The following is a 142928-nucleotide window of genomic DNA, read 5'->3' as shown; positions in this document are numbered from 1 at the left end:
TTTTGAGCAACCTCTGCTGGTTGGTAGTAATACTGCTGAGCAGAACCATCTCCTGGACTAGTGTAACCATAATGCATACTCGGAGTCTGTACTTGAACCGAACTGTAGGCACCTTCTGGGATGGCTATTTTGACAGTTTTAGTCGCAGTGGATGGGGTAATTCCAAGTTTGTTTTTGTCGGTACGGAAAATCACCCTTGTGTGTGTTTCTTTGGGGTAGTTCTCATGAGTTAAAAGACCGTCGTTGCTCGGAGTTTGATAACTGTGATACTCAGGTTGCTGCTGAACATACTGATATTGATATTCTTGCGCTGGTTGATACACTTGTGCTGGCTGCTGATATTCTTGAACTTGTTGCTGATATTGATACTGAGGTTGGTAGTGATCTTGTTGATCAACTAGCAGATTTTGGACGTACTTGGTCAACAGCGCTTGAACGTCTATTGAATTAACCACTGAAGCCAGCGGGTGACTTTGGGGGAGATTTGGATGCAGAACAGCCGAAGGATCGTTCAACTGACTTGGTAACACTCTAAGAATAATAACAGGTACTTGGGGTTCGTTTGTGTGTGTTTGAGGTAGATCAGAACTCAAACTACCAACTTGGCCTTGTTGGTTAACCGTCGAATAGAAAGTAGTTCCTGGTTGGTAGTACTGATTCAAGTTTTGGGTTTTGTGGGTTTGAGTTGGCAGGTTGTACGAAACCGATTTGTGAAAATCGTACTGATGGCTTTTAATACCACCGCTCAACACGTTTGAGGATCCTTTGTAAGGTGGTATATCGTGCTGGGAGTACTTATACACTTGGTATTTCGGTGAAGAACGGTAGCCGTAGCCCAGAGAGGAGTCGATCGTTCGTTTGGAATTTTTTGAAGTCTTGTTCTCGTTTGGATCAACTATTTCAATCGCTATAATAGCCGGTGGTGAAGGTTTCGTTTTGCCAATTAGTTTTTTGTTGAGGACGGCTGATTCATCTTTAAATTTCTTGGTTTTTCCGGCGAGGACCGACGAGAAGCAAAGAAAAAGTACCTGGAAAAAAATAAAATTAGATTCGTGTGATCAAAAAATACGGATATGAACAGCTCAAGATTTTACATTAGTACAGGTTTTTGTGACAAGCGGCACAATTAGTGTACACGTCTGCTTTAGAGTAAGCGGCAAATTCTGACTTTAATTTAAATCATGACTATGGCGACATCCGCAGTAAGACGTCATGGGTGTAAAATATGAAATACTGTTTTCTTTTTTTTTTAATTCTCAATAATAAATAGATATATTAATCATAATAAAATTCAACATCGATATCTAATGTGTTGTAATCATGAGAGATCAACAAGTTTTCGCCACATGTTGGCCCAGAACCAAGAGGAGCTTTACCATGGGAAAATGACATAATAATATTTCATTGTACTGGAAATGTAGACATGGTGTATCAGCCTTGCTCGTACTCTTATCTTCAGGTATGTGGGTATGGTAAACACGAAGAAAGTGAAAATAATTCCGGATTCCCTATTTATCTAGTGATCACGTTAGTAGTTGATGTAATCTAGTGCCATCTGCCGGACTTTCACTAGAATGGTACTTTCTACAATTCTCGGATATGAATACCTGACGATGACTTAGTTCTGACAAATTATCAGAACTTCGTCAATGTCAATCAAGGATGTCTGGTTACGATGTAACCGAAAGTAAAGAAGTACACGAAGTACTTTCACATAAACATCTAAAAATTGTGTCAGTAAAATGACGAGCGTTAAATTACATAATTGTTTGTTTTGATTATTCTAACCGCTATTTTTCCCTGTGGGAAAACCGCGGTCAATTTTTGAGTTATTATTCTTCTTTAATTATGTCTGATTTTAATGGGCTATAAATATGCTGAACTTTTTATTTAGGAGAAAGTATTATGTGTTATATATCGTAAAATATGTAACAAACTGAAAGTGGAGATTATTCAAAACACAATAAGGAAAACAGTGAATGATAAGAGCATTTCAACCAGTCAAACCTCCAAGGTGATCTTAATTTATTAGAACTATTTATTACAAAATGTTGATATATTTCCTAATGTGTGAAAGTACTTGAGACCGTTACTTTTTTTTCAAAACTACGTCTTGATGCTGTAATTTCGCGAAGGTTCAAACCAAATAACATTCAAACTGTAGGCAATAGATCACCCCAAGCTGTAAATAGTTTAAAAGTAACAGGTACGTATTTGATAACATAAAAAAAACACGAACACTTTCATTAACTTCTCCGAAAAAACTATATAAATGGCGTCATTATGCCGTTGTAATCTTAAAGTAGATCGTGCATCTACACATGCATCAAATGTTTTGGCTTTTTATTACTTATAAGATTAAAATTACGTAAGACAGTGGTTTGAAATTTGATATATTTTGATATAGAGTAAAATTTATGACTAACAGATGTAACGCAGTCGGTTACGACAAATTTTAAAACTATAACTGAATTGCGTTAGTCGAAGATTTTACTTGTCCAAATTTTGAAAAATCGTTTTAATTTTGACACATCATTGAAAAATTAATTACAGTACCTATTTCTAGGCCAGGTTACACGTTTTATAAAAAAATTGCTTAACTGCTTACTCAAGGACTGTATTAGTACATTAAAACGTAGTCACGGTTATGTTTGAAATCTATAACACGCAGTAATTAATAAAAAAAAATAATTATATCTATGAGAAGCTGACAAGTAACTTAGTTTTCACTTAATTTTGATGGAAATGGGATACCTATTTTTGCCTACTCTAGGGATATGACTTTTCAGTAACAACAAAATCTTATAAAAACAATAATTAAAATCTTGCTTTCACATACTCTTAAAAACATATCTTTACAGCGAAGATCATAAGTAAGCTTCCTTGAAGAAAGTAATAAGAAAAAATTGCCTGAACATGTAAAAAAAATCTGTAAAATATCAAAACATAACTAATTAATTTAATTATGGTTATAAGTAGTGATGCACAATACTAAACGTGTCTCCCATTCCCAAAAGTGATTAGCACTGTTGGACAAATGACTCCGCATTACCCAATCAGTTCTCACAAATTATTTAAAATTTATAAACAAATGTAGATGATTATTTGATGTTGAAACCAAGACCCTGAATTTTTTATGGTTAATTTTATAGCGAATAGAAAGCAAATTATGATTAAAATCATAAGAACAAGAAAATACGTGCACAATAAAAACCAATATTCACTCTTAACTACTTCTAATTAATCATCCACTAGCAATTAATGTCGTCATTTCTTATAATAAGAGAAATTGTGAGAAATACTAGATAAACAAGTCTAACCCTCCTAAAAATGAGCTTCTCATAAGATATTTCCACAGTTAATAAGATCAATAGAAATGATACTATAATACGCCTTGTAATTATTGAAGATCGACTTTATACTTTCACTAGTAAAAATTGCGTTTCAGGGCACTTAATAATAGTTGTCGATGTGCCGCTCTTTGAGAGTAAATAAAATAACGCATTGTTGTTTTACGTAATACAGCGTCATAACAATTAAGTAATTTCCTTCGCGCCTAAGTGCTGCTATTTCTTCTGACGCAAATCCTGAAGATGATTCGTCTCCGTGAAGAGAAATTAAAGTACAAAATTAATCACAATAATTAAAGTAATCGTTTTAAGACGAAAAATTTATTGCAATTTCATGTTTACTGTGTCAATGTTAAGTTACTTAATACGGTTTCCATCAGAATATGGAGGTGTTCATGAAATCACTCATTGGCACATGTTTATTCTAAGATTTACATAATATGTAGTTACTTTCAGGAAAATGTAAAACGCGTGACGTACCGGTGGGATTAAAGAAGTGTAGGAAGATTTTCGTGATAAGTGACGAAAAGTAGGACGTTTTATACATTTCAGTAACTGTCGTGATGTCATTTGTTTCATAATTTTAAAATATGTACTTTCAAAATTCGGGTAATATTGAACTGCACACCGTGATTGATTTTATATTATTTATTTATACTAATACGAATGGTCTTCCGGCTGCTAAAACTGGAACAGCGACTTTTCTTCGTCTGCTATTCACAACAGCGTTGCATATTTTCTCTTTTCAATTATTGCTTTTACGAAAATTTGTAAATTGCATCCATTTCAATGCGCGTCATATTGCTTTGCCTTCTCCTTTATATGCAGATTTTGTTCTCACTGCTTTCTAAAGCGGTCTGTTTGGATCTGGCGAACAATTTCTGTGATGTTTCTATCAAGTTGCATAAAAGTTGTCTGACAAGACAGACTTTTGTGTAATTATTATAAATTCGCTTCGCAATTAGCAAACCGTGCTCTAGAAATTATGCTAAAATATACAAAACGTTTGTTATTGCTTTACTAATTTAAATAAGTTTTGTATCCATTAGTACAAATACGAAAGTTATGAGGTATGCAGTTTTGTAACGAAATTTGCAAGTTAAATAAATCTGATTCGAGATTTCGTGTACGTTCTACATATGGTCTGAAATTTCCGGATGGTGTCGAAAGTTTGGGTTAAATTAAATCCGTTTCTTCTAACGAGGAATTGTTAAGTTATTAAACACTTTTGTAGACTATATTTGGTACAAATGTTTTTGACACAAGATGTGACAGACTTTCAAAATGTCTTCATTCTGTTGCCAAAGAGATTATAGGTAGGTGGTGCAAAATCTTTGATATCTTCTTGTGCAACTCACATATTAAAAATGTCACCGCTAAAATTATTTAGATCACAGATTGATATTCTAATGTCATGCATATGTATACGTAATATTTCTTTGCAATCTATTTTTTGAAAGAATCAGTAAAATATATCGGCTTTATTAAAAAAATCACCCAAATTTCATGTATTTTTTTCAGTATCTACAGAATAATTGCTTTCGTCAGTTTAAGATAATCTATTTTGTAAAATCGCCAGACGACCGACAGACGGAAATGGGAAATATGAAATATGAAAACGAATTCAGTCCAGGGTCGGCACGCTTTCGGGCGTTCAAAAATGATTTACAACAAGGTCGTTTGCATTTCCAACAGGACTCATAATCAATACTGCAGTGCTCAAAAAGGAGTAATCATAAAGTGCCACTTATACAGTTGTATGTTTGCCAAGCAAACTTGGGAAATCATAAATCTGCATATAACAATGAATCGTTAATCAGCAGCGTCCCAAAAGGATACGTTTCCGAATAAGAAATGAGCCAAAAATAGCTAAATCCCCATTTACAAAAAGCGATATATATCCTCTTTTATTTTCTAACTCATTTTTATGTCAAATTTTCTGAAAAATATGTAAATTATAAAGCAATTATTGCAGATTTAGGTGTTATGAACTATTCTATGAGTAATTATTATTGACCATTTTTTTGAAGAATTTTTAAATTAGAAAATATTACACACAAATATAATTGAAATGTACCTATTACTTTTTGGCTGAAAATGCACGTGACATCATCACTGAAAAACTACACTCGTAAACAAGTGGCCAATCAAAAAATAAAAATTTATTTTCCGGAATATCTATATATAGGTGCTCCTCGATATTTCATTTGTTATTACAAACAAATTGGTCATAAAATCTGGATATCTCGGGTAAAAACTCAACACGGATTCATAAACTACAGGTATAGAACTATATTATTTAATGTTACTATGTTCAATTTTTAGGGTGCATAACCTAAAATTATCTTCAACTGTACAATATAAGTTTTCTTTTTAGTAAAATTTTACATGTCCTGGTTATACTTTTGTTATTCCAGTTCCCTTGAAATTTTTTAAAAGTTCAACGATATGTTTTTTTTAATAATCTACGTTGTAGTACTTATTTTATGAATAAATAACTAAAAATATGTGCTTTGTTGTAGTACAAAATTGAGTCTTCATATACAGGGTGAGTCACTAAGCGCGCGGTCCTCGCTGTCTCATTAATTATTAGAGATAGAAAAAAAGTTACACACCTGGTTGAGTAACATACACTAAAAGTATTTTAAGCTACACAGGGTATTTCATTTTTGATTAACGACGCGCAGCTCTTTTTTTTTAAGAGAATAAATACCCTATATATTTTTAGATATTCTCGTTAGTCGTAGAATTTATTTACATCCGCAATTTATTTTTGAAATTCTAATGCGATGTTGTCACGTTATTCCAATTTTCTTCAATTTTTTTCAAATACAATACCACTGTATTTTATTACTGTACTTACTCTGTTTTTTGTTCTCATAAAAAATACCAGTAACTATCAACCTTAAGTATAGAAATTACTTAACAAAAGATAACATAATAAGATGTGGTTATAAAATACCTGTTGTATTTGAAAAAACGAAAATATCGATATCTGAAAATTTTAATATTTAAACGTTTCTTTATAAACACTGTGTATATCAAGATTTAATTTTATTTATACCACAAAATACTGTAATACAGATTTTAAATATAACCCTACTGCCATTTTTTTTGTGAACTCTTCCACTGTTAAAAATTTTCAAAAAAAACTGAATATAATGTGGCAACATCGCATCGGAATTTCAAAAATAAACTGTGGTTGTAAAGCCTAAAAAGAGGTCGGTCAAAATATGTAAGACTATATAGTGTTTCATTTAAAGCTGAGTTGTGTGTTACACCTTAAAAACAGAACACTTTGTATAAAACTAATTTTAGAATATAGTCCTCAAAGAACTGTACAACGTTTGTCTGTGACTTTTTTATATTTCTAATAACTAATGAGCTATCGAGGAAGGCGCGCCTAGTGAGTCACCCTGTACAGTAATTTAAAAAAAATTCTAAATCATTATAATTTTCAAATGGTCCTATCTCTTTTTTTACAAATAGAACATACTGTATACTTTTTTTTTTATTGTTTCTACGATTTTTCAATTGTTTTATCAGACACACCAAAATATCGAGAGAAAAATCATATAAAAAAAGCGATTTTGCGAAATATTTCAGGACAAACATTACACTATATCCTGTACACTTGACAGAAGAATATAATTAGCCCCGCCCACCCACCCTGCCTCCTTTTCTGGGATTTTATTCGATCTGAATGAATTGAATCTTCTACTAAACAGAAATAAAATGAGTCGTTAGAATGAGAAGAGGAGGGGTGCACAGGGCTAATACTTGCTAAGATAAGACTGATTTTGGCAGGTCACATACCCGCGAAGAAAATATAGGGTGGGTGGGCGGGGCTAGTACTTGCTAAGATAAGACTGATTTTGGCAAATGACATACCCTCTAAGAAAATAGAGGGTGGGTGGGCGGGGCTACTATTTGATAAGATAAGACTGATTTTGGCACTTTTGACAGTTTCGATCATTCTTCAACTATTTCGGAAAATTAGTTGAAGACGTCCAGAAGTAATTTTTCGCTTCGTTTTTTCGGAAATTCCTAATGTTTTTCCAAAATCGCTAACTGAAATATACCAATTTTTAAAGTTTCGTCAAAATAGCTCGCTATAAAAATTTTGTTGATAAAAATTGTTTCACAAAAATACAATTGTTTCAAGAATGTACTTTGTGATTTTTATATATTTACACAAATGTTTAAAATTTGTTTACTTGGAACAATAGAGAAGTCAGGATAGGTGCATTTTTTTTACTTTACATACATCCTTTTACATCCTAGATTATATTATTAGTTTCCACTCCCACTCGACAGAACAGCTTATAAGTATTATACTAAAAATGACAGTTAACAAACTTTTTATTTCCAAAAACAAAAATGAAACAATAAAGATATAGGTATTTAAAATTTTTAAACTGCAAACATTTAGCATTTTGAAGATATTTGCAAAACTGTTAAAAACGTATTTAAAATATACTTTTTCCCTAATTTAGTTGACCTCCGTATTTTAATGATTACGAGATCATTAAACAAGATTCATTAAACAATAGCATCAATGACTTTATTTGTAGAAAATTTCGTATTAATTCTTGGAGTTAAATGTTAATAATCGTAATGGATTCTAAAACCGCGATTCCAAAAAAAAGACAAAATGAACTGTGTATAGATCGCTAGTAACATGAAAATAAAATTACTCTTAAAATCGTTTGAATTTTTTGTACCATTAAAATTAATTACTAAGTATGCATGACATTTCATATTAAAAAAGTAATACGTACATTAAGTACATTTTTAACATTTTTCGTACTTGCTTAATTCAAGGTAAAATTTTGTGACTTATATTATTATATTATTATTTTTATTATCTAACTATCCAATCATTGAAACAAAGAGTTTCGGTCAGTAAAAAATAATAATGTAGATTTAGAGTTCCGCATTCCTGTGGAACTGCATTGTTAAGAATCTCAGTCATTTTATAGCGGTCATAACTCCAGTGTTAACCTCCACGCAACGTCAAATAGATCACCGACCACTTACCACTGCAATGAACTTCATTCTCACTCCACTAAACCAACAACCCACCAACCTTCGATTTCTTCAACAGACTAGCGTGCAACCTCCGGATTCCTCCGGTTATATACTCACACCAAAACAGACAAGAAGAATACCAGACAACATCCCTTCCTTCCGGATTGAAGAGTTGTGCATCCGCGAGTGCAACACTGTAGCCTCAACATTATTGTCACAACTTACCAACCCATAATTTTGCGTTTATGTCGAATAGTAAAAACACGACTGGACTTTCATATTATTTACATAACAATTAATGCACTTTGTTGTATAACCGATATATGCATTTATCAGTTTTTATAACGTCCAGCTTGTGCGGACATTCAGGAGACCCGAATACGGAAAAATGAATAGTTTTTAAGTTAAGAAAGAGAGTATAGCACGTGTGGTGTTAAGTGAATTTAACCGATATTTGTGAAAGCCAAAGTGGTAATTGAAGCAATTACTGAGCCTATTGCAACTAATAAGGATCCGAGAGGTGGTCAGTGACATATTAGAAATCTTGGAAATTTCCAAAATTTCTCGTTTTCGCAGTAAACACACAAAGATTAAAAACCGAACGTTAAGCACATTCTGTCACATTAAAATTAAAAAATCGTATTAATTCAAATTTTCATCGCGGATTATAATATCCGACTAATTAAATGCATATTCTTGTGAGCGTGTGCCAGATGCTTGAGGTTTCTGAAATCATGAAGGCTAAGGTTAAAGTGGAAAAAAATAGTAAACTTTCTCCATCCGGTCGTGATTACCGGTTTTTGCATTAAAACTGTTAATTTGCAGCGTTTCAACAGTGTATTGTTCTAATTTGCTCGCAATTTTTTCATTAGCTTTAACTGCTTAGTCAACATCCATTCCATTTCGCAGCATGGGTTGTGATGAGTGCGTTACATCAACAACTATTAGCTTAAGGCGTGGAATGGACAAGAAATGCCATAAAGTTGCAAGCAATTAAAGAGGCGTAAATCTTTGATGATTTTTGCGTTGCTAAATGTGTGATAGCCGGCGATCAAGTATGCTATAAAGCACGGTCAGTGAAAGCTGATTTTTTCTCTTCGTGTCCATTTTGTTGTCTTTGAATCTCGGATGTTCATTAATTTACGTGAGGTGAATTCTATGGCACGATTTTTCAATTGCCTGGTAGGAACATCAGACGATAACAAGTTCCTGACATTTTTAACATCGACACGAACGTTACAGTTTGATTTGTTGTTGCAACATGGCGTGAATGATAAGTAGTTCTTGTAAAAATATGATGATTGGAAGTCGTTCGTGAAAAAATTGTTACATAAACAAGAACAAAGATTTGACAGACACGCAGACTGTACATCGGTCACTGTAGGTGTCTAATGACACTTCCGCAAAACTTATCAAAAAAAGCTCATACTTAGAATACTTACTTTCATTTTGATTATATGCTATAAATCACTTCTGTGTCTTAATCACTGAATTTAATTTTATTACGTTTCACGTATCTATTTCCCATTAGAAGAATGATAATTGTATCAGCGGTTAATTTGTGTGGATTTTTGCCGTCAAATTATTGTCATAAAGTGTAAATTTTTAACAGCTTTCTTGGCAATTTATTTTCGTTAATTAAATTGCTCTATCGGATAGTAATGAAAAAATAAATTGTTGCGGTACTTCAAACAAACAGTATATTACTGAAGCGCAAACAAGCATTAGAAATTTTTACAGCAGAGATTTTTTTATTTAATTGACAGCCTGAAATTTCTTATTAATATTCTACCAAAATTTAGAAGAATATTGATATGTATGTAATCTCTACCACAAATTAGAAACTGCTTTAGTTCAACCACATTTTTGAGGTCAAAACTTATGACTAAATTTTAAAACAAGCTCACAAGTAGAAGATCAAGTGATCTGTACATTGCAGTCGGTATTTACTTAGCAATATTTTGAGAGGATGTCATCACTTTTTCGATGAAGTGAATAGACAAAGTGTAATCCATATTTCACCATCTCCTCACTTTGGTCTCACTTTTTTCTGGAAATTTTGAATAAACTTTAATTTGAACAACATTTTAGTAACTTTGCACACACACGAAAATTTGGATGCTTTGGAGAAACCTCAAGACGGATTCATAAACCGCAAGTACAGGAATATGTTATTTTATAAAATTTAAATGGTGGTGACGATTAGAGACGTTTTGATTAGCGTTTTACCGTCTACATGATATTCCTAACACATATAAAATTCAACAACAATCGCTTCGGTAATTCTGAAGATTATCTATATAATAAAAATGGACACAGACGGGCAAAAAGGGTAGACATAATTTTTCGTCATGAAACGTCGAAAAAATACGAAAGTAGCCATTTACCGGATGCACTCTATTACAATACTTACTTGAGTTGGAAAATAAAATGAGTGAATTTGACTCAACAACAAATTTTAAAAAATTATCAGTTTATTTATACACTTACCTACAATTGTGATTTTTATGGTGTAAAATTCTGGAATGAAATATAAAATTAAATTGTTAGTACTGAAGAAGTTATATTTAAAAACATTAAAATACCATCTGATTTAAAATTTAATTAAACATTCCTAAAATTCAGTTCATTTTGCACTGACTTACGTTTTTCAAAAATACAGAAAAAAATTCACTACAAACTTTTAACTCTCACTTCATTAGCTCGTATAAAAAACTAGTACCAATTTTGAATAATTTTTTAGTTCACTGTTATTATTATTTTAATAGATAGCCTACTTACAGAAAATGTCACTTGAATAGACTTCAAATTGTTTATATTTTTGCACTGTGCTGCAAGGTCACCTAAATATTTTAGAATTAATTATCTTAAATTTCTTAAGAGGAGATTAAAGTTTTGAACTCTGCTTTACATACGTTTTTTTCCAGTCAAAAAGCAAAAAAATGTGGCTTGTCATCATGTCAGCTCAAAATTTTGCCGAATAAATCCTCTCTAAATATGATGAGTCTGTACTTGAGTTGGATTTGCTTCTACCGAGTGACTCAAAAAAATTAATGAATGCATGAATTTATTTTATTGATTTAATCAGGAATCAGTATTCTTTGAACAACACGATACTCAAAAACATGTTTTTTATTTTTTGTAGAGAAATAAGGATTTTGCAATTAACCTCCGTCCCCTTGGCTCACAACAAGAAACTTAAAACATGTTTAAAATGGTAAATTTGCATAGGGAAATATCGATTTTGGAATTACGCTCCTCCCCTCGGTCTGACAACGAATGAAAAATTCACGATTGAGACCAAGACAGATGGGTGGGGCTTCCCTTTTGGTTTTCTTTTTTAATTAATACATTCAGTTTTCTTTGTATAACACGATACTTAAGAACATATTTCACATGGTAATTTCTCGTAGAAAAATAAGGATTTTACAATTAAGCTCCGCCCCTCGGCTTACGACGAATAAAAAAATCATCAGATTTGAGATAGGGCGGGTGGGCGGGGCTTATATTTTGCCTTTTTTTTTAGTATACATACTTATCTTTTCACATCAAGAGACTTAAAACATGGTTAAAATGGTACATCTTTGCAAAATCGATATTTCTTTTTACAAAATTTCCATTTTAAACATGTTTTAAGTTTCTTGTTGTGAAAAGAAGTCTACACATATTAAAACAAAAAGGCAAAATGTAAGCCCGCCCACCCGCCCCATCTCAATCCTGACGATTTTATTTATTCGCCGTGAACCAAGGGGGCGGCGCTTAACTGCAAAATACTTAATTCTTTTCAAGAAATTAAAACATGTTTTTGAGTATCGTGTTGTTCAAAGAATATATGTACATAAAGAAAGAAAGGCAAAATATAAACCCCGCCCACCCACCCCATCTCCCTTGTGATGAATTTTTTTATTCTTAGAAACCAAACACGTTTAAAATCGTAAATTTTTGCAAACATTTGTACACGATACTAAAACACATGTTTTTAATTTCTCGTGTAGAAGTAAGGATTTTGCAATTTAATTTTGAATCTGCAAAACCGAATACTTTGAAATCTTGCAGATGTTTTTAAGCATGATAAATTTTTAATCAAAATATATTTACTTATCTCCTCCAAAAAATTGATGACGTTGGCTCAAAATTTTGCCACATAAATCCTATCTAAAATGTAGAAAATATGATGAGTCTGTACTTGTGATTTAGCATTGCATTCATATTTTTTAGATTTGCTTATACAGGGTGATTCAAAAAAATTAATAAATCAGTCAGTTTATTTTATTGAATAAATCAAGAATTGTAAAACTGAATGCTTTGAAATCTTGCAGACGTTTTAAAGTCACTGTAAGCATGGTAAATTGTTAATCAAAATAAATCTGTTTATTCCCCCAAAAAATTGATGACGTTATGGCAAAATTTTGCCGAATAAATTCTACCGAAAATGTGCAAAATATTATCAGTTTCTACTTGTGATTTATCAATACATTCATATTTTTTATTGATTAAATTAAAAAAGAGTCAGTCCATTTTCCCGAAAACATGAAAATACAAACGTCTTTATTTAACTTATTAATATATAATTATTCTTAAATAATACTAGTGATATTCAGAACATTTTCTCGATTGTAGCTTACTACTTAATATGTTTTGAAGGGACGAACTCATTCAAATCGAACTAATTCCTACGTGGCATTCTTCCGATAAACATTTTCAAGTTGTTTTTCTTATCGAGGATAAGCTAAGGACGTACAATAATGGAGTTCATCAGACAATTTGGTAGTTTCATATTTTCTTGATATTTCACAAAATGTTGTAATAAACAATAAAACTCGCAAAATCTTTTAATTTTTCGAAAAAGCTGGATTTGACAAGCTGTACTTTATGGGCGAGAGAAGTTCTGTCGAAGTAATCTTCGACCAGTTTTTTGATTATATTTCCAACTGAGTAGCCTATGGAACGTGAAGAATATCAAGCGCAGTTCGAACAATTAACGTGGCTTCTCGAGCGATCTGTATATGTCAATCGTTAGTATAATTAGACGTAAGGTTGAAGGAAGTCCGGAGAAAGTAGACAATGGAGTCTGAGTCGGAAATAGATAGTTCAGTGATGAAACTTGTTAAATGAGCGCGATTCGAAACACACAACAGGATCAAGAGCTCAGAGTGTAGTCAAAAATAAAAAAAAAACTTTTAACGACTTATTAGGCCCAATTCTGAATCAAACCCGTTAAAATTTAAAGGTTGTTAAAAAAGAAACAGCCAATCAGATTTACGAATTTAACTCGTTACTATGGAAATTTGCAATTTAACACCCTTTAAATTTAACAACTTCGATTCAGAATTGCCCCTATTATTGCGCAAATCGATATCTTAACTAAACATGTAATATTTATTATAATTACTTCATATTTAATGTTTATGGGTAATTGAGTAGTCGAATCAAATTGAAATTCGTAATTTTTTAAATTCCAAAATGCTGAAGGACAGTAGATAATTTGGGTCTGAAAAGTGTGAGGTACTAACATTTTTTTTTAATAAAAAATGTATTAACATTAATGGCAATTTATTTATTACCACTTATGCTGATTACCTTCCATAACTACCGACTTTGTTGTGATGTTTACGCAACTAAAATGAATTAAATTTTTTACTTTACCATTGACAGCACCCTTGGGTGCTATTTCCTCACTATCTGTCATTATGTAAAATTAAAATTTACATTTACAAAGAAGAGTCACTTAATTGTTAAAGTACCTTAAATTTCTATTTGACAAAATTATTAGGTATACTTCATTTAAAACAAAAAATTGCATAAAAAAAAGGGTGACTCACGAAACCAGATAGTTACGCGTTTGCAGTTGGCAGCGTCAAGGAAACCGGACCTTAAGTAAATAAGTCAAAAAATGTTTATCGGTGAATTAAAAAATCTAAATCTGTTGTTTCCTTTTTAATTTTCTAGGGAAAACGCAATTTTAGTGAACACTAGTGACGTCCGCAAGGAATAATAATCGATAAAGGAAAATACAGTCTATTCACTTTGACTAGACTGTTATTTGGTCGTAAACTTACTCTTTTCAATGACATAAAATGTGACATCGTATGTTACTTAAAACCTCACTATAGCCTTGTACTTCCAAAGGAAAGATGTTGGTGAAGTAACACATGACAAGAATTGTTACATTTTACTTAAGTTCAAAACACTACTCTATAGCTTTATATTACAATTCCATTAAAATTACCTACGTTTTTCCTTGAACTTTCTGAATGAGTGAAACATCGAGTAACCATGCAGCTATTAAAAGAAATTATAACAGTGTTGTCCCACCCAACTAAATTTGTTACAACCTTTAGACTAAAAATACTTATATCCTTTTGCAAAATCATATACCACTACCAGTCGTTTCTAATTTTTATAAATGTCTGTTGTAAAATGTTCTTTGAGCGATGAATCATACATTTATATGGATGTCGTTCAAAACTAACTAAATAGTGATTTAATTAAACTTTTGTCATATTAAAAAAAACTGACTTAGTGAGATAGCTCGAAACTGGCGGCATTACTAAATTTAAACAGAAACATAACTATTTTTATTATAATTGTATACAACTGTGAAGAGAAAATTTTTCGCTGCATTTTCTCTATACCTGTTCACCAAGTTCAAGATATTTTATGTCCGTTTACATTCACCGCAAGTAAATGTTTGTACTGTATTGCTCTGGGAATATTCTGTGTGGAATCTCCCATTCACCATGACAAAAGTGAAATACTATCGCATGGGTTTGGCAAAAAAATTAAACTATCGATTTAAAGATGAGCACTCCTCACGATTTCTATTTTCAGTTTTTTTCTCGAAATGATTGTAAATATTCCTGGTTTTCGTCCCACTGTCTTTCATTTAAAGTAAAGGTTTGGTGTGTCGATTTTAAATAAATATTAGTTCCTAATTTAACAATTTATTTCTATTAGTGCTTCCAGTAGTCGTTACGAGTTGTGAAATATTACGTCAGTGGTTCTATGAGACAATTACTTAATTAAGGCATTTAAAAAATAGTTCAACTTGAGCGTCAAGCATCGGATACTTGAAGCGCTGAACCATGGTAAACATAATAGTCGTAGTATTACACAATCGTCATAGTAAATAAATAGAGATTCAGTGATTTCACAAATTAGGTCGATAAAGCTGATCTTCATTAAAGAAAAAAACAAAAACTTACAAAATCGTTTATTAATAAATTAAAACATAAAAAAATACAACAAATATGTACAAAACACTTTAAAAAATGTATGAAAACAGATAAGGTTAATTTTCTTCCCCTAAAAAAGTTAACTCACAAAAAGCATCTTTTTAACAAAATATTAACAGTTTTTTAAATTAGCACAAAAATCTTTCTTTTACCCCTAAAATTAATTTCAATTAAGCGCCTATTTTAATATTACATAAAAATACGCATCTTCAATTAACTACTGAAAGACAGTTTGTCATTAACTGAGCATGCGCATCAAAAACAATATCAAATTTAATGCAATGTTAAAGACACATGAATTATAAATCAAATTTAAAAAATCTTAAAAAAAAAGAATGTTGAAAAAACTGTGGACGGCAGAACAAGGAACAGAATTATTTTGTAAAAAATTAAATATTAAGAAAAGGAATGTAATCTAACGTTATTTGTATGGCCTTACTGAAACAATAATCCAGAGTACTTACAGGTCGATTTATAAACTTGCTGTTCTCCATTCTTAATATACACAATATTCTTTGAACAACACGATACTCAAAACATGTTTTTATTTGTTGTATAGAAATAAGGATTTTGCAATTAAGCTCCGCCCCCTTGGGTCACGACAAATAAAAAAATCATCACAATTGCGATAGGGCGGGTGGGTGGGGCCTATATTTTGTCTTTTTTTTTTTCTTAATATACTTCTTTTCACAGCAAGAGACTTACATTGGTCAAAATGTTACATTTTTGCAAGGAGCCTAATTACAAAATCCTTATATAAATTTTCCATTTTAAATATTTTTTAAGTTTCATGTTGTGAAAAGAAGTCTACACATATTAAAACAAAAAGGCAAAATGTAAAGCCACCCATCCGCCCTATCTCAATTGTGACGATTTTTTTTATTCGCCGTGAACCAAGGGAACAAAGCTTAACTACAAAATACTTATTTCTTCACAAGAAATTAAAAACATGTTTTTGAGTATCGTGTTATTCAAAGAATACTATGTACATTAAGAAAAAAAAAAGGCGAAATATAAACACCGCCCATCCACCCCATCTCAATTGTGATGATTTTTTTGTTCTTAGAAACTTAAAACACGTTTAAAATCGTACATTTTTGTAAGAGAATATGGATTTTGCAATTAGGCTCCGCCCCTAGGTCTGCCAGCGAATGAAAACTTCATTACTATTTAGATCGGGGCAGGTATGGGTGGGGCTTAAATCTTTGCTTTTAATTTTTTCTTTATATACATAGTATTCTTTGAATAACACGATACTCAAAAACATGTCTTACATGGTAATATCTTGTAGAGAAATAATAGGGATTTTGCAATTAAATTCCGCTAGGGCGGGTGGGCGGGGCTTATGTTTACCTCTTTTCTTAATATACGTAGTAGTCTTTTCAGAACAAGAAACTTAAAACATGTTTAAGATGGTAAATTTTTATAAACAAATATGGTTTTTGCAATTAAGCCCCTCCCCTCGATTGACAACGAATGAAAAATTCATCACAATCGAGAATTGAGATCGGAGCGGGTATGGGTGGCGCCTAATCTTTGCCTTTATTTTTTTCTTAATGTATGTACATAGTATTCTTTGAACAACACGATACTAAAAAACATGATTTTAATTTTTCGTAGAGAAATAAAGGATTTTGCAGTTACGCTCCGCCTTCTTGGCTCACAACGAATAAAAAAATCATCACAATTGAGATAGGGCGGGTGGGTGGGGCCCACATTTTGCCTTTTTTTTATTAATATGTGTAGACTTATTTCGACAACAAGAAACTTAAAACTTGTCTAAAATGGTAAATTTTTGTAGTGATCACCTTAAATCCTGCACGTTTCTTCTACAACCCCTTTAAATACGGCAACTTGACAACGGAGTTTATAAATGATAATTTTCACCTCTAAAAGCAACGTCAGCGGGAAGAGCAACTGCAACGAGAACTTCAACGTCAACAGCAAGTTTATAAATCCCACTTATGTCTTATATTAAATGTAAACAAGATCGTCTTTGTAACAAATTACGTTTAAATTTACATTCGATGTGAATGAGCCCTAAATGATAACACATGATTTACTGCAGCCAATATCGTTCACCTGGTATAATATATATCTCGTTCATTACATAACATAACGTTTGAAAATTTTATACTATACTACTATATTAAAATTTTAAAATTTGTGTACAATTATCACATTTTGAGTTCCTTATGAAAGTAAAAAATGTGTAGAATCATACGTTTGTTTCCTGGCCGTCTACGACCCAACAATTATTGATACGAATATATCGAGAGAGCAATAAAAAACACGCTGAAAGACAGCCATGGATTTTTGAAAGTTTGTCTTTGATGAACTCAAACTTTGAAATTAGCTGTCCTTGATCGTATTTTTTATTGCTTTCTAAAATTTAGTGGAGCTTGTAACTTTCAATGATTCCACTCCCTCCCCTAAGATTAATTTTTTTCTCAGCAACACAAGTCTCATTCATTGGTCTCAGACGCTTATTGCAAGTCTCAAACTCACAAATTTTCATAGCTTCATTAAATTCATAAAACAGATTGTTGTCGCCCCCATTTGGCCCCACCAAAATATCACACTCTAACCTCTTCTTCACGCCAGAGATACAACATCGCAAAAACTCTGCATACAAAGTAAAATATTTGCGTAATTCGTACAACTTTATTTTCAAATTTTTTGTTAAAACCCCAGTGACATAAACATCATCAATCCAAAAATACTTAAAATAATGAGACAATAATACCAGCTTTGATGCAATTTTGGGAGTTGTGACATAAAACCACCCAGAAACAAACGAAGGGTATTTGGAAAATTGATATTCCTCTTGAGTTACATACCACTTATTTGCGGGCTCGCGAATGGGTTTCAGGTCTCGTAAAATATACCCTGAGATCGAATTTTTTGGAAGGGGTACATCATTTAACAAATCTATTATTCTCTGAATGTTGAACACAATATCATCATCCATTTTTATCACATATTTTGCAGACTGACAATTTTCACTCACCCATTTCAGCCCCATTACGTGCTTATAGGTCAGATTTCTGTACGCTTCTTGAAAATTGCCCTGGATAATGTCCCCAAATCTCTTACTTTCGTGTAAAATGGAAGCTTGTGTCATGTACACACTGTCTGCGGTTTGCCCAAGAAGAAACACTCTCTTCATTTTGGCAGCTGCTAATTCTTCGCCCGAAAACGCCCTTCGCATTGAACTTCGTGTTTCCACATTGTTGTAATGTGAAGTTACAATAATCACAGCCAGCAGATCATTCGAACAAGAATCTGCACTGAGTATATATCGAAAATTTAAATTAAACAGTTTTGTACTTGAAGTTTTCTTGGAAGACTTAAGTGGCAATGGGTTTTCCTCCACCCATTTTTGCCCATTGTCGAAATCGTGTGGGTTCCAAATGTGACGCCACGAAAAAAATAAAAAAACTGCTATGCCAAAAGCGAAAATGGCAAAGTAGTGAAGGCGCTTACGAACATTATATAAAATAAAGGCCATAATGTTGTCATAATTTGCAAATTTTGTTTTTCCATATGTTGTTTTTGAAATTTCAAACTGACACCCACTTGTGAGGTTAGGCGACTGTTTTGACGTTAATGACGTTTCTAGTTGCCAACTTAATTTGGAGCATGTTTATTGGTTGACGTTTATAATCAAATTGAATCAATTTTCGCGCCTAGCAACATGTCAACATAACCTAAATGCGATCATAAAGTGAAACAACGAATTTCTTATTAAACTAAACGATTTACACCTAATTACAACGTAATGAGGTGACACACATTTTAATAGTTATTAAATTATATTAATTATAAAAACTGAGACCATGGAAGAGCAGAAGAAAATCGTGTACATTTACAGCGATAATTTGCGAAAACAATGTGATCGTATACCAACAATGCTGAACAGAGTAAGTAGTAAATAAACAAGTAGTTGTTAAATTATTTGCACCATATTCAGGCATCAGTGGTGCAAGATTTAATCAGTTCATATGAAATTATGTCCAGTAAGAAACTCCTAATTGTGCAAAGCTTAGATGCAACTGAAGAAGAATTAAAACTCTTCCATTCTTCCGATTTTATAGATTTTATGAAACGTATAAATGACTCTGATGAATTTGAAAAGTATGAAGATGAACAGGAAGAATTTGGTTTGGGATATGACTGTCCCATTCTTGATAAACATTATGATTTTGTGAAGACCCTTGCTGGGGGTTCTTTAACAGCTGCTAAGATTTTAGCCAGAGGGAAATGCCACGTTGCTATAAACTGGTTTGGTGGCTGGCACCATGCCCAAAGAGATTCAGCAGCTGGTTTTTGTTATGTAAATGATATTGTTTTAGCTATTCAAAAATTAACTGAAACTTTTAATAAAATTTTATATGTAGATCTGGATATACATCATGGTAAGGATTAGTTAATTAATTAAATAGTTTGTTTATATTTAATTTTAGGTGATGGCGTTCAAAACGCTTTTGAATTTAGTAAAAAAATTCTGACTTTGTCATTTCATAAATTGATGCCAGGTTTTTTCCCTGGGACTGGTAGGCTTGAAGATTGTGGAAGTTGCAAAGGAAAATATTATAGCATTAATGTGCCTGTGTTGGAAGGTGTCAGTGACACTACTTTCCTCAAATTTTTTATTACTGTTTTACCAAGAGTTATGGAAGCATTTCAACCTGAAGCTTTAGTAGTACAGTGTGGAGCAGACTCTTTAAATGGTGATGAAATAGGACAAAGTAACTTAACACTGAAGTCAGTTGGTGAATGTATTAAAAAAATCTTGGAATACAGAAAACCTACTCTTTTTTGTGGAGGAGGTGGATACAATTTTGCTAATACTGCAAGACTGTGGACTTATTTGACTTCAATCATTGTTGAACAGGATATTGATAATGACATACCAGACTCTAGTGAGGTAGTTCTTCCATTTGTGTGACAACGGTTAAATTAAAGGTGAAATTTTTGCAGTTTTTTACTAACTATGGGCCAACATATGAACTTCACATTGATACAGGTAATCAGAAAGATTTAAATACGGATAAGTACATTTCTGAAGTGGTGGGAACAGTGTCTTCATATTGTGTTTTTATCCAGAATGATCATGTGTAAAAAGTTAAGGCAGGAAATTTTTATCAGACTGCAACTACATCAGCCAATAAATTTGTAGTGGTTTTAATTGTATTAAGTACTATTTTAAGATGAATGTGTTCAATAAAACTTTAAGAATGTGTGGCTTTTTATAACCATCAAGGGAATGCGAAAAATGCAGTCAACAATACACTTAGATGCGTCAAAGAAGATGTTAAACACAGATGTTGAATTTACATTTCTGGTGTTATATATTTATACTGTTAGAAGTGCTTCAATTAAGAGCACTGTTTTTTAAAACTAGAGATAACTGGAATAATTTTAATTCTGTTTGACATAGCATAAATAAATATTCAAACTTGAAAGAGAAACTTGTCTAATTTCATAGCTGGGGGCAATTACCAACATAATATAAACATAACGAAAGCAAACAAAACGCAGCCTTAATAAATTTCTGATTTGGTCAACAGACAACCACTTTGAAAGCTCTGTGCCAAGGGCGTAAGTTGAGTTTGTAGGTTTTTCTTTTGAATTTAAATCATATCATCAAAGTTTGGTGTTGTAGATATATGTACATTTTTTATAGCTAAATACTTTTGAGTATTAATTACTTTCTGTCTTACCATTTTATTATTTGTCTATAATGGATTTGAGGTACGTTATTGACCAGATAATACCCTTGGGCATTAAGAATAGTTGCCATAGTAACTTCAACATAAAACACAATTGGCTGGAAACCAACTATCGTTTAGGTATTTTTATTATTGAAACCTAGAGATGTACCGACTAGTCGGCTTTGTCAAAACCGGTTTATAAATGCAACGGACAGTGTGTTTTTTTTTTCAATTTCTCTGACTAGTGACTACCTTAAAAACTTGTTTTATTTTAATAAAAGAAATAACTAAAGTTTCTTTGTTTTCCCAAAAATGTGTTAAATTTGTTTGGATAATTTTAACATTTAATTTTTTGTAGTAACTCAGTACAAAAATAAAGAATAACACAGTTTAGGGCAGTTTATACATTACTTAACCAATTTTAACCACTTTTTTGGAAAATTTTTGGAAATTTTGAATTCGCTTTGCGTGTTTATTGGACCAGATATCGTGACAGCGATTTCAGAATCGTAACTAGCCGAAGATTATCTACACTTTGACACCAATCTTCGGTCGATTAAACCAATTTTAACCGGTTTTGACAAAGCCGACTAGTCGGCCGACACTAGTCGGTACATCTCTATTGAAACCACAATATCTGGTAAAAGGCAAAATAAAAAATCCAAATATTCAAAAAAAGTCCGAAAAATCCAGAAACTTCAAAAAGTACAGGAAACCCAAGTTCTCCTCAACTCAAGAAAAAAAATTAAAAACAAAGAATTTAAGAAAACCAAAAATTTTAAAAACCCAAGAAACTCATATTCAGTAAATCCGAAAAATAAAAAAAAAAACAAGAAACAAATCCTATTTCAGTGTATCAAATTCTGTGGACCTACATTCTTGGCTTATCAATACATTCATTTCTTTATTATCATTATTATTATTATTAGAAATTGGACAACAGGTAGGTATATGACCCATTTACAGTCCAATTATTAATCAAACTAATATATATACACCAGCAGCTAATTCAGCACAGCTAGGTAAATTACTGTCGTACCCTAAAGGTAAATTAGTCAGCTAGCAAGTGAACATTAAAACAGCTCGAAGGTATCACAAAACTAGTGGTAGTTGTTGCATATCTTGCTAATGGGAGAGTATTTCAGTACTTTACGACGAGGAGTGAATACGTAATATAAATTTTTAGATCATCAGCAAGCAATAACACTTCAGAACGGATTCTTTTTACTACATCATTAATAAATTTGGCAAAAAGAGTGGTCCTAAGACAGAACCTTGTGGGACGCCAGATAAGACAGGAATTTTGTCGGAAATGTAGCCGACGTACTTAACACATTGCATTCTCTCTGTTAAATACAATAAGATAGAATGATCAATTCTGTCAAACGCCTTCGAAAAGTCAGTGTACACCACATCAACTTGTTGTTTAAATTCTAATGTCATAGGATAACCAAGGTGGATACGAGCTAAAACGAAAGAGACGAGACTTGGGAACATGTACATCTAAAATGCTGTTTAATTTATTATAAAAACAGGAACATGCCAAGTTAACATCAGTGATGCCCTCAAGAAAAGACCAATCAATACGTATTAAATGCTCATACAACCCAGTAACATCCGCTCTACGAAAGTTCCAACGCTACATGGAGGGATGACCGTTAATGGTTTTAACTTTAGATTCACGATGTTTGAAAGAAGCTAACAACGTTGGGTGATTAAAATCCTCTTCCAGAAGAGGATCTTAGCAAGAGCTAACGAAACAATGAAAGTTAGACAGAACCAGGTCAAGATATCTCTTATTATTATGCGCAATATTATTATATTGATTGAGTTCAGAAAAGTTCAGAAAAGACATCACCAACGAGAATAACTTACTATTACCAGATTTATCACATCTTAGGTGATAGTAATGTTTACACTGATTACATGATTTTACTGCATTTGATAGTCATAATTAATGCGCACTATAAATAAGAAACTAAATTCACAACCTCCAACGGAGGCCGTGCAAAAGAAAATATCAGGAAGGTTAGTACAAACCCAGTGATAGTGATCAAATACAATTAATAGTAAAAAAAGATACAAAACAAACAAAACTAAATAACTAGAGATTATGCAAACCAAGATGACAGCTTCAACACTACCATCCCCACAGGGGTAGAAATCGGAAATCAAACACTATTCACAGACTGCACACCAGCACACGTGTTGCACTACCGACGTACGGAGAAAAAAAAAAGCAAATGAAATCGTCTAAGAAAATAAAGGGCGGGCTAGCACTTGCTAAGATACACTGACTTTGGCAAATGACATATCCTTTAAAAAAATAAAGGGCGAGTGGGTGGTGGTAGTACCTATCAAGATGAGACTGATTTTAGCAAATGAACACTTCAAGAAAAAATATAGGGAACTCCGCCAATTTACATGTGCTTACTGAACTTGTACTCCTCAAGTTGATTTTTTTAGAATAATTTAGCGTCTATGGAATTATTATAACAAAGTAGGGAGCACACGTCTAAATGTTATTAAAAATTACTCTTTAATGTCCCCGAGAACTGAATTATTAGTGAGAGAATTTTTTATTGTCTAAAAAAAGCGAATGCGAAAATATTTATGATTATCTGCCGAAATTGTGAAAACTCTAGCAATTTAAACATGCTTTTTTAAAGTCAGGAATGTGGTGACCGAATCTGAATCAAAATTTAACGCTGAAATCACATTTGAGAAATTTGAATTTGAGAAAAAAATCAATCAAGAAAAATCGTTAAACACAGGCAACTATGTGCACGTTGGCGTTTTGTGGGTAGCTGGCCGTTCTGCTAGGAAATTTTAGTTAAAGGGTTGGTGGGTAGAAAAGACGGCCGCTTGGTAGAGGAAGGTGAAAGGCGTCACTTTTGTTTTGCTTGTTGTGAGTGCAACATGCGTTAAGTTTAGTTGGTTTGGTAGTTAATAAAAAGGGAGGAAGCCTTTATTTAACGATAATGAATGTGAATTTTTGACCGACGCGAACACGTGTAAATTTGATCTATTGTCTGTAAAATTCACAGATTAGGTTAGGATTTTAATCGTTAACTGGTGCTAACACAATTTAACAAACATTAGATTCGTTTAGATAAATACTTGCTAGGAGATTTCATGAAATTCGCTGAGTCAGGACTTCTTAATTCATCACACAAGATTGCTAACAGTTCATTTACGGCAGTTAAATTAACCTAACGTTGCGCCACTGTGGAAAAAGATCGTAGAAAAGTGAAGCAAAATTCATAATATCGTGGACGGGGGATTAAATATTTCTCGTATCATCATCATATGACCGAGACATTTATCTCGCAACGTGCACAGCTGTATCATCGAGACATAGTTTCTCGCAACGCTCATCAAACCGAGGCGCTTTCCTCGTAACGCCTGATGCATTTTTTATTTATTTATCATGCGTTTTGTTTGGGATAAATTGTCCACGATATAAACCATCAAAACAAATTGGCATAATTTAACATCAGGTAAACTCTTTGTTTGAATCGTTGATAAAGTGTCGCAAATATTAATCTAATGTAAAATTGTTAGCTTTGCAATTTTCCACCTCATGTAATTTTTCTTTATATCATAATTTCAACGTCAGTAATTTTCTTTGTTGTATAATTTAAATTGGACGTAAACTTTCATGCTCTGCAGTTTCTAACCACACGTAATATTTTATCCGCACAAGTTTAGTTCACACCAGATCTTTTGTTTTTATAAACTTGCTAGTTTTGTTTATCTAAACATTTTGTTGTTGAATATTTCCATCATATAAATTATTATCTGATGTCCAATCTTAATCTCAAATAAGAATTATTTGTTGTTTAAAATTTCACAATGGCGAATTTTTGAAACTTTGACACTTGTGCAGTTGTAGTTTAATATCAGAGTTATAAGAATTGAACATACATTTATAAATGGAATTGAGGTTAAATAACACAGAAACACGTGGTGGAAGGTGAGTGCGCGGTTCCTAGTCGAGCTGGCGGAATTTATCGCGCCATCTGCACAAAAGATGCAGGTTAGAATAGAATTTAGGAGCGGTCGAGATGACGTAACGCTGTCGACTTGGCATGGGTAGGAGAACAGCCACGACCAGAAGCCCCAAACTCCGCTCGCGCTACAACGCCCCCTATGGGTATTTTTGCTGTGCTCTAGAATGAAATTGAAATAGTTCGATCGCCACACTCTTATAGCGCTCTGGTGCCGCTCCGCTGGATAGTTTTTTTTTAATTAAAATTTTGTTCTCTTGTTGACTGCCATAATTTTAAAATTGCCGCCACACGTTTATAATAACTTGTGTATTTGCATCCAGTTACTTTAATTCAGAATTTGCTTTTTTTTTATTAAACTTGTGATTTTCAAATATTTGCATTGATTCAGAACGTTTAATGTGATTTCATTCCAAGTTATTCAAAGTTTTTTTTGGAGCTGAGCATTAAGGGGTGTCCTCACTCGGCACAACTCAGTCGCAGTTTTTCTTTTTTTTTTGTCAATGGAGGAATAAATAATTTTGTGTCCTTTATAAATTTGATGTTTTATTTAGCGATACTTTTTCAGTTTTGGAGTGCATCACTTGCATCTGAACGCATCCCGCCGTTTTTCAAAAACACAATGTAGGGTTCCACTTTGTCAGACGATCACAGCCAAGGCCAAATTTTGAATTTTTCGCGGGCTTTCAATTTTTTTTCGCATGTCAATTTAAGGCGCGATGTTTGAGTTATCACAATAGAATAATAATAAAACAAACTAAGCAGCGAGCGTAGCAAACATGTTTAGGTGTTATTAAAACTTATAGTCGTTAATGTCCCCGAGAACCTGAATTATTAATGAGAGAATTTTTTACTGTCTAGAAAAAGTGAATGCTGAAAATATTTGTGACTATCTGGTGAAATTGTGGAAACTCTAGCAATTTAAACGTGCCTTTTTAAAGTCTAGAAATTTATTCCAAACAACTTCGCTGAGACCCTTTCCTGCAGACTTCTATGATGAGAATAAAGCTGAAAAAAGAAGTTCAAAATGCGAGCGCAGCGAGCACATTCAGGTGTAAATTAAAAATTGGTATCCCTGAGAAGCTAAATTATTAAAAACGATTTTGTTGTTATTCAAAAAAGGGAGATTAAAGATTGTTTATGATCACTAATGTCTGTGAAACATCCTAAAGTGCTCGCTACGCTCGCATTTTAGAAGTCGATTTTTTCGGAGTAATTTACCTTCATAGGGAGATGTGGAGAAATTTTGATAAATAAAAATAGAATTTTCACGCGAATAGATGTTGAATAAAAGAAACTTTCTGGAAATTTTGCAGATACACATACAGACTTCTTCCAAAAATGGGTACGTTTTTGACAACATCGCCGAGAATTCTATCAATAGCAATAAACTAATATACTTTCGTTTATTCTTTAGCGTTAGAGCTACATTCTACGTTTCTCACATAGATATGTCATAGACATCAAGTATTAAAAAAATTCTGCTAAAACTACTGTTTACAAAAATTTTAAATTACAATAATAAGTACATAAAATAATAATATAAAATATTTAACAAATAAAACATATAAAAAATGGAATGCATTGTTTAAGGGTTTTACAAGTTGCCAACTCAAAGTGTAACGACAGTATAGAGATAATACTATGTAGAATTTTTCAAGTCCAATATATTTTTAAATCTGACTTGATGGTAAAGAAAAAATATATTTTCGTTTATTTCAGGCCAATTAAATTTTATGTTGGCAGCCATTGGTAACCAAGATCTAAAAACACGTGTCTTGATTTTGAACAACCAAGTTGTGGGGCTTCTTCTTTATACGTTTCTGCAGATGCAGTTCGATGTACACTTTTTAAAAATGCACTTTTGCGTTGTCTCCTTGGAAGTTACTCCGACCTTTTGGGCTCCGAAAATTCTCGAAAGTCGGCACTTGCGTTAAATTTGTATGCAACCAACATTACGCGCCAAAAACGGCGCGAAACCGACCTACGCTAACGTCGTACGTTGTCAGACTGTACTTGACAACAAAGAACTTTTGCCCCCCGTTGCCACATCTAATTGGTCCAAAATTTGAACGATGCGCAGCTGCAGGAAATTCGTTTGTGTTAGCGACGTAGCCGTGTGAATTTTTCTCTTTCTTGTTGTTGCCACTGCCGGAATCTCTCGTCTTCGGGTTGCCACCATCTTAAAGTCGGCGCAAGGTGAGTGTAGGCGCAAAAAACGTGTTTGCATGTTTTCCGAAAATTTGCATAAGTCGCACTAATCAGACGGCCGAAGTCGTGGCGCCGGTCCGAGTAGGCTGCGACGCAATTTTCGGCTTCTTTTCTGTTATTTCGTTTGTAAAAAAAAATTTGACATCTGTATTTCCGTTGAATCTGCACGTGCTGCGAGAGCAAGATTCCGTTGAGGTTCCGGTCCGGATGCCGCAATTGAGGGTTTGATTAACCGAGTGCCTCATTTCGAACGTTTGAGTCGTTTTTGCGGTCCGAAAAAAGTTGAACAAAAACTTGTCTTTCAGAAAAATGGCAACCACCAAACCAGAGCAGCCTGACGAATCGCTGGAAGACTCGTCGGTGGAGGAAGAGGAGACCGAACAGAAGATTCCCAACAAGTTCATGGATTTCTCAAATGTGCTAGCGTCGCTCGAAAGTCAACGGAATGCCGACAAGCTCGGCCAGGTACCGCCGGCAGTTAAACGAAGAATCAAAGCACTGAAGAAACTCCAACTAGAGGCAACCAACATCGAGGCTAAATTCTTCGCTGAAGTACACGCTTTGGAATGTAAATACCACAAATTGTACGTGCCAATGTACGACAAGCGGCACACCATCGTCACGGGCGGCTACGAGCCCACGGAGGAGGAGTCTCAATGGCCTTCGGACGACGAGGACGAAAACCTGGGCAACCAACTAAAAAATAAAGCGAAAATCGACGAAGAGACCACCAAAACGCCTGAAATCATCCCAAAGAACCCAGAAAACAACACCGATAAACCCGATCCATTGGGCATCCCCAACTTCTGGTTGACGATTTTCCAGAACGTCAACCTCCTGTCAGAGATGATTCAGCCCCCAGACGAGCCCATCCTCAGCCATTTGCAGGACATTAAGGTCGATTGCTCAGAAAATCCCATGGTAAGTTAACAATCCACAATCCGCTCTAACCTCAAAAACCACAACTTGACAATTTTTTACAGAGTTTCACTCTCGCATTCCACTTTTCCCCCAACCAATACTTCACCAACACGGTATTGACGAAGGAATACTTCATGAAATGTGAACCTGAGGAGGATGACCCCTTCAACTTTGAGGGCCCCGAGATCTTCAAGTGCAAAGGTTGCACCATCAACTGGAACAAAGGAATGAATGTGACGCTGAAAACCGTTAAGAAAAAGCAGAAGCATAAGAGTCGCGGTGTCGTCCGCACGGTGACGAAAACTGTCCAGAATGATTCCTTCTTCAACTTTTTCGCCCCACCTGAGCTTCCCGAAAACGCGAAAGGGGAAGATATCGATGACGAGTTGCGTCAGTTGTTAACTACCGATTTTGAGATTGGGCACTACATTAGGGAAAGGATTGTTCCTCGCGCTGTTTTGTTTTATACTGGAGAAGCAATAGAAGATGAGGATGATGATTATGAAGACGATGATGATCTGGAAGACACCACTGAGGAAAGCGACTCTGGTGATGAGAAGGATAACGACAAAGCGGCCAAGGAGGCAAATTGTAAACAACAATAATTTTGGGTTGCTTTTATACTGTCCCATTATTCTTCCTTGTATTCCTATTCAGCTTTTAATTGTATTTATTTTTTGTGTCTAAATTGTTAAATTTGTTTGGAAAACCGATTACATTGTTGGCGATAAAACGTTATGAACCGTTAACAGCTCTATTTCTTTTTGGAAATTCAGCTTGGATAATTCGTTTTCCAAATTTATTGGTAATATTTTGCGGAATAAATTTTTTTAAACACCCGTTGTGTTATTTTGTCCTATCGTCCAAACGTAACACTTGAGAAGAAATAAAACGCAAACTGTGTCAACATTCAATTATTTTTTTTTTTTCTTTTTTTAAGAAACTCAAGATTTACTTAGAAGACCTGTCAGGAACAGTCAATAAATAAATTATTACAGTATTGAACATTCACAAAAGTCGAAAATTTCTGCAAAAACTTGTACTAGGGTTCCTACAACAAATGAGTATTATTAAATTACGCACAGTCTTACAACACAATGGAAATAACCACGTTATTAATACGTGATTTAAGTGCAAATGGCCCAAAACGTAAACGACGAAATCAACGAACCCTAGAAGTGTGAAACATTGAATCACTGTCCTTGATAATTCCATGGATTTGGCTGTTGCTGTGTCCAAATATTACTTGTGCTGAAAGGATTGTAAACTTCTCTTTGCTGCGGAGGCACCTGAAAGAAAAATATACACTTCATTTTTTAATAAAAAAATTTAATAAAATATACAGGGTGATCAGTCCAGCTTTGCACTGTTATGATATGATTGTTTTCTAATTACCAAAATTATACATGCAAAGCCATTTTGACCTAGGTCAATGTTATAAATGTTATAGCTGTATGTCATCGACCATGGCCAGCTTCATTTGCATATGCTTCACTCCAATATTATGTTTATAATTAACTACGAAAAAATAAATACTGTTTGACAAACTCTAATATTAGTATTAAGCAGACGTTGATAAGACACATTAAATAGTTAAAAAACTAACACTTTTGACAAAGTCAACAGAACACCACGAAAATAAAAATTTAATATACGTTACGTTGAAAATCACAAAATTTTAAAATTAGAAATGAAAGTTTAAAAAAACAATAACATCCAAAATTATATAACCTTGATAGCATTTAAAGAAACGGTCTCAAGGTTATCGGGTTAAAAAATCGAGCACTTTTTTTACTATGCGAATTTCAAAAATTTTTAAAATACGGTAAAGACAAAAAGGTTGTAATTGGGTAAGATCTACCTTATCATATTTTGAAACAAATAATTTTATTACAAATTGTTGTTGGTTTACAAGCGTTCCAATTTCTTTTATCATTATCAATTGTATGTTTGATTTTATAAATGGTTACGTAAGAATTGTTTATGCAATAAGAACGAGAATTATTTCTTTTTATCACCAAGCGTCCAAAGAGACAGAAGCGAGATAAATAAAACATTTGTAATATCAAGAAGAAAACAGAAAAATTATATACGCAACACGTTATAAAAGTTACTTTTTACAATGCTTTTCACCTTTTGTAAATAGTTAGGAAACAAATGTCAATATGTGGCTTATTAGTGACGACATGATTAATGATATAAAAACCAAGTTTAATGACACATTCAGTAGTATGTAACAATGGGAGAGAAGTACATATTTTTACTTTCCGAGCGTAAGCTAATCGAGTGCTACTTTTCTCGACGTTTCATAACCCCTCGAATACGAAAATATAGGTCTTCCGTTACCGTGTGTCTGTCTGTCGTCTGTCCGTGTCTGTGTTATTTTTACTAGACCAATAAATCTTCTAAACTACCGGGCCGATTGTTATCAAATTTGTCTGATCATCCCCACCATCAAAGCGATGACGCCATCTCCAAAATTTACTAAAGTAAATGTTATTTAAATTTTATAAAATAACGTATAGTTTGGTGCAAAAGGAAAGGGGGCATCACGTGATCTGCGCATAGTGCCAATTTATTTCGGTCGAGTCCATTCTTCGTTCGAAGGGGCGTGCACCCAAAATATATTATTTGTGCCACATTTAATAAACAATAGCAATAGTTTTAACAATGTGATTATGCAATTAAAAAAAAACTAATCTTGCAGATTTTAAAATTATCGTAAACATGGTAAATTTGTAATCAAAATGTATCTGTTTATTCCCTCTAAAAAACTGACGACGTCTTCTCAAAATTTTGACGGATAAATCCTACAGAAAATGTGCAAAATATTCTATAGTTACTTGGGATTTATCATTATACTGGGTGTCTGGAAAATGTCGGATTAACTCTTCAGTTCGTTATGTACGGAGCTTAAAACTGATTTTGGCAAATGACATACCTTATAAGAAAATAGAGGGTGGGTGGGCGGGGCTAGTAGTTGCTACAATTAGTGCTTTTTTTAACAGCCTACATTTTATTAGTTCCCATTCTCACTTAAAAAAGGACATAATATTAACCCCACCCACCCACCCGGCCTTCATTTCAGTGATTCATTTTATCTAGTCCGAATGAAACGCTAGATCTCATCCTGAACAGAAATAAAATCGTTAGAAACAGCGCGGGTGGACGGGACTAGTACCTGCTAAAATAAAACTGACTTTGGTAAATTACTTAGCCTCTAATAAAAGAGAGGGCGGGTGGGCGGGGCTAGTACCCACTAAGATAAAACTGATTTTAGCAAATGAGATACAGTATGTGCGTTTAGAGATAAGCGTACCCATGAACTTGCGCAGCAGACGAAAATGAGTCGGGTCAAGTCTATTTTTAAATTTAAGCGGTGGTTACATCCTCCATTGGCGTGCGTCCGCAGAAATCGAGGGCGTAGAACTATTGGATATATCAATTTAATACCACATCTTAATTGCTGTTATAAATATTGTTACATATAATATAATAAATTTTGTAGTAATTCGTATTGTTTTTGTTTTCATGTACTTTAAATAGTACACTCACGGGTCAAATTCATATTTTATAAATTAAAAAATAAAGAAAAACTATTAATAACAGTATTTAATTTACCCGACAAATCTAAACAAAATATTTAAAAATCGTGTGGCGGAATTTTTCTTGTCAGATGATGATGACTCATCATTGATGAGTCACTGTGCTTATCTCTAAACGCACGGTCTCTACTCTCCAAGAAAAGATAGAGCGGGTGGGTGGGGCTAGTAGCTACTAAGATAAAACTGATTTTGGCAGATGACATACCTTCTAAGAAAAGAGAGGGCGGGTGGGCGGGGTAGTAGTTACTAAGATAAGACTGATTTTGGTAAATGACATACCCTCTAAGAAGAGAGGGTGGGTGGGCGGGGCTAGTCGCTGCTAAGATACGACTATTTTTGGCAGATGACATACCCTCTAAGAAAAGAGAGGGTGGGTGGGCGGGGCTAGTGGCTGCTAAGATAAGACTGATTTTGCCCAATGAGATACCCTCCAAGAAAAGAGAGGGAGGGCGGGTGGGGCTAGTGGACTGATTTTAACAAATGTCGTATCTTCTAAGAAATTTAATTAAATTATTATAAGAAAAGACACTGGAGGCGCCAAAGCAGTTTCAAATTCTTTCTAAACAGGAATATCTAGAACCTCAAGATTTAAAAAAAAAAACGGGGTGTCCCAAAATTAACTGAAAAACAGGTCACGTCAGAATTTTCCAAAAATAGAACAGAAATAAAATTCTCAAAATTGATTTAAATAATTTACAAAAAAAATCTCGAGCTCCCAAAATAATACACCATGGGTATCCAAGAGTCTCCCGAATTAAAAAAAAAAAACAAAAAAAAACTGCGGCACTCAAGACTTTTTCAAATTCGTAAAAAATAAAACACTGAAAGCTCAAAGGATTTTTTCAACTTCATCCAACAACAAAACACCAGATTCCTTTAAATTTATCCGAAAATAAAACACCCGGGGACCTAAAATTACCTGCGAACATTAAATGTAGGGTTTTGAAAACTTTGACGATTTTTGATATGTCAAACATTTTTAACTGCTTACTCGATTTTTGCTGATTTGTACCTTGTAATTTTATCAAATTATTACAAAAACAAAATAACCATATGTTTGTACATTCTCACTGAAATGGTAATTAAACATGGTCTTGGGCGAGAGAAATATTAACTAAAAATTTTATTACTATATAGTTATTGTGCAATAAATCCATATGTCACGGGTGTGACAGAATGAGGACATTTTTTATTTTTTGTTGTAAATCAGAGATATTTTAGAACAAATACCATTGGTAGCATGTAGATTACAGTGTCAAGAATTATTTATAAAAAAATTGACAAGATACAATACTGGGTAAGAGACAGAGAAAACAATATATGGCGTCACGGGTGTGATCGTAGAAAATTGAGTGTAATATTTTAAAGAAAAACTTTACTATTTCTGCGAATTTCAAAACTATTTTTGCTGTTCCTCAAAGTTTTTGGTCATAAATTACTTGGAATAACCCATGTAATTTTACACTGCATCATTTTAAATAGTGTCACGGGTGTGACGTAAATTTGCAACGGGTGTGACTTACATACCTTGAATATTAAAAATTACATATAGTAAAATTGGCATAATAAAATAAAATTATATCACAAGAAGAACGGTTTTATTAACGTTTTAATATTTTAATATTTTTGACCTAAGAACGGGTACCTTTTGGGTATTATTCACACAGTTGTAAAAACAAACAATATGTATTTCAAATTTTGAGTACTATGAACTGGAACTCCTGAAGTACAAGACGCGTGTAGAAGCGATGTAGACATTATTCAGTTATTTTATTTACTCCTTTTTGTTATTTTGTGGTACCTGCTAAGAATGGAAATTCTGTATATGTAAAGATCCTTACATATACGAAATTGAATGCAACCAAATTACTAGATTTACATGGCCTACCTTTGTCTAAAAACATCCTGAACGGTTTATACTATTTATTTGCCAACGGGGTACAAGAGGCAAAGATAGAGGTCAATTTTCCTTTGTATAATTTTGATTAGAAAACCAAGGTTTAATTCTTAAGAGTTCACAGAACATTCCTAATTTTTTTATACGTGCATTTCAGTAACACCCTGCATATATATTTTTTTGATTTCATATACATACAATGCACTCACCAGCAAGAGCACTTTGGATTCAATGTTAGCCTGGACTCAAACATTTAAGGCGTTTATGGCTTTGACGTTTAAAGTACTTTACAGCCGACCTTTCATAAAACTTAGTAAATGTAAACCATGCCACGTGCCAGGGACGGCCGAGACGCGAAGGACCGGACTAAGAGTAATTTTGTTTTTAACGTGTCTTCCGTATCTTAATTATTTAATCATTATTCTGCACATTTGAAAGTATTATTAAGATACTGAAAGCAAAAAACATAAAATCTTTAATAAGTACGATCGCAATCATAGAAAACTGGTCCACTAAGTTTTTTAAATCAAATAATTTTGACGATGTCACCGTCCTTTTTTTCAAATCCGGAGGGTACATTCATATTGCTGTTATATTAAAAATAATACATGACTAGAGAGTAAAACGTATGCAGCAAAATTTTCAGAAATATGATCATGTAATATGCATGAAATGTATGCAAATATGCAGTAACTTTATTAATATATGCAGAGATATGCAGTTGCATATGCTTCAAAAATTGAAAAGAAGTGTAATAACACAACTAAATTTATTTACAAATTATAAAAACAGGTTTATCGAGCTTAATTTTTTTCATAAAAAATACAAAGATAAATAAAATTTTTTAAAATTATTGTCTTACACTAAATAGTGACAAATAAATAAAAAATAATAATAATAGGCCATTTAATTAGTATTTTTGTAACAATTTATTTTTAAATACTTTTCGAAATATTGTAGCAAAAAATTTTGCCGGTGATCCGAAAACATATATTTGTAAATAGAAATGCGGTTTGTAGCAGAAGCTACAAAACACAGTGCCTTCTTGAAGAATAAATTCAGGAAAAGATTTAATCTATAAATTAATTTGAGTTATCTTCGACATATTGACACACGTGTACAATTTTAAATGCTTTCAATGCAAAATCAAGTTGAAAAGTAACAGGATAACGCCTCAAACATACTTTTAATACACTTAAATAACAGACAAAAGTTACTTTGTTTTTACCTAAAATAAAAAAATCGAAACGCGCAGTTGTCGGTAAATGCAAAACTCAGTCCTGCCCTGTGCTTTTACCAGAAAAGGTCTTTTCAGGTAGGTATCGGTGAGCGGGTTGAAGACATCCGGCTGTCACGGCCTATTGAATTATATTGGGAGTCAAATTGGTGTGAAGCCATAAACGCCTTAAATGTTTGAATCCAGTCTAATTTCATTTAATTTTACCTTTTGTACGTTCGAATTTGTCACACCCGTTGCACTTTTTAGGGCTTCTGCTTTTTCATTCGAGAAATAATTTGATGAGCACAATAGCTAGATAATCTGATTTTTAATTTGTATACCAATATTTAACTTGCGGGTGAATTGGTTTAAACCATCCCTATAAATTTTTATTAAAATACAGTCACGGGCGTGACATAAAATCTGATTTATATCCAACGCTTAAAAATACTAATAGTAAGTGGATTTTAGGTGTTTTATATATGGCATATAATTATTTAAGATTTTCATGTACTTTGTTCTAGAGAAAATACAATTGAATCAAACCAAGCACAAAGAGATAATAAAAGTGTTACCATGAGCATGGTTTAAAAAAGACTAAATATTTTACATTAACAAGTCTTTTTCTTTAGAAGCAAATATTATCTCGGATGATTAAAGACTTTAAACTTTTGATTTTCAGCATTCTCATATTTGTGCAACTTATTTCATTTTTTATTCACTCCGGCTCATTTCGTGTGGAGTTATTGTGTGATAATGAATGTGTTGTTTAGTTGTTAAACGTAGCGAACCAATTTTAAAATCATTATATTTCCACCAAAATGTGAGAAGGATTTTTTTTTACTATTTTTCCAGACTCACCAGTTGATTGTTCAGAGCGTAGCGGAGAATTAATCCGCTATGTGATACAAATGTCCTTGCTTGAATAGAAATCAAGAATCACTTTTAATTTCTGACAAGCAACAAGACAACGTTGGGTTAAGCGAAAGCAAGGCAGTTATACATTATGCAACATCTCATTAAACTTGAATTTTACCGCATTTACAAAGTACACGAAAGACAGCTTGTTAAACAAAATTTAAAATACCCTGCTGTATTTTTCCAGAAGAAACCTATGTTCATTCACGTGGGAAAGGATCTAATTTTATTATACGACGATAGATAAGTACTATTAACGTACTTTGGCGGAAATAAACTGTTGAGGAGAAAATGTGAATGACTTTCTAACATGTTTTGCACTCGTTTTGCATACAAAAATTTTCCTACTATAATTTCAGAATTACAATTCTTTTCAACTAGATAAAATATAGGTTACTGTTCTGAAATACAATGTATTTTTATTTTTACAAACTAAATAAACCTACCTCCTCGTTTTTCCTTTGAGCAAAAGTATCGAACCCTGGCGGCGTTCGAGTCGGCGTCTTGGGCGATTCAGCGGGCGCCCACGGCTCCCACACAGGAGAGGACCCCCATAAGTACCCTGCTTGCTGCCCCATCGGCGACTGTTGTACAGAATAACTGTCGTTTATTGAATAAAACGTATCCCAAAAATTCTGAAGGCCAGAGTTGCCTCCCCCCAGATTCTGATTCCATGGATCTAAAAAAAAAAAAAAAAGAATTCATACTTCGTCCCAAATCACCAACCAACCAACCTTGCGTCAAGTTATTCTCCGAACCATCCAACGGATTCATCAGAGCGTGATTTTGCCCCCACGTTTCGCCAGTGTTCACAACCAAATCATCCAGGAAATTCGAATTGCTATCCGCCGACAACTCGTACGAGTTCGAGAAGTAGCTGTTGGAGTGGTCCTCGACCGGCAAGCTGTCGCTTTCCTGCCAGAAATCGATCCTCCGCGACCCGATGGGTCCGAGTTCCGTGGATGTTTGTTTATAAGGTTCCACGTACATGGTGGGTTTGGTCGTTTGGGTTTGCGAAAGTGGACGAGTGTTGGTAATACTGACCGCACTTTCGTTCCTGGCTACCACGTCGCTGAAAGTAGCCCTGTTTTCCCCCCAGACTGACGGCGACGACGTAATCGGGGGACTCACCCGAACCGGAGGACTCTCCCGCTTCTCGCTATTCTTGAACGGAGTTTTCTCCGACGACAGTTTTTTTGTCAAGTGCTGTTTCTCTTTTTTCTCTTTGTTGGATTTGTGTGGTTTCTTTTCAAAAGTTTTCGTTTCTGTTTTATTTTCGCCGTCTTTGTTTTTCTGCGCCGGCTTCGGGCCTGATCGCTTACGTTCGACTTTCTGGTGAATCACTGGTTTTACTTCGACCGTAGGAAGCTCCTCCTGGTGGTTTGTCTCGTTTTTGCTATTGCCAGGCTTCTTTGAGCAAACTTTCGAGTTTCTTTGGTCAATTTCTTTGTCGTTTTCGTCGTTATTGCTGCTGCAATCAGTCGTAGTGGACGAAGTTTCTTCTTCGTAAACAGGTACAACAGTATTTTTGGTAACTTTCTTAACTGGAACTGTCTTTTTATGGTCTTTGCTAATACTATTCGCTTTCTTATCGTCGCTCTTCACTTCGACGAACTTCTTTTTATTTTGTACTTCGGTTGGTTTCTTTTGTGCGTCGCTCTCACTCTGCATTTCGTTACTATTCTTCTTACTGAGCTTCTTTTTGCTCTTTCCCGTCGCCGGAATTATCGCCGTGTACTTTTCACCCTCCGGCTTCGTTTTGCTCGGTTCGCTCTGAACCTTCTCCGTTTTGACTTCCTCGGCCTTCTTTTCCTCGATTTTACTAGACCGCAACTCGGCCCTGGTCTGCTGACCTACCAACCTCAAATCCAGAACCGGCTGCGGCGCCAAGCTGTTGGGCGCCATCAAAGCAGCAAGAGTCTGCTTCTTGATCCTTTCAGCGTCCATCACAGCGAAAAACACGACGAAAACCACCACAGCGAGCATAAACCACGACGCAATCGAGCTTAAGTACACCTCCCATGTCGGCCTGACGATCAAACTCGAGCACAGACTGAGATAGTACGGCGGTATTGTGGTAAAAAGCGTATAGTTCACTGGATAGCTCAAACTCGTGTCTAAAATCAGCAGCCGGACCACCCTCGACAACGTTAAATCCGGCGTAAACGCTATATCGATTTTTTTCGTCTCGTTCGGATGCAAAACAAAGGGGGCACAGTTGAGTATTTTAAACCCGTAGCCTTCGCACGGCAAGTCGTTGATGAAAAAACTGTTGATGTAGATCGTGACGTCACCGATATTGCGGGCGGTGAAAGAGCGCTTCACGCTCAAATTCGGCGACGGGTTTTTATACTGTTTTTCCCTTTCGCAGTCTTTCAGGTGCTTCTCGGTCAATTCGAAAGTGAGCGGCTGCAACGAACCGGGCTTGCGATTACCGAACTTAAAAAGCGGATGGGCCCCTTGGGCGTTCAATCGCACTACTTCCAAAATCGTGAGATTGTTCCTGATGAAAATCAGAGCTGAATTGGGTATCGTGTCCTCGCTCCTGAAACCCACGACGAAAGTGAAATTCTCGCCGGGAGCGAGCAGCACCGGCACCGACTCCTCGTGAATTTTTAAATTCAAACTGTCCGAGAGTTCGGCGTAGTGTCTTTTCAAGCTTTCGTGAAAAAAGAATCTGTGTTCTATGTCTTTCAGCTCTTGGGTCGCACTGGGGATAAAATTCGAAGGTAGTCCTTCATGCATCAACTGCAAGTCTGGATAGTTCCTATCCATGACTATCTGCACAACAAGATTGTAGCTCGACGGATTACGTATGGTGATGTTTCTATACGAAATGTTCCCGATCTGTGTTAACGGAAACGTGAAAACGGACTTGTTTTCGAGATTCTGTTCGACTATGAGACTAGGCCAGCTCATCTTGACTCTCGTCTTGAAAGTGTGACCCCTCACTTCAGACGTGTCGAGTCTTAGGGTTAAGTTTTGCCAACGTTTCAAGCCGTTGGCGGTAAAATTAAGATATCTGTTGTAGAAGACGTTGACTAGATTTAAATCGAAGTCGGAGACGGACTTCGATAGACTTAGAGTTTTCAGCCATTGCGCTATAACACAAGTTTTGAAGGTTTTAGCGATTGAGAGGAGGGATAGTACAGATGGTGCCATTAATAATGACCGCTTCCCGCGGCCATGGTCCTAGCTATACACTACCGAAAGTACCCGAACCGTTCGAGAGAGGCAAACACAGACGAAATTCAGCAATCTCCAAGGGCTCGGGTACTTTCGGCAGTTCATAACTAGGACCATGACCGCGGGAGATGGTCATTATTAATGGCCCCATCTGTACCTGTTGTGTCGTGTTGCAGTCCTGTGTAACATTCGTTTCCACAGCCTAAAGTAGGGTCGAGGTACAAATGGCCGATGACTTTGGTTGCTCGGGCTAAAATATGGCCCGAATGTTTACTGCTTAAGCGGATATCAGGTGGTAAACTTATTATTTCTTCGATGATCATTGGATCATTGAACGTTGAATGGACGCGTAACGGGTGTGAACAAATTTTACCCTGGAAATAACAAAATAGTATAAGTAAATCTACTTACATTAAAGATAAATCATACTACAGTAAGTTTATTAAATGTTTTAAATTAAATTAATCAGTTAAACGCAATTAAAATAGAGTGCAAATTAATTAAAAATGTGTTAAGGGCGGAAATCTTCACAATAATAAGATTTATGACCAATAATCGAAATCATTGTATCGAATACAAAGTTAATAATTTATCAAACGAAAATTCTCTTTTTTTTTCATATTACGATGTTGAGTCATATTACTGTCTAGAGGTCGTTGATATTTTTATCGTTTTTTTTTTTTGCAATTCATGTAATTAAAATTTTAAATTATTTATTTTATAGCACGACACAATTTCATTAAATTAATTTAATTATTACAAAGGATAGACTACAATAATGTATTTATTCATCACATCTGAAAGTTAATGCCGAAAAATTATTAAATACGTGTTTATTAAAAAATATGCATCATGATGAAATGTCTATAAATATTTACAATTTAAAAATTAGACTAAGTTTATTTCCATAGAACTTCCCTCGCCCCTGAAGTACAGTAAAATAAATGCAGAGTTTTCAAAAAATTATAAGATTTGGCTTTGGGAATTTTATTGTTATTTCCCTAGCGTAAGCTAAGGAAATAGGTATAGTAATCGAGTTCATCGGACAAATGGCCACTTTTATATTTTCTCGAAGTTTAATGACCCCTACAATACGAAAAAGTACTCGCCCGTTTCCGTCCGTCTGTCTGTCTGTATCCATTTTTATTAGACACATAAGTCTGAAACTGCTGGACCGATTGTTGTCAAATTTTGTAGATATAGTACCATGTAGACGATTAAATGCTAACCAAAATTTTGCTAATCATCCCCACCAACAATTTGATGACGTAATTTCAAAATGTTCTGTTTATTTGCTTTAACTGTTATACAACAATATACTCCTATAAGTGTGGTTTACGAATCCGCTTTTTGCAAAAACATAATGCATGGTATAATATTAGTTTACCATTAGCGTAAAGCAAACCGGTCGTGGCCCATTGGCTTTTCGTTTTTTTTTTCTTTTTTTCTCTCACAGTGTGCATTTATGACGGCACAGCAATTTTTATTTGGATGAAATTACCCCACTTTTTTGAAAACGTGGCAATACGCCCGTCTTTATTTAATATAAATAATAATAATACATACATTCTAGAGGCCCTGTATAAAAAACAAACATTTTTTACATTTTTTCAAAGAAGCGGAATTCGTTGGACTGTACTTCAAGAGCAAGAAAGGTCTGTCGCAGACCAATTTTTTTTTATGATAACTCTTATACCTGGTTAAAATAAAGATATGTATGTAATGTTAAAGTCAATGTAAGGAAACGTGCTACGCGTTTTTTTCAAGTGAGTTTTTCCATGAGAAAATTTTGTAATGGGTCATCAACATTTTTGCAAGGACAAGTAGATCAATAATAACAATAACTGTATTCCCAAATTATTGGGAAAATGGAGTCAGTGGGTCTTGATTTACTCAGTCCAATAAATTGTTTCATTTATTAATTTTTTTGTCACCCTGTATAGCTAATTCTGAAAACTGTGACTTCATTGATAAACCACAGGTATAGAGTCATATTTTGCATATTTCAGAGAGGATTTATTCAGCAAAATTTCTAACATACATCAAAAATTTAATAATAATCAACCCAGTAATTTCGGGAGGTTATCTGTTTAATAAAAATCGACACAGACAGACAAACGGAAACTTGTACTCTAGGGGTCATGACACATTGAACGGTTCAGTGTTGTTATGATTACCGTAAGATTGTACATATCAAAATTGATGTATATATTTATATGTAAAAAAGTTATGCCATCTCGATTATTTTTGTTTTATAGAAAAATACACGTGGCATTACTTAAGAGGACAGGGAAGTTCGGTGTAAATAATTTGATTGCACCGCTGGAGAAGTATTGTTGTAAGCGAATGGTTAATTTCATTCTTTCATGATGTTTCATATCTCCTAGAATATCAAAAATAAGGTCTCCCGTTTCTATCTCTTTGTAGCGATTTTATAAAATATTCTCCGAAACTATTGAACCGATTGTCGTGAAATTTTACATGTATTTTACGAATAGAGTGTATATGGCGATGACCAAAATGTATCTGATCGTTGTTACCAAAATTTTGACATCGTTTCAAAATATTACTAATAAAATCTCGCTTATCCAATATGTCCCAGATTCTATTAGCGAGCGAAGCGAGCTGCACCACCTTATTTTTAAAAAGAAAATACAAATTGGACCCCGAAATTCTTTCAAAATTTCATTTTTTTTTAAAAGGCAAAACACGAAAGGTCCCTCAATATCCTTTCAATTCATTCAAAAATATATCGTAAAACAATTTTGATTTTTTTTTTTCGAAAAATATGGATGTCTAAGGAAAACACCATGGATTCATAAACCATAAGTGTAGGAGTATATTATTTTATAAAATTTAAATAACATTTACTATTGTAAATATTGGAGATGATCCCATTAGTTGTGGGGATGATTAGGTTAACGGTTTACCACCTACATATTCCACCTGCTATTCATTATATACATAAAAAATTTTACAACGCTCGGTCCAGTAGTTTCGAAAATTACATGTCTAATAAAGACCGATGGAAACGGGAGACCAGTTTTTTCATACTCTAGGTTCAGGAAAGTGACAATTCCTCTGATGGACCTTAGTACAATACTGCCTTAGCTTACGCTCGGGAAGTAACAAAACACCAAGGATCCCCGAGATTCTTTAAAACTATTTATAAAACAAAACACCAGGAGTTCCCAAAAATTTTTCAAATTCCTTCAAAAGAAAAATACAAGAGTCGGCAATTTAAGACGTATTTTGGGAATATCGTGTAAACGTAAAAGCAAAATTTGTTAATGTACTCCTCCATTTGTGGTGCATGAATCCGAGTCGAATATTGTATAACATTTTACAATTTAACTTTAAAATTGCAAAATCGAATGCTTTGAAATGTTACAAACGTTTTAAGGTTACCGGAAGCATAATTGTTAATCAAAATTTATCCGTTCATGACCTACCAGGAACGCCATCTTACAATTTTATCGAATAAATATTATTTAAATGTTAAAACGTAACGTAGTCCTGAACTTGTAGTTTATGAATCAGTGTTGAATTTTCATCCTAGACTCTAGATTTCTTCAAACAAAAAATCAAAATTTTAGACAATTTTTCCAATTTTAGATTTTTCGACTTTTCGATTCTTCAATTTTTCAATTTCATGGTTTTTAGTTTTTCTAAATATATTTGTTTTAGTGTTCGGATTTTTCAATGTTTCGATTTTTCAATTTTTCTTCTTCAATTTTTCGATATTTTAGTTTTGGGATTTTTTAGTTAAAAAGAATCAATTTTTTGATGTTTCGATTTCATTTCTTGACATCTCGGTCTTTCGATTTTTAACATTTTTTCACTTTTCGATTTTTAGATTTCTCCATTTTTCAAGTTTTCGATTTCTCAATTTTCCAACATTTCAATATTTTTAACTTTTCAATTTTTCTATATTTTAGTGTCCAGATTTTTCATTGTTTCGACTGTTTTTTCATTTTTTGATTTCGAAGTTTTCCAATGTTTCAGTTGTACGATTGTTCAAGTTTTCAATTTTTAACATTTCTAAATTTCCAATTTTTCAATTCCTCAATTTCTCTATTAATCTTTTTTTTTTTTATTTTTCTATTTCTCGATTTCCCGACTTTTCAATCTTTCGATTTTTCAGTTTTTCAAGTGTCAATTATTTTTAACAATTCTAAATTTTTCGATTTCTCAAGTTCTTAAGTTTTCGATTTTTCAGTTCTTCTCAAAACTTTGCTTAATAAATCCTATTTAAAATGTGCAAAATAATATGCATCTCTACCTGTGATTTATTAAACTGCCTCTATTTTTCATCTTATGTGTGCGGGTTATTGGAAAAAAAAAACAAAATTATACAAATGATAAAATTTCATTTTGCGATTTTTTTTTTGTGACATGGGATGTATTGGGCAAAATTTGGCGATGAGGTCATTTTGGGGAGAGAGGAAAAATAAAGTTTATCGAATTACCATGCTTACGATAACTTTAAAAAGTTTGCGAGATTTCGAACCAGTCGATTTTCCGCTTTTTCGATTTTCCAATTTTGATTTTTATACAAACATCTGGATGTGTATGGTAAAAACTTAACACGGATTCATAAACCACAAATGCAAGAATATACCACGTGTTTGTTTTATATGATACAACCCCTGTATTTTTTTATTTTTAAAGATAAAGATAGAGTTCTTCGAGCAAATTTGTATCATTTTAAAAGATCACTTATGTGAATAAATGACATGAGTGTCAATTTTTCAAGCTACTAGATTATCATCAACAAATATGAACTTTTCGTCTATTCTATTGATTAACTTTTTAAGTATTAAAATATACCTTGTGTTCCATAAAACAAAAATAAAGTTGACGTCATTTCCGCTTCTACCCGAAGTGATAATAAAAATGTGAGGTTGTCATCACATTGATCTTTTAAAACGATACAAATTCGCTCAAAGAACTACAGGTTTATCTTCAATAATAAAAAAGTTACAGGGGTCGTATCAAATAAAATCATATCAAGATGACGTAATCACGAAACTTTAGTAAGAAAATCTCAGTTAAAACGTCAAACCATACTACTTTACCTGTAGTTTAATAATCTACTCCTACTTTTATTTTAACATATACAGATTATAGTAAACAAACTCAATTTACTTGATAGATTCTTCTTCAGGGACGAGGGAAATTCTGTGTAAATAATTTTATACCAATTTTATAAATAAAACTCAAACGTCATTCGATTTATCAACAAATTGGAACAGTTTTGTTAACACCGACAAAATCATCCATATTTCACCAAAACAATAAATTAAGTGTATGAAAAATTATAAAAACATAACACACGTCATTGGAAAAAAATATGCAGAGTCACTGTCTTTTTTAAGACCATGTAACTAGCACAAAAATTTTAAAACATTGTGCAGTAGCCCACCAAACATTAAAAATAAAATAAGAAAACTTGGAACCACAAATGCATTGCTATTTCCTTGTTATCAATTTATAATTTTTGTGAAAACTTATTGCCAAAAAAGATTTTTTTATCGCAAATCGTTTGTTTATTTTTAACCAGTTTGACCTCAATGTTCATTTTGTTATCACTTGGTATTTATATAATAACAAAGATATTAAAATTATCTCAAATATTCCAGATCTTGGATAAGTACCTTAATATTTAATTAAATCGGCAAATTTTAAGATTTCGCGTTTCAAAAAAGTCTAAAATGTATGCTGTGAGCAAACTGTTAATTTGAATCTAAATGCATCATGTTGACTATTCCACTCGCATTTAGCACGAAGTTGGCACCGTACTGACAAACAAAATACCAAAGAGATAAATTCTTTGTGCGTAAAGATAGTGACAAAATAGTTCAAGTAGATAAATTAGAAGCTTCATTTTCCACTACTAAGTCCACAGTTCAAAATCATCGCTACACTAACTTACTTAAGCATTTTAATTACAATTTTATCTACTTTTTGTACATGTTATCGCTACCTTAATTTACAGCTGTAAATCGTGCAAAAATGACTGAACCTACCTATGCTTTGGGCACCTACCGGAAAACACTGATCGAAGACAAGTCGATCCGGTCCAATTTCTAGCTTCCCAGGAGCCACCTTAAAGTGGACAGGGACTGATAAGTTCTCATACTGGGTCTCTATCTGGACGTCGCCCCAAATCTGACCTTCAGCATTGAAAGTTTGTACTGTAAGTCGAATAACTGCATATTCAGTCGTTTTTAACAAACTCTACGAAATCGCAGCGTTAATTTGCACCCACGAAAACGTGCTCAATACTTACGCATTGCGTAAGATTCTGAAACGTCACTTGCAACAATGCCGCATTATGGTCGCCTTTTCCACAACCCAACATCACTGCGTTGGTCATGGGAATCGACGTTTTCACATTTCTAATTGTGATGCTAACTGGGTTGTTGTTGACGACGAGAAAAAAGATTTCTTTCGTCGAGTCGAAACTGATTAGACCCAAGTCGAGGGAATAATCTTTGCTTTTGAACGGCAAATACTGAAAATGAGGGTTTATCAAAGACGAAACAATTTTTATTTGTTGTAGTACCACTTGCAGCTTCCCGTTGTAGCTCAACAGGGGCACTGTAATATCAGAAATGTTTGTCTTTACAGTAATGTACGAATTGACTTTCAAGTCCGATATATGCACCGCATTTTTGAGTTTTATGATAAAAATAGTGGTTTCCTGTTGCGGTTTGAGGATGAGAGGTTTAAAACTTTCGATCTAAAACCAAATAAAAAAATTCTTCCGTCGAACGAAATCGTTCAACTCACTTTAAAATATCTTTGTGCTTCTTCAGGTAGCGTTAAATTAATCAGCCTCAACGACGAGAGGAAATTGTTTTTTATTTTAAAATTCCTTGAAAATAGACCGTCGGATTTGTCGTTGATGAAGTATCGCGTGATTGAGGGATCATACGATATTCCTCCTTCGAGCACCGTCAAATAATACGGTATTTCTGTTTTGCTTTTACCGTTTTTATATTTGACGGTTATCTTTCCGGAATAATCTTGCGTTTTGAAAGCAGTTTTCCCTGAAAGAAACCTAGTCAATAACATGTTTGTTTATTTTGATCAAGTTTTCAAATTAAAATTAAACGACCGAGTCGCTTCTAAAAATAATGCTGCTTTAGACATAAATTAATAACTTGAAATCATGTAGAAATTAATATTGAAAACTTTAATTTTAGAATTTAATAAAAACGAAACATGGAGTAACTTAATTCACCAAATAAGATGAAATATACTGAGTAATATTAATACTTTGGCACTATTTACTGAATACTGACGCATTTATTACGCCACAACAAGTAAACAAGAAATTCGTTATCAAAGCATACTAATCAATAATTATTATGTTTACGACTATCAAACTTTTAATTATGAAAAGTTATTGACTTTTAGTTACATATAAAACGTCACAATAAAATTAATATCGCCTTTGTAAATTCTAAACGTTGCGGAAACAATTTTTTTAATTGCTCTTTTCAAATTAGTAGTGAAGTTATCAAGAAAAACAAAGCTAACTGGACCTACACACAAAAAGAACCTTGAAATAACACTTGTTTACTCGACAAATATATTTTAAAATTTGGAATAGGTATAAAAAATTGGAATATTTTAAACTCGTTTATCATAACATATCGACTGTGTAATAATTAGAGCTGTGCGGACGAAATTTAAACGTTTCGAATCGACCCCTACTACGGCAGACCAGTGTCTCGCAGCCGATGTTACGTATCGCGAAGAAATTTACGCGAAAAATAATGTTCACTGAAAATCAGTTGCTGATTTTAAAATCCATACCCACGAAATAATAAGAATAATAATTTTAATAATGTTCAAGTGTCGGTCTCGTTGACAATAAAACGATTGATGTGAATTATGAAAAATAATACACAATGAGAAGCGAGAAGCGAGGAAGGCAAGACTGCAGCGGCCTGCACTGCTGGCCTGATGGGACGGATAGTGGGGATAAATAAATTTGAACCGCACAGCTCTAGTAATAATCATTTTCCTTAGTAACTAAACATCGTTAAAATAAATTCCTAAAACAAATTCTTAATTTAAAAATTAATTAATAACGAACTATAGATATACCAATTTATTGATAATATTTTAATATGCCATTTCAGAATTTGTCAGTCAATATATCTGTGAGGGTCATGGCAAAAATTAATGCTTTTGATTTACTTTATTTTTTATGAACACAACCATAATTTTAGTAAATCGACGAAATGATATATTAATAGGATAAGTTCAACTTAATATCGTAATATTGTGATATATTAATATCACAACATCGTGACACATCAATTTACCGATATATGAATACAACCATATGTTAATATTTTCCCACGATATTTACACCTTGAAATATCAACATTCGGAAATCAATATTTGATATCGAAATTTCCATATCACCCAGCTCCCAAATACACACTATACTTATCTAATAGGTGATCAAAAAGTTTTCAGATTTGAGTTGACCATGGAAATATTTGCCATGTCTTTGATTAAACTGCAAATGTCATGCCTAACCTCATTTATATTTCAATAATTTGAATGTTTGACTTTTGTATTTTAATCAAAGACATGACAAATATTTCCATGGCCAACTCTAATCCAAAAATTTTATGAACCCTCGTTTATACCTTATTTACTATTAAACTTAAAATGAATAAAATTTCTTGAATTACTGCAGAATAAAAACTTCAACCTGAGAAATTAGTTTTTTCCGCAAAAAAATCAAACAAAAAATTTTACTTACAATCTAGGGTGAGGGTCCCAATTCTGACACAACCATGCTTTCCCTCCTTCGCCCCCGGCATTATTTTAACGTTTTCAAAAGCCACTTTAACGGCTTCAGATGAAGACACAACACTATGAATCCTCACAGCTTTCTTTAGAGGATTATAAACACACAACTCCACTTGTTTGGAAGAGTCCAAACTACCCCCAATCCCAAAATCAACAGATCCCTGAGGGTCAAACAACCCGCCATCTGCGGAAACTTCCACTTCTAATGGCACAACAAGAATTTCCTCACTACTATTCACTTTAATTCTCACATATGCAGTGTGGTTTTGTTCAGATTTTGCTTGAAACCTGACGCGAATGACTGCTTTCGTTTGAAGGGGAGGAATTTCCCACATGTCCTTTGGACCTTCTAATTCTCCAGTGGGGAGCTCTAGGTGGAAATCTCCACCACTACTGTACACTTCGACAATCTAAAATGGTGCAATGGTATAGCAACAAAGTCGTTGGGTAAGCTGTGACAAGGTGAATTTTTACATTACAAGCATGCAAACTGCTAGCACCAGAAGACGGCTTCGACATACTCACTTGTATAGGTTCTGTGTGAGGATTGTGCATGTATATTAGAGGAGAAAAAGATGCATTTATTGGCAATTTAATACCTACAATGGGTCTTAATCTGTAAGGACTAAAAATGCTGGAACCCTTCACCTACAACACAAAAATGACACTCTGGAGGTGCTTGCTGTTACTATTTAACTTACATTGTACTTAAAGTGGCCCTCTGTAGTGTGAATAAAGAGATTACTTTCCACAAATCCCTCTTCTCGGCCCAGGAACACAACATTAAAAGAAGTGTTACCTAAAGGAGGAATTTTCTGAAAAAATTCCATCAATGTAATAGTATTTTTGATAAAAAATTCTCACTTTGTCTTCAAAAAAAGAACTGTGGAAGTGAACAGTGCTACCAGAAATTGAAGTCATGTCAATGCTCTTGTTACTGTCCACATTGAACAATGTTACTTTTTCTAAATGGGGGATACCTAAAGGCCTGCAAGAAAACGCGTTACTGACACCATCAGACACAATTCAACCCTTACCTATACTTAAAATCAAGAAATGCTGGTTCAAACTTGAGTTGTAACTTCAAGTCATCGTTAATTCTTGATGACCTACAATCAAACTCTTAGAATGTCTCAATCTTGAAACGTTGACCGCAACCTACCTCAATCCGGATGCGATTTCCTGTGATAACACAAAAAAAAAATCATTTTAGACGTGTTAAACAAATATTGCATCGAACATACCTCATGAATAACGCTGAGATCGTTGTCGAAATATCTCTGGTTGTTTGTCATGAAACCTAAAGCGGGGTTTATTATGATATAAATTAAACGCAAGTAATGTCATTTAAGGACAAGATAACTTCTTGTTACATATACACAAATGTAGGAAAAACTTACCATGACTGCCGTCATGTACAGTTAGGTGCGTTTTAATTATTGATTCCAATAATGTGAGTGCAAAAATATACCACGATAACGAATACCCAAACATTTTGACATTTGTAATATCGTTTATTTATAATAATGTGCACCGTAAGTTCGAGAAGTTATAATGTAATGTCTTGTCTGTCATTAATCGACTTTAAAAAATAACTAAATTGTTGCCAATCTTTATTGCCGTTACCAACATTACGATGTTTTAGTTCCACTGTGCCCATGACCCAGTTTTACGCAATCGACCAATCAAAAAACGCTACACGGAAATTCGAAATTGACGTATTTTTATTTTAACACCGCAGTTTTAGTGTTTTACTTCATGACGTCTTCAGATAAACACATTTTATGCATTAATAATCAATTTTGGCATAAGTGCTTTTTTACCTACTAAACCACTGGTAAAAAAAGTGGACCAGAGGCGTCGACTACACAGGTACACAAACTCTCCATAAAAATTTGATTTTGTAAACTTTCAAGTACCTAATTCCCCTTATAGTGATGGAAATAATGAGTTTTTCAATGTTTGAAATCATTTATAGCAAATTTGTTTGTGGACTAACCCAAGGCTAACTACGACATTAAGTTGTGCATATTAGTTTGAAAATAATTTCAGTGGAAATGTAATTTATTCATTGCAAAGCATTTCCACAAAACAAGAAACCACTGCAATAAAATGTTTGCATAATACCGACATTACGCATTTAAAACAAAACAACAAGTGCATAAGTAAACAGCAGTCTGCTGTTTTATGACTAAAATTTGTCAGCAGTGGTTTTAAACTGAAGCAGTTAAATTTAATAGATTTCTGTATTGTATTTAACTATTACCTAATTTGTCAATAAAATTATGACTAAATTCTGTTTCTGCCTAAGAAATTCATTGTAATAATAATAATAACAGTTGTCCATTTTTGTATATGCAACCAACAATACAATAGCGAGAGATGAACAAAAATTCACATTGCCCTCCCATTCTACGTATTTTCAGTTTTTTTTTTTTCATTCTATGAAAGATACGGTCTACACGAGGAGGGTAGAATATTCCACCCTCCTCGGGTCTACACATGAGTCTACTTTTTTGTGGAATTTCCGTTGGTAGTAAATTACCATCGCCTTTTACACAGGGATTCTTACAAGTTAAATGCGATATACTCACCATATTACAAAAAAAGCAGTTACGTCATATTAAAATGATATTTGCCCCTGCCCCCATTAGAACATTAAAAAGTCGCCGCCCATGTGGACGATAAATTCGTCACGATTCAAGAACAACTTTTTTGGTCGCCGGAATTAACGTTATTGATTAATGAAATATACAATAATGTTTCTTATTATTAATTCAGTTATTCAAGTTGAGTCCATTATGTATTAATTAATTATTTAATTTAAAAAAGAACAACCTGTAAACTAGCAGATCCGTTTAATAATAATAACTTCTTAACAACAGGGGGCGCGTCTACATCTGTCAAAAATTGAAATGTGAAAAATAATATTATTTTGTATTTTATTAAATTATTACTTTATTAGAACATATTGACCTAATCACCACAATGGTAAAAACACTGTATCCTAAAATAATCTTTCTAAACCACTTTTTGTAGAATATTTTCAAAGCATTACAGAATGGTGTAGCCATAACCTCAAAACCTCTTTTTCGACTAATGTCCAATTTACCAAAAGCCGCAGAAGAAGGTGAACTCGATAAGTTGTATAAGATTGTTGAACTAGAATTAAAGGGGCATGATCCAGCGGTTTTAAAAAGTTTTGTAAAGTTTGCTACAACGGCTGGAAACCATTTAGATATCAAATCAACTACGTAGTGTATTTTATTCATGCTTTAACCTGTGTATATGTCGTTTTTGTAGGTGGGATTTACGTAAACCGATACATGATCGACGTAGTGTATTAAAGTCTGTACATATTTATAAAAAGCACCAGGTGCAATATGAAACCAGAACATACTTTAGTTTTATACAATACAAACATGTTACGGGAAGTACAGCTGACACACTTTTGGAATATGTTGAACGTAATCTACCAGAGGGTGTAGCATTAAAGGCGACAAAGGCACGTATTTATTATAATATTGTAGTAAATTTTAATTTTTTTGTTGTAGGTTGAGTTACAGGCACTCCCAGAACATTTAAAATCTCCTTAATAGTGTCTAGCGATTTAGAATAAGCCTTGCCAATTTAGTAGTAAATTTTTTATTAAATAAATATTCAAGTTTTTTTTACCCAACATTAGCATATAAATTACAAACCTAGAACTGAGTGCTGGAGGCTGAACTAAAACTTATAATAACGCTTGTGACACAATTATTATACATATAAAACTCCTTCAAACAGTGTTTTTTATTACAGTTGAAAAGAAAAACAAATATTGCTAAACAGTGAACATATTTTATTGTGAAGTTTATTTTTTCTAAGCAACTGATGACAGACTTTTTTCGTTACGAAGTGAACGATAAAAAAGTAGTATTTTGAACCCGAGATTCTAAATAGCTGCGTGAAACAGAATAATTTACACTCAGGAATTTATCGAATCCAATCCATCACATTTAGTAGTGTTTAAATATTTAAACGATTTGAGCGTCATTGCCCAAAAAAAAATGTTGCTATCCTCTTTGCATATAAATTATGTAATTAAGTAAAACGGTTGGCGACAGCGGTGTCTGTCGATGAATTAAGCAGAAATATCGATTGCAGTAAAAGCTACATGTCCTCGATTTTTATTTGATCTAACGTCCCGAAGAGGGCGCCACTCGAACTAACTTCACTTAGTCGTTAAGCTATCATAAAAACAATATATCCTATCGATTTCAACGGACTGTAAATGTGCTGTAAAAATAAATTCGTTATTCTCCTGAAGCTTGTACTTTGTTAGCAACTTCTCTATAAATAGTCAAGATCAACCGATTTAGGACGGGTCTCCGCATTATTTATGAGGATGTTTGCCAACTCAGCCCCCACTCCCACCTTTTCGACTTTAAAATAAACTTTACTGTTAAAAATATGCAAAATCCGCAAAACATTGTGCACACAAAACATTACGCAATGAAAACATTTGAGTAGGTTTTTACTAGTCAAAACCCCTATTATCGACCCTTTTGGCGTCTAGCCATCGGGGTAGGTCAAGCTTAATCCCGACCTATCCGGAATTGCAGGTAAAGTGCACATTACCGCAAATTAATTTTTAACGGTGGTTTAAAATAAGCATCTAGTTTGGCTTGAAAGCCGTATTGCTTGAGCCAACAATCCTGCGGCTACGTGATTAAAAAGGGCCTTGGAAATCTTCAAACGATTGCCCAGTGACATTAAACAGTTACAGCCAGTTACGAAGAAAGAAATTAGGAATGAGTATTGATTTCGGGGTGACCTTTTTCCGCACTGACCTTCTCAATAACTGCGCATATTTAGGTTTTTCAATAAACTATATATTTTAATAAATATCAGCGACTATAAATCATAAGGGAGGAAAATTTTACTTACTAGGGGAGATTTACGACGTTCGGTCGAAAAGGTTCTGGCTTAATCAGCGCTTATCTCGACGACGTGGTTATTTTCTGACTTTATGGTTCACGTATAATTCCAGTTCTGGAATAATGAATGCTGAACCATATACTAGATTAAAATGGAAGGTCAGGTTGATTGTTGTAAAAATCAGTACTTAGTCACATACAAATCGACATTATTAGAAAGCGCACACAAAGATTACATACACATATTTTAAAAACTTGTTGCTGTTGTGTAAATTTTGGGACAAGCAAGCTGGCTACAACCGGACCTTACTCAACCCAAATTCTGGCGTAGTGATCGTCATAATGGCACTTATTTTATTTCTTTTATGATTTGTTTATATAATATCAACCTTATTAGCACTGCTTTGGTAAAATTGTATCCGTCTGAGTGCCAATTTCATCGTAAAATGTGATAACTAGATTACTACATTTTAAAATGGAATTAGCGGATAGACCATCAATCACTTATATTCAAGGAAACGGGAAAGTTTGTTGTGAGTTTTTAAAATAGCGAGTAACGTGACAAATTAACACCTGAGTCACTAATTTACAAATTACAATGAGTCTAAACTTCTCGAACACGGTATAATCAATCATCGAGAAATAAATAGACAATTTTAAATAGAGGTTCAGAATGAATTCGCTTTTGCATTAGTTAATGGTGCCGTATACGTCAGTAGAGAAAGTTAGAGCTAGAAAGAGAAATTAATACACACTGTAAACGCCACTTGATAAGGTCCTTGGTGCATCGACTTTTCAGTTGCGTCATCGCTTACGGAATAACGGTAGGTCAAGGCCTTCGTGTCAAAATAAAGACGGACAGTCTTCCGGATTTTTGAAAACGAAATTTCTCTTAAAAAAAATCAATAAATATACCATATTTATGAAACGAACAGAAATTGATATTTGCAAATAACAAAAGGGTAATTGAATACATCTACATTTTGTTTGACGTTTTTACGAGTATCGGTTGTCATTACACAAGGTAAATCAATAAAATACAAAAGTATTTTTCTTCGTAAGTGTATCGTTTCAACAGTCGCTTTCTGTATTAAGTTTTGTTTCGTTTCACAGAACGCCTTATGATTTAATCATAGCGGAAAACTACGAATTAAAAAATTTCATAGCTGAATTTATTACAAACTGGATGGACCAGCATCCTTTCCTGTGTTTGTAAGACCTCCGCTATATTTAAGGCTGCCATTAATCAGAGTGGTATGTAACGAACAAATTTACAGCCGATGCCCCCGAATGTTACTAAATATACATCAGTAGAATTATATGACCTACAAAAAAAAATGTAACTCTATTAACATTACGAAACTGTAAGAACTGATTTCAATAAGAACGACATACATAGAACAGTGGAAAATTTTTACTGGGTTGATTTTATTAAATGTTACATGTACAATGAACTCGCACTGTCACATTTAGTACATTTATATTTACACGTTAGTTGCGTAAAGAAGCATTTACATACAGTAGGTCGACCCGTTGAATTATAAATATTAAGGGCCACTTAGTATGCCTTGTTAAATAATAATGACGCGTATGGAGTGATCTTGAAATTTTGATTCGTTGAATTGATTAACCGCAGGTTTAATTTAACTACGGTTTTCTGCCATAAACGGAACGGAATAGTGTAATGGTGCCTTTACAAATGTCTGCTCAACATAATGGGCACAGCATAAAAGTGGTAGGTATTTGCGATTGCCAGTTCATGTAAATGCTCCTTAACTGGCCTTATTATTCATTCATCGAGGTGGGTACAAGTTCACATTCTTACCAAGCTTTTTGCAAATTAATTTAATAATGATGTCTAAAAGAATGAAAGTGGAAAGGCAGAGGGAATAAAAGCTCAGAAATTTGGTTTAATTAATAAATACATTTCGGTACGAAATTTACAGAATTCAGTTAATTCGATTTAATAGTTCTTTTGAAATGAAATTGTGAACCTAATTTTATTTGTTTTTTTTTCTGCTGAGTTTGTAAAGGTAAATTTGAGCTTATCTGAATACTTGTTATCGTTTTATACAGGTGGTTTTGTAAATCACACAGATTATCAATCCCGCATATTGGCTGTTGTTTCGACCGAACTTAGAGGGATCGTCGTTAAACAAATCAAAGTCAGTTTTTGCAGTCATAAATAAATAATTTAATACCCACATATTCTTTTCACCTTAGGTAACACTTATTGATTATTTAACTTTAAACTCCAGACATATCTATTAAAAATTGAGTTCACATTGCACAAGTTCGTTTCGGCTATAAAAAACCTCGATCTTAAATAAAAAAAAATCAGGGTCCGGGCACTAGGCCAGGGTTTCCGCACTTTGTAGGTTTTAATACGACAGAAGATCATTAATTTATTTGTTCAACGTTACGAGCTGTAAAAGTTAAGATATTCTGCGTTTTTTTATTAACTACACTATTATGTTCAGAACCTTTTGTTCCACACTGTATTCTTGTCATAGTAAATCACGATCTCCCAATGCGTCGATGCATAATTTCGATTTATTAATAGTCTCATGAATGAAATCATGCGAACTATTTTCCAACTATCTAATATACAAATAGCACGTGCCTTTTTGCTTTCCTCGTTCCGCGAACCGTCATCTCACCACGCAGTAAAATAAAATTTTATATCAAACGCGAATTTATACGAGTGACGTCGGCGATAAAACAAACAGAAATTAGACACCAACGCAGCAGAATGCCTTTCTTTTTGGAATCTTATTAAATGGACGATGACGATGACGTCAAACGCAATACATGGCGCTAACTCTTTGACGCTCACCCAATTGTGATTTAAATGCGTACCACGCATATTGTGTCACATTGTTAAATGCCAGCGCGTACGGCTATTAATAATCAAATTCGCCAGAGTTACTCTCCAATGGGCATAAAAACAACCAAGGCTGGGTTGTTATTTACCGGGCATTAACAAGACGGAGTCAATGTCTCGATTAAAAATCAAAACAAACAACATAAAAATTGGTCGTTAATTTTTTTGCTATTTATCGACATTTCAAATGTCAATTGTTGGGGAAGAAATTAGCGTTGTGTTGTTATTAGGACGGTTTGTTTGTCCTTGGAATGTTTCCAAGGTTGTGACCGAAGATGGTAGATAGCGACGCTCAGTGGTTTGCATATTGTTACGATTGACGGACGAATAATAAATCGGGTGTTGGTAAAACTCAAAAATTTATTTCTTCAGGTCGAATTACAACACTATCTATTGCGACGAATATGTACAGAAATTATTCCGGCGCTCTCGACTGTCTTCACTGGATGAATGAATCCATTACCTACGGTCGCCTCTATTTAAACCCATAGTCTCTGATCGAGATCCTTCACGAACATCCATCGCGACTCCGCTTCGAGACTCCCCTGGACGCCGCTTCGAGACGCTCCAGACCTGTCTTTATGCGCCCGCCTCTCGGCCGTCAACAGCGATGATTCACCCATCAGCGCCGTGCGTACGTCCAGAAGGCTCTCGACCGCCATAGGCGTCGTACTGGGGCGGCGTAAGGGTGTATTTCGTAACACTGCCCCCCTCTTCAAATCCGATCGTCCCGATCGGAAGCATCTTCGTTGTTTCCTTCGTACCGTTTTAGTCGATCGAGATGAACGATCTTCATCTTCGTCTTTGGTCCACGTTGGATCCGATAAACTACGTCATTTATTCTAGTGACGATAGTGTATGGACCTTCCCAATCAGGAGCCAGTTTTGGGCAACGTCCCTTCTTCCGTCGGGGGTTATACAGCCACACTAAGTCATCTTCCTGGAATCCGCCACAGTTGGCCTTCACATCATAACGGGTCTTCATTCGGTCACTGGCAATCTTGATCCGGCCCCTCACTAGTTCATGCACGTTGACCAACTTCTCTTTCAGTTCGTCCACGTAGTCACGTACTTCCATTGGTTCTTCGGATGGCAATCCAAAGACTAGGTCACAGGGCAGCCGCAGTTCCTTCCCAAATACAACGTGAGCAGGTGTTTGGCCCGTGGTGTCGTGGATAGCTGCGCGGTAGGCCAGCAGGAATAGTGGAAGGTGCTGGTCCCAATCCCTTTGGTGCTCTTCTACCACTTTCGAAAGGTGTTGCTCCATAGTCCGATTGAACCTTTCCACCATGCCGTCGGACTGTGGGTGTAGTGGCGTTGTCCTTGTCTTACGTATTCCCAGTAGCTGCATCACTCTTTGGAAGACGTTGGATTCGAAATTGCGTCCCTGGTCTGAGTGAAGTTCCAAGGGGACGCCAAACCTACTGATCCAATTGTCAACCAGTACTTTCGCGACCGTGACGGCTTCCTGATTTGGAATGGCATAGGCATCTGGCCACTTGCTGAAGTAGTCGCTAGCCACCAGGATAAACTTGTTGCCGTCGTTTGTTACAGGGAACGGACCGGCCACATCGATGGCGATTCTTTCGAAAGGTGCCCCAACATTATATTTCTTCATCTTTCCCCTCGCCCTGGTATGAGGACCTTGGCTGGCCGCACACGTCGTACACTTGCGACACCAACTTTCGACATCGTCACGATGACCTACCCAATAAAACCTCTCCCGGATTTTCGACAAAGTTTTGTTCACTCCGAAGTGGGCTCCAGATGTTCCGGCATGAACTTCCTCTAAGACCTTGGAAACCTTTACCTTGGGGAGGACCAGCATCGTCTTAGAGGTACGCCCATCAGGACTCTCCCACTTTCGCTTCAAGAGCCCATTTTCCATGACCAAGGAATCCCATTGGGCCCATAATGCCTTCAAACTGGGGGATTGGTCGGACAATTCTGCCCAGCCGGGTCGTTTGACTCCTTCCTCCTTCCACTTTAGTATTGGTCCGATTATGTCGTCTGCTTCTTGCTCACGCTTTAACCGCGCCGTTGTCCATTCTTCATCTTGCTCAAAAATCGTCCGACGAACGGGCAGGTTCCCTTCTTCCGCGTCGATCCTGTCGCAGTGCTTGCACTCTCCACACGGACGTCTTGACAAAGCGTCAGCGTTGTTGTGAAGTCGACCCGCTCGGTGTTTGATCCTAAAGTGGTACTGCTGTAGTCTTTCCAGCCAACGCGCTACTTGGCCCTCGGGATTCTTTATCCGTAGTAGCCACGAGAGGGCAGCGTGGTCGGTCCTGATCAGAAACTCCTGTCCGTATAGATACTTGTGGAAGTGGTTGACGGCTTTGACAATGGCTAGCAGTTCCTTCCTTGTGGCACAGTAATTTCTCTCTGGTTTGGAATGTAATTTACTAAAATATTCGATAACCCTTTCCTCCCCATCTTGTATCTGCGACAATACGGCCCCAACTCCCGAGTTACTCGCATCGGTATCGAGGACGAACCTTCCTTTGTCCCTGGGGTAAGCCAAAATGGGGCTGGTGCACAAAGCCGTCTTCAGTCTCTTAAAGGCCATCTCACATGTACTGCTCCACTTGAAAGTCGCCTTCTGCTCCGTCAGTTGGTGTAACGGTGCTGCGATGTCGGCATACCCTTCTACAAATCGTCGGTAATATGTGCAGAGTCCCAAGAAGCTTCGTAGTTCATGCTTGTCTCTTGGTATGGGCCAATCCCGGATAGCAAGAACTTTCGTCGGGTTGGTTTCTATTCCTTTCTCCGACACGATATGGCCCAGGAATTCGACTCTTTTCTGGAAGAGCGAGCATTTCTTGGGATTTAGTTTCAAACGAGCCTTTTCCATTCGTTCTAGCACCTCCTCGAGATTCTTCAGATGGTCGTCAAACGTTTTGCCCATAATCATGACGTCGTCGAGGTATACCAGACAGGTCTTCCATGTCAGTCCTTTTAGCACCATCTCCATCAGCCGCTCGAATGTTGCTGGCGCATTACATAACCCGAAGGGCATAACGGTGAAGTGATAGAGGCCACTTCCGGTGGAGAACGCAGTCTTTTCTTTGTCGTCCGGGTGCAAGCCTACTTGCCAGTAGCCACTCTTCAAGTCCAAGGTCGAAAACCACGCCGAGCCGGATAAGGTCGTCAAGGTATCGTCTATTCGAGGAAGGGGGTAACTGTCTTTCTTCGTGACGTCGTTCAGTTTCCTGTAATCGACGCAAAATCGGGTAGTCCCGTCCTTCTTGGTAACCAAGACTACTGGAGATGACCACGCGCTGTTGGATTCTTCAATTACCCCATCTCTCAACATGTTGTCCACGAGTCTTGTAGCTTCTTCTTGTTTGGCTAGGGGTAGTCTTCGAGGAGCCTGACGGATCGGTTGCGTGTCACCAGTGTTTATTCGGTGTTCTACGATGTTGGTCTTCCCGAATGGTTCCTCCTCTGAGGCGAAGACATTACGGTGCCTACGAATGAGTCCTTTGGCCAGTTTTCTCTCACGAGCAGACAGCTGGTCCCAGTTGACCTCCAAGCCTTTGGTATCCCCTTCCTTAGACTCATTCTCAACGTCTTCTTCCTCGCAGTTCAATACTCGGGCGACTGGCTCACACATTCCGATAATCTCCCCTTTTCTAATATTGACTGCATTGGGAAACACGTTTGCCACACGTAAGGGTATGTCACGATCGGTTTTGACTAGGGTGCTCGCGATCAGGAGCTTGTGGGTCGAGTCATGTGCCGGCTGCACCATCCCCAAACTGTATCCGGGGTTCGTCTCTACTCTGGCGGGGACGATGACTTCTGCATTACCATCTACCTTCGTTGTCTGACAGACCACTAGTCTGACTGTTGCAGCTTCCACATTCGGACGTCCCAACACAAATTCTTCGGCTCCGAAACGCAGAATTTTCTGTTCTGGGTCGATCATTAAACCATACCGGCTGATTAGGTCCATACCCAGAATGAAATCGTCAGCGATTTCCGCCACCAGAATTTCATGCTTTATTCGGAGTCGACCGAGCTCTACATTCACCACCGCTGTACCCAGAACCGGTGTTGTTTCTCCCGTGACCGTCTTCACATTCGTGGCGGTACGTACTGATTTAATTTGGCAATTTTGTAACCTGGATCTGCGTGCAAGGGACACTTCGGCTCCTGTGTCGATGATGATCTTCGATTCCCGTCCATTGATTTTTCCGCTGATTGTCGGACTGTCGACGCTCCCCGCGATACTTCTAACCATTACAGTTGTTGGGGCTTCTCTTTTAGCAGCCAGTACGCGCCCCGAGATACCGACTGCCTTTAGTTTTCCTGCTCCTGATATAGACGAGGTCGCGGCTGCGATCTCCTCATCGGCCCTGGCGATCTAACACGGCAATCCCTCCTAACATGCCCTTGACGCCCACACCTGTAACATTCTAGGCGCCCTCCATGTTGTCTAGAACTGCCCGTCTTGATTTCGGCAATTATTTCGCGGGCGAGTTTCTCAAAGTTCTCGCTCATTTTGTCGAGACTCTCTTGAATAGGGTTTACTTCGCCCTCAACCCCAATGCCTCGTATCTTAACGTTGGAACGAGGTGAGCTGTTGTATGCGGCGTCCACTTCTAACGCTCGAATCAGCGCCTCGGATGGTTTCTTGAACCCGGAGATTTGCAGGACTCTTCTTACCTCACTATCTCTTACGCCGTTTACGAAGGTTTCTGCTGCCAGTCTGTCTTGGAAGTCTTGCGGAGCTTCAGGATAGGCGAGGTGTACCAAACGTTTAACATCAGCCGCAAACTCCTGAAGAGATTCACTACTCTTCTGAATCCTAGATTTAAGCTGCGCTACGAAAACTTGCCGGAGGTGTTCATCTCCAAATCTGAGTTCGAGGGCGGTCGTCAAAGCGGTATAGTCCTTCTGGTTCTCTTCTGATAATGTCTGTAGAATCTCCAGGGCCGCACCTCGTAGTGCTACTACCAAAACGGTCGCTTTCTGTTGGTCATTCCAGCTATTCGACAAGGCCGCAGCTTCAAATTGCTTCTTATAAGTAGTCCACGACGTCTGCCCATCGAAAATAGGGGGTTGAACTCTCACCGGACTGAATTCTGCAGGGGTCGCAATTGTAGGTCGTGGTGTTTGCAACCTTTCTTCGAGCTCCTTGATCTTGTTTTCCATTTCATTTCTCACCTCGTCCACTTCATTTCGCACGACTTGGAGGATTTCGCTTCGGCTGTTCAAAAGTGTAGTTTGCATAGCTTTTAAATTTTCTTCCATTATTCTTTGATTTTCTTCCATTATTCTGCGATCTTCTTTTCTATTTTCTTCCATTATTCTTCGATCTTCTTTTCTACTTTCTTCCATTATTCTTTGATTTTCGCTCAACATTTTCATCATTTTTGTCAGTTGTTCCTCCATGTTGGCTGTTTGCGCTCTTGTGGTAGTCGGCATAAAATTTTCTTCTAGAAACTTCTAGAGCCTTGACAGATGTCAATTCTCGAAGCCAATGTCAGGTGATGAAAGTCTAATTCCGTTATTCCACTCTTACCGCGGGAGAGAATTTTCTCGAAAGTTCACTTTGTTCCGGTCTCCCCTAGTAGCACCAACCAAATTCGAATCCCGATTTATTTCACAATTAATCCCACTCCTGACACCAGTGTTACGATTGACGGACGAATAATAAATCGGGTGTTGGTAAAACTCAAAAATTTATTTCTTCAGGTCGAATTACAACACTATCTATTGCGACGAATATGTACAGAAATTATTCCGGCGCTCTCGACTGTCTTCACTGGATGAATGAATCCATTACCTACGGTCGCCTCTATTTAAACCCATAGTCTCTGATCGAGATCCTTCACGAACATCCATCGCGACTCCGCTTCGAGACTCCCCTGGACGCCGCTTCGAGACGCTCCAGACCTGTCTTTATGCGCCCGCCTCTCGGCCGTCAACAGCGATGATTCACCCATCAGCGCCGTGCGTACGTCCAGAAGGCTCTCGACCGCCATAGGCGTCGTACTGGGGCGGCGTAAGGGTGTATTTCGTAACAATATTATCATAACCGGAGCTGTATATGTAATTTGCAAAAAGCGCGAAAATAAATATATCAGAATAAAAATAAATTGCCTATTATCGTTAGCGCGAAGTGACGATAGTCATAACAATTAATATTGACGCCGCTATTAGTAACAATTAATTGATACACACGCGTAAAATTTTATTATTAAGCAGAAACGGAATGAAATATGAGATGGCAAACTAACAGCCCCACTTCAATTTAACCAAAGCGCATTAAGCTCGACGACTGGATAAATCCGGATCTACTAACTGGTGGACATTAATTTGCCAATCTTTATTGACACAGCATAAACAAACATGACAATAATTACCCGACAACGACGCCACTGAAGCGTTCAATCGCGTCGGTTTTTATTTTTCAGGTTTAATTTGAAGCGTAATGCGAATAATGGCGCAGTCTATGTGGTTATTAGTACTGTTTTGACTCTTTTGTAGTACAAATGACAAATAATTAGCGAAGTTTTTCAGTGTTGACTTCTAATGAAATGGATAATGGTACTTTACCATAGTTTACCTTTTTAATGTAGGTGAAGTGTGTTGAGCAATGTTGTTTTAAACTTATTTGCGCAATTTGGTGAGGTAGGTTTAAATGACGCACCGAAATAATTATAATTAGTAAATTAATGACTAGTTATACAACGTATAATTTTTTTTATGAGAAATTTATTTATTAAATATTTTTCTAGAAATTGCAAATAATCTATCCGTGTGTGAACGTATAATTAGCAAGTAACATCACGTCGTGGCATCCTGACAAACAATGCATAAATTACACTGGAGGCTCAGACACGATTTTGAAGAGCTTAAAGATTATGTGAAGAAAATAATAACCACAAAACTCTTAAGCTTAGCGAAAATTCGGGAAATGAAATTTAATGTAAGTACGTATATACATAATACAAAACCAACAAAACAAATGCGAGCGAAAACGATGCGGAAAACCCTAACTCGGATTTCTCAACTTTATTACTGCAACAAGTGATACCACACGCAAATATAGTTTCCCCCAAAAATACCAGCAGGTAATAACCTCCGGTGAAACAGAGCAGAAAAAAACATCCACGACAAGGCTATCTATACACTCTGGAATTTATGGCTAAACGCTGGAAACCGTTACTGGATAAAACCGCTGAAAAGGTCGACAATTATTTATTCACAAAATCGCCAGGTTGTCAACTGATTTAAAACAACATTCTTGGCACACGCAGATTTTGATCAGAAAGAAGGGATTTCACCGAATTTTGGTTAAAATGAAAAATATTGAAGCGGCTTTTTCGAAGAAATTTAGCGAACCTTGACATAAATTAAAGCTTTTATTTTAGTGCATCCAATATTGTATTAAAATTAGATAATTACTATTGTTAAAAAAACAACTAAAATACGTCATAATATTAATGTCTAGCTAAATAAAGGTGACATAAAGTCCGACAAAATGAGATGGTTTTGATTCTAATTTTATAACAAGCATTAAAATTACGAATAAGTGAAAGAAACACATTATTTAAAATTTATGACTTGGCAAGGAAACGTGACCTTTGTGACGGCCCATTTAGCAATATAACATAAAGATAAATTGTCATCAATTTGTGAAAATTGTTGCCTCTGAGTGACAGATATTTGACAGATAACGCGAAGTTGTGTGAAAATTCACCTTAACATCTAGGTATTACCTGTGTTTTCTTATATTAGCACTCGGATAAAAGTTATTTGGTTCGTTCTTTGCTAGTAAAAATAGTTATAAAAAATTTAATTTTTATTTTTTCACTTAAAGTGAACGTATAACACGGTTTTCTAATTGGGTTTTCATGAATCAACTTTATATTTTTGGGTTACTTTACTTTACTATTTAGCAACTATTTCCATCTGGTACAACGTGTAGACGTACAATGTAAATTCTAAAAATTAATTTTCTTGTCAAAATAAAACGAAAATTAACTAACTAACTGTTAACTAACTTTAAACACAAGTTAGTATGATTGTGCTTTTCCTAAAATTAGTCACACAGAAGACAATAACGCACAAAGCTATTTCTACAATTCCGTCTTGTTCCAAATTCAATCTAAAAATAAAAGTTATATACGATCTAAATAAAAATAACCGAGAGTCACTCTCTTGATTCATGTAACCAATTTTACTCTATTTAAGGCGAGGTAAAGTGTTATTTTATTTATATTTATATAAAATTTTGCCTGATCTGAGAAGGATAATTTTTGTACATTTTGTAAATACCTGACCATACTAAAAACCTCTCTTTCGACACTGCAAAAATTTCTAAATTCCTCCCAGAAGATTCACCACCTGTTTCCACCGAACTTTCCTTTCGCCTCAAATTTATGAATCTCTCGCTCCTCGTTCTCGACAAGCTCTCAAACCGAAACATCAAGTCAACAAAAAGTCTTTCCATTACTAAAATAAAACCAACGAAATTTAGTGTTTACAAAAAACTTTGATTGATTTAGCACCCAAAAAACCCAAAATTTAATAGTTCTATTAAAAAAACTGGCAATCCAGCAAAAATTGTTTATAAAGCTATTTACAATTGTTAGGTTATCCAGGGAATCGTTAACCAGAACTGCGCTCTATTTCATACTTTCATATTTATGAGAACCGATAAAACGCATTGCCAAAATCTACTCCTATTTAATAGCCAGCAGACATAATCAGAAATCCGGACACATTTATAATTGTTGCTATAAAGCTCGTTTTATTTATAGCCACAGCGGTATTAAACTTTAAAGTCTTAACAAAAGCTCCATAGAAGATTTCGGAACTTTCCTTCTAAAATATTCCAAACGCAAAGTTATCCCAGTACTTTCCATTGATTTCTTTAGCGACTACACCTCTCTTATCTCCCCCGTTGCGTGACTAATACTGTTGTTAAATTATTGATAACGGTATTCATAAATTTTAACTCTAGCGCACTTCCAAATTGAATTATTATGGTTCATTACAGAAGCCTCAGTATTCCGTCTGTAAACAAAAACAAAAATATCATTAGTGATGATTACGCTGTACACATTAAAATTTAATATTGTTGCAAATGTTCCCCTTATCTGTTTTCACAAATCTATAAATAACTTTCCCTCGTTACATAATTGATAAGAGATAAACGGACGCACAAACCCGAGCCCCAATTTTTCTTATTTTGATCCCGTTATTTGCGAAACCGGTCAAGTGTTCTACACATATATATTAATTTAAAACGTTGGCGTTGTTTAGAACATGGCGCATCTGGCGCCAGAAGCCTATCTGTTAACAATTTTAGATTACAAAAACAGACGAGAAAAGTCTGTTTTTTTGAAATTTGTCAATTCCTGTTTTCGGATTTTTCGAGTATATAGTAGTGAAGGTAGCCAACATCCGTCACTCGTTGGCTCTATTTAGTTTTCCGTTCCGCCTTCGCTTTCTACGACAGGAAACGCGAAAAACGCTAACCACGCCACTTATCCGTCAGTATTAACTTAAGTTCCTTTAATAAATTCGTTGTCTTTACATACCCGCCTTCAGGTATAAATGTAATACGTGTTATGGTCGATCAAACAGGATGCTATTTTTAAGCCCCCACACCTCTCCCACAGGTGTTCTAGCAACACACAGGAAATACAATTAAATATTTGTCTTTTGTTACATGTCTGTTTTTGACGTGACCTGTGCTTATTTGAATTGGTTCGTAGGTGGGTGTTTGGTTAACTGGCCAATTTTGCAATAGATTAACGGTGTCGTGTTTGTGACGAATTAGAACCGCATACTAATCAATGTCAATTGATAATTGTATTGTTAACCCAAAAAGTACGTGGTCGTAATAGGGAAGACCACGGTATGGTTATACTGACGTAGAAAAAAGACGTAATGGTTGTTATAAAACCACAAATCATTTAGATAAGACGTTCATCAAAAATTAATTTGTTTGTTTATTGTTTGCGCTATCGTTGGTTCACTGATAGCAAATTTATCAAACCTGTGCATAACGAAATCAAGGTAGATTGGGTACTTACGGTTACACAATATTACAACATAGAGATTTGTTTATCTAGAGAGCAATATTTTGATAATTCAAAATTGCTGACGTTAAACCTAAACCTGTAAACAGAGAGTACTTGAAAACGAAACTAATACAGGGAGTGGTGAACTTTTTACAATTTTTTGAAAATTTTTTACACGAAAAAATTAGAACGCCGCTTCCAGAAAACGGAAAATTATAAAAAAAAAACACTAAGAGGTTATTTGGTAGTTTAGTTAAGGTTGTGTAAGCATTTCACTCCATCATAAAATTTCATGGAACCTTTTTTCAAATAAAGCCAAATCGGGACGTTAAAAAAGGAAGTTTATTATTTATTAAACCACGAACAAAACAGCAGGTAACACCGCCTCATTAATTTATGGTACGTGATGGATAGAGTTTTATCAGCTTAAGGATAATCCGAATTCCCAAGGTACAATTAAATTTCAAAATAATCGATTCGTAGTTAAGGGGATCATCTGTCTAATAAATTGACACGAAAACGAGGCATTTCTTGAGCTACATGAACATCAGGAAAACATTACATTAAATATCCATTAGAATGGCTTTCTAATAATATGTGTGGGGCGAAAATGTAATTTGTTCCAGATCTTAGTTTTTGCCTTTTTGGGTTTGTTTTCAATATTAGGTTTAGAAAATTATCAACAAATTAGCAACAATAGAAATACAACGGATTCAGGTCCAAGGATGACAAATTATGTTGTTCGCCTGATATTTACTTTTCTGAGCTACAACAAGAGAAGCAAAAACATATAGCAAATGAAAGAAACATTGTGAACAAATAACAACAATAAAAGTATTTAACGGTTATTTTATTTTCTCTTGAGCAATTTTTTACATTACGATTAAGCACATTATTTTACAATTATACGTAATTTTTAAATCGTATACTTTTTTATTTTAATTGTGGTTACCTTTTCCTTTTTTTGCATCACCATTTATTCTTTCATTATTACAACTTCCTCAAAACCTTGACATTTTCTAACAATTTGTTTGTAACGATATAAAAAATACGTGGGCTAGTCAGCGAATTTTTTTTTGCCACGTGTCTAATACAGTGCCGTCAAAAATAATTTTTATAGGATAATGTTTCATTAATTCGAGGATATTGATTAAGTAGTTGTATGTTACGTACAGCAGTCTGATCATTTAAAATAATCTAAAAAAAGTATTTTGAAATATTCTCTGAAACTTGACCTAATAACAACCAGGAAATCGTGTTTTTTTTTGCTGTAAATTTAAATGTTCAAAGTAATATAAATAACTCGTCACGTCAAAAAGTATTAGATACATTTTTAGCAAAAAATATATTCTGAGACTTTCTATCATTGTAAGTCGTAAAGTGCCGATTTATTTTACGAATTATCGCATATACTCTAAATCTAATTCATCTGAAATTGTGGGAATACCCAATATCACAAAAACAACTGCAACATTTAATCTTATTTTTCTACCGCCCACGTTTTTTGGTTTTCTAATAGAGCTATTAACGCACGCAAATGACGTCACAGCAGTTCGTTAATAGCGGAAAGGCGTTCTTTAATAGATCTGGTGTAATTTAGATCGGTAAGATTGGCAGCAATGACGAGAAATGTCAGGTGAATGTCAGTGGCAAATCTAAACTTAAAATTTCCCATGTTTCCGGACGCGCAACTTCTTCGCAAGACATTTTAACCAATTTTAAATTACAAAAACTCGAATTGGTTCGAATTACAATTGTTGTTGTGAAAATTCGAACCTCAAATATTTCGTGGTTAGTGTCAGACCGACCCATCACCAACCACGACAAAAGTCCCCAGATTAAAAAAAATGCAAATTTCAATTAAATTTTGGGAAAAAACGTGTGCGGTAGAAAAAATAGTATAAATAACTCGTTCATAAGGCCATTGAGGCACTCATCCTTTATATAACTCGCGGCTTCGCCGCTCGTTCTATAAACTTGGATTCGTGCCTCAATATTTGCCTTATGAAACTCGTTCTTTAATATACTATTGTCTGTTCATTACAGCAATCTAAAAACAAAAATAATATATACTTATCTATTTACATCGATTGAGGGAAGTTCTGTTCACAAATACTCCACATTTGAGTATGACAATTTTAATTTTCTCTTTGATATAGTAAACAGCAATAGCATGCACAAAAACCGGGGTCCATGGAAATTTTACTTCATTTAATAGTATATAAAATTTGTATCCGGGTACTACGCTACTGGTATCTCTGGTAAATTCCAGATTTCCAGATGGTCCCATCCGCTCCTGTTCGGGATGTCTTAACTTTGAAATAATTTGAAAGAATCTCGGAGATTTTTCCGTGTATTTAAGTGTTTTGAAGAAATTTGAAAAAAAATTCGGGAAAAACTTGTCTTATTTTTGAATTAGTTTGAAGAAATCTTGGAAACCCGTTGTTCTGGTTTTTGAAGTAGTTTGAAAGAGTCTTGAGTACCCTTTGTGTTTTGTTTTTGAAATAGTTTGAAAAAATCTAAGAAACCACTTTTGTTTTGTTTTTGAAGCAGTTTGAAAGAATTTTGGGGATTCCTTGTTTTATTTGTGAAGTTTTGAAAAAAATTCGGAAACCCCTTGTGTTTTTCATTTTTGAAGCAAGTAATTTAAAAGAATCTCAGGTAGCCCTTATGTCTGATTTTTGAAATATGTTTGAAAAAATCTTGTGTCTGGTTTTTAAAGTAGTTTGAAAGAATTAAAAGAATCTTTGAAACGCCTTTTATTTTGTTTTTGAAGTAATTTGAAAGAATCTTGGGGACCCTTTTTGTTTTGTTTTTGAAGTAGTTTGAAACAATCTTGGGGATTAGTTGTCGTATTTTTAAAGTAATTTGAAAGAATTTTGGGGACCCCTTGTGTTTTTAGTTTTGAAGTAGTTTGAAAGAATCTCGGGGACGCATTATATCTGGTTTTTAAAGTAGCTTCAAGAATCTCGGGGAGTTCTTGGGTTTTATTTTTAAAGTGGTTTGAAACAATCTTGGGACTCCCTGTGTCTGATTTTTGAAGTACACATACACAGTTTGAAAGAATTTCGGAGACCACTTGTGCTCGTGATGCCTTGTCTTTGAAGTAATTTGAAAGAATCTTGGGGACTGTGTTTTGTTTTTCAAGTAGTTTGAAAGAATTTTAGGGACCTCTTGTAACCTGTTTTTGAGGTACTTTGAAAGAATCGCTATCTCTGGTTTTTAAAGTAGTTGGAATTAATCTTGGGGACCCATTGGGTTTTATTTTTGAAGTAGTTTGAAAAAATCTCAGGGATCTGTTGCGTCCGGTTCTTGATACACAGTGAACATTCGACAGGAAACGAAATTTTAAAAAAGTTGCTTTCAAAAAATGTTGATTAATATATCAAAATGGGTAGTCAATATTTTAAAAATAATGTTATATTTAGAGTAAGTAATTAAAAAAAAAAGAATTTAAATATTTACTGAACGATAACAAGTCTTACTTATCAATATCAAATGAACAAACATATTTAGTGATAACAAAATTTATCCTGAACGGGAAGAGAAACACATTCTGACGATTCGATAACCAAATTAAAGGAGCTGATAACTGCATCACTCTTAAATTTGACTGTTCATAGGCACATTTATAACTGAATCCAAATCATGAGCTTGTATTTCACACATTGTTCTTTTGCTTTTGTCCTCTTCTTAATTTCTTGTAAAATATTTAACATTTTATAAATAGATAAAGTCTGTCTCTTCTTTTTTTTCACCCTTTAATAACGACTGAGAGTTGATGTGATTATATCGAATGACAGAAACAAAATTCGTTGAGAATATCAAAGGTGAGAATGTTGGGGACCCCTTTTGTTTTGTTTTTGAAGTAGTTTGAAAAAATCTCAGGGACCCCCTGGGTTTTATTTTTTAAGTAATTTAAAAGAATCTCGGGGACCACTTTTGCTTTGTTTATGAAGTAGTTTGAAAGAATCTCGGGGACCCTTTTTGTTTTTAAAGTAATTTGGAAAAATCTCCTGGACTCCATGTGTTTTGTTTTTGAAGTAATTTGAAAGAATGTGGGAGTCCCGTGATAAGGGGTGTGTTCAGTGTGAGACCAATTATTATTTTTCAATAGTAGCCAAAATGAATCTGTCAAATAATGGTCATGACGTTAATCTCCCCAGTCTTAAGTTGTCAACCTTTAGTGGAGCATATAAGGAAATGGTTGACTTTTTATGATACCTTTGAATCATCAGCAGTGTCAAACGCGAATTACAATGCGCATGCACAATTTTGGAAAGTGGTTTCAAGAACGAGCGGTTAATAGTACAGGACCACGTGTATTCTATTTTGAATTTTCCTTTAATAAGTATGGCATCGGATGCCAGTTTAAGACAATTGTTAGACAACCTTACTATTAGCTTAAGGGTGTTAAGGTCGCTTAATATTCCAGTAGATATATGGGTCGATATACTAGTTCCCATAAGTAATTCGAAACTCGATTATACTACAAAAAATGAGTAGGAAATAACCCAAAATAAAAATCTTCCAACTCTAGAAGAACTAAAATTGTTTCACGAAAAATGTTGTCAGTCTTTAGAATCAATCAGTCAGTGCCTCTCACAAAATTAATCAAAATTATGTTAACAAATTCAATAGTGTTCAAAAGGGTCGTACAACACTTAAATAAAGCGGGATGTGTTTTTTTGTAAGAAAGAACATAATCTTTTTTGTTGTTCGGAATTTTTAGCTCTAGCGACCGACAAAATTTTGTAAAAAATACTAAACTTTGTTTCAATTGCCTGCGTTCTGGTCATCAATCTAGTGCTTGTAAGTCGATGAATATAAATAGTAGTACCAGTTGCTCAACTCAAAAATAGAAGCGGATTTACCTACTCAACCATCATCTATAGCAGTACCGTTAATAAATCTCCAACTGACTGATCCCACATTTCCAAGAAACTCAGCTAGGGTGGATTGGAGGCGGAGTGGTAAACATTTACATCCTCGTTAGAGTACCAGGTAGCAACCTTCCGGGAAGTTGAAGGATTAACTAACAAAGCAGTTTTTCTGAGGAGGATTTAGCGGCCGAACAGTACTTTCTATAAAGCTGCAGCAAACAAAGAGACGGTCGTCTCAGACTGTGCCTTCGCTTTAAAAATAATAAAGGATTTATTGGAAATTCTCGGAAAATTGCTGACAAAAGGTCTTAAGCCTAACGCAAAAATTAAATCCGAGTACCTAAATTTTTTAAAAGAATACGAAAAGCACATGCAACTAGTAGGTACTGGAAGTCAGAAGAGGAATTAAATAAAGCGGATTGTGGTTATTTACATCACCCAGTCAAACACTGTTTTTTATGGACAGATTCAACTATTGTTTTGAATTGGTTGTCCGCCGCGTCGAGTACCTGGCAGGTCTTTGTGGCAAATAGAATTTCGGAGTTTCAAACTATTTCTGCAATTTGTACTTGGAATCATGTCGGTTCCAAAGATAATCCTGCCGATATTATCACAAAAGATATGTAAGCCGAAATCACCGAACTTTGGTGGAACGGTCCGAAGTCGTTAAGGTACGAACCGTCTATGTGGCCTACCCTTAAGGGAACAAAGTAAATGCACAGTTTTATTTTTAAACAATTCTGTATTTTTGTTCGGTAAAAATTGTAAATGCTAAGTTATATAATAAATGTTCAGTTAAAAAATAAATTCTCGGTAAAAATAATATATGCTTGGTGAAATAATAGCGGCTCAGTTAAATTTATAAGTTTTATAATTGTTCGGTTAAAGAGTTAAACAAGCAATGTTTAGTAAGAACCCTACTTGGTAAGTATAAAAATTGTAAATGTTAATTAAATAAATACATGCTCAGTATATTTTACAAATACTACTTAATTTACTTTGACGTAAAGAAATTACACTATCTTAAATTTGGACATTAGTTACTGCTTAATAATTTTCTTTCATTATGCTAATTATTAAACACAAATAGGTATAGTTTTGGAAATTTCATTGTACCCTATAAAATTTTGTTAGCAATTACGAGACGGGCAGTAGTACAATATCAAGAGATATTTACAGCTTAAAGTTGTCGCGTACCGGTAATCTCCAGATGGTAGAAAGAAAAATAATCCATTTTATGAATACAACTACCTGCTAAATGTTTTCCGACAAATTTGGGTGAACTGGTGTGAGCCATAAATGTTTATTATCATTGTACTACTGTCCGTCTCGTTATTGTCAATAAAATTTTACAGGGTAGAATGAAATTTCCAAAACTATATCTACTTGATATCTAATTTGTAGGTACTGCAAAAAGCAGAGGCTGAGCTAGGCTTACCCTAGTTTTTTGGTTATACCAACTTATTTTCAAATGTCATCCTTCGTTGTGATTCAGATGTTAACTACAAGTTGGAAAAAATGTGGGTAAGGGACTTAATTAAATTCCAAACATTTTATACAAGAAACTTAAAACATGCGTAAAATGGTAAATTTGTATAGGTAAATATCGATTTTGCAATTACGCTCCGCCCCCCGGTCTGACAATGAATGAAAAATTCATCACGTTAAAATCGGGGCGAATAGGTGGAGCTTCTCTTTTGATTTTCTTTTTTAATTAATACACACAGTATTCTTTGAACGACACGATACTTAAAAACATGTTTTTAATTTTTCGTATAGAAATAAGGGTTTTGCAGTTAAGCTTTGCCCCTTTGGCTGACGACGAATAAAAAAATTCATCACAATTGAGATAGGGCGGGTGGGTGGGGCATATATTTTAACTTTTTTTTCTTAATATACATAGCCATCTTTTCACAACAAGAAACTTAAAACATAGTCAAAATGGTACAAGTTTGCAAGGAGACATGGTTTTTGTAATTATGAGGCGGAGGATGTTTTAAGTTGCATGTTGTGCAAAGAAGTTTTCACATATTAAAACCAAAAAGCAAAATGTAAGCCCGCCCGCCCGCCCTCTCTCAATTGTGATAATTTTTTTTATTCACCGTGAACGAATGCAGTGGAACTTAACTACAAAATACTTATTTCTTTACAAGAAATTAAAACATGTTTTTGAGTGTCATGTTGTTCAAGGAATACGTATGTATATTAAGAAAAAAGACAAAATATAAACCCCGCCCACCCACCCCATCTCAGTTGTGATGATTTTTTTATTCTTAGAAACGTAAAACACGTTTAAAATGGTAAATTTTTGTACAGAAATATGGATTTTGACTTGAGGTTCAGCCTCTAGATCTGGCAACGAAAGAAAACTTGATTACTACATACATATTTAGATCAGGGCAGGTTCTCGTGGAGAAATAAGGATTTTGCAGTTAAGTTCCGCCTTCTTGGCTCACTATGAATAAAAAAAATCATCACAATTGAGATAGGGTGGGTGGGCGGGGCTACGTTTTGCCTTTTCTTCTTAATATGTGTAGACTTATTTCGAGAAACTTACAACATGTCTAAAGTGGTAAATTTTTGTAGTAATCAACTTAAATCCTCCACTTTTCATCTACAAAAGTTGAATATCAAAGTTACTATCAACAGCAACTTGGCAACGGAGTTGATAAATGACAATTTTCAGTTCTAAAAGCATCGTCAACGGGAACACCAACTGCAACGAGGACTTTGTTTTATTATTAATAAGTCTTCGTTCTTCCATAAATAAAAGACAGTCATCGGTTGGTCTTTTAGATCAAATAGGGTGAATGGGAGCTGCTGAACCGGTGCGGAAAAATTAGAGCGGCATCTGAAAAATCCAAATTTTACATACTTTATGTGAAAACTTCTGGTATCGACACTCTGGTATACTATATAAAGTTCACTCACTAAAATATTCAGCATTTTTTTTAAACGAAAGGAATGAATAATTAATTGTTGCAATTTCCTTTCCCGCACATTTTTCAAGATTTTAGGAACTCCTAAAATTCCAATGAGGAATTTATTTAATTGTAATCAGTTCTGACACGTCTTATCAAGAGAATAATAGTTCTCAGCAGTTGATTCATTGTGATCCATTTTATTGTCATTAAAGAGGAAAATAATTGATTAGTTTTTCGATAGATTTAATTATATATACACACAGCGCTTTTACCAAGTTTTTAGATCAACAAAGAAGTAGCTTTGACCGAAATTAAAAACCTGTCGTCTACTTTTTCCAACAAAACAATAATATTGAGAAGTTTGGAACAACATCGTGAAAACAAACACGCCGCAACGTGAACTCTAACCCCCTACAGGCTTTCGTTTTGGCCTTTTTCCCATGATAAATAAACAATTTCCGAAACGATAACAACAACAACTAATTAAATTAATTCCATTCAGACTTTCTCACGGCTGGTCTTCCTCCGTGCTAAAAGCACTATAAATTTAATGAGACCTCGCTAATTGCACAAATAAAATTACTCATTCCGGTAAATATTTTAATCCCGGTATGGAATAATACGTAGTCATTGCACCACAATACACGATACCCATTATAATTACTCATTCATAATCTACAACAAAAGCTGTAATCGAAATCACGTGAAAAACCGAAAGTTCGCACACAAACCCGTCATTTCCAGTTACCTGAGCAGATATCAAATCCATCCGCATCATTTTATTGACGATAAAAATTCCTGCAGCGTCTACAATTCCTGTCGTTTACTCGAATCAATTTATCGATCCTGCGAGCTCCTGCAACGTAGGACTTCAGCGGGCCCGAACACGCATCCATGCCGAATCGCACGTAGGCACGCCCGCCTAGCGTAAAGGGATAAGGGACTCAAAGGACTCCGTCCTGCTCGCCCAGGATACGCATCTTGCACCCTGTGACGTCATTCGTCTCCGTCCTTGTCGGTTGTTTTGATGGCAGAACGAGGCTTTGTTGCCCCAATTCGGCTATAATTGACCTATTTCGGGACATTATTTGGATAAGCGTACGGCGTATTTTATCAAGGAGTGCGGCGTATCGTTCAACAATGCTACTTTTATAATAAAAATATTTAAATAACAAATGAATGTTCAATGTTTGTGTAAATAGCGATAGTGAAAAAGTCTTCACGGTGTTTCGTTTTAAAAAGTTATTTTTACCGTGGATAGAAGGTCATGCGATTGAATATATTTTGCAAGTGACAGTTGTTATAAGTTATATGACGCTGAGTTGAATAAAAAATTGATTATTAGCATTCCTGGGTAATAATAGTGATGAATATGAGACGTTCGTTTTGTTTTAGATGGATGTTTAACAGTTTGAATGTAAATAAACACGGCTTTAAACTTAGTTTTTATGGTGAGAATTGTGTACATTTTGTTGCAGTTTGATGGAATTAAAAGATGTTTTTAAATCGTGCACTCTTCCGGTGAGTGTCAAGTGTTTATGTAATATATACTAAACTCACTTGAATACACCTTGTAAAACTTTTATGACTTAAGCGGCGTAAGCTAAAGCACCCTTATAAGTCAAATTGGCTATTGTAATAACTTACTTCAGTTAACATATACCTGGCAACAATGGACAGTAATAATCCTTGCGGTTCGGGTCCATAAGGTCAGTTTGACTTATAAGGGTGGTTTGGCTTAAGCCGCTTAAGTCATAAAAGTTTTACAAGGTGTATGTCAAGTGAGTTTAATTTACAATCACAATGCTTACCGTAAGTGTACAGAAATAACGACCTCAATAAAATTCAAATTAATGCGAATTGTAAAATAAAAAGTGTATATAGATACACCCACTTAGGAGAATCAGGTAAAGTTAACAGCTTAAGCATAAATAAGCAACGGGAAAAATAAAAATTGAATAATTGAATCGAAAACTGAAATCTAAAAATTTTAAAAATCGAAAAGTCGAAACCCGAACAATCTGTCAAAAAATCGACAGATCGAGCAATCGGAAAATGAAAATACCGAAAAATAGAAAAATCCAGGAATTGAAAAGTTCCAAAAATTGAAATGTTGAAAAATTGATAAATCGGAAAGTTGAAAAATCGATAAATCTAAAAATAGAAAAGTCGAAAAATTAAAAAAATCGAAAAATCGAGATGTCGAGAAATTGAAACATCAAAAAATTGTAAATTGAAGAATCTAAAAACTTAAAAGTTGAGAAATTGAAAAATTCCGAGATTGAAATGACGAAAAATTCGGAAATCGAAAAATTGAAAAATTGGGAAATTCAAAAATCGAAAATCAAGAAAGCAAAAAATCGAAAAGTCGAGAAGTCGAAAAACTGAAAAATCAAAAAATCGTAATGTCGATAAATCGAGAAAATGAAAAATTGAAAAACTGAAAAATTAAAAATCGAAAAATTGAAAAATAGAAAAATTTAAAACCGAGAAGTTGAAAAATCGAAAAACCCTGAAATTAAAACATCGAAAAACTGAAAAATCGAAAATTTAAAAATTCGACTTGAAAAATGGAAAAACTGAAAAATCGAAAAGTTGAATTGAAAAACTGAAAAACTAAAAGATTAAAAAGACGAAAAATCGAGAAAATATCAAAAAGACCACATGAAAAATTGAAAATTTATAAACATCAAAAATCGAAAAATAAAAACATCGAAACATTGAAAAATCAAAAAATTGAAAAAATTTCACAACCAAAGCATCAAAAATTTGAAATTTCAAAAATCGAAATATTGAAGAATTGAAAACTCAAAAATCGAAACTCCCAAAATTCCACAAATCGAGAAAAAAAATCAAAACTCGATTAATCCAGAAATTGAGAAATTGAAAAATTGAAGATTTAGAATCGTCAAAAATTGAAAAATAAAAAAATTAAAAATCGGAAAATTGAAGAGTCAAAAAATTAAAAAATCATACAATTAAAACATTGGAAATTTGAGAAATGGAAAAATGATGAAATCGAGAAATCGAAAATTTCAAAAATCGAGAAATTTAAGTTAAAATTTGATGAAGAATTGAAAAACTGAAAAATAAAAAAATCGAAACATCGAAATATTGATAAATAGAGAAATTCAAAAGCTAAAAAATTGAAAAACTGAAAAATTTTAGTCGAACAAATGAGGAATCAACGTAACAAAAAGCTGAAAAATCGAAAATTTAGAAATACAAAATCGAGAAATTGAATAATAAAAAAATCAAGACGTCGAAATCTCAATAAATCGAAAAATTGAAAAATTGAAAAACTGAAAAATCGAAAAATTGAAAAAACGAAAAATCTAAAATCGAGGAAACGAGAAATCGAAAAATCGAGGAATTAAAACACCGAAAAACTGAAAAATCAAAAATTGAAAAATTCGAAAAATTGAAAAATCAAAAACCTGAAAAATGGAAAAATTGAAAAATCAAAAATGTGAATTGAAAAACTGAAAAACTAAAATATTGATAACACGAAAAATTGAGAAAAAATCAAAAAGACTAATCGAAAAATTGAAAATTTAGAAATATGTATCAAAATTTGAAAAATAAATGCATCGAAACATTGAAAAATCAAAACATTGAAACACTGAAAAATCAAAAAATTGAAAAATCTCAAAACCCAAGCATCGGAAATTTGAAAAATCAAAAACTTGAAAAATCGAAATATTGAAGAATTGGAAAGTCAAAAATCGAAACCACAAAACCTCCAGAAATTGAGAAAAAGAAGTCAAAAAAACGATCAATCAAGAAATTGAGAGATTGAAAAATTGAAGATTTAGAATCGTCAAAAATTGAAAAATTAAAAAAATCATACAATTAAAACAATTTCAGAAATGGAAAAATGACTAAATCGAGAAATTGAAAATTTCAAGAATCGAGAACTTTAAGAATTGGAAAATTAAAAAATTAAAGAATTGAAACAGCAAAATCTCGATAACGAGAAATTTAAAAACTGAAAATCTGAATTATCAAAAGTTTAAAAATAAAAAATCGAGGAATTGAACAATAAAAAAATCGAAACATCGAAATCGCAATAAATCCAGAAATCGAAAAACTGAAAAAAATTGAAAAACTGAAACCGAAACCGAGGACCCGAAAAATCGAAAAATTGAGAAATCAAAACCAGAAAACTCGAGAAATCGAGAAACAGAAATCAAAAAATCGATTACTCGAGAAATTGAGAAATCGAAAAATTGAAAAATCGTACAATCGGAAATTTGGGAAATCGAAAAATGATGAAATCGAGAAATCGAAAATTTCAAAAATCGAGAAATTGAAGAATTGGAAAACTGAAAAATCAAAAAATCGAAACAACGAAATCTCGATAACCAGAAATTTAAAAATTGAAAAGCTGAAAAATTGAGAAGTTTGGGTCGAAAAATCGAGAAAACAAAATACCAAAAAACTGAAAAATCGAAAACTTAATAATAAAAAAATCGAGAAATTGAACAATAAAAAAATCCACATATCGAAATCTCAATAAATCCAGAAATTGAAAAACTAAAAAACTGAAAAATCTAAAACAGAGGAGTTGAAAAACCGAAAAATCAGAACATCGAAAAACTGAAAAATCGAAAATTTAAAAATTCGAAAAACCGGAAATCAAAAACCTGAAAAATTGAAAAATTGAATAGTTGAATTGAAAAACGAAAAACTGAAACATTGAAGAGACCGAAAATCGAGAAAAAAAATCAAAAATTGACAAATCGGAAATATAGAAACATCAAAATTTGAAAAATAAAAACATCGAAAAATTGAAAAATCGCAATACCAAAACATCGGAAAATTGGGAAATTGAAAAATTGAAAATTGAGAAATCAAAAAGTCGAAAAATTTAAGTTGAAAAACCGAAAATTTAAGAAATCGAGAAGAAGAAAGAAAAAATCGATTAATCGAGAAATTAAGAAATCGAAAAATTGAAGATGTAGAAACATCAAAAATAAAGAAATAAAAAAAGGTCGAAAAATTTAAAAATCGAAAAATTGGAAAGTCAAAAAATTGAAAAATCGTAAAACTAAAACAGCGGAAAATTGAGAAATCGAGAAATTGAAGAATGGAAAATCTGAAAAATTTCAACCTTGAAATATCGAAAAACTGAGTAATCGAAAAGTTGAAAATCGAGAAATCGAAAAATCGAAAATTCAAAAAATCTAAAAATTGAAGAATGGAAAATCTGAAAAATCGAGAAGTCGAAAAAAAAATTCAAAATCGATTAATCAAGAAATTGAGAAATCGAAAAATTGAAAAATAAAAATAGTCGAAAAATTTAAAAATAGAAAAATTGAAAAATCACTTTTAGCTTTTAGCTAAAAGTTCGGAAAATTGAGAAATCGAGAAATGAAGAAATCGAGACATCGAAAATTTGAAGAACGGAAAAATTGAAAAATCCCAACACTGAAATATCGGAAAATTTAAAATTCGAAAGTTGAAAAATCGAGAAATCGAAAATCCGAAAAATCGGAAATTCACAAAATTGAGAAATCGAAAAATTACTATATCATTACATTGTTGGTTGTATTGAGCAAATACATTTTCATTAGCACTTTACCATCTACATGACATTCATAACATACATACAAAATTTAACAATCGGTCCGTAGTTTCGGAAATTATCTGTCTAATAAAAATCCGGGCAGACGATAGACAGATAAAACGAAACGGGAGACATTTTTTTTTAGGGGTCATGAAACGTCGAAAAAATATGAAAGTAGCCAGTCGCCCAATGGTAAAAATTAGTCCGATAGTATTTAGACAGACCTTCCCTCGTCCTAGGTTTTTACACAAATTATCAAATTTGATTCTGTAAATTGTATTTTTTATGATAACCTTGTGATAAGATCGTTAAACGAAATAAAGATACGGGGAAATTTGTGATGACGTCTTTAATTTTTTAATAGGGACAAGTATATCAATTTGGGTAGCTATTTATTAATGCACTGATAAATCAGTATTTTAGACAGGAATTTAGCCATAACAATGTAAATTGACGTCATCAAATTATTGGTGAGGATGATTAGACAAATTTTGTATCTTTTACCAGTAAAGTAAATTTCGAAAATGACTGCAAAAACCAAAATCAAAGCTCACGTCGACGTTTGACAGAAAAATAGATTAGAACAATTTGTTAACAAATTTAATAACACTAATGTCGGAATACTACTTAATTAAAACACGTATTAAAAATAATAATGCGATTTATTCGTTGAGGCTAACAAGGGAATGATGTTTGTCACTTCAGCGATAAAAACACAGTGCTCCCGGCTCCAGTACTTCCAGTCCCGTGTCCCATATTCCCATTTCCGACCCAATACGAACTCGTCCGAGCCATAGCGGTATTTTCATCCCTAATTCCGCTAACACGGCCTTTCCTGACGAACGAGTGTCCCACTCGGTTGGAAACTGGGAGAGTGCCTGGAATTTCAATTACTCAGAAAAACATCGCACTGATTATATGTAACATTAATTTATAATTTTCAAAACTGAGCGTCTCAGGTACTGCGCCTTGGTAGTTTAACCTGTAAATAATTATGTGAGTTTGGCCAAACCGCATTAATAAGCTTAAAGTAACTTAACTAACCATGGTTATTTTAACATTAACAACACGCGCTTCCAGTACGTTCCAGCACCCATACCCGTACAAGCCACAGGCCATATGCGCTACCGGTCCAGGCTTCCGCAAGACCAGCACATTACGTGCCCATGCAAGCTCTGGGACCTAGCTACATATTAACCGGTTATGCGCTACCGGTCCAGGCTTCCGCAAGACCAGCACATGACGTGCCCATGCAAGCTCTGGGACCTAGCTACAAAAACCGCCCCTGCGCTACCGGTCCAGGCTTCCGCAAGACCAGCACATTATGTGCCCATGCAAGCTCTGTGACCTAGCTACAAGGTACCCGGCCAGGCTTCCGTACGTCCGGTAAGACCAGTGCCCGTACCAGCGCAACATACGTTACCTACGTCGAGTAGCTAACCCAGGGTTTAATATTTTCCAAACCCGCCACTCCGACGTATTTTTTTTGACTCCGAATTGCCCCAGGGATGTCGCTAATCTCGAACCGGTCATCGTCCAGTAATTTGGTCACTCGAAATGGACCCCTCCACTTGGGCATCAGTTTCTGGCTTGATCCTGTGACTGGATTACACTGGACCTTCGTCATTACCAGGTCACCGACCTGATACAAATGACCTTTTCTTCTCCTTGCGTCAAACCGTTCTTTTTGTTTTCGCTGATCTTCGGCGATGCGGGTAATAATTTCCTCTCGGACCTTTGTAACATCAACTGGATCGGCCGCAGCATTCACAACCCTGTTGGGTCTGACGCGGAAACCCATTAACGCCTCGCTTGGTGTTACTCCCAACGCAGAATTAACGCTCCCATTCAGACCCAACTGAATATTCGCCACATTTTGATCCCATTGATCGTCATCCACTTGTGCACCCATTGTTGCCATGGATTCGAGGATTGTGCGATGGTACCTCTCCACCTGTCCATTTCCTCTAGGCATGGCCGTCGCATTTAGATGCTGGATGATCCCCTTTTCATTACAAAACTGTGTAAATGACTGACTGGTGAAAGCGGTACCTCGGTCACTGATTAGTCTGTGAGGTACTCCAAAAATCTTTACAACTTCCTGAAACACCTTGAGTAAGTAACGGCTCTGAGTACTTTTTACAGGATAAACGAGAATAAATTTGGTAAATGCATCAATTATTGTAATAACATATGTATTACCAGATTTGGTTTTAATAAAAGGGCCCAAGTGATCGGCATGTACTGTATGAAAAGGAATGGGTAATTTGGGGATAGGGTGAAGAAAACCCTGTTTCTTACCAGTCGGACTTTTAAAGAAGACGCAATCAAGGCAGTTTCTTACATATTTCTTAATAAAGCGTCGCATATCGTTAAACCAGTAAGTGCGCTTTATTAGTTCGTACGTTTTTTCAAAACCCAGGTGACCGATATCATCATGATGAAGTCTTAATAATTGGAATTTGATTGTTTTTGGAATTACCCCACGGAGTCCCCTAGCAGTTATTTTATAGACTTTCCCACCTTTTAATGCATATTCATTAAATATCTCTGAATGTTCGGAACGGTCACCTGTTTCGAGAATGGTTCGAATATTGTGGATATTTTTATCGGACTGCTGTGCGGCGAGTAACCAGTCATCTTCCGCCATTGTTACCAAGCAAATACTCTTTTCAACCGCCAAATTACGGCTGAGTGCATCAACATGTCGCATATTTTGATTCCCTTTGTGTTTTATTTCAAATTGGTACTCGCTTAGTGCAATAATCCACTTACCGATGCGATTATTTAATTCATTTTTAAGGAATGCGTGTCGTACTGCAGCACAATCAGTTATGATGGTGAAGTTAATGCCCAGTAAATAATGTCTAAATTTTTTTACGGATTCAACTATAGCTAACGTTTCTAACTCAAAGGAATGGAAACGCTCCTCATTAGGACGTGTAGTGCGACTGAAGTACTCGATCACGTGTTCGTTTTTATCGACTACCTGAACGAGAATGCCTGCGATTCCCAATTGACTTGCATCCGTATATAATTTAGTTTCCAAGGAAGCATCAAAAAGTTTTAGAATAGGTTCTGCTACAAGTAATGATTTTAAGGACAGAAATGAATCGTTTTGGTCTTTATTCCATGTCCACTGAGTATCCTTTTTCAGTAATTCACTAAGAGGTTTGCTTTTGAATGCATAATTTGGAATATATTTACGAAAATAGCCTGTGAGACCTAAAAACTGACGTACTTCATGAACAGTAGTTGGGGTTGGAAATTGTTCCACTGCATGGATTTTACGAGGATTAGGTTTAATTTCAGAATTAGATACAATGTGGCCAAGATATTCAATTTCTGTACTGAGAAAGAAACATTTGGAGAGACGAAGAGTTAATCCATTTTGTTTAAAAATTTCCAAAACATCTTTGAGAACACTTAATGATTCTTGGATCGAGTGTGCGGGAATCAAGACATCATCTAAATATACCAACACCTTGGTGAATCGTAGCTGTCCCAGCGCCATATTGAGCATTCGTTGAAAAACGGCAGGCCCATTGGTCAGACCAAACGGCATGCGCAGGAACTCATAATGACCGTCTTGTGTTACAAACGCTGTTAAGGGAATAGATTCGGGGGCCATCGGGATTTGATAATATCCAGAGAGAAGGTCTAAGGAAGTGAACCACTGATAACCAGAAAGCCTGCTTATTTGATCGTCAATAAGAGGAATCGGATATTTGTCTTTGACAGTAATACGATTTAATGGTCGATAATCAATACATAACCGCCAGTCACCTGTTTTCTTTGAAACGAGGAGTGCTTGAAAAGCATATGGGGAATTTGATTCTCGAATGATGTTGTTATCGAGTAATTGGCGAATAAGTTTACGAATGATGTCTCTTTCAGGTTCTGGATACCTTCGAGGACGATATGCAATAGGTATCGTACTCGTCACGTCAATTTTCATATGGGTCGCACTTGATTTTCCTATTTCTCGTATATCATCAGTTACGCATATTGGATAGTCATTTAATAATTCTACTAATTGGTTGACGACTACTGAATCATCAACTCCGATATTGAATTGATGTGTTTCTATTTTATTTATATTGCAAACTTGGAAAAACTGTAATTTATGTCTTGATTTGATATAGGAAATGTCTGATAATTCGGTAAAATTTTGACCTATTAACACATCAACGCCCTGAACACATTTGTCTACCACCAATAATTCAAGATTCTTGCTGATACCATCGAGAATTACGTCAACATGTACTGAGTGGGTGACTTTGATGCGAATATCACCAAACGTTTTTAGGATAACATGAGGACTACGTTCGAAACTCATTAAGTCAAGTGCCTTTGCTCTGGATTCTGTGATTAATGAGACCTCACTACCCAAATCTACGTAACACTTATGAGCTATATTTTTAATGATTATGGTTTTAAAAAACTTAAAATTACCATCGGCTACGCTTATTATGTTGATATTTTTATGTTCCAAGTCGGTGAGTCAGGAACGACTTGAGGGAAAATTATCTTTATTACCCGGGCAGTACCTTTTGGTATGCCCATATCCCTTGCAAGCGAAGCAGCGAAGATTGACACGTGCGTCGTGGCCCTCATGTCTATTTTTAGACAAATATGAGGCGTTCTGGCTCATTTGCGGAGTGGTTGTTTTGCTGGGGCGCGACTTTACAATGGATGTTGTGGGGGTGTCATTGACACTAGACGAAGAAATTCCACTTACGGGATGTTTTCTTATCGCATCCAACGATTTGAAGTGCGTCGCCAGCACATGCGGTTCTTTAATGCCAGCCGTTTCGACCGCAAATTTAATTTGTTGGTCATCTATACCCCCCATTATCAAGTTGACCTGATCTTCACCCGACAGAGGTAATTTTAATTTATGGATCAATGATAACTTGATAAACACATACTCATAGAGTGTGTGTTTGGTACTAGGTCTGCACTGCATCATAGCCTGCAGAGCTTTATGCAGGTCTCGTTTCGGCCGAAAATTCTCTAATAACATAGCCCGCCACTCAGACCATGTAAATAATTTTGTTGGCAAACCGCGGTACCAATTTTCCGCCGGACCACGGAGTTTACCTAACGCCAAATGAGAAGTCGTAGCGTCATTCCAATTGTAGAGGGTAGCAAATTCATCAACCGCGTTCAACCACTCACCAACGTCGTCATTCAGAGGGTTAAATTCGGCAATTACATTATTTAAAATGGACGTACTTAAACTTACTTGCTCGTTCCCGGTATGCCTGCGTAGTTTACCTGCCATCCTGTCCATACCTTGAGCAATTGCCTCGGACAGATCCGCCACTGACATTGAAACGGTGGTGGTTCCGCACTCTTCCCCAGAACGACGTCGGTCTAGCGATTGACGCCGTGCTAATGGTGATTGCTCCTCTACCTGTCGCCGTCTATTTCTTATTGACGACGGCGATCTTGGAGTACTGCGTCGTGCAACGCATCTAGCGTCTTTCTCCTGAGTCGACCGCCGCCGACGCTCGCTACGACTACAGCGTCTTCGACGTCCATCGTCATGCTCGTCCATGCTACGTTGACGTGATCGGGAGATTCGTGGCATTTTTTTTTTTGAACTGTTCACACACTAATTAATACACTAAAACGGACACTACTAAACTGTTCGCCGTGGAAGAAATCCCACTTCTGATGTCGGAATACTACTTAATTAAAACACGTATTAAAAATAATAATGCGATTTATTCGTTGAGGCTAACAAGGGAATGATGTTTGTCACTTCAGCGATAAAAACACAGTGCTCCCGGCTCCAGTACTTCCAGTCCCGTGTCCCATGTTCCCATTTCCGACCCAATACGAACTCGTCCGAGCCATAGCGGTATTTTCATCCCTAATTCCGCTAACACTAAAATTGAAACTTCACTCATGCTCTAGATTTTTTAAATGTCATATGACAACGGTAAATATTTATTGATGTTAAAAGTGGCAACTCCTGCATTTAACAGACAAAACTAAAGCTACTTTCTATTGTGTTATAATTTATTACATTATTCGGAGTTGTTACTACTTACAAAATATCTAGTTTCAAACTACTGCAGTTAAGCACACTTACGAACGCAAACAAGTATGTACACGATTTATAAAAAACAAAATGTCCTTGTGATAACTTGACGAGGTCAATGTCAGTCAAGAGTAATTAGTCATCCTTTACACGCAGATGTCTCCAATCTGAAACATTTTGTACAAGAATATTTACAGAGAATTAGGTAAAAGCTACGAATATTTTTTAGTTTATAAGAAGCTATGCACTAAAAGTGATCATTATAAGTTGTTTAAAATATTTAAATACTGTTGTTTTCTTCAGTTGCCGCAGTAATAATAATAATAATAATAATAAAGACCTGATTTTCGTTTTTTTTTTAATTAATTCTGACGATAATAGTGTGTGTGAAATAACATAACATTACGAGAGATTGCGTAAATTCAGGTTTAAATAAGGTCAAGATTAAAGACGTTTTAAAATGCAGATGGAAAATTTTGATTTTTTGTTGTTTAGAGAGTACGAATTCTCTAGAAAAAACTTTCAGTGTGTTACGTAGGTATATTTTAAATAACATAATTATCATTCACCCAACATAAAAGTGAAAGAAGATGCCGCTTTTTGCCACTATATGTCTCATCAGATCAGTCTTTGAATGCACGAAAATACTACCAAAATTCAAATTTTTAAAAAAATCTGTTTACTATCTGGTAACCGTTTTGACAATTTCATGCTTGATTTTTTTTATTGGAGTGGTTCCACAAAATCGATCACACGATGTCTAAAATATATGTTCTCTATTAATCACTTCGCTCGTCGCTATCGTCAAGATAAAACAATCTGAAAAATTCATCGAATCGAAAGGGAAAACTACTGGCAAGGTTTGGTGTATCTGGCGGATATAATGAATGGAATATTTTCGCGATAGAAATGTTGCCAGGTAATACCACACGTGGTCACATCGATGATTATACCTGCGGCTGACTAATCATCTTTCGGTTTTGGGATGCAAATGGTGACAAAGCGATTTAACACATGGGAGAAAATCGTTGTCTGGCAAGTACAAACTTTGTAAAACTGTTAAGAGTTTCGTATCTCCTTACTGTTTCTTCGAACAATACCTTTTTTACTGCCTACGCGAACGATAAACCATACAATACAGTAGTAGAAAAAATCCAAGGTTCTACCTACGCCAAAACAAGAAACATTCTTTCATAAAAAGTTCGTAAATTTTATGTGCATACGTCCAGTCTGGATAGAGTAAAAGTTGATTTATTTACGAAACCTACTTTGTACGGAATTTCGGGTCCACGCACTGCTCTGTTTACGCCGTCAAATTTATTTTCAATGAATTTTTGAGGAAATAACTTTTCATAAACTTTGACTCATTCCCCACCTCCCTAATTTCGTTTCATTTCGCCTGTTCACTTTGAAAATTCAATCAATATCGTTTCATCCAGCTTTTTATCGAATCAATTTACCGCGCCACGCGATTGAGTTATAAAGGTCGTGAACTCTTCAAAATTGCCCTTTTCATTTTCCCGACTTTTCTCATGATGGTTTCGTTGCCACTGCTAATAGCGGCGGCAAACAAATGATCTTTGTTATGCAAGTACACCGAGGACGCTTTTAGACGTCTTAGGGGCGCCTATTGCCAAACATAATAATTGAAGGAGTGCCAGGATATGCGACACTTTGGCCGACAATCTTGTTTACCGTCTGGTTTATTAAGGGATTTTGACGAGTCTTTTCTTGCAGGATCACAAGACTGTGTGTATATGCGTATTATATAATTTTTGCCGTCCTGCGTCACATTCGCAGGACGTCGATAGTCCGGGTTTCTTCAGTCTAGTAGTTTTCCTGGAGTAAATATTGTTCGTCGTAGTTCGAAAGATTTGAACTTTAAGCAAAAGTACTTATGTATAAATTTAATAAAGACGAAGAACTGCACTGTACAAAATTTTTGGTTAATTCTGTCAAGGCTATGACGTAATCGACGTGACTTGAGCGACAATTTACATGATGAATAAGATAATCAAAGACGCAGGATAATTAGTCCAGAGGCTTATGACCTACCAACTTAGTTTCCTAAAAAAATATACTAATCAATGGTTCCGAACAATAAATCAGCCACAATACAATATGTACAGAATTAATACAGTTGATGTTGACATAACATCTTCGAGGTTCCAGGTTTGATTGAACACAAGTTTTTTTTAACAAGGAAAAGTACCCACACATGTCTATAAATAAGTGTCCGTCAGTGTACTACTTGAATTTAAAAATTGTTTAATTTTGCCTCTCACCCTTTGACAGTTTAGTTATAGTTCATATTTTGACAAGGCGGCAAAACTTTGCTATGACAGCCCGAGTATAACATTTATCAACTTTTGAGAGACCGGAAATTTACACCGTTTTTCGCAGAAATAGCGAAAAACAGCATGATGAGTGACGACCTACGAGGTGGAGGCTTTTTTAAATGTAAATAACGTTAATGCCGGACATTCAAACAAAGTCTCCAGCGCAGTTGACCATGAATTCCGGAAATGTCAGTAATGGTGCGCTTAAAATTTCCATGGAGTCTGTTTTTTTTATAGACTTATTTATGTATAAATATTATATCAACATTAAATTACAGTTGTTATGGAAAGCTTTCCCGTGATCATGGTCAAATTAATGGAGTTTCTGTTTGGAGATCACTTATAATATTTTAATAGACTTTTGAAGCTGGGTTTTTGTTTTTGAAAATATAAAAGAATCTTGGAGGCGCTTAGTACCGATTTTTTTTTTTTAGAATATGGAAAAATCTTCGAGGAGCCTTTGTTTTATTTTGAAAAAATTTAAAGAAATCTCGGAAACCGCTAGTGTTTCGTTTATAAAAAATTTGAAAGAATCTTGGGTCCCTTTTATGTCTTAAAAGAATTTGAAAAGATCTTACGGATTCGCTGTTTTTTGTTTTCAAAGAAAAGGGGAAGTTTTTTATATTACATAACTTATTTAAGAAATTGAACATGTTGTATTGTTTGTGCTGCAGGGGAGAAGGAAGTTCTGTTTAAATCATTTTAGACCAATTTTTAAGCGGGCGAATGGCTACTTTTATGTTTTCTCGACTTTTTATGACTCATAGAGTATGAAAAAATAGACTCCCTTTTCCGTCCGTCTGTCTATTTGTTTGTGTGTGCTGGTTTTTATTAAAAGATAATGTCCAAAATTATCGGGCTGTTTGTTCTCGAATTTTTTATGTATTTTAGGAATGTCCTGTAGTTGGTAAAATGCTAATCAAAATTTGTGTGACCATCACCATCAACAATTTGATGGCATCAACTCAAAATTTTGCGTAGTAAATGTCATTAAAGTTTCCCAAATTGGCATACTTCTACATTGGTTTTATTTTCATTTTTGTATGTATTGTGTTTTGTAACAATTTTTTGGTTTTGTTCACTTTTTATAGTCACCTTCTTTTTATTGTATTTTTTTATGAACTTTTTGTTACGTTTCTTTTGTATTTTTCATTAGCTCTTTTATTGTCACTTTTTATAGTCGCATTTTTTTGTCGATTTTTTATGGCCCTTTTTTTGACTCTTCTCGTTTAGTCGCTTTGTTGTATTTTTTTAGCACATTTTAAAAATGACTCTCATTTTTGTAGGGATTGTTTCATCAGTTTTCGCATCTTTTATGACCTTTCTTGACTCCTTCTGTTAATCACATTTTTTGTCCTTTTTATAGCTTTTTTTTGTTCTTTGTTAATTTTTTTGTTGGTATTTGTCGCGGTTCTTGGTCATAGTCTTTTTTGTCACTTTTCGGAGTCTTTTTTTTTTCTCACTTTTTGTAGTCGCCTTTTTCTTTGTTTGTTATGTCTTTTTGCAGTCTTTTTTGCGGACTTTTTGCCACCTTTGTATAGCTTTTTCGTGACCTTTTTTCACATCCTTCTTTCAATAGCCTTTTTTGTCCCCTTTTTAAGTAGTAAGTAAGTCGCCTTTTTTTGTTTTGTTGATTTTTTGTCCTCTCTTTTTGTAGCCTTTCTTGTGGACTTTCTGTCGCTTTTTTGTATGTTTTTATGACCTTTTTTTGTCCCCTTTTTAAGTCACTTTTTGTAGTCGCGTATTTTTACTTCCCGAGCGTAAGCTAAGGAAGTATAGTAATTGAGTCCATCGGCTGAATTGCCACTTTCATATTTTCTCGACGTAAATGACCTCTAGATTACGAAAAAAGTGGTCTCCCATTTCCGCCCGTCTGTCTGTCTATCTGGTGTCTGTATCCATTTTTATTAGACAAGTAATCTCTGAAAGTACTGGACCGATTGTTGTCAAATTTTCTATGTATATTGGGAATACCATCCAGACGTCATCTCCAAAATTTATAACAAAAAGTTTTTTGAAATTAGACACCCAAAACTTTTGTAAAAAATTCAAAACTGAATATCCATATTTTGTAAAATAACTTTGAAACTGCAAAACCGAATGCTCTGAATTCTTGGAAATATTGTAAGGATATCGTAATCATAGTAAATCGTTATTAAGCAAAATTTATTCGTTTATGCCCTCCCAAAAAATTGATGACGTCGTCTTAAAATTTTGCCGAGTAAATCCTATTCAAAATGTGAAAAATATGATGAGTCTATATTTGTAATTTATCACTGCATTAAAAATTTTTAAATTTCTAATACAGGGTGACTCAGAAAAATTAATGTAAAAGTCAAATCATTTTATTGATGACGTCATCACAAAGCGGGGGAAGTTTTGTCGAAACCTTCGACTAATTTTTTTGTTGATTTTTGGACGGTTTTTTTTGTGGACCTTTTTTTATTTTCTTTGTTTGTGGCTTTTTGTTGGTTTTTGTCACTTTTTGTAGTAGCTTTTTTTTGTTTTGTTAATTTTTTGTCCTCTCGTTTTGTAGCTTTCTTGATGACTTTCTGTCGCCTTTTTTGTAGGTTTTTTATGACCTTTATTGTCGCCTTTCTTGACTTCCTTTATTTAGTGCGTGTTTTGGTCCTTGCTATAGTCTTCTTTTTCGGAATTTTTGCTGGCTTTGTGCACTTTTTTGTGACTTTTTGTCCCCTTTTTAAGTTCCTTTTTGGAGTCGTTTTTTTTTGCTGATTTTTTGACGCTTTTTTTGTGGACTTTTTTTACTTTCTTTGTTTGTGACTTTTTTCTTTTTTGTTGTTTTTTATGATTTGTTTTTTGTTTTGTTGATTTTTTGTACTCTCTTTTTGTAGTCTCTTTTTTGTAGTCTTTTTTGTGGACTTTCTGTCGCCGTTCTGTATGAGTTTTTGGTCCTTGTTATAGTCATTTTTGTCGAATTTTTGCTAGCTTTGTGCAGCTTTTTTGTGGCCTTTTTTGACATCCTTCTTTCAGTAGCTTTTTTGTCCCCTTTATTTTAAGTCACTTTTTGTCATCGCCTTTTTTTACGTTTTTTTTGTTGACCTTTTTTTACTTTCTTTGTTTGTGACTTTTTTGTGGCTTTTGTTGTTTTTTTGTCACTTTTTGTAGTCGCCCTTTTTTGTTTTGTTGATTTTTATGTCTAGTCTTTTTATAGCCTTTCTTGTGGACTTTTTTATGTTTTGATGACCGTTTTTGTCGTCATTTTTGACTACCTTCATTTAGTGCGTTTTTTGGTCCTTGTTATAATCTTTTTTTGTGTAATTTTTGCTAGCTTTCTGCAGTTTTTTTGTGATCTTTTTTGTCGCCCTTTTAAGTCCCTTTTTGGAGTTGATTCTTTGAGGCCTTTTTTATGAATTTTTTTTACCTTCTTTGTCTGTGACTTTTTTCTAGCTTTTTGTTGTTTTTTTTTTTCATTTTTTGTAGTTGCCTTTTTTGTTTTGTTGATTTTTTGTCTTCTCTTTTTGTAGTCTTTCTTGTGGACTTTCTGTTGCCTTATTTTTGTATGTTTTTATGATCTTTTTTGTCGCCTTGTTTTTGTGTAATTTTGCTGGCTTTATGCAGCTTTTTTAGTTTTTTTGTAACCTTTTTTGACATTTATGTTTCAGTAGCTTTTTTTGTCCCCTTTTTAAATAACTTTTTAAGTTACTTTTTGTAGTCGCCTTTTTTTTGTTGATTTTTTTTGACGGCTTTTTTGTGGACCTTTTTTTTACTTTTTTGTTTGTGACTTTTTTGTGGATTTTTGTTATTTTTTGTCACTGTTTGTAGTAGTCCTTTTTTTGTTAATTTATGTCCTCACTTTTTGGTGCACTTCTTTTGGGGTTTCTGTCGCTTTTTTTTGTATCTTTTTTGTGACCTTTTTGTCGCATTTTCTCACATTGTTCATCTAGTGTGTTTTTGGTTCTTGTTATGGTCTTTTTTGTGGAATTTTTCCTGGCTTTGTGCAGCTTTTTTGTGGCCTTTTTTGACATCCTTCTTTCAGTAGCTTTGTGTAGAAGCCTTTTTTTGTTGATTTTTTTGACGGTTTTTTTTGTGGACCCTTTGTTTTACTTTCTTTGTTTGTTTGTGACTTTTTTGTGCCTTTTTGTTGTTTTTTTTTCACTTTTTTGTGGCTTTTTGTTGTTTTTAGTCACTGTTTGTAGTAGTCCTTTTTTTGTTAATTTATGTCCTCTTTTTTCGGTGCATTTCTTTTGGGGTTTCTGTCGCCTTTTTTTGTATCTTTTTTTTTGACCTTTTTGTCGCCTTTTCTGACATCGTTCATTTAGTGCGTTTTTGGTTCTTGTTATAGTCTTTTTTGCGGAATTTTTGCTTGCTTTGTGCAAGTTTTTACTGACCTTTTTTTGACATCCTTCTTTCAGTAGCTTTTTTTGTAGTCGCTTTTTTTTATAGATTTTTTTTGACGGCTTTTTTTACGGACTTTTTTTTACTTTTTCGTTTTTGACTTTTTTGTGGATTTTTGTTATTTTTTGTCACTTTTTATAGTAACCTTTTTTTGTTGATGTTTTTGACGGCTTTTTTTGTGGACCTTTTTTTACTTTCTTTGTTTGTGACTTTTTTGTGGCATTTTGTTGTTTCTTTTTTTAACTTTTTTGTGGCTTTTTGTTGTTTTTTGTCACTGTTTGCAGTCGCCCTTTTTTGTTTTGTTGATTTTTTGTTCTCTCTTTTTGGTAGCCTTTCTTGTGGACTTTCTCTCACCTTTTCTGACTTCCTTCATTTAGTGCGTTTTTGGTTCTTGTTAGTCTTTTTTTGCGGAATTTTTGCTGGCTTTGTGCAGCTTTTTAGTGACCTTTTTTGAATTCCTTCTTTCAATAGCTTTTTTTGTCCCCTTTTTAAGTCACTTTTTGTAGTCGCCTTTTTTTTGTTGATTTTTTTTTGACGCCTGTTTTTTAGTAATTTTTGTAATGGCCCTTTTCTAATTTTTTAAGGATTATTTTGTGCTCTGTTTTCGTGTTTTATGGCATTTTTTGTTCTCTTTTTTGACTCCGTTCTGTCGGTCACATTTTTATGTGATTTTTAGTAGCTCGTTTGTTTTTTTTGGTTAATTGTCTGTGTTTATCCTTTCCTTATTTTTTTTTGTAGTAGCTTTTTTTGTAGTGTCCTTTTTTGACGCCCCTGTTTATATCGCATTTTTTGTGATGTTTTTGGCTCTTTTTTGGGGAATTTCTTGTCCTTGCTCACAAGTTGATGATCACAAAATTTTATTACAAAAACCTCACTTGAAACACACCCATAGCAAACTTCTTGACCCATTATTTAACAAGCCGCACCTGTTTTTGCTTAAGTTTAAAAAATTAAATTGGCATTTTGTTTCATTGTATTTGGGGGGCGAGGGAAGTTCTCTCTAAATAACTTTAACCCATTTTTTATAGACTAATAACTGTTGTAGAGTTGGATATCAGCAACTTTTTTTTTAATAAATCTGTCCAGCTTGTGAATGATTAATGAAACTTTACTTGCAGTTTATAGACATAAAAAAAACAGTATGTGTACTAAAGCTTTGATATAAATACTTAGTTAAAATGATAATAAAATGCACAACACACCTCTATAATTTATTAAAATATAGGACTAATGAATTTTAACACAAGTTTGTGTATCTATTTTGGTAGTTGTAATTTAAATGTTGTTGTTTTTAGTTTACTTACGTACTTACGATGTTGTTACGCTAACTAGCATTGACTTGCTAACTAGTACTTTTTTTATTTTTTTATTTTCTGTTGCATGTGACTTTCGCTCAAAAAAAATCATAAATCTGTTCCTATTTTCAAAAGTTTTCAGATGGGTAGTTAATTAGATTAAGAAAATTAAAAAAAGACGAACACTACAACGGATTTTTTTATGTTTCAGAAAACGCTGCATCCTTTCAAATATTTCCAACTGAAGTCGTCGTTGAGACAACTTGTACATGCAATACAACATCTATGCATAACATACAAATAAACGGCTGTTTATCAAAATTGTGTATAAAAACAACTACAGTTTAAAATAAAATCAACATCAAGAACTAGTCTCAAGTTCAGTTTTAATTGGAGCTCAACTTCCTTGACCTAAACCTTGCCCGGACAATCAAGGTGATTTACGTATAATTTTCCTTTATCCTCTACAAGTTGTCAGTTTTCTTAATTGCTCTGAAGTTAATGAAGCATTGAAGCATTCAAGCTCTTCCTAATCCGGCAGCGCTTTCTCCCCAACACTGCAGCGATTGTGGCCTTTCCGACTCATGGAAGTCCCATTACGAAAATGCAACCAAAACGCATCATTAGCTAGGTCAGAAAGGCCGTTGAAGGTTGTCTGCTCACGGACTCCCACCGAGTAGACAGAAGGCGTGTCTTATCGATTTTCCCGCGTCTTTCTCTTCTTCCCCTTCCTGCATACGTCGTAGATCGTGGAAGAAAGTTTAGAAGATCGAAAATCTCCGCGCTATATTCATAAACATTGCTTTTTATAGCTCGTCTGAGTAACGTTTCATTATAAATTACATTGTTTGGTCGATTCCCCCATAAAACCGACTCATTACTTTTAATGAAAAATTGACACTAAACAAAGTTTGACAAACTGCCGGGAAATTTTCCGCGGTAAAAAAATCCGTGGAATAATCCTCGGATTGGAACTCCCACAGAAATCAATCCGCACCATCACCAGCAAAAACAAAGCGAAACCGGAGAAAGGATCGCGCGTTGTTGGCAGTTGCGACCAGTGGAAATTTCCACTCGCGATATTTGATCGCTTGGAACGCAACCCATTTTTACCATTGATCGGGGCATCCCCTTTCACTCACAATCAAAAGTGGTCACCTGTCATTAACCTTACAGTTTCCGGTTGAATTAAACCAAACTATCCTGTCCGGACGGCCTTGGTCACCTTGGTGTGACATGTTTTAAAAATTCGAATTGGAGATCAAGAACAGGAGTTTGTTCAACCAGTGACGTAATATTTACATTCAGCTTTGAGAGAATTTGCAAATTAACCCTCTACCGGTATTGTGACAATGCGGCGCTTCCGCACTGTTTTGGGTCAACGTTCTGACCCTCAGACCCAAACAACCACCTCGGAAGAGTATCTCTGTCCTAGGAATACATAATGAAACTCGTGTTCTCACTAATGAATCATCGCTGGTATGCAATATGCATGTTTTTCGGATTTATAAAAATCGATAGCCAAGGACAGATTAAGAGATATTGTTCGTCGCAGTTTATTCGTCTTGGAACTGCCCCTCCTAACATGCGACATCGGAGTTATTGCTAGCTATTTATAGAGTCGGTTAGTCAACATGATGTATGAGCGACACTGTTTTATGAAGCCAGTACTTTTCCATTCGGGTCGATTCATCGCGAGGTTTAGAGCGATGATAGTGCGGGTCAGGAAAAAAAAGGAAGTGCTAATGTACCAACACACTGCCATAAGGCATCTTTTTATTCTCCATAAACATACAAATTGGTTCCATATAGCAAGTTAAGTTAAGAAAGATGCAAAATTTGCATTTCGCATAGAACACATTTGTACAAAGTACGCAGAACGATTACCAAATGGTCTTATATTTTATTGTACGTGTTTAATTCGTTAGATATGATTGCGAAACTATTTCGACTGGAATGTTCCACTAGCGGAGTGAGGGCAGTGGTTTTAGTGTCTTCCAATATAGCGCGAACGCTGATCTTAGGCCCCACTAAAAATCAACCCTCCAGTTTTACAATGCTCCACTTATAAACTATGCATATACTGATAACAAGCAATATAGGCTATTTTAAACCTTATTAAAAACTCCTAAATCCTCCCAACAGTCTTTCGATTAAACAAAAATATAATCTCGTAAATAACTACCTTCAAATTGAAGCAAATCGACTAGTGGGGTGCTGAAACGTCAAAGTCGCTGAAAACTTCCAACCGACTCGATATTTCACCACCCCACTATTACAAACCGACCGAGCTATCCTCAATTTACCCTAAGTTATACAATGGATCTAAATAACTACTATTCCTACATATCACAGGGCAATATATCAAATTGCTATACCTGAACATACGTAGTCGTAGTCCGGTTAGCTCCGGTCGCAAACGCAACTCACTCAAAAATTTAAGCCTCACTCCCTAGGAGGTGGAGTCCTTACTTTCCGGGGCTTCACCCTCTTCTCAGGAGCTCGTCCTCTCGCTCTCTGAATCCTTGTTCCTCAGCGACTTCTTCAACTTGTCCAACAATCTGTTGTGGAACTTGTTCAAACTCGACTGGGACCCGTTTTTCGGCGGCGACGACGCGGTGCTCTTGATGGGGCTCTGCAAACTGCTCTGCGAAGTCCTGGAGCTGTTCCTCGAGTATTGTCTGGACATGTTCGCAGGCACGCTGCGGTGGGTGGGCGAAGTCCCCATGTAGTCGGACCCGGGCGAAGTCGACAAGCTGGGCCCCTCGGACTTGCACTCGGACACTTTTCTTGAACGACAAGAAGAGGGATTCGAGCACTCGGAGACTCTGCGGGAACGATTGGACTTGTAGATGTCCCAATCGTTTTTAACAACAGGCATCATAAAGGCCATGGTTGCACTTGTTTTTTTGGATTCCCTGAAGAACGACGGTGAAGTTTGTAAACAAACACCAAGATCACTCTAGGCTTTGTACTTCTTGAGTAACACTTACACACGTGGATGGCTAAAGAATGCAAGTTTCAGCGTGTCTCAACACTTTTATGTCGATTACCGGCGTGCGGAGGCGATCCTGATTGGTCGATGTCGCCTGAAGTGGGGGACACACCTTACTGATCTTTTTTTTCATTGGCGACTGCAGCGCCACCAATATCAACAAAGCAACTAATCAATCATAGTGTTTATGAAAAATATCAAATCTTCCTAAATTGACTTGTTGTTGTCGTTTATGGCAGTTGCATTCCGTTCAAAATAAGTTTATGTATCAGAATTTGCCATTTGGTAAACAGATTACAGCAGCCTGTAAAGTAATTTATGTTTTGTTTTTACAGGTTACTTATTGATGTACTTATAAGTGTATCCAAACATTTAACGTCGTAGATTAAAGTTTTTCCATACATAAACTACGCACGCTAATTGTTTTCTTTGGCTCAATTCCAAGAAAATCTAATTTTAACTATTTTTTTTTAAGTTTTAGGTTACGCGCCATCTCTACGTCAGTAGACTAAACATTTGCATTTTTTGACGGATGACAATTTGACAGTTAAATTGTCATTTCAATAAGCAAAAATACAACTCAGAACAAAGTGTGAAATAGTGCAAAAATGTCGACAATTAACGATGTGGCGACTATTTACAAGCAACTAAAGTCAGAATGGAACAGTTCTAAACCTAATTTAGCAAAAACCGAACAGCTACTTTCGGAATTGAAGGTAAATGGAAAAAATGAGGTTATGTTTGTGATGATTTGTAACTTTCATTGCAGTTGGAATTAACAAATTTAATGTTTTTGCCCACCTCGAATGCCACTGCTAGTAAACAGGAGTTGCTTTTAGCGAGAGATGTGCTGGAAATTGGAGTCCAGTGGAGTATAGCGAGTAATAACATCCCAGCTTTTGAACGCTACATGGCCCAGTTGAAGTGCTACTACTTTGACTATAAAGATCAGCTTCCTGAATCGTCATTCAAATATCAGTTATTGGGTTTAAATTTGTTGTTTTTGTTGTCCCAAAATAGAGTTGCGGAATTTCACACAGAGTTAGAACTGTTGCCAGCAGAGAATATTCAGAACGATGTCTACATCAGGCATCCATTGTCTATAGAGCAGTATTTGATTGAAGGAAGTTATAACAAGGTTTGTTTGAAAATGAGTTGTGCACTGTCTTACATTTTCTTGTAGATATTTTTAGCAAAAGGTAATGTTCCTGCGAAAAATTACAACTTTTTCATGGATATTTTGTTGGACACAATCCGTGGCGAAATCGCCGTTTGTGTAGAAAACGCGTACGAGAAAATTTCACTGAAAGACGCTGCAAGAATGTTGTATCTACCTAATGAAGAGGCTGCAAAAGCATTTGGAGCTAAAGTAAAAAAAAAATTTCTTAGTTTCCTCGCTATAAACTTTTTTTTTTTTGTTTTAGAACAAAAAGTGGAAGTTGGGGCGTGATAACTTTTTCCACTTCGCCCCTGAAGTCAAGAAAACAGATGAACCCATCCCTTCAAGTGAATTGGCAGAACAAGCAATTGAGTATGCCAAGGAATTAGAAATGATAGTTTAATTTTTCTTATTTTTTTTTTATATTAAAATTTAGATTTAAATAACAGTTACGTCTTTGTACAGTCAAAATCGCTCCAATCCTTGGAAAATTCCAACACTCTCCTACTCTGTTCCTCAAACGACTGTTGTTTGGGTTTTCTCCATTTACTATGGTGCAAATCTAACATCCCACCAATAATTTCTTGCGCAAAGTTCTGTGGAAAAAATTTTTCGTCTTCAATCACGTGGGCGAACCCTTCTTCCATTCCAAAAGAAACAAAGAAATATGATAACCCTTTAGGGATAGCCCTGCGGACATCTCGTCCTTTCAAAGATACCAATTTTTTGTTTTGTGCCCACTCAACTTCACACTCGTCTATAGCTTTTTTAAAATATATAGGCGCCATATCTCCCTCCTCCTTATCAACTGAGATACATTCAATATACATGTGTGGATACCGGTTTAAATTTTTCGCAGTTTCAAAAAATATAATATCTTCGTTTTTTGAGGCGCACATTTTTGTGAGAGCCCTCCGAAAATTCATTATATCTTCCCATTCGTTCTCATCCAGTAATGTCGAACACGTCACGTGACGAATCGGCGTAATTAAACAATGACCTTGGGTTACAGGCTCGCATGTTGGCAAACTTAAGAACGCCGTCTCTCCTAATGACACCATAAGATGTTTGGGCATTGTGTTTGACTGTAAACATAATTTACAACTATCTATAGTCTGAGCAACCTTTTGGTGTTCATTAATGGCCCTGTTTATTTGTTTTTGGTCTGTTTTACTATCAGACTCTTTCTTTCTAATATTGTCTGCAAAAATATCTTCCATGTCGTCATTTTTCCGTATTTTTCCAGCCATTTTAATGAATTCTTTATTCTGATCTTCAACTGTGTTATATTTCTCATTTTCAAACATTTGTTGGAGAGAGTGTTTATCATCATCTGGAAAGTATCGTACTCTTTGACCATCTTGATGCGTTTCCACTTTCCTTTTCTTCTTGTGACCACCTGAATATTCTCCATAGTCAGACTGGAGTTTAACTGGTCTTGCATGTCCTTGAGAATCTGTCTGTGTTAATATAACATCCTCTCCATGTGTAGTCGGATTTTCACGTTGGTTCCTAGCATTTTCAAGCTTCTTTTTCAATTCTTTAGCCAGTTCTGTCTTACCCATGAGTTCAGCTTTTACTAATTTTGAAGCAAGAACATTCAGCTTTTTATCAGATAAAACTTCAGTTGTTTCTTGTGATTGTGGAGATGTTTCTTTTTCCACAACTGGATTTGTCTTCTTTTTCCAGTTGGAAGATGATTTAGGTCTGTTGAAAGACTTATACTTCTCTTCATGAACTTCATCTTCAGAAGGTTTTTTAAACTTGGGTAAACCATCTCCGCCATCCTTCCAGTAAGGATTTAGCTCTCTGGTGTGTTTTCTTGGATTATACTGCTCACGTTCCCGTTCTAACCTTTTATTTTCTTCCCGGTTCTTCCTTCTGTCAATATTTGATTCTGTTGCAAAAGACGTGGATAAAGACATCCATTCATCCCTTTTTTCAGACGGTGTGTTAATTTTTACTGGTTCTTTTTGTTTTTCTTGACCCTTGTTACTTTCGTCTGGCGACGAATAATCGCCCTTTTCGACCCATTCATCAAATGATGAAGATGAGCTGGAGCTGGATTTACGAGACCTGTGCTTTTTCTTTTCTTTGTGCTTTTTGTCGTGTTTGTGCTTCTTTGACTTTTCCTTGTGTTTTCCCTGCAATTTGTGAATGCTATTAGTATTATTAATCAAATATAAATAAAATCGTACCATCCTTATTTCGAGGTTAGCAAGATTGTAAATTCGACATTGACATTATTGACAGTCAATTGTGTAACATCTTCAACAAAAGTTCCCAAATTAATCGTCAACAAAAAACATGGCTACAGAAAGTGACAGCTCACAACTTTTGGAAAAAATCTCAAAATTAGATATAAAATCGTCGAAACGAAAAAATTCACTGGGGACGAATTCATCAAACGATACCCTGGAGTACGGCCTACCGTTAAAAGAAGTATATAAACTAGCCTTCAGTTTTTACAAAGGTAAATGAAAAGTGTGAAGGTTAGCATTTCCTCTTAATTTTAATTATTCCAGAAAAGGAAGGCAAGGCTGTCCATTTTAGCTATGAAGATAAATTACAGCTAGTAGCTTTTTCACAACAAGTCCTCCACGGTCCCTTGTCAGAAGCCATAAATAAATTACCCCCATTAGGAACTTTAGACGTTGTAGGAAAAGATAGACGGTTAGCATGGCAAAAATTAGGAAAACTATCAGCAGACCAAGCGAGAGCGGGGTTTGTGGAATTATTAAGCCGCCGATGTCCCTTATTTTCAGCCTATGTTGAAGCGCACAGGAGAGAAAAGAAAGACCAAGAAAGAAAAGCGTATGTGGTTGCTTTAAATCATCAAAACTCATAAATGTGTGACTATTACAGGAAAGAAGAGGAAAAACGCCGATTGATTGAGGAGGAAGAGAGGTTGAAGAAAGAAGAGGAGGAAAAGTTAATCCAGGAGCAGTTGACTAAAGAAGAAGCAATCAAAAGGCAAATTCAGCAAGCTTTAAACGAACAGACTTTTGACCAATTTAGAAAATATGCCGAGCAACAATTTCCCGGTGATCCTGAAAAACAAGGTGCCCTTATTAGACAACTGCAAGATCAACATTACATACAGTATATGCAACAGTTGCACGCTGCACAAAGAGGAGAACAAATTAAAAAGGAGAGTGATAGCGAGAAGACTGACACTGAATGGGTAAATCATTCACGTCGTTCTTTTCTTGTTTTTATGGAAACATTTTTAGCAAAATGATTCAAATGAAAACGGTAACTTGAATGACTCCAATCAAGAATCTTCCGAAAATACTTTAGTTCCTGCTAGTATGTGGACTCGCTCTGGTATTGATGTTTTCAAACAGGCGGTAGCCCAAGCTGAAGGTGATGGTGTGGTGAGGGTGGGGCATGGGGAAACTGTCACTGTTAGAGTACCGACGCATCCAGAGGGATCACGTCTATTTTGGGAGTTTGCAACAGATCACTATGATATTGGTAATTTTTATACAAAATTATATTGCACGGAAAAATTCGTTCATGGTGTAGCAAATATTTTTTTTGTTTCATGGCTTAGGCTAAGTTAGGACTGGCCGTTAGGGCTACAAAAAAATAAGTGGAAAATCATGCAAGAGATTTATATGGTACGTCACATGAATAGATGTAACAAAGATACGGCGCGGCGTTTTTGCACGTTTTTAAAATGTAAACACAATATAAAGTTGTAATAGTGGAAATTCAAACAAACTTGATTGAACACAAGAAACTAAAATATTTTTAACTATGTCGCTGTGACGTTTTGGATTTCTGCTTTACATTTAGTCAGCTACACACACACAAAAGCAACATATAAACGACGAATTAACGAGAATGCGAAAAGTCGCTTGTTACACTTTCATTTCTCTAAGGCAGTAATTCTGTTATGGTTATGTAAGCTTTGTTTATAAAGTGGCGTTTTACTAATAACTTAAAGCATGACACTTTTTGCAGTTAAGTCTTATTGGTTGTTAGAAATTCAATAAAAATTTTATATTTAAAATTTAAAAAATGGAAAAATACAATAAACTAAACCCAAGGAGCGAACGAAACTCGTGACTTTTATTACATTGGGTGCATGCATATCACTTCATTACATAATACCACAATTTCAGTGTATATTTTTGACTTTTTTGTGAGTGTTTATTATAATTACTGTGATTGTTGTAGGTTTTGGGGTTTATTTCGAATATGGCACTCCCACAAGTGATCAGGTTTCGGTTCATGTTTCTGAAAGTGATGATGAAGATTTAGAAGATATGGATGAGGATATCTATGATGAGGAAACTATACAGACTGGTGATTTAGAAGCGGGATCTGTTTCTGTTAATGGTGTTTCCAAACCCCTCCTGACTGAAATAGTGCCAGTATATAGGAGAGATTGTCAGAATGAGGTTTATGCAGGATCTCATCAGTATCCAGGACAAGGAGTGTATTTACTTAAATTCGATAATTCGTATTCTTTGTGGAGGTCCAAAACTCTCTACTACAGAGTCTATTACACCCAGTAATTTATTTTATCTTTGTATGAATTGTTAAATTTTTGAAGCTTGTGAAGTTTTCATTTTTATAATGTTAGAATATGCTTTGAGACACTTTTACAGCGTTTGTCACTTCAGGTGCTCTTTTTTATCTCCAAACTTTGTAAGGACAAGTATTGAACGTAATTTTTATTTTGTTGAATGTTCTCTTTTTTTCTAGTCTTGTTCTTAAAACTGAAAACTATTTAGAAAGTATTGTTAAGATAAAAAAGTCTGTGGTACCTAATGAAATAAGAATACATGATTTGTGCAATTTTTATGTTTATGTAGAATAAATAAAAAGTATTGTACAAATGAACCAGCTTTATTTCTTAAAAAAGAATGTAGATAAGGCACATGCATATCAAATTACTTAACTTAATACATCAAACCATCATGCAAAAATAAAAAACTTCATGGCGTTTTCTGCAGCAGCTCCTGGGAAAACATAGGCAAACTCCTCAGCTTCTTCACAATGGCACCACTGATCTCACCTGAACCTTTAGTGGGGCTTAAAATGAGTCTTCTTCTCAATTTTGGGTTCAGACTGGGTCTCCTGGGCACGCTCTCCATTGAACCCTGCTCCTTGCTCTTCCTCGCCGAGCTTCTGTCCAACTCAACAGGTGACCAGATGATGGGCTTCCTCCTGGGTCCTCTCTGAATTATAACCAACTCATCAGCACTCACATTCTTATTGGGCGTTTCTTCGTTAAGACTTTCGTTAAAACTAATTTCGGTCAGCGCCAGCCGGGCGGAACGCCTGGGTTCAACCCTTTCGTCTTCTTCCGCCATTGAGGGTGTGAAAGTTACCGTTATTAGCCCAAAAACCGTTATGTCTGACTTGGGGTTGCATCGGCCATTTCCCGAGACGCTTCAGGGCTGGATTTGGCCGGTTTTCGTTGATTTTTAACACAGATTTTCACTAAATTTAGTTTGTTAACCTATCGTGAACCGGCAACTGCTCGAGCAGGTTTCCCGGGCGCGCTAAATTTCCCTCTATTTTCTGGTACACGCGGTAACGACTTTCCCCCACCACTGGAACTAGAGGCCTCTGTCAAATCAGCTGATTAACCAGATGTTATTTATTTACCGGCTGTCAGATTTCACCGGTCAGCTGGCTGAACATTACCGATTTTGGATTCTCAGAAATGTGAAAGTGGAAATGGCAGTCGTCTATCTATTCTGGCCACTTTCGCCATTTTTACATAGTTATGTCAATCGTGGCACCATTTTTATTTTTATGTCATTTAAAAAGCACAGCCTACTGTGGTTTTAAATTTCACTCTATTATTTACTACGGAATTAAAGTTTTTATTTTCCCAATATTAATAATAAGTTACAACAATATAATAAAAACTCGATAAATTTAAATCTTAATTTGCTAATAAAATATACATTTTGCTGCTTATGTGCTCTCTAATAGCTTGCTTTGAGCGGCCTACATATCAGAAATCTCTTCTTCATCTCCACCTATGGCTTTCCAAAACGCAGTGACAACCTGCTCGGCACACTGTTTCCTCTGATTTGTAGGTAGTGACTGCAAACTCTCCTTCATCATACTCAGCTGTGCAAACAAATCGCTAAAGTCGTCAACTGGATCATTTGCGGGAAACTCATCGTGTTCCACGTTATCACTACTCGTTTCTTCACCTACATTTTTCTTCTGGCTTTTCATATTCATGTTTGACCAGGTGTGGGTTTGCAAGGCTTCCACCACTCTATCGACACCAATTTTCTCTTCGATTATGTCTTGTTCGCACGTTTGTTGCGCCGGGTACAACTCGATTAGTTCAAAGCCGCGTTGAAGACACCATTCTGTGGCCGCCGCTTTCGTAATTTTTGTGTCGTTTGTACAGTAGTTGGCAATTAAAAGTTTAATTTCGGGATCACAGTCGTCCTCTATAGCTGACCACTGAGTTAGATCTTGCAGCCCCGTTTCTTTGTTTGTGTCCATGTGAATTATTAGCGCTTCGACGTTGTCGTTGAAAGTTTGACTCCTCTGGTATTGTTCGTTTATACCTATTATGTCCACTTCTGCTGTGTAATATTTTGTTTCTATTTGCCAAGTGTGGGAGGTTCTGTTGGTATCAGTTGGGTCATCTTGGATGTCCGTACATTTCGTTATTAATTTTATTAAGGATTTGGGTTTTGTGTTACTACTGCTAACAATCACTACACTAGGTCTTTCAGTCATTTTTCTAACTTATGCAATAAGATATGGCAATTCTTGATTTTGAGTTTTGTTTGGTGGCTTGACAGCCGTACGTCAACAATCGTTGAGGTTAGGTTTTCATAACCTATTATGTTGACACGTGTTGTCACAATCTTACAACATTTTAGTTAATTGGGAAAAATGGAAGAGGTCGAAACGGAAAATCGTGTCAATTTTATAACGTGCATCAAATGGGTGAAAAGAGGAGTGGCAAGGGGTCAACCCGAAAAGGTAATTAAAAAAAAATTGTCCCTTTATACCAACATTTTTATTGTAGGTACAATTATCCAAAGCCGAGTTAGTTCAAGTAATTAAAGACACAAAGAAAAAATTAAGGTAGGTTTAAGTTCGTTTTGGTGTATAATGTAACACTGGAAGTTATTAGGGTCACAAATGAAGGAGCACCACAAGGGGAATCCTCAACACAAGATGAATTTAATTTAGAAAATTATGACGATGAAAATGGTAATTTATTAATTTGTAATTGCCTGGGAGTAACTATTTTTTTACTGTCGCAATTTTAGAGGAAGAAAGCACAGCTAGCGCGCTAGGAATCAGTTCTTTGGCTGATCTTCAAAATAATGCAGAAGACAACTTTTCTGAATCTGATGATTCAGACAAAGAAGATGAAATTATTAAACCTACAGATAATTTAATATTAGCGGGGCACGTAGAGGGAGATGCGAGTACGCTTGAAGTCTACAGTAAGACACTTATTTTTACATTTTTTACAAACACATGACACTATTTTTTTTTAAGTTTATAATGAAGAAGAGGAATCTCTTTATGTCCACCACGATATTCTTCTGCCTGCTTTTCCTTTATGTTTTGAGTGGCTAGATTATGAACCTAACGCCCCCAAGGGCAACTACTGCGCGGTTGGTTCAATGACACCAATTATACAAGTGTGGGACTTGGATATAATAAACTGTATAGAACCCGCATTCTCATTAGGCAAAACCGGCAGCGTGAAAAAAAATCGGGCTAGAGTAGGCCACAAAGACGCAGTTCTTTCATTGGCGTGGAACAAGAGTTATGAACATGTTTTAGCGAGTGGTTCTGTAGACAAAACAATTCTTTTATGGGATCTAGAAACTAAAACACCAAACACAACAATTACGGCGTTCAATGAAAAAGTTCAATGTTTGCAGTGGCATAAACTAGAAGCACAAACTTTATTAGCGGGTAATTTGAAAATATATTGGTGTACACTAGAAATGGTGCGATTTTTCCAGGCGCGTGTGACAAAAAGGCGAAAATTTTCGACTGCCGCAGCCCAGAGTCCCATCAAACGTGGGATATTCATGGTGAAGTGGAAACCTTAGTTTGGAATCCTTTGCAGCCGTTTTCGTTCTTTGCTGGGTCTGATTCAGGCCACCTCCAGTATTTTGATTGTAGACAAGGTATACTAATTTTATTTAACACATAATTTGTACTAATTATCATCGTTGTTAGGTCAACTGTGGTCAGTAGAAGCCCACGAGAAAGAAGTTACTGGTTTAGTGGTCAGTAATCAGTGTCCTGGTTTACTGGTTACCTCATCTCCTGATGGAGCAGTAAAAATTTGGGATTACACACAAGACCAAGTCACTTTTGTCCACGAAAAAGATTTTAATCTGGGACAAGTACAGTGCTTGGATTTATCGCCAGATGCGCCGTTCGTTATTGCCGCCGGTGGCGACAACAAATCCAACAATTTTTTGGTGCATGATTTGAGAAATATGGACGTTGGTAAGTTGAAATGGTCACAAAAATTTAGAAAGCAACTGATTTGGTTGAGTTAAATTTCACTGATATGGCAGCTCAGTTTCCAAAAATAAAAATAGTTGGCGTTCCGGTTAGTCATGATGTATTACCAGCAATCGGCTTATAATACTTCATATTTTGAAAATGTCGCAATTATGGAAGTATGCCAAGTTAATGTTATACACGTACAGGGTGGAACTTTACTTCCGTCAATTGTTAACGTCAGATTAAAAATTATACGAACAGTGTGTTATTTTTAATCTGGCAATATATCTACTGTTGATAGTTATGTTATGGCTTCTTTTTATCTTTTGTAATAGTTAATTTTTTACGGGCGTGGATAAAATTATGCAACATATTATACACAAATTAAAGGTGACGTTGATTATATTTTCAATTCAATAAAATGTACAAAAAAAAATTTTAGGTTGACGTTCTTTTTTTGCAAAATTGTTTAACACATATTATGAAATTGTCGGGTTAACTGTGAAACACTATTTTGGGTTGAGTGGATATTTTCACGCCCTTAAAAAATGAACTATAATATTATACGAGTTTTTTCCATTTAAGTAAATTGTTATTTTCATTATAAGTCAATATGACATTGAAATTTTACTTCATTTTTCTAGCAATTTCCATCAATATAATCAATTAATTTGTAATTTCAGTGAAAAACACATTTGGAACACGACAACTAGAAGAATTAGTTCCAGACACTAATGAAGAAAGTATGAACACTGATTGATTCCATTAAACCACAATGTAATTAAAATCACATTTTGTATGTTGTAAAGTATACAATAAAAACTATTTCCCAAAGAAATTTGTTTTAATTACCCTACCAAATCAATAAGGCACCTATAAATTTGCCTCTTGCTTGCCCAAAGGTCTAACTAATCATGAAACTTGTACGACGATGTAAGCATAAACCAATTATATTTTTTTTATTAGAAACAATGTGTGATTTTAGGTAAAGTCGTACTCCAGAGATTGCATTTCTGCATCAAAAAATATTACAGAGAAACCACTTTACATGGTTTTCGGTATATAACCGACCCAGATTCATCAAAATTTAAATCGTACTTCTGGACAATCGTCTGCCTTATTAGTACTGTCCTTTGTTTCATTTTAATTCGGTCTCAGTTTCGTTCGTACTATTCTAACAGGATAACGACTACAATACTAACCACCGCGTTTCCCATATGGGAGGTACCTTTCCCAGCTGTGACCATTTGCAATTTTAATTTAGTTTACCGCCACAACACGCATCAAATTAGAGCACTGTAAGTAGTTGTGTTTCGGAAAAATTAGGGTGAAGCCCCGGTCGTCGAATTTCTAGGCTCAATAAGCAAGCGACTCCAGATGCAATCGACAATTTCTTCTCAAATTTATCCTCACTGATATTGTCGAATAAACTCGACAAGGATATGAAATGGACCGAGCATTATTCTATCGTTAAAGTACTGGAACGTGCAGGTTACAACACTGAAAAAATAATGCATCAGGTATAGACATTTAAATTAATATAGATATTGAAGATAGAGTTTTAGGTGGCGCACCCGTGTCACGTTATGATCACTGACTGTTACTGGAACAATCAGGAAAAAAATTGTTCGACAATGTTTCATCTCGTCAAAACTAGCAGCGGATTTTGTTGTTCGTTTAATTACAGGGGGTTAAAGTAAGTTATTTGTTACAAAGGCCTTATTTAATTTATAAATATTAGGACTGACAACGAAGAAATTTTTGTGTCTGGTGTGGGCCCGTCTTTTGGTCTTTATATGCATTTGAACGTTGATGAAGATCAGTATATGTCACCTCTCAAACACAGTTCTGGGATTGATGTACTTTGATTGTCATTTTATGTTACAAGAAACTGACAATTATTTTTAGGTTTCTATACACGAAAATATACAATATCCGGATATGTCTGTTTATAGTACTACAATACGACCTGGTACTGATGTATCATTGTCTATTAAACCAGAAATAATCTACAGTGAGGAGGACGTTAAAGACACCCCAATTAAAACCAGAGGGTGTGCTTTTGCTGAAGAAGTAAGACCTACTTGTGTTAGATTTCGTTACTAGAATTTATATATTATTTATTATACGTTCAACATTGCATAAATTTATCACTATTGTCCAAAAACATGAAAGAATATTGATATTTAATCTTTTTTAGTTTACGACCCAAAAGATAAGTTTTCTTTTGTAGTATTATTTTACTGTAAAAATGAAAGGGTAACAATATTTCATTCACTAAGATTTCGATACCGAAAATTAATTTTGTTTATAGGTTCCAGTGGAATGGACTTCTAGTTATAGCTACACAACTTGTATTAACAAGTGTAAAGCTAAAGCAGTTTATACTCTTTGCCGCTGTATTCCGTATTATTATTACCCCATTATAGGTAGGTAAATGTTATAGGTATATTTTAATATTTTAGCGACAGAAAGGGTTTATTGTCATTAATAAGCATTTCATCAGTGTAACCTGTTCTAGGCACAACAAGATTTTGTACTCTTGCAGATATGGCATGTTTAACAAAAAACAATATTAAATTAATGAATCAAAAAGTTACTTACACAGGGTTTAGGGGTGGCCGTAAGTAAAGTTTGGGATTTAATAAAAAATATTTTTTTTGTATTTTTAGTGGTGGGTCTTTTTAAACCTTCAACGGATTCACTCAAATGTAAATGTTACCCCCAGTGTAATGAAATAACTTATTCCTATCAGCAAGACCAGCAACCAATAAAAATGTAATATAACTGATTTTCATATAATTTAATTTATTGTAGTTTTTTTAATGTTTTAGAGTGGATATTGAAGAAACCCAGCTGCAACCAAACGACAGCGTTCTTCGTGTTTACTTTGGACACGTTGCATGCACAAAACTGTTAAAAAGTGTTTTAATAACATGGGAACTCATTCTTGGTAAAGCAGCAAATAGTCACAATCAAGTCAAAACCTCGTGGTTTAGTTTTAAACAAAAATTTGTCATTTTTGAGATTCCAACGACGTTTTGACTTTCCAGTGATGAAATAATCAAAGCACACCCATATAACAAAATAATTGCAGCGTCTGTTGGTGGTTTGATCGGATTATGTCTCGGAGGTTCAATTCCCAGCGTTATTGAATTTGTTTATCACATATTCGAAGCTTTATTTTCACGATATGATAAAAATAAGAAAGCTAAGAAAGTAGAGAAGGCAAAGTATGAACCTAAGCTATATCTGAGCGACTTTGGTCATGTTCCTCAAGGGCCGCTATTTCAAGTGGCAAATGTGAAGCAAACCCTTAACAAAAACAAACGAATAAATATAAAGTAGGGTATAAAACTATAAAGTCTTTGGCACAGAACAGTCAATATAGTCTTTGGTGTGCACCTAATTATATATATAAATACATAGAGTTGAAAAAATAATTGCTTTACCTTGATCTCACTCAAATCAATGATTTAACATATTGTAATAATTGTTTCTCATATTATGGTTTTGTTGACTTTAAATGTTACTGATACCTGTAAACATACACTAAAATTAAAATTCAAGCTACCATAAAGTAAAGAGGTTATGTTTTGACATGCATGTCACTTGTTGGAAATGTTCTGGTCACGTGACTTGTTGTTTCAAGCCGCTTGGCGCTTTATTTAATTTATATGTAAATTGTAATTTATTCTGAACTTTTGTACCATAACTTCTCATTTAATCAAAACCATGTTACTATTACTTAATTAAAACACACCTTGTTGACAACAATTGCAAATAATGTATTAAGGCAAAAAATATTTGTTATGTAATAATTTCCTTGATTTATAGAAATATAAATATCTCATTATGTAATAATTTCTTTTGCTGAATTTATTATTTGCCGTTTACAACTTCAAACAGCACACACTTTTCACATTAACACGTCTTGTGAAATGGAAACATTCACTTTATAGTTTTTTGTGTATAATGTAAGAGTTGCATAATTATTGTAGATAATAGTTCTGGTTAACATTTAAATGACTTAAATACAATTTTCGGTGTTTTACATTGTTATTTAGTATTGTCTACTTTGAATTTTCATATCCCGCGGAAAAAGAGTACAAAAGGAACGTAAGCATCAAGGTCCCATGGTGTAATGGTTAGCACTCTGGACTTTGAATCCAGCGATCCGAGTTCAAATCTCGGTGGGACCTAGTTACCTTTTTTCATTTGGTTTCTTTTTTTTATATTGGTATTCATTAATATATTGTATGATGGCAACACAAACTGATAAGATATCACACATATATTTTATTTAGTGTAGATATCATCAAGTGTGTGATAGATACATCAGTACAAAATAAATTGTCTTTAGAGACATTATGCTCTTGTGCGTCCTGTGAAAATTAAGACATTGTTTTTTACATGTGTATTTTTTGATATAAATCGTTTATTCTACGCAAAATAGTGTGCTTGTAGAAGAAATTAGAATAGATAAGAAATAGATAGGTAAGTAATGGAACTAAATAAATAAAAGTTTAAGCAACAAATTCCCAGAACTTACTAAACGACCGCCTTATACGTAATTTACTTTATTTGTTCGACTCATCGATTACTGTGAAATCCTCTTCTGGTTTTAACGTTATATATCATCATTCCTTTTATGGTGTTAATAAATAGTCAAATTTTAGATAGCGTTTCACCACTTTTACTTCCCGAGCGTAAGCAAAGGAAGTATTGTAATCGAGTCCGTCGGCCGACTCTCTACTTTTACGTTTTCTCGACCTTTCATGACCCCTAGAGGACGAAGAAATAGGTCTCCCGTTTCCGTCTGTCTGTCCGTCTGTCTGCCGTCCCGGATTTTTATTAGACAGATAATCTCCGAAAGTACTGAACCGATTGTTGTGAAATTTTGTACTTATATTAGGAACATCATGTAGATGGTAAAACGCTAACCAAAATTTGCCTAATCATCCCCACTACTAATGCGATGCCGTCACTTCAAAATAGTACATAGTAAATGGGCTTTAAATTGTATAAAATAACATAATCCTGAGTTTTTACCCGAATCGTCCAGATTTTTGCAAAAAAAAATCAAAACTATGAACAACATTTTGCAATTTAATTTTGAATCTAGAAAATCGAATGCTTTGAAATCTTGCAGACGGTTTACAGTTACGATAAGCATGATACATTTTTAATCAAGATATATTTACTTATCCCCTCCAAAAAATTGATAACGTCAGCTCAAAAGTTTGCCGAATAAAACCTATCTATAATGTACAAAATATGATGAGTCTGTACTTGTGATTTATCATTCCATTCACATTTTTGGATTTGCATGTACAGCTGACCCAAAAAAATTAATGAATGCGTAAAGTTATTTTATTGATTTACTCAAGAAAACCGAATGCTTTGAAATCTACTGCGAAAAAAAACATAATAGGTATGCAGTCGTCACGTTTCCGACAGCGAGGGAAGTACTGTCTAAATTCTTTAGACCAATTTTTAAATTTTAAAGTCTGTATGAAATGATTTGAAATTTTGGTGTAGACATTTAAACCTTTCAGGGATTAACAGATCAGTGAATTTTCAACAGGAAGAATGTGCAAACGAACATGCAGGATAAATCAAATCTAAGAACAAATTCATTTTTGTTGAATTGACGTCTTTAAATTTTTCCAAAAATTTTCTTTGTTCTTTTAGACAAGGCGTGTGTTGAAAATTTTAATAAGTACTAAGTACAGTCGGTTGCATTAAAAACGGGACAAGGACAGACGTTTAATTGTCATTTTATATTATATTTTTCAGTGTGAATGTCAGTATGTCAATTCTTGTCTCATTTTTAATGCAACCGACTGTAAGTAGATCAGCTATAAAATTATGATAGAATATAGCCTGAAATTACTTTTGAATTAATGCTTTATGATCAACAATCACGCCCTCGGTTCATTTGTAAATTTTTAAATTCGAGTGATTTCTTGTACAGCAGGAAAACTGTTGCCAAAAATATGAACATTAAAAACAGATTCGCTTACATATTATAATGAATAAAAGGCAAATTTGAATTTTTGCGTCTATGAAACCATGAAACCATATTGACCACAAGCTACTTTTTTGAGGATTTTTGAAAAATAACATTTTTTTTTCTCATGATGGGAGCGTGATAAAAACTACATTACTTTATTCACAGAGTTTTATTTAGTCTCTTTGACAGTGAATTTTTTCTGCTACGATATTTTAAAAGTGACACTTTCTGACCCTGCAGTTATTGCCAAATTTTAATAGACAAGACTTGAATTATAAAATAGAGGAGGCCTGAAAAACGTCACTGATTAGTTAACAATAAGTCACTACAGTCACTATAACGCTGTCAAAAATTCGTCATAATGTGAAGTCGAAGTGTCAAATTCTTGTAAATTATCCCTTTTTCGGTCATCCTCATTAAGCTCTTTCCCGAGGTGCAATCCTAGAGACGCGTAAGGTAGATACAGTGCAACTTTTTTCCCGAAATTTCGTCGTAAAATTTAAATACCACTCTGTCGTATGAGCTTTACATAGTTTCCTCAACAGTCCGCTCTGTTAAGATACCCCCTGCTACTAAGCCCCAAGTCCCCTCAGAGTTTGCGCTAACGGCCAGCGACAATCAACTGTGCGGCTGCAGTCGGGCTCGGGCTAGTGGGGAAAAGTGCGCGTCAGGTCGTGTGCTTTTGCACGACTGAATTACATCTGTCGAACGAACGCATTGCAAAACGAAAAATTAGTATAGCAAAAACCCTGTGCATTTAACGATGATCAGCACCGACGGCTACAATAACGTCGATCAGTTTTCAGACGGCTACATGGAGCAGGAGGAGGAATGGGAGCGCGAGGGCCTCCTCGACCCGGCTTGGGAAAAGCAGCAGAAAAAGGTGAGTCCGTCCCTGCCCACCCCGACCTAACCTCCGAACGCCCAACCGTAACCCTATCTCTACCTATTTTTGGCCGTAGCCCTAGTCATGATGTAAGACCGTACGAGAAATACTACGGCCAGCTGCGAAATTAGACCGAAATTGTGAAACGGGATGAATGGGCCTTCCCGGGGGCCGGGGCGACCCCCGCTCGGCCCTGAGTCCGTGCCATTTTTCAAAATTTTGTTTTTTTGCCGTTGGGTTGGCAGCTGCGCATAGGGACGCCTGCGAAAGACGGCTGACGGCGCCCAAGTGGGTGCGAGCGAGAGAGGTGATTAGGCGTCGGATTTCCCGACGTCGTTACCAAAAATGGTTTCGGACATTCCAGGACCGAACTCTATAGCGTAAACATCGCACAGGGCCGATGTGGAAAAGGGTGACGCGGAAATCGTTGAAGGGGGGAGGTTTTCAGGGAAGCACCAGATGGGGTGGGAAAAACGCCTGTTACGTCATATTTAGAATATGTTGTAACAAGATCTGTTTACGTCATTTGGGAGGAAAACTGTATTCGACAAAGTACGAGAAACTAAAATGATGACCATTCAAGTCGTGAAACTTTTCATGATAATAATGTTCCTTATAAATCGATTTGATGGGAGTAAATTGACTCTGAAGTTGTACCAGATGACGACAATAATTAGAACTAATTGTTGTGTTCTGCATATGATGCGTACGCTTATAGTAACACTTCAGAAATTTTATTATAGTATTGTTCTCTTCACGTTCCAAAGATTTCCAATAAGGGAAAAACGATGTACACCTAGTTTCTGTGAAAGCATTGTAAAGTTAGATACGGAGACCTAATACTTATTGGCAGAAAAGAAAATACTTAAGTAAGTGTTATTTAAGTCAAAAGTCAGTATATTATTTGTAAACATCCATAACTTAGGCAGTTTGTTTGGTAAATTTAGAAAAAAAACTTCTTATTAGACATAGAGTCGTCTCGCACGATGAGCTCACATAAGTATATTTATTTTTACAAGGTGACGTTTTATTATTTCAGAGTATGATACACAAACTTTACCCTTTTGATCTTTTGCCGTAATTCAGTTCTTTAACATCCTCAATCAAGCTACAATGTTACCTTATTTGCTATAAATTCCTGCTGAATTTAGACTTTTAGGTTTAGGTAGATTGACTCTAATTTGGTTGAGATAAAGTTCATTGACAGGCAGTGTAGATTAAGCTCAAAATTGGTCTATTTATATGCCATTTACAAAATTAAGTAATATTTCGGTACGATAAGTTCGATATCCATTTTCCTCTGTCTTCCAACAAAAACGAAAGTTTTGTTGATGTACAGAATTTATTCATTCCACACACTTCTATTACTTTCTTTCACTCATGGATTAACTTATAAATGAAATAAGCACGTGTTCAGGGCATCAACGATCCGGAAATCAGGTGGAAGTTTTTCAAAAATTTGAAGCATTTGTTACGTGACATTTACAATACTCTACGCAGGATAGACAAAGTCCAAATAACGGAAATGATGTACGTTTGAACTGTGAAAACTATGGCCTGTTTATGTCACAAAGCGCTACTGCAGGAGGTTAAAATTTGACGAAACTAATTGCGGGAAGTGATATAAATACATTTCATCACTTGAACTCTCTGTGATAATAATTCTAGCTACTAATTCAATTTGATGGACTTCATATTGACTCAGAACTTTTACAAGTAGGCGACAATTATTCTAACTAATTGTTTTGTTATGACTACGAATATGTACGAGAGTTAATTAATAAATAAGGTTTGTTGCCTTTTTGTACGTAGGGGAGTTGGTGAGAGATATAAATCCATCATGATTCCATTACTCAAAGGTTGTTTTGATTTTATTTTGAATTTCAGCGGTTTTTGCAAAAAAATCCTCTTAATTAAACTGAAAGGAAAGAGTTTTTAACCAACTTGTACAGACATAAATTTAACTACAGAATATCAAGGTAATTCGAAACCGTACTGCAACAAAAAATTTTCGTTACTCAGTTGCACTGCAGTGGATGTTTCATATAAATAGTGTTATCTTGTGTTATTTTAGAGATATTTACATTTTTTTACTAGATTTGTTTGTATTTAGCGATATTATTCAACAAAGTATTATAAATTGTGTTAAAAAAGGTTATTACAATTGTAGAATAATACCAATTAATCCCCCTTGGGCACCAATTTGTGGACTTAAATAAGGTACCTTTGAAATTACAATGACGACAGGTACAACGTGTTAATCCTTGCAAATACGATAAAATGCAGACACAAATTCCTGGTCAAATAAACTCTAAATGCATTCGTCACCGAAGCTAAACATTGCAGCTAAATTTGTCACAGACGTTTTTTTGCAGAAAAATTGCCTCGTTGATTACAAGATAAATAAAAAGAATAGACTGGGAATAACATTGTCAAAAATGATTGACACATTAAAGTGGATGTTTACGGTTGCCACTTGTTCAAAACAAAAATTACCATCAGTTTGTCAATTCACTACAGGTAGTAAATGTGAAGAATTGGAGAAATTTTCAGTGGTAGGATAATCATACAGGATGTCCCATTGAAAACTTTCTCTACTACAGCCACCTCCACGAATTATTTTTTTTGTATTAAAAAATCTAACAGTATGTAATAATATAAACAATAATTAATGAATTAATTAGATGACTGAAAGTTATTCTTGGAAATCTTCCGTTAATTAAACTCGAAATAGTCGTGACAGATGGTAGGCACTCAATTCGATGCACTATACTTTTTATTTATTCTTCAGTTCCAATGTTGCTAATTGAATTAAAAATCAGCCTTATTACTTATATTGAACGTACATGTTTTTTCAGTTATTGTTTTGGCAATTCATTTTCGCTTAAGATCTTTGAAAAAGCAAGCTAGTATGACACTCACTTTTGATATCTCGTTGCAAAAACAAGCTAAATGAGATTCATGAATGCGAAAGCTTTGAGACGATCTGCCACCTGATAGGTAGTTCCATTTAACAAAAATGAGGTGGTGGGCGTAATTGAAAAATAACGAACAGAATAACAGAATAAAGTATAGTAAGTTAAGTTTTTTTGTAGAATATTTTTGCCAGAAGTTTTCAGTGGGACACACTGTCTGTAAAAGTGGGCGTTAACTATTGCCACCTTTGAAACAAATTATAACCAAATTGTGAAGCATTACATGGCAGTTTATGAGTGTAGTGAATGTTACTAAAGATGAACGGCAGATTTGAATGAACAGTTTGACCACAAAACACACTTAATACATTTCATGCATATGGATTTATTTGATTTCATGAAGTATTTGGTCGTGTGATTTCGACGAAACACTTATAAAGATGGATTTAATGTTTACCTAGAACCGAATTATGCGTCATTTGGTGTAAAATCAACGCCTGACATTTATCTTCAATGTAATCAGTAGCGACAAAATAAATAGGCAGTCAATGACACAAACTCATATCTATATTGTATCAAAAATCGAAAAAAATAACGTAATGTTTCTAATCTTGAGAATTTATTGTGCGCGGGTGCGCGCATCGTGTTGTATCGTAAATCCTCAAAGTTCATCCAGACTTTTTCAGCAAAAGAAGGTGCACCTATTTGATTTCGTTCACGTTTTCCAACTTTCGTCCCACGCTCGTACCAAGCACAATACTTTGAAAAATCTCCGACCTATCAAATCGCTCTTCCATCTTCGTGTCCAAGTGGGCGATATTCCGTTGTCAACTTGAAAGCACGGGCTGGTTCACGGGACATTGGCTCGTGGCTCATATTCAGTAACGCGAAACCATTTCCCGACGGTGTCGACACAAATCAAATCTAGACGTTGAGTAAGATATCTGCCGGTGAAGACGGCGTCAACGACGCCTTCAACGTAACGATAAAAACGCGTCGGCGTCGCCAGCTAGCCACTATTTTAAACACCACCCACGCGCTTCTACAAGATAGTCTAAATTTACTTCAATTACATTTTTTATTAGGAACGTCAAACTTTGGAAGGTGTGTATTTAACCATTAAGAAAATAATTCCAACACATGTTGACGCCGGTTAACACGTTCACAAAGGACTATTTAGACAAGGAACCACATGTCTCAGTGGGGGATGATAGCGTTTAATGGAGAGACGAGTGTTTTTTATTTGAGGAGACGGACTTAATTTTGGAACAAGCGTTTCGAAAATATATTGTCATTGGGAGCTGCTACAAACAAGTCGTTTGACTTCTAATGATCACGTCTTATTAGCAGGTGGATGGGTTAAGTTGAAATCAAGAATAAGGAAAGTATTGATACGTTATCGGTGGGTGCGTGAAGCGTCTGCACAAATATTTATTGTTATTATATTGATATGAAAGGTCAATTGTTACACACCAATTCACAATGTTTACGCCAAAATTTGTGAATCGATTTTCGTGGTGTAGCGATACGTTTGTTCAAATATGTGTATTTGTGTACAAGTTGCTATTATTAGAAAAGCAGTGAGTGAAGCAAATAATGACTGTTCTGTTCGGGTTCATGTGAAAATTGATACTGTGATCTTATGATTAAAGTTAGCAATAGTACATCTGGGGAATAGGATAAGTGTGTCGACGTTATATCTTTAAATGACAGCGAAATACATAAATCATAAAAGTATTAACTCTATTTAACCCAGTTTTACTGGACTGATTACGTCCACTTTGCTGTATCATTTACATTCTGCCACAACAAGATCGCCACATATTAATTATGATATTTCCATTTTTCTGTAACAAAACTTGTTTGGTTTAGACTAGAAAAGCAAGAACTTGACGAGACAAACTTGCTGTATTTGTCGATGATTATGCTGAATTACAGGATGTCCCTTGATAGAAGATGTAAAATTTTCTAGTAGTTGTTAAGATGGAACTTGGTGAATTTGGAACGTTAGAATTTCCCCATAGAAGGCGATTAATATTTTCCTTGAACTGCGATAATAACAATGTAAAAACTGTCAGTTGTAAAATTTATAACTTTAATTGTCGCTTTGGGTCACGTAGGCGCCGCTAGTTATCGTTTTCGCGTACTGGAAATTCATATTATGAATTTTTTATTTGAAAAGGTATTTATTTTTGTCAACACTGTTATCTGACTCAAACAGTATCGATGAAAGTGAGTTCTGTTTAGAAATTCCGTAGTTGTACAGTTCGCACAAAGGTTATAATTCCGTACATTTACTCGTACACGGTTTTATTTTCAACCGTCGAATATTCAAAGCCATTAGAAAGTTAATCACCATTATTTTAAGTATCACAATCCGTAGAAATCTAATCGTCGTTTTTCCTTATCATTAGCGACACGTTTTTTATGATATATGACTGCATCCAACCACAGCAAATCCTGTTAACAATAATTCTCTTCGATTTTCATTTAAGGAAAGTAGGTCTTCCGTTTCTACGAAGACACGTCGTAACCCAAACCATTTTGTTTTTAGCATTAATGAAAGCTGAAGAGTGGCTTCTAGAAAAAATATATAAAAATAGACAACAGTTATCTTGAAGAGAAACATGATCATTCACCTTCACATCTGGAAAACACGACAAAAATGAGCGCAATCACACTCGAGATACTGCGATGATTTGTCAAGAATGCTGCCTGTTTGCTACTCGAGTCGTACAAAACGAAAACAGATTTTGCATCGGCGTTATTTTTACAGCCACCGACACATCTGTAAATAAATACGGTGTGTGCGCTTTTTTCAGCGGTGGGATATGTAGGCGGTAAGATTCCTGCAACGCTAACAGACACCGAGTCGAAGTAAATTGTTCAAAGAATAGAATTGTAACGCGTTATGTAACCTAACCTTGTGATTATAGAAAGCAATGAACAAGAATTAGAAAGCTCACTTATGGATACGCCTCGAAATAGATCGCAGCAAATAAATCAATTGGACCCTTTTTATTGGTGCGACCTCGCCGATTTTGCTTATCAGAAGAGAATCGAAATTGAGCGAGAAATGCATTTGTTTTGTTGTCTAGCGGAGTGTAAATGTTAACGTTTTTTTTTTCATTGTTGCTTGTGTGTGCCTTTGTTGTGTGTCCTTGTGACGAAAGTTCGCTTGTGATATTTTTTATTGTTTTTTAATGGACGCTAACAATGTGTAGTAGCAAAACAGGAGTGACGTTTTTTCCCTAATTTAGCATTAATTAAAGAGGTAACAGTTAAGGAATATATCACGGGTGAGAACACGACCTCTGCAAAGGTCAGGAAGCAACAGTTTCTCAGGAAATTTGCACCATTTTAGCTTCCTTTCATCGTGACTCAAAATCAACAACGAGTTCATCGACTAGTCATGATATTGACATATCTGAAGGAGTGTAAGCTATCCTATTGTTCAGGTTGCACTTTAGTTATTCTTTGTAAACACTTTCTGTGTGCATTGGAGCGTTAATTACCGAAAGTATTTTAGCGACTTTGGTTAAGTATGTAAACACTGCATACTCTAATGCCAGCAGGAATCAGTAATGCGCCGTTTCGACATCATTTCCTGAACGGCTTTTTCAGCTTGACGAAATTTATTTTGCATAGATAATCGAAAATTATGGAGGAAAACCGTGCAATGAAAGGAAGAGATCGATGCTGAATACGGTAATGCTCTATGTTTTTGCCGCTGCCTGATCCAGTTTATTATGCGGGTTATTAAATAATGGAGACCAGAAGAGCGTGAGTATTTATCTTAATGAGCTAGACCATATAAGGGGACGTTTGAGTACCGTTTGGGTGAACATTTGTCGCATATGGTGGCACTGCAACGTTGATTTAAACTTTCGTCATGTACCGTCAATGAGTAATAACTGATTCAGCCGTGCATTCCTGCGTTCATTAATCTATGACGAAGAAAAACCCCAAAGATCGGGGGAAAATTTGGAAATTGGAAAATATTCACCGAACAATGCGGAGTGGAACTAGCGTGACTAGTTCGACACATGTTTGTTGTATGAATAAGTGTTATTGACCTACTCCACGGCGATAATGGTTTTACTAAAGTGAGGAAATGTGGCAACCCGCTGGTATTTCGGAAATGATTCGAATCACTTGTGGAAAGCTGTGATTAACCTCAACCTTAGAAATCCGTGCTTACCTCTTTCAGCGTCAGCTGTTTGTTGGCCGCTGGAATCGTCAATGGAGTGTGACAAACGCTTTTTCTGTGTTTCCTCCCATTTGGCATCGAGGCGGCTGTAAATTGCAGCGATTGGAGTATTTTGGGATGTGCATTAAGCTGCAGCGACACTCAGCCAGGTTAATCCGTTATGTAAATCGCAGCCATCAGTAAGGCACAGTTGTTAGTTAATGTTGCGATAGAAGATAAATATACAAACTTGTTTTAATTTTTAAGTGTTAGTAAAAGGTTCATTAGTTTGCAATCACTTGAAGTGGGTAGTCAAACCGCTTTCCTGCCGCCAGTTGCATTGTCTTTTCTTTCTTTTTCGACATTTCTAATCATGAAGAGTTAACACAGGTCGAAGCTGTCGAAAAATCCAATTTGCAAATAAATAGTAGTATATTTTGAGGTGCTCGGGTTTCTGCCGGATGGTTGTCTGCAACGTCACAGGATTAGTCATCACTGCAATTTACCGTTCACGCGGAGGGTTTCTTTCGCGACCACACGCCAAATTTTTTGACGGACGGAAAAATAAACAATAGTCCGTGCCTCTCTAATTATAGACGCCCCAGATTCGTTGCCAATAATTAATAAAAACGAGACAAGCTTTCGCATATCAGCAGGAGAACGGGATTCTGCGGAATTTGATCTTTCTCAGGCCCGAGGCGTTCTTTAATTGCTTCCCACGCAATTAGTCTAGAAGCAGATTTTGTTTTCTATACTGATCAGATTAATTAATCTGTTGGCGTGGACGTGTTGGCAACAATAAAAAAAAATGGAAATAGTGTGACGCCGGTACGAAAACTACCATCGTCAAGGGCAACGATGGCAATTAAAGTAGATAATGTGGAAATGTGTTTGGCTTGGCGACAGCTGTTTGTCGAAATTAATTTTTCGAAAAGCGACACCGATTTACGTGAATGATGGTAATGAGGACGTCAGACTAACGAGTTTGAGTCTAATTCAAGAATGTTCACCTCTTAATCCAAAAATCTCACTATTTTTAGAACTGGTTGATAGAACGTGAGCACCGTTGCATCTGCTGATCTGCGCTGAATGAGACAATGCAAACGGAACTGGACAGTTGCAGAGATGTTAACTTATCTCCTTCCTGTTGAGCCGCAGACTTAAGTTTACGTGGAGCACGATTGTCGTCCGAATTAAATGCACCGTACGTTCAAAACCAGTGGCGCTCCGCCTCATATTTATGGAATGCGGGTATTCATATGTGTGGGGCAAGCCGGGAAAGCTATCGACCTTGACTCGCATTGTTTCTTTGTCGAAACGTTGGCGGTTTGACATTGCGAAAAAGGCGGGAAATTAAAATACTTAACGGCTCTCTGGTTTTTCCGTCGCCGCAAATTATTAATTATTTATTATTTGCAGATATTGCCCCACTTGCGGTCACGTGACCGGTTTGCGAATGTGGCAGATGGTGTTTGCATGTAATTGTCCAGTCAAAGTGGCTTTGCCGCTTTGTCCAAATATAATCAAACTTTGGACAATATGTGCCGATTTATGACTTGTAGCGTGATTTGCATTTATGAGTAGTTGGTGGCAGAGGGTGACGAGCCGCCCCTGCGTTGCATACGTTACGGTACTATGGGAAATGGGCCCCGAGGATATTATTACATCGCGTTATAAGCATGTAGTGTTACGGACCTTGCTTTTGGTTTATATATAATTTGGCGCATTGCCCGTTTTGCATAATTCCTCTGTGAGTCAGATGCGGCCAATAAACTGATTTTATTGAAATTTCGTACGAAATGATACATTCCCGATTTTGTTCAAAGAGAATCGAATTGTTTTGAATTGTTTTCTCGTACATTAAGTACTCATTGGCTGTGAAAGATAGCTGAAAGAAATTTTCCGGTTCACACTTTTTCTCAATAGCTTCATTCTCTCGGAAATTATAAATTAATTTTACTTTTAATCGGAAATGCAAACCGCACGGGTAAATAAAGCGGATTTCGGGTGATTCAGTTTCATAAAAAGCAGAGTGCACTACTTGGTAAATGAGTAGGAAGTGGCTTCTTGGGTGCAATATCAATGAAACGTCTGTTTGGAATTTTATCGTCATTCCTTGTATGGTCAGTTGAGACGGTATTATTTATTTACACAAAGTGTCATTGTGACAACCAATTACGGAAAGTAGCGTCATTTGTTTGAGTATTTCAGTTCGTTTACACGTTCGTGTCATATAAGGAAGTTACACGATTTTGGGTGTCAATTTCAAGAAGTTCGTGTAAAAATAACGTCGTTGTGAAATACAGGAAAATGTTTTTTTTTTTACCTTTTTCAAGGATGTTCAAAGCGATAACATATTCTAAGGATTGATAAACTATTGCGTTGTATACATACATTGTTTGTTATACAATACATCAACATTTATATCTGTATTATTCAAATTATTGAAGTGTTACTATTTACATAATTGATGTGTGGCATAGGCAACCAGTAATACGCCTGACCATGCTCGGACCCGTGTTTCTAGAAGGCGGCACATCACATAATTATTTCGTATTTTTAATTTAACTGTCCATTAAATTATTAAAATTTGTTTCACATGATGTGCCAATTAATAAACCAATTAAAAACATTTAATTTCGCAATGGGTGTTAAAGTGGAGTGGAATTAATCGATTATTCTCACGTATTCTGGTATTTCACGGTCAGATTTGATACGATTATGAAAGTTGTTTTATGGAACTATAGCTAAATAGTTTAGGATGCCAGGAAGTGATTTGTCCAAAAATAATACCTAGACGTTAGATAAATTTAACAGGATTCAAAAAGTTTCACGTTTGAGCTGTGCATCTTTCACGGGTGATGTATTTTATCGAAGTGTCAAGTTAATTTGATACATTTGGTTGATCTTAAGGCGATGATGAATGTAAATTTTTGAACACCTGTCGTTTTCACATGGCTCTTGGCTGCAGACAGTTGACATATGTTGTGAAAGATCAGTAAAGTTAGATACTCTCTCCAACATAAATTATAGTTCAATTCGGCGTTTTTGTTTTAGTTACAGTACACTGGAAACGTTAAAAATAAGCCTTAATACTTATTTTTTTTATGGTTACTGATTTATTATAAATCTGCAGTGCACTTTAATTATATACAAAAGTATTTTCTTCTTTTTATTTATAATAAAAAGTTATGAAACTACACAGATTTAAAAATAAAGTTTTGAGAACAGTAGGTCGGCTGTAAAAGTTAAAAATAAAGGCTGAATTTGTACATAAATCCACTATTTGGAAATAAACTTGGCTTAACAACCTTCGGGACTGTGTTTCAGGAATTTTTCTTCGTTGGTGTTTTCTTTCCGATCCAAAATTATCACATATATAAAATAAATTTCTCGTTCCTTCATGGTTAGACGTTTTTCTTAAATCTGAACGCAATAACAACTGTTGGAATTTATTTATTACTAATACCAACACTTGAAGATTTTTTTTAATACCGGCTGAGGTCAATTCCCGTTTCTTCTCCTCCCTATCCACGTACGTCTTCAGAAACACTCACCCATTCGTCTTATTACATTTCTTCTCCAATTCTAGACATTCACAGCATGGTGCAACAGTCATCTCCGCAAGGCCGGCACAGCAATCGAAAACATCGAAGAGGACTTCCGCAACGGCCTAAAACTCATGCTTCTGCTGGAGGTCATCTCCGGCGAGACCCTGCCCAAGCCCGACCGTGGCAAGATGCGTTTCCACAAGATCGCCAACGTCAACAAGGCCTTAGACTACATCGCTAGCAAAGGTGTTAAGCTCGTTTCGATCGGCGCCGAAGAAATCGTGGACGGCAACTTGAAAATGACCCTCGGTATGATCTGGACCATCATTCTTCGTTTCGCCATCCAGGACATCTCCGTCGAAGAAATGACAGCCAAGGAAGGGCTGCTGTTGTGGTGCCAGCGCAAGACGGCGCCCTACAAGAACGTCAACGTGCAGAACTTCCACCTGTCGTTCAAGGACGGCTTGGCGTTCTGCGCACTTATTCATCGCCATCGCCCTGATCTCATCGATTACAGCAAATTATCCAAAGATAACCCTCTGGAGAACCTCAACACTGCCTTTGATGTCGCCGAGAAGTATCTCGACATTCCTAGGATGTTGGATCCTGATGGTAAGGGGGAGAGAGGGAGGGGCGGGGATGATTGCACATGGGGCTGTTAAAATGAGAGAGTACGAAAATGGCGTTGAAGCAAAAAAGGGAAAATATTTTTTTTTTACAATAAATAAGAATGTTATTTAGAAATTTCATTTTTCGTTAATTGTGTTGAAGCTCTATCGTAACGAATATAGGCCACGAGAGAAGATGAAGCTAGAAGCTTTTCTACAATAGTTTTTGAAATTTTTTACTACTTTGACATACGAATTTTGTGCTTTACTTTAGCACCATCTTAAAATGATATAATCGCGCTAATATTGTCAATTTAACGATATCAGAGATATCTCAATGGAAGTGACATTGATTTTTATGATGTATTGTGCTCTTTGTTATATTAAGATCATAATTGTTTTTGTTAAACGTTTTATGAGACTATAGTTTTTCAATAACTGTTAAATTTAATCGCTGTGTAGGAATGTAAATTTTTTGAAATATCCGTTGGTATTTTAAGTGTTTTTCTTTTCTTAGTAGAAAAACTTAATTCACCAATTCTTGAGGATTAAAAATTATATCGAGTAAATGTAAAACTGGTTTTTAAACAAAGGTATAATGAAAATTAAAAAAAATATATTTTTAAATTGAACTAATAGCATCCATTATAAATAAGCTGCATAATTTATCTACTAGGCCTGAACACTGAGAACTCAAATGTGGCATTCTGCATTGTTTTAGATGTTCTGTGTTTTTGTTTTTTATATTTTGTAACATATTTCGATCCATCAGACAAAAAGTGTGCGAATTTCGAACGTTGGAAAAGACGGTTAAGATCTTTTGAATTGTTTTTAAAAGCAAATATTGGCTAGAGCGTGCGAGAAATTTGGTGTACACTTCTGGAATCCCAAGTATATGATGTTTACACAGGCTGCAAAAATGTGTCAACAATTTTGCAGCCAAAGAAAAATTACAAGTATGTACGTCACGCTTTCCGCTCGATGTGCCAAAAAGTAAATGAAACTGTTTATTACACACGTGAGTGTCGTAGGTATTAATTGCTGTTTTAAAAAAAAACTAAAGAGGAAATGACTGTTGACCAATCAGACGTCAGTTTAATGAATAAGATGACAAAAGAAATTAATAGAATTTTGAAAGATTCGTCAACTTGGTGGCTACAAGCGTTTGGTAAAAAAGAAATTTGTGAAAAAGAACGGAAGTGTAGTAGGTTGGTAGAGAACTTTGATATTAATTAATAGTTAATATCGTTACAAAAAGTAAATACTTCAATAAAGCAAAATTACTGAAACGATGTAGACATATTTTTCACATATATTAAACTTAGTGCCATTTAATGTCATTCATAACAATTCGTTTTAAATTATATTACAGTGTCTTGAATTTAATAGGCGATAATGTCACTGACCAAGTGCCAAAAGCACATACGAAACATTAGTTCGACTTGTTATTCAGCACAATCATTAATTTAATTTCCTAACTTTGAACTCTACGACAGGTAATTTATTGTGTAATCAACATTTTAAACTTGAAATTCCTAGATTAAAAATAAGTATGACGTTTTGCAGGAAATTTGGAAGAATTACGTTGTTGCCTAATTGTAATCAGATAATTCTATCAGTGATAAAAAGTTTTCCGGTATTATTATTATTATTAATGGTGACATTATCAAGATAAAAATGTGTTGTTACTTGTATCACGAAGAATAGAAATCTAAAAAAAAATAATATTAAGAATGGCGATGTGCCGCCTACTCCAAAAGTGAATCGTACACTCGTCTCTTTATAAAATATTTGTATATTTCTGTCATTTTCTAATTAAAATAAAAGCATTTGCTTGTCGTTTATAAATCTCCCCAATTGCTCTTCCTTTCTTAACGTCACATTTACGTCAGAATTAGAGACTCAGACACCGAAAATAAAACATACAAGGCCATTAAAAAGCACGTAATCAGTTTTATATCACATTTTTTTTTATTTTAAGTCTAGTCACCTGTAGACTATTGTTTGCTACAATTAGGTTGTATTATGTATGTTATCTGATGCCAGGCAGTGACGAAAATTTTATTTAAATTAAATTCGTCTCAACAGTTGTTTTGAAAACGAATATTGACGATATACCAACTGAAAAAATAGAATTCTTGTTAATATTACAGCTAAAATCAACTTTTGTTAAGTACATTCCTATTAAAACCTAATATTAGCTGCTTAAACATGTACCTAATTTGATAATGAAGCGATATTAGCGAGTGATAAGGAAAGAATTTTGCATGAACGTGTTTTCGTTGTTTTAATTGAGTTCGGTTTTATTTAAAAAAACACAGAATAAAATTGTTTTCATTGAATCATGTAATGTATCATAATAACAGTAAGTAATATGTCTAGAGTTACGGTATCGACATATGGAAGATTTCATTGTATATAATCAACTCAACTGAACTAGTAGTGGAAAAACTAATTAATGTTATTACGACAGAAACGACGAAGCGACAGTTATTTTGAATTTAGGACATTTATAAATAAAACAATTACTAGTTTAGCTATTATGTCACCCATTTTGTGTCGCACCTACCTGTTAATACCCATTTCATCCGTTACGTCAAAGCTAAAACCAACAGAACATACAAATTAATTCAAATTACCTCGTTTTTTGAACCTGAGACGATCTAGAAGGTCTGTCAGACTTAGAATGTTCAAAATTCAATATTACAGAGCCAAGTACAACCACAAAATTGTTCAATTCTAGAAATTGTACGAAAAACTTATCTGTACTTCGAATTTCGCAAGCATATGGTGACTGTAAATGTTTTTTGAGATTCTCAGTACCCACAGGAAGTGAGAGCTTGCCATTAAAATAGTAAATTTAGAATTTTTTATTTGGCACACATGTGGTGGGCTAAATTGCGATTACATGCTGCAATACTTCGAATATTTTCACCACGTTCAGTGCCTGAAGTAATTATAAATGCACCTTATTCAAAAAATTTGAAACCAAACGAATATTGATTAATATTTGAAATATAATTTGGGAATATTGAAATGAATACTAAGTTACTGCTACACATTTAATACCAACATTAAGTGCCTACAACAGCTTTACCACGAATCGATAGAGACATCAAATGAAATTTTCATGTACTCTACCATTTAAATTTTTAACTTCCCTTTTAAAGTCGGGATTTACACGTGTCCGAAATGAAATATTTAACAGCCTTTAAGTAGAAAGTGTGGGAGACATAATGAAGAAATGAAAAAATAATTACAGATTTAATCAACACGCCTAAACCTGATGAGCGTGCCATCATGACTTACGTGTCATGTTATTATCACGCTTTCCAAGGGGCCCAACAGGTATCGATTGTACGAAAGTGTCAAATTAACCCGGCCTTTAACAAACCACTTTTGCAGTTTGCAGCTGTTTTTAACCGATAAGTAAACTCACGCCTATACTAAGTGAGCGAATTACAACCCCTAATACAGTTTTTGTTTTTGTTGTTTTTTATTTTTTCTAATTCGAATTTTGTGATGATGTGGTTTACTTGTTTGCATGCAGATTTACAGAACACCGCTATGCCGGACGAAAGGGCGGTGATGACATACGTATCGTCCTACTACCATTGCTTCTCAGGTGCACAAAAGGTGATTTCATTATGTATGTAATAATACCTTAACCCGACTGCTTTTTAATACTTTTTGAATTTTTTTGATACAGTTTTTGTAACATGATCTGTATCAAGGTGAGGACGTGTTTTCACTAAGTTTTATGTTTCTAGGCTGAAACTGCCGCTAACAGAATCTGTAAAGTACTGAAAGTCAACCAAGAGAATGAACGTTTAATGGAAGAGTACGAGCGTCTAGCCAGTGACGTAAGTCCGATCTGATTTCTCTTCAAACAAAACTAGTTTTGCTGTTTTAGCTCCTGGAATGGATCCGTCGTACCATGCCATGGTTGGCGTCACGTCAAACTGACAATTCTCTAGCCGGAGTACAAAAGAAACTCGAGGAGTACCGTACGTACAGAAGAAAACATAAGCCTCCGCGTGTCGAACAGAAGGCCAAACTAGAAACTAACTTCAATACTTTACAAACAAAGTTGCGCTTGTCCAACAGACCTGCTTACATGCCCACTGAAGGAAAGATGGTTTCTGTAAGTCTTCCGTCCATCCAGATCCACCCAACGTTAAACCTTCCTGATTCCAGGATATCGCCAACGCCTGGAAAGGTCTCGAGAATGCCGAGAAGACTTTCGAGGAGTGGCTACTGTCGGAAATGATGCGTTTGGAACGTCTGGAGCACTTGGCTCAAAAGTTCAAGCACAAGGCCGACGCTCACGAAGAATGGACTCGCGGCAAGGAAGAAATGCTTCAGAGCCAGGACTTCAGACAGTGTCGTCTGAACGAGTTGAAAGCGTTGAAGAAGAAACACGAAGCGTTTGAGTCGGACTTGGCCGCTCACCAAGACCGTGTTGAGCAAATCGCCGCCATCGCTCAGGAACTCAAGTGAGTTTTGATTAACGACGTTAGGTAGAAGAAATGACGTTGTTTTGTGGCAGCTCTTTGGAATACCACGACAGCGTGAGTGTCAACGCTCGCTGCCAACGTATCTGCGACCAGTGGGACCGACTGGGTGCTCTGACGCAGCGTCGTCGTCAAGCCCTCGACGAAGCCGAGAGGATCCTCGAGAAGATCGATATCTTACACTTGGAGTTTGCCAAACGTGCCGCTCCATTTAATAACTGGTTGGACGGAACACGGGAAGATCTTGTTGACATTTTCATTGTACACACCGTTGAGGAAATCCAAGGACTTATCGACGCCCACTCTCACTTCAAAGTAATGTCGATCATTTACATATAGATTGGAAGTTAATTGTTTGATGTGTAGGCGACCTTGGGAGAGGCCGATAAGGAGTACCAAAGCATCGTCGGGCTCGTGCGGGAAGTGGAAGCTATCGTTAAACAACATCAAGTACCTGGAGGGTTGCAGAACCCTTACACTACCCTTACTGCTCATGTAAGTATGGTTGTAAGCCTTGTTAGGGGTCTACCGTTTCATCGGAGTGTCATATCATTTCATTCGCATATTGGCGGCGTTCTATAATGTATCTACAAGAAGAAAACAAAGTTTATGAAGGTTGATAGTATTACTACTTACTGTTAGTTAGATCTGTAGACACATTATATTTCCCGCTACCAACCATCCATCACACACCATCATCCGTGGCTTAAGTTAAGTAATGTTGAAATTTGTTGATTGCTTTGCCGAAAGGACGGAATTGGTGGTGACCTTGAGGTAAAAATGTCGGTTGTTTACGTACCTTATGTGTGAAAGATTTTAACAAAGTCGCCTTTACATTTTAGGACCTTACTAGAAAATGGGGCGAAGTCAGGCAGTTGGTACCTCAGAGAGACGCCACCTTGCAAGGCGAGCTCAGGAAACAACAGAACAACGAAATGCTTAGACGCCAATTCGCCGAAAAAGCTAACGCAGTCGGGCCTTGGATCGAGCGCCAACTTGACGCCGTCACCGCCATCGGTATGGGTCTTCACGGTACTCTTGAAGATCAGTTGCATCGTCTGAGGGAATACGAACAGGGTGTTTATGCTTACAAGCCACATATTGAAGAATTGGAGAAGATTAACCAGGCGGTACAAGAAAGCATGATCTTTGAGAATAGGTAAAGTCGTTGTTGATGAGTCAGTGGTGGTGCTATTTTTGGCGTTGTAGGTACACACAATACACAATGGAGACCTTGCGCGTGGGTTGGGAGCAACTGTTGACATCAATCAATCGCAACATCAACGAAGTTGAGAACCAAATTCTTACTCGCGATTCTAAGGGCATTACGCAGCAACAACTTAACGAGTTTAGGTCTTCGTTTAATCACTTCGACAAGAACAGGACCGGCCGTCTTACACCCGAAGAGTTTAAATCGTGTCTTGTTTCTCTTGGTTACTCGATTGGTAAAGACAGGCAAGGAGATATTGACTTCCAGAGGATTTTGGCAGTTGTTGATCCGAATAGCAGCGGCTACGTACACTTTGACGCTTTCTTAGATTTCATGACAAGGGAGAGTACAGACACTGACACCGCCGAGCAAGTCATTGACAGTTTCCGCATCTTAGCTGCTGATAAGGTACTTAGTTGTGTTTGTATATATAAACAAAAGTTATCGTGATTTATTTCCAGCCATACATTCTTCCTGATGAGCTGAGAAGGGAACTTCCGCCAGATCAAGCGGAATATTGTATCCAACGTATGCCGGCATTCAAGGGTCCTGGGGCCGTCCCCGGAGCCCTGGATTACATGTCGTTCTCAACAGCTTTGTACGGAGAATCAGATCTTTAAATTTTCACGCCTCTTTCATAAGTCACGAGGTGATATTATAGCCATAGGGTTATCGAGAATCATATCTCATTGCCTTACCCCCACCCCCCTATCATTGTGACACAATATTTATTTTTCTGATACATTATAGACTCGTAATACTAAAATTGTATCCTTTAGTATTATAAGTCTGCGACAAGTAGCATTGCAGCTTTCTAGCTGAACGACGGACTGGTTTTTCGAATCAGTTCGAAAATTGTAAACCGAGCAACTGTTTTTTTTTGAATTGATGAATTCATTTTTCGATTTTTGCTTGGTATGACGTTTTTATTTTTAACGGAAAGTGGTATGTTATCGCCTTTTTCTGATTATTTACGTACTTTTTTTGCAAGTGCTCAGATTATTTATTTATTTACCTTTCTTTAAGCTTCATTGTACAGATTTTTTTTGGTAAACGCTCTTTACTGCTTGATATACACCCGAGACAAAGGATTAAAGAGCGTTTATTGTTTATTTTTGGTTGGTGTTAATTTATGGTTATTGAAATGTAAAAATTTATTTTTTTTTGCCCAAAGTATACTAACTTTACGTATATCGAATAAATTTTATTTGATTTAATGCGTTTATTTTTATTTTATTTTCAGATATTTGTAGATTCCGCAGCTATTGCTGCGGCGAAATATGTAGTGCTATATGTTCAGAACTTTATATTTCGTAAATTACAGCTATGTGAATATATGTAATTTTAAAACATTTTCTGGTTTCATTTCTAAATTACGGCAAGGTCGTTTTTATATCTTCAGTGTCGAAATTGTTGTGATAAAAGTGATTTTGGTAACTGTCTTAAAAATGTCGAAGTTTTTTATCTTTGCTATCGTTTAGTTGTCTCTAATGCAGTCTCCTGTAGTTAAACTTGCAGTTAAAACATTGCTATTTAAACTGTTTTAGTTGTAAGTCAGGAAAAACAATTTTTTTAGTTACATTTCGCGGCAAAATTCAGATTAAATGATCAAACATCGAAAGCCCGCGAAATTTAAAAATCTCATCATCGTGGATGGAATAAAAAGAAGAGGATCTACGTTTAGTAAGTCGTGAAACAATGTGATGGAGTGTGATCGTAGATTAAGGTTGGTAGGAGTATTTTATGTACAGAAATTGTCCTGGATCTGTTTTATCACTTTTTCAACAAATCAAAGCAATGAAAACATATCATTTAACGTAATAAGGTCATTTGGTCCCCAAATCGGCTTAATTTCTCTCACAACGGAGCAAATAAGATGAAATTATTAAATTTAGAATTTAACCAAGTGCTCCATTACACCGTATCCTCGAGGCTTGACGACAAGCCACTTTTTGCAGTTGTGGTGGCTAGGGGGCGTGATAATGACGTCATGATTAGTGCGGTCGTATTGAAACATGTTGCTTGATTCAGTGTTGTGTACGTGCTTTCGAAGTGGGTGTTACTCTGCAATTCTTTATGCATGAGTTTTTTCAAACGCATCGTAGATAGATATGCAAATTAACTTTTTTAATTTACAAGTTGCGCGCAATTAAATTGTTGTCTGGGGATTATAACATGTACCGGTTTTTCAAAAATAGTGTTTGTTATGTGCCGAATGAACAATTTTCATTAATTTGAATTAAATTAACTGAGCCAGAAGCGCTCAAGTTCAGTGCAAAACTTCTCTCGCTGAATTATAATTTGCTTGTAGGTAATACATTAAGCAGAAATCAATAAAATTCTCTCTAGGGAAATTGCTAGACCAAACTGTAAAAATTGGAAAAATGGAACGGAACGGTTTTCAATTGGACAAATGCATTTTTTGCAGCTCGTACACGTTTGGTGACTGTAATGTTTTGTTCTTTTTCTGTCGTCGTTTTAGTAATTTTCAAAAAATAATTTTGTAAATTATTTGCGGCACAACTTGCATTTTTAAAACGTAATAGCGGCTTTCACACTAAACCTCATTTAACTCCATGGCCACTGATAAGCAGTACTAAATTATTTAGGATCTACTTAACATTCAAAACAAAAATTACAATTACAATTATGGAAATGTTCACGGTGACATTTGTTGTACATATTACAACAGTCAGATTACATGGCAACAGAGTTACCAACACTGTTAAAAAGTATTATTTATAATGTAACTATCCAACTACATGGTCCAGTTTTTCGTCCCGGTCGAATTTACTTTGTTTGAAAAGGAATCTCATTTAGAAAAGCCGTAAATTTTCCAAGCACTTTTCTTTTTACGCCGTTAAATTATTCGCCCCGAGATAATCCGACATTTTGATGTCTACCCAAAACACATTCGCTAGAACATTCATTTTCAACATTCATACGAGCCTTGTTTGTATGGCAATCTCGAAATTATGTGTTAAATATTTTACTGCATGCAAATCAGAACGAATATATAAAACGAATTGCTTTACGTATGAAATAAATAAACGTGGAGAAAACATGAAATAATCATTGTATATGCATGGCCTTTGATGTCTGATGTTTTATGGATTAAGTGCTTTGAGAAATCTTTGATATATCGGTCTGTTGAAACCGCACCTAACCTAACAAGAAGTAAGTCTAATTTAAATTGCATTGCACATATACATTTCAGAATATTGCATTGTCGCTTGCAGGTGCAGAATAAAAATGCACAACTTGTTAACCGCACCGTACGTTTCGTTTTGTGGTGTAAACCGCAAAATTATATAGCTTGTTTACTAAGGTGTTAGTAAAAATATTTGTGGGAGAAATCTGTCCACATCGTACAGCTAGATTGTATTTACAGTAAGTTTAAATCAATAGTTTGCTGAGTTGGGTTAAAAACACCTACCTATTTTTAAATTAAATATTTATTTGGTAGAAATACATATTGATGAAAATATGGTGAAAATTTTATTTGTTTTTCTATTGTTATTTTTGAAACTGAATCGATTTGTTTTTATGTTTTATTTATACTTTACTTACTAAGTTACTACTTCAATAAGACAAATACTTCAAGAAGTAATGTAGTAATGTAGAATTACCACTATTAATGTAGTTGATTCAAGATTGTTAAACTCTTGTTTCAGCATTACAATTTAATTCAAGTCGTTTAGTTAATAAATTATGTTGCTCTTTATTGGTATTTCTGGGCTATTGAAATTTTTGCAATCATGCTCTAATATTTCAAGTTGTTTATTTGAAAGATATTTTTATTAAAATTCCTTCGAATCAAAAGAATTTCAATTTATATCTAACATTTGTCCTTTTTATTACTTCAGAGATGAATCTTTAAAGCAGGGGATGAATAACTGTTTAAACTAATGCTAGAAAAATATTTGATCTCTTAACCGTCTCACAAAAAGGTACTTTGTTGGTTGATTCCGGAGTCTGGTGGATCAATAAAGTTTATTAACCATTACATCCATGCATTATTTTCATAGTCGTGAATTTCTTGGGCAAACTGCGGTTCCAACTTCTTCCTTCTAACTCGCAACTTTGCTATGACTTTTTTAAAAGTGGAATAGTGTTGTTTGGTTGCTTTTATTCCCCTGTTTGTATTTAATCGCGCGAGCTGAAACCACTCGCTGAAGTCGTAGCGAACTAAAATAACAATTTAAGAATTCGATTATCTGTCGGCTAATAAAAACAGCAATATCCGAATTTCCTTAGATTTAATTGACGGAAGAATGTCGCATTTTTGAACAACGCAAAACTCCGAGTCGAATTGGGAGCGACTTGTTTATTGTGGAAATACTGCATTGACGAAACTCGAGCGAAATGACGGATTCGGATTGATGGATATGGAACATTCCTTTTTGAATTCAATGAATGATAGGACGAAGCTATGCAGCCTTTCAAAGTTAAATTACAAAGTCGGCAACATATTGTTCATGGAAGCCGTGCTGTATGAGAAACTGCCTTCGAATGACTTACGAACTTTAAAAATTTAACTTTGAAATTTATGTAGGACATTAAAATTCTTCTAAAACAAATTAATTTCGACTCGACTACAATTTAGTGTGCAGAAGTTTTTAATGAAATGTGCTCTATTGCCAATTTAAATACACATCGCACCAATTTCAGCCGGCCAAAGTTATAAACTTTATTACAAGTTTGTAAAAAAAAACACAAAGCGGCATTGCAGTTTATAAATTGCAATTACATAGTTCAGTAACTGTGTTAATGGTTCTATTATTCACCAGCGACGGGAGTTTCCAAAAAACGCCCACGTATAACGGCAGAAGTAAAATAGTGCCGGCCCTAATAGATATTTAAGAAGCTCGCGCCAACGATATAGAGATATTATTCACCGTTAAATTTTTACAATTTTTTTGTTAGATTTTAGGTAAGGCTAGGAATTACTTGTGTTAATAATTCACTGTCAATGTGTTAAATAAAAGATGTGAACGTACTCTAGACGCAATTTTCAAACATTTTCATTATTTTCTGAACGAGGTAAAATTTTCCATGTGGAGATCTTCGGGTTTTGAGGTCTGCAGTCAAGTTTAACAGCTTCAATCAACTCAATCATTGTAATCTTCAAAAAACATTTTGCGAGATAAAACCTCATGTCATGGAATGTTGTAGGTGCACAGTTCCTCCGTATGTTTACTTTTATTATGCATATGAATAACGATAACAATAAATATTACATAATTACATAATTTCCCTTCCAACAATTGCAACGACCGCAGTTTTCATATTTTAAATACGAAAGTAAATTGCAGCTTCAAGAGGTGTTTTCTACGACAGGAATAAATAAATTATCTTCACAAAGGATCTAAAAAATCACATAGAGATATTTTAACATCAACCTCTACTCAGAGCAAAATAAAGAAAAATCGGGCAAGTCAGCTTAAATCAAGACAATGCCTGCGATATACAACTTCATGAAAATCAAATTAAAACAGATAAGAAGCATCGAGAAAGAATTTTTGATGGTGGACTAAGTAAAATGAAAAATGAAATGTGTAAACTGTAAACTAGTTCCACTGGGAAAACAAAACGCCAATAAAGTTGTGGAAGTAATTCCTAGAATATAGTAAACAACTCTCGCTTGGAAGGGTTAACATGTAGAATGAGGTTGTTATTAAATCATTCAGATTGTAATGTAAGCTAAGGATAACTTGTTGGAGTTCTTCTCACTCTTAATATCATTTTTTCATTAGATGAAATAAATTTAATAAAATTAATCACTCTCTAATTTTTTATTTCATCAAATTAAGAACGAAAATGTGAGAATATTTTTAATAATAATAAATAAAATTTATAATAATAACATTCAGTACATTTTGCTCCCCTGTTTTGGGGACACAAACTCATTCAAATCAAGCAAATTGCGACGTGCTTAATCGTGGCATTCTTTCGGTGTATAAACATAAACAATCGAAGTTAAGCATGTACATTGATGATAATACGAGCCTTCCAACTCGGTCATGGTTCGTAAGTAGATCTCGGCTACGTGAAACACGTGTCAAACATAGCACAAACACTTTTGTAAAGTAATTGTAGTAAAAAATCAAAGGACTTATAAACCATAAGTGCAGGAATAGGTACGTTATTTTATAAAATTTAAATTGTATTTAGTACTCAAAATATTGAGGAGACGTCATCAAATTGTTGGTGGGGATGATTAAACAAATTTTAGTCAGAGTTTCACAATCTACGCTATATTTCTAACATACATTTAAAATTTGACAACAATCGATGCGGTAGTTGAGCAGATCATCTGTGTAATCATCACATATGACGGACGACAGACGGAAGACAAACAGACGGAAACGGGAGACCTAATCTTTCATAGTTATTAAACGCGAGAAAACATGAAACTAAGTAAATCAAGTAAGTTTTTGCCACCCCACATTTTAAGGCTTGTACAATCGAGTTCCAGTTTCCGTTTGTTTGTCGTTGCTTGTTTGTCAACGATTTTGTTGGAGTCTTCAAAACGCACCAATAAAATTTTTTTGTTCGTTCTTATCAACAACTTGATAACGTAATTTCCAAGTTTTATTAGTGCAAAGTGCAAAGTTAAGGACCAAGGTTTAAGGACTATACTTCAAAATTATTTTTAAGCATACAGAGTGTTCTATTTTTAAGGCGTAACACATAACTTAACTTTTTTAAATGAAACACCCCATATATTTTTAGATATTTTGATTGAGCTTCTCAGGCTTTACAACCACAACACAGTTTACTTTTGAAATTCGGATGCAATGTTGCCACGTTTTTCCAATTTTCTTGAAATTTTTTGGTAATGGAAGGGTTCACAAAAAAAATCACAATAGCGTTATTTTTAAAGTCTGTTTTACAATATTTTATGGAAGGATAAATAAAAGTACGCGTTTGTTGTGGTGTCAATTAAAGCAAATTTTAATATACAGAGTGCTTATAAAAAAATCTACAATTTTACAATTTTCAAATATTGGTATTTCAGGTTTTTCAAATGGAATACCATATATGTATATTATTTTTGTATCTTACTCTATTTTTTATCCTCATTTTTATAATATTTCGATGTATCTTTCAAAAAAGTAAAAAATCGCAGTAGTAGTATTAATTTATTATTTGCCTTACAGGCTTAATAATATTGCCAGTAGGGCTACAAATTAACTTAATCTACATCAGATAAATCAATAACAGTAAAAACAAATAAAATAAAATAAAAATTCGAGTGTTATAGAATAAATATTCTGTTCTTTTTGCTTGCCCACCCCTTGCCATAGTTCCCTTATCTTCCATACTTCTTTCATCCAGTCCAGTCCTCTTCCATCTTCGTTTAGCACTTCTTCCCTACTTTCCTCCGATTCCCTCAATCCTTCACATCCTTCCTTGTTTCTCCCTCTCTCCAACATATCCTACACCTTCTGTCAGTTTCATCCATCCATCCATAAATGATTCTCTTTCTCTTCATTTCCGTACCTAAATCTCGCCATCATTCTTTTCTCCTTTATACTCTCTCTCTGTGTGTACTTTGGTACTTCATTCTTTACTATTTTTCTACAGTCTGCATTATATCTAGACTTCGATATTCTCGGTCTACGTTCTTGCTTATCTATAACCTTATCTCTTACACTCAGTTCTTCTTTCATACTCCTTCCCATTTCTCTCATTCTCTCTATTTCTTCACATGCATATCCCTTTCCTTCATAATACTTGTCCATTTCGTTCCAAACATGTTTTCTCCCTTCCTTTCTTATTTCTTTCCAACATTCTTGCAATATCTTGCAATCACCTCTCTCACTGAACTTCTCTTCAAATCCAACCGCCCTTTTACCCGCTTCTACTCTCATTTTCTCCCTTTTTGTTTCTTCTCTCACTATATACCCCGGCGTATACTTTTCCAATCCCAATGTCCATTTCAAGTATTTTTCTTGCACTCTCTCTATTTCTTTATATTCCTTCCATCCCCAAATCTCAGCTCCGTACATAAATGCACTTTTGATCAAACTATCAAACATCATCATTCTTCTCTTATAATCATGTCCAAAGTTTCTCTCTCCTATTCCCCATATTTCCTATTCCTATCACTTTGTTCGCTTTTGGACCATTTCTTGAATATGCGCTCTATTTGAGTTATTGCTCTTTAATGTATATCCTAAGTACTGGAATTCTTTCACCTGTTCAATGTTCTTCCTTCTCCTTTCTTACTTTCTTCCCAAACACCACAATTTTTGTTTTTCCACATTCACTTCCAATTAAAAAAAAAATCGCAGTAACTGAAAAAACAAAACATAGAATAAGATGCAGCATTAAAGTATAGGGTGTTCTATTTGAAAAAAATTTAAATACGTATCGATATTTAAAAATTGTAATATTTAAAACATTTTTATAAACACTCTGTATATGAAAATTTAATCTTATTTATACAGACTTTAAAAATATCCCTACTGTGATTTTTTTGTAAACCCTTGGAAATTGGAATAACATGGCAACGTCGTATGGTATTTTAAAAAATAAACTGTGGTTGTAAAGCTTAAGAAGAGGTCAATAAAAATATCTAAATATATGATGTTTCGTTTAAAAAAAAACTAAGTTGTGTGTTACACCTTAAAAACAGAAGACTCTCTATATTTAAAAATAATTTTAGAAAATAGTCCTCAAAGAACCGTCTTTGACTTTTTTTATATTTATAATAATTAATGAGATATCGAGGAATACGTGCTTAGTGCCTCACCCTCTATATTTGAGATTTATTAATTCACTCTTATAATTTACCTACACCATTTAGATTTTTGAAAAAAAAAATTGTCTCATGTTATTAGACAAAACTTCCTTCACCCCTGAAGTAAGTAAAATCCAATTAAAAAAAAATGTAAATTATACCAGGGACAGTGTAGGAAAAAAATTAGTCGAAAGCTGTTTCGACAGAACTTCCCTAGCACCTAAATTACAGTGAGACATTTTTGAGTTGGGTTTTTACTTTATAGAATTTTGTGATGACGTCATCAACATTTTTTGCAAGGACACGTACATCAGCTTGGATTGGTGCACTGTAACTGTAATACTAAAAATAACAGTATTGTATTCCCAAAATTTTTTGGGGAAATGGAGTGAGCCGTTCCTGATTTAATCAATAAAATAAATTTACACATTCATTAATTTTTTTGAACCACTTGTATAAGCAAATCTAAAAAATATGAATGCAATGATAAATCACAAGTAAAAACTCATCATATTTTGCCCATTTCGGGTAAATTGAGGAATTTAACTCGTTACTATGGAAGTTTTTACAAGATTAATAAGGGCAAATTCAGTTTTATCTTAACAAATACTACAACCGCCCACCCGCCCCCTGTTTTTCCACAGGATATCTCATTTGCCGAAATAAGTTTTATCTCAGCAAGTACTAGCCCTGCCCAGCTACTCTTTACTTTCTTAAAGGGTATGTCATTTGCTAAAATCAGTCTTATCTTAGCAAGTAAAGGGTAGTACTTGCTAGTACTTGCTAAGGTAAGTTTTATTTTGGCAAATGACATTTCCTCTGAGAAAATAGGGGCGGGTGGGCGGGGCTAGTTCTGGCTAAGATGAGACTGATTTTGGCAAATGCTATACCTTCTGAGAAAATATTACAATAAATGCTACATACCAACATCGAAGTATTGCAACCTAAATCATTTTTTATTTTGCAAATTTTCGGATCTTAAAAAAAGAATACGGGTGGCCCGTTTTTCGTGCCGGTGAGTGTAGTTTGAGCGCTTCTGAACCTTCCTTTTACATTAGAATAAAATATTAGCCAATAACACGTGACGTCACGCTGTGGCGGGAACTCAGCGTTTGACAAGCGCCGTGAAACTCCATAAGTGACAATGGTAACATTTTCGCATTTTATTTAAAAGTGTGGGTATTTATCTAGAAAATAAACACGTGAATAGCTTCTTTCATATCTTTTCTATGTATCAGGTGCTTTTTTTGGCGATTTGAGTTTAAAAATACATAATAAAAATAAAAATACAGAACACTGTTTTGGTCTGAATTCCTCGTCACCCAAAATACATCCGTGTGTTTTAAGCGGTAAATCGAAAATTAATATTTTCGTTTGAGGTTAATGTGGGGGGTTTAAGTGAAGGTGTGTGATTTGTTTTTAAAGTATGGATAATTTAAGTGATTATGCACGATGTCTTTCCGTCAAAGAGAAAAACATATGTACAAAAGTTAAACAATTTAAACGGCGTAGATCCTTATATAATGAGTGCAAGTGATTTTAATTTGTGTTTAGACCATGTCCCTACCATAACAATGAATACCATTCTAAACTTTTTTATTTTTGGAGTAAGTAAAATAACCCACAATGAAATTCGTGCATTCAAAAGTCTAGAGGCATTTATTCAGTTTTCTCTTTTTTAAACAACTGTGTTTTTCAACATTACAAGTATTATGAGTGGATTTATTTTGATATCCTAAATTTTGTGATGGAACATAATCAGGGTGGTCCACATCCGACAAATCTGCAGGTTTACCTAAAAGAGCACCAATGTAGTCATTTATTAGAAACTGTAAATCTAATAGGTAGTTACTGTACCTAAAATAAAATGATCCGAACAAATATAGGAATACTTTACTTTGGCTTCGTTAAATCCACTCGTTTCAAGGCTTTTAACCAAAGCTTCCGCCTTTTTTCCCCATCCTGTATATATTTACGTTGCTAATTGCTGGGAAAGGAAAATAAAATTTCTCCGCATTTCTGGTGCTTCGATTCGCGCAACCCACAACAACACAAAATTTAGGCATTTTCTCCTAAAATACAAAATATTATAATATTAAGATGCTAGTGTATTTAAAAAACATTGATGTACATTAACACAGAATTAATTTGCAAAACAAATAATACATATAAGATGCAGCGAAGTTAACCTGTACATCACATTGGAAAACATTATTTTTTAAGCATATTCAAACGTTATGGTGCGTTTTACAGATATCTACACAGTCTAGAAACTGTAACAAACTTACCAAACTATAAAAACACAGTTGACACACTCTCAAATTTAAATGAATTCCGAAAATATTAGCATTGACTCTTATGAGAAAACCGGCTAGTTGTCAAACGCTGCCATCTTGATGACCTCGGATGACGTCAGTGTATTTGGCTAATTGCAGAAATCTGGATACCTAGGGTAAAATCTCAAGACTGATTCATGAACCACAAGTACAGGAGTACATGAATACGTTATTTTATCAAATTTAAATAGCATTTATCTTGTAAAATTTTGAGGTAACGTCATAAAATTTTTGATGAGGATGATCAGAAAAATTTTGGTTAGAGGTTTACCATCTACACGATATTTCTAGCATGCATCTAAAACTTGACAATAATTTGTCTTGTAAAAAGATAAAAATGGTCATTCACCCAATGGACCCTATTACAGTACTTCCTTAGTTCCTTAGCATACACTAGGAAAATTTACTCATCTGTTAGAAAATACAAAAACTGACTTTTCTTAAATCTTCCAAATCGTGTAAGATTATCGTTAACTTGATAAATTGCTAATCAAAATTTATTTGTTTATTTGCTCCAATACGTGATGACATCGTCTCAAAATTTTGATAAACAAATAAGTCCTATAAAAATGTGCACAATATTATGTATTTTCACTTGCGGTTTTTTTTTATCAATTTTACAACAATTCTTCTTAGAAACTGTGGAATTTAGCACAATCATGCTTTAAGACTATTATCAGCTTGATAGATCGCTAACCAAAATTATTTTAATGACGTTATCTCCAAGGCTTTATAATATTTGATTTATATGTAGAAAGTTTTTTGAAAACATGTACATTCGATTGAACAAATTTTCGAAAAATTATAGGATTTGATTTTGCGATTTTTTTTGATAAACTTTATAATATAAAATAAAGATATGTATGCAATTAGCTTATGCTCAGGAATTAAAAAATATTTGAACTGTGTTTCCTCGACCTTCAGTTGTAATAACAAGATACAGCAAACTTATTTCTATCACCATTTAAACTATTCACACATATTTTGAATCCCCTGAACTGTAGAAATATTCATCGAAGTTGATACTTGTAATGGTTTTGTTTCACTGTTTTTCAATTTTTTCAAAAAAGGAACTGGAGTAGTGAAGCCTTAACATTGTAAATAACTCTCTACAATTTGTTCTTTTTCTTTTCAAAGCGCTTTAGTAAATGATTGATAGATAAGTGCCAAATTCAATTTTAACTTACATCACTATGAACGCTGTTTGAAAAAATTATGTGTTCGATACGTGAGTAAAGTGTCTTTTTTTCATTCGCATGATATTTTTTCTACGATCATGGAGGAAAAAATCACTCGCTTCACTTACTACACGAATAACTGTTACGAGCTAATGCCCCCCAGCACTACAGTTTCCAGTTTGAGGTCTTATGACATACATTTTGTGACCAGTGTTTTGAAGTTTTTTCCTAGATTTTGACCAAGTTTCTGGATGGTGTATCTACTCGTTCGAAAAATCCAGCTTTTTGTTATTACGCCCAGATAACAAAACAATAACGCCATTGTAGTTTGTAAATCGCAATTACATAGTCGAGTGACTATGCTAATGCTTCTGTTTTTCACCGGCGGCTCGTCTTTCACAAAAAACGCTCACATACGCCGGCAAAAAACGGAGGTAAAATAGTGCCTTCCGTAATTATAGGTGGCGCTCTACTGGCTCTTTGTCTATATTTACGACTTTGTCATTCTCCTTAATGTAAAACGGCACAAACTACAATTCCGCCCCTAATTACGTCCCGCTCTGCAATAATCCATTAATGAGGGGGCGCTCTTCCGCCTAGTAAATGCACTCTGGGTGTCTCGACCCATGATGGTATACGGCGAAAAAACCGTAGAGGCGACACCTTGACTAGCCGTTAATATCAATTTAAATTTTTAAACAAACTAGTGCCTGCGAGCACCTACTTAATGGCC

The 142928-nt window shown here is 35.0% G+C and overlaps 14 protein-coding genes, 1 long non-coding RNA gene and 1 other non-coding gene across 21 annotated transcripts in view; 10 read left to right on the top strand and 6 right to left on the bottom strand.

The window, feature by feature from the left end:
• LOC135144855 (probable ubiquitin thioesterase DG1039) overlaps window positions 1–8496 on the bottom strand; it is an 8943-nt gene extending 447 nt beyond the window's left edge. The window contains exons 1-2 of the mRNA XM_064077018.1: window positions 8391–8496; window positions 1–1028 (exon numbers count right to left, since the gene is read on the bottom strand). The exon at window positions 1–1028 is cut by the window's left edge and continues 447 nt beyond it. Coding sequence (XP_063933088.1) covers window positions 1–1028; window positions 8391–8408 — 1046 coding nt within the window. The 5' untranslated portion in view covers window positions 8409–8496. The remainder of the gene's footprint in view (window positions 1029–8390) is intronic.
• An 8453-nt stretch (window positions 8497–16949) lies between these two features.
• Window positions 16950–19225, bottom strand: LOC135127851 (beta-1,3-galactosyltransferase 5). Its single transcript, XM_064054501.1, has one exon. It carries the CDS (start codon window positions 19125–19127, stop codon window positions 18009–18011), a length of 1119 nt encoding a protein of 372 aa, XP_063910571.1. The 5' UTR covers window positions 19128–19225; the 3' UTR covers window positions 16950–18008.
• Window positions 19226–19321: 96 nt separating this feature from the next.
• Window positions 19322–20853, top strand: LOC135127841 (histone deacetylase 8-like). Its single transcript, XM_064054490.1, has 4 exons — window positions 19322–19539; window positions 19590–20034; window positions 20083–20546; window positions 20600–20853. The coding sequence occupies exons 1-4, from the start codon at window positions 19456–19458 to the stop codon at window positions 20738–20740; spliced, it is 1134 nt and encodes a 377-aa protein (XP_063910560.1). The 5' UTR covers window positions 19322–19455; the 3' UTR covers window positions 20741–20853.
• Window positions 20854–27428: 6575 nt separating this feature from the next.
• LOC135127834 (nucleosome assembly protein 1-like 1) lies at window positions 27429–29312 on the top strand. Its single transcript, XM_064054479.1, has 3 exons — window positions 27429–27542; window positions 27860–28475; window positions 28538–29312. The coding sequence occupies exons 2-3, from the start codon at window positions 27864–27866 to the stop codon at window positions 29078–29080; spliced, it is 1155 nt and encodes a 384-aa protein (XP_063910549.1). The 5' UTR covers window positions 27429–27542; window positions 27860–27863; the 3' UTR covers window positions 29081–29312.
• A 78-nt stretch (window positions 29313–29390) lies between these two features.
• Window positions 29391–49730, bottom strand: LOC135127824 (transmembrane protein 131). The gene is made up of 16 exons (XM_064054469.1): window positions 49542–49730; window positions 49386–49441; window positions 49304–49323; window positions 49179–49250; window positions 49006–49129; window positions 48843–48956; window positions 48667–48789; window positions 48092–48551; window positions 46096–46355; window positions 45869–46045; window positions 45593–45817; window positions 45349–45540; window positions 39458–39674; window positions 36849–39215; window positions 36561–36793; window positions 29391–29764 (listed from the first exon to the last, which is right to left on the bottom strand). The coding sequence occupies exons 1-16, from the start codon at window positions 49633–49635 to the stop codon at window positions 29669–29671; spliced, it is 4830 nt and encodes a 1609-aa protein (XP_063910539.1). The 5' UTR covers window positions 49636–49730; the 3' UTR covers window positions 29391–29668.
• Window positions 49731–51036: 1306 nt separating this feature from the next.
• On the top strand, window positions 51037–51820 carry LOC135144786 (small ribosomal subunit protein uS10m). The gene is made up of 4 exons (XM_064076900.1): window positions 51037–51132; window positions 51181–51395; window positions 51445–51646; window positions 51696–51820. The coding sequence occupies exons 1-4, from the start codon at window positions 51130–51132 to the stop codon at window positions 51735–51737; spliced, it is 462 nt and encodes a 153-aa protein (XP_063932970.1). The 5' UTR covers window positions 51037–51129; the 3' UTR covers window positions 51738–51820.
• A 10509-nt stretch (window positions 51821–62329) lies between these two features.
• LOC135127819 (uncharacterized) lies at window positions 62330–93740 on the top strand. 2 transcript variants are annotated; one of them, XR_010280286.1, is made up of 3 exons: window positions 62330–62586; window positions 62694–62884; window positions 93623–93740. It is a non-coding gene; the product is annotated as an uncharacterized LOC135127819 (long non-coding RNA). The 2 variants fall into 2 exon arrangements; XR_010280285.1 differs by lacking the exon at window positions 93623–93740 and having other exon boundaries at window positions 62330–62419; window positions 62476–62586; window positions 62694–63320.
• A 1414-nt stretch (window positions 93741–95154) lies between these two features.
• Window positions 95155–96443, bottom strand: LOC135127810 (uncharacterized). The gene has a single exon (XM_064054444.1). It carries the CDS (start codon window positions 96302–96304, stop codon window positions 95906–95908), a length of 399 nt encoding a protein of 132 aa, XP_063910514.1. The 5' UTR covers window positions 96305–96443; the 3' UTR covers window positions 95155–95905.
• Window positions 96444–96938: 495 nt separating this feature from the next.
• LOC135127783 (26S proteasome non-ATPase regulatory subunit 8) lies at window positions 96939–98013 on the top strand. Its single transcript, XM_064054404.1, has 4 exons — window positions 96939–97122; window positions 97176–97544; window positions 97590–97775; window positions 97831–98013. The coding sequence occupies exons 1-4, from the start codon at window positions 97015–97017 to the stop codon at window positions 97966–97968; spliced, it is 801 nt and encodes a 266-aa protein (XP_063910474.1). The 5' UTR covers window positions 96939–97014; the 3' UTR covers window positions 97969–98013.
• Window positions 97918–99843, bottom strand: LOC135127766 (CWF19-like protein 2 homolog). Its single transcript, XM_064054367.1, has 2 exons — window positions 99764–99843; window positions 97918–99709 (listed from the first exon to the last, which is right to left on the bottom strand). The coding sequence occupies exons 1-2, from the start codon at window positions 99764–99766 to the stop codon at window positions 98015–98017; spliced, it is 1698 nt and encodes a 565-aa protein (XP_063910437.1). The 5' UTR covers window positions 99767–99843; the 3' UTR covers window positions 97918–98014.
• Window positions 99840–102419, top strand: LOC135127770 (Golgi resident protein GCP60). Its single transcript, XM_064054382.1, has 5 exons — window positions 99840–100038; window positions 100091–100379; window positions 100431–100749; window positions 100799–101042; window positions 101751–102419. The coding sequence occupies exons 1-5, from the start codon at window positions 99873–99875 to the stop codon at window positions 102089–102091; spliced, it is 1359 nt and encodes a 452-aa protein (XP_063910452.1). The 5' UTR covers window positions 99840–99872; the 3' UTR covers window positions 102092–102419.
• LOC135127790 (alpha- and gamma-adaptin-binding protein p34-like) lies at window positions 102407–104297 on the bottom strand. The gene is made up of 2 exons (XM_064054416.1): window positions 103191–104297; window positions 102407–103141 (listed from the first exon to the last, which is right to left on the bottom strand). Exon 1 carries the CDS (start codon window positions 104292–104294, stop codon window positions 103539–103541), a length of 756 nt encoding a protein of 251 aa, XP_063910486.1. The 5' UTR covers window positions 104295–104297; the 3' UTR covers window positions 102407–103141; window positions 103191–103538.
• A 143-nt stretch (window positions 104298–104440) lies between these two features.
• Window positions 104441–106881, top strand: Nclb (no child left behind). Its single transcript, XM_064054392.1, has 8 exons — window positions 104441–104543; window positions 104590–104648; window positions 104698–104777; window positions 104837–105016; window positions 105072–105497; window positions 105548–105715; window positions 105768–106043; window positions 106727–106881. Exons 1-8 carry the CDS (start codon window positions 104454–104456, stop codon window positions 106801–106803), a joined length of 1356 nt encoding a protein of 451 aa, XP_063910462.1. The 5' UTR covers window positions 104441–104453; the 3' UTR covers window positions 106804–106881.
• A 76-nt stretch (window positions 106882–106957) lies between these two features.
• Window positions 106958–109630, top strand: LOC135125797 (sodium channel protein Nach-like). Its single transcript, XM_064051526.1, has 11 exons — window positions 106958–106976; window positions 107029–107336; window positions 107408–107563; window positions 107609–107739; window positions 107785–107902; window positions 107952–108116; window positions 108358–108472; window positions 108592–108666; window positions 108716–108821; window positions 108878–108996; window positions 109141–109630. Exons 1-11 carry the CDS (start codon window positions 106958–106960, stop codon window positions 109389–109391), a joined length of 1563 nt encoding a protein of 520 aa, XP_063907596.1. The 3' UTR covers window positions 109392–109630.
• Window positions 109631–110173: 543 nt separating this feature from the next.
• Window positions 110174–110245, top strand: Trnaq-uug (transfer RNA glutamine (anticodon UUG)). Its single transcript has one exon. It is a non-coding gene; the product is annotated as a tRNA-Gln (tRNA).
• A 165-nt stretch (window positions 110246–110410) lies between these two features.
• Window positions 110411–131149, top strand: LOC135127737 (alpha-actinin, sarcomeric). 5 transcript variants are annotated; one of them, XM_064054348.1, is made up of 12 exons: window positions 110411–110540; window positions 112859–112942; window positions 123642–124212; window positions 127471–127565; window positions 127979–128071; window positions 128122–128352; window positions 128406–128704; window positions 128758–129037; window positions 129089–129217; window positions 129565–129881; window positions 129932–130340; window positions 130394–131149. In XM_064054348.1, the coding sequence occupies exons 2-12, from the start codon at window positions 112874–112876 to the stop codon at window positions 130550–130552; spliced, it is 2652 nt and encodes an 883-aa protein (XP_063910418.1). In that variant the 5' UTR covers window positions 110411–110540; window positions 112859–112873; the 3' UTR covers window positions 130553–131149. The 5 variants fall into 5 exon arrangements, with proteins under 5 accessions (XP_063910418.1, XP_063910424.1, XP_063910414.1 ...); XM_064054354.1 differs by lacking the exon at window positions 110411–110540 and adding an exon at window positions 127767–127844 and having other exon boundaries at window positions 112650–112942; XM_064054344.1 differs by lacking the exons at window positions 110411–110540; window positions 127471–127565 and adding an exon at window positions 127759–127844 and having other exon boundaries at window positions 112651–112942.
• Window positions 131150–142928: the final 11779 nt, after the last annotated feature.

The sequence above is a fragment of the Zophobas morio genome, unplaced genomic scaffold (assembly GCF_036711695.1).
Source record: "Zophobas morio isolate AGI-343-1 ecotype UQ-CSIRO unplaced genomic scaffold, CSIRO_AGI_Zmor_V1 ptg000002l, whole genome shotgun sequence".
Lineage (NCBI taxonomy): Eukaryota > Metazoa > Arthropoda > Insecta > Coleoptera > Tenebrionidae > Zophobas > Zophobas morio.
The sequence above is the reverse complement of the archived record's forward strand: the minus strand, read 5'-3'. Positions and strand labels throughout refer to the sequence as shown.

Excerpts from the sequence above, each read along its gene's own strand:
- LOC135127851 (XM_064054501.1), bottom strand. The coding sequence starts at position 19,127 with ATGGCCTTTATTTTATATAATGTTCGTAAGCGCCTTCACTACTTTGCC.
- LOC135127841 (XM_064054490.1), top strand. The coding sequence starts at position 19,456 with ATGGAAGAGCAGAAGAAAATCGTGTACATTTACAGCGATAATTTGCGA. Across the intron at positions 19,540-19,589 it reads TACCAACAATGCTGAACAGA|GCATCAGTGGTGCAAGATTT; the intron begins GTAAGTAGTAAA and ends CACCATATTCAG. Across the intron at positions 20,035-20,082 it reads AGATCTGGATATACATCATG|GTGATGGCGTTCAAAACGCT; the intron begins GTAAGGATTAGT and ends ATTTAATTTTAG.
- LOC135127834 (XM_064054479.1), top strand. The coding sequence starts at position 27,864 with ATGGCAACCACCAAACCAGAGCAGCCTGACGAATCGCTGGAAGACTCG. Across the intron at positions 28,476-28,537 it reads ATTGCTCAGAAAATCCCATG|AGTTTCACTCTCGCATTCCA; the intron begins GTAAGTTAACAA and ends AATTTTTTACAG.
- LOC135127824 (XM_064054469.1), bottom strand. The coding sequence starts at position 49,635 with ATGTTTGGGTATTCGTTATCGTGGTATATTTTTGCACTCACATTATTG. Across the intron at positions 48,790-48,842 it reads AGGGCCACTTTAAGTACAAT|GTGAAGGGTTCCAGCATTTT; the intron begins GTAAGTTAAATA and ends TTTGTGTTGTAG. Across the intron at positions 46,046-46,095 it reads AAGCACAAAGATATTTTAAA|ATCGAAAGTTTTAAACCTCT; the intron begins GTGAGTTGAACG and ends ATTTGGTTTTAG.
- LOC135144786 (XM_064076900.1), top strand. Across the intron at positions 51,396-51,444 it reads TTAGATATCAAATCAACTAC|GTGGGATTTACGTAAACCGA; the intron begins GTAGTGTATTTT and ends TCGTTTTTGTAG. Across the intron at positions 51,647-51,695 it reads TAGCATTAAAGGCGACAAAG|GTTGAGTTACAGGCACTCCC; the intron begins GCACGTATTTAT and ends TTTTTGTTGTAG.
- LOC135127810 (XM_064054444.1), bottom strand. The coding sequence starts at position 96,304 with ATGGCCTTTATGATGCCTGTTGTTAAAAACGATTGGGACATCTACAAG.
- LOC135127783 (XM_064054404.1), top strand. The coding sequence starts at position 97,015 with ATGTCGACAATTAACGATGTGGCGACTATTTACAAGCAACTAAAGTCA. Across the intron at positions 97,123-97,175 it reads AGCTACTTTCGGAATTGAAG|TTGGAATTAACAAATTTAAT; the intron begins GTAAATGGAAAA and ends CTTTCATTGCAG. Across the intron at positions 97,776-97,830 it reads CAAAAGCATTTGGAGCTAAA|AACAAAAAGTGGAAGTTGGG; the intron begins GTAAAAAAAAAA and ends TTTTTGTTTTAG.
- LOC135127770 (XM_064054382.1), top strand. The coding sequence starts at position 99,873 with ATGGCTACAGAAAGTGACAGCTCACAACTTTTGGAAAAAATCTCAAAA. Across the intron at positions 100,039-100,090 it reads AGCCTTCAGTTTTTACAAAG|AAAAGGAAGGCAAGGCTGTC; the intron begins GTAAATGAAAAG and ends TAATTATTCCAG. Across the intron at positions 100,380-100,430 it reads AAAGACCAAGAAAGAAAAGC|GAAAGAAGAGGAAAAACGCC; the intron begins GTATGTGGTTGC and ends TGACTATTACAG.
- LOC135127790 (XM_064054416.1), bottom strand. The coding sequence starts at position 104,294 with ATGACTGAAAGACCTAGTGTAGTGATTGTTAGCAGTAGTAACACAAAA.
- Nclb (XM_064054392.1), top strand. The coding sequence starts at position 104,454 with ATGGAAGAGGTCGAAACGGAAAATCGTGTCAATTTTATAACGTGCATC. Across the intron at positions 104,544-104,589 it reads CAAGGGGTCAACCCGAAAAG|GTACAATTATCCAAAGCCGA; the intron begins GTAATTAAAAAA and ends TTTTTATTGTAG. Across the intron at positions 104,778-104,836 it reads AAATTATGACGATGAAAATG|AGGAAGAAAGCACAGCTAGC; the intron begins GTAATTTATTAA and ends TCGCAATTTTAG.
- LOC135125797 (XM_064051526.1), top strand. Across the intron at positions 107,564-107,608 it reads CTGAAAAAATAATGCATCAG|GTGGCGCACCCGTGTCACGT; the intron begins GTATAGACATTT and ends ATAGAGTTTTAG. Across the intron at positions 108,473-108,591 it reads TTATTATTACCCCATTATAG|ATATGGCATGTTTAACAAAA; the intron begins GTAGGTAAATGT and ends GTACTCTTGCAG.
- LOC135127737 (XM_064054354.1), top strand. The coding sequence starts at position 112,823 with ATGATCAGCACCGACGGCTACAATAACGTCGATCAGTTTTCAGACGGC. Across the intron at positions 124,213-127,470 it reads TAGGATGTTGGATCCTGATG|ATTTAATCAACACGCCTAAA; the intron begins GTAAGGGGGAGA and ends AAATAATTACAG. Across the intron at positions 127,566-127,766 it reads GGGCCCAACAGGTATCGATT|AACACCGCTATGCCGGACGA; the intron begins GTACGAAAGTGT and ends GCAGATTTACAG.